General features: G+C 45.9%; 4 protein-coding genes across 5 annotated transcripts; 2 read left to right on the top strand and 2 right to left on the bottom strand.

Annotated features, from left to right (window-relative positions):
* The first annotated feature begins 21,008 nt into the window (after positions 1-21,008).
* Positions 21,009-38,477, top strand: LOC135385606 (uncharacterized). 2 transcript variants are annotated; one of them, XM_064615031.1, is made up of 6 exons: positions 21,009-21,267; positions 22,091-22,400; positions 29,416-29,640; positions 35,654-35,779; positions 36,812-36,988; positions 37,884-38,477. In XM_064615031.1, exons 1-5 carry the CDS (start codon positions 21,023-21,025, stop codon positions 36,956-36,958), a joined length of 1,053 nt encoding a protein of 350 aa, XP_064471101.1. In that variant the 5' UTR covers positions 21,009-21,022; the 3' UTR covers positions 36,959-36,988; positions 37,884-38,477. The 2 variants fall into 2 exon arrangements, with proteins under 2 accessions (XP_064471101.1, XP_064471102.1); XM_064615032.1 differs by lacking the exon at positions 35,654-35,779.
* LOC135385607 (thymidylate kinase-like) lies at positions 37,544-39,632 on the bottom strand. Its single transcript, XM_064615033.1, has 2 exons — positions 39,534-39,632; positions 37,544-38,491 (listed from the first exon to the last, which is right to left on the bottom strand). The coding sequence occupies exon 2, from the start codon at positions 38,481-38,483 to the stop codon at positions 37,836-37,838; it is 648 nt and encodes a 215-aa protein (XP_064471103.1). The 5' UTR covers positions 38,484-38,491; positions 39,534-39,632; the 3' UTR covers positions 37,544-37,835.
* A 3,667-nt stretch (positions 39,633-43,299) lies between these two features.
* On the bottom strand, positions 43,300-54,008 carry LOC135385604 (N-chimaerin-like). The gene is made up of 13 exons (XM_064615029.1): positions 53,694-54,008; positions 53,179-53,238; positions 53,049-53,104; positions 52,930-52,961; positions 52,396-52,509; positions 49,947-50,265; positions 49,718-49,795; positions 49,555-49,639; positions 48,749-48,922; positions 48,039-48,116; positions 47,834-47,971; positions 46,637-46,742; positions 43,300-46,201 (listed from the first exon to the last, which is right to left on the bottom strand). The coding sequence occupies exons 1-13, from the start codon at positions 53,707-53,709 to the stop codon at positions 46,018-46,020; spliced, it is 1,440 nt and encodes a 479-aa protein (XP_064471099.1). The 5' UTR covers positions 53,710-54,008; the 3' UTR covers positions 43,300-46,017.
* On the top strand, positions 54,009-62,093 carry LOC135385605 (myosin light chain 1-like). The gene is made up of 6 exons (XM_064615030.1): positions 54,009-54,088; positions 54,172-54,199; positions 56,852-56,992; positions 57,077-57,244; positions 60,677-60,763; positions 61,683-62,093. Exons 1-6 carry the CDS (start codon positions 54,086-54,088, stop codon positions 61,736-61,738), a joined length of 483 nt encoding a protein of 160 aa, XP_064471100.1. The 5' UTR covers positions 54,009-54,085; the 3' UTR covers positions 61,739-62,093.
* The last annotated feature ends 56,767 nt before the right edge of the window (positions 62,094-118,860 follow it).

Here is a 118,860-nt window from a genome sequence, read left to right as displayed (position 1 = left end):
CCAGCGTCTACTTTGAGCCTCCGGGGGACAAGTGGGGAATTTGCGCCCCCCCCCCCCTTAACATTCTTGCTCCCCGAAAGGTGGTTTGAGGTTTTCACCAAAATCACACATGCAGCAAGAACTTTGGCGCACATGGAAAATACTACGCCTGTTGAAAGATTCGTACGGTTCAAGCCTGAGGACATGCCTCGACGCACAGCATAACAGGACTGTCGCGGACAGCCTTACTGAAATGCCGCGTCCATGACTAGAATAAAGTACAAAGGTCTTCATGCACTGGTACGCCAGAAACGTGCTCTCGCCACGTGGGTTCCGTGTTCAGCGCAACCTCTGAATCAGGGTGGCAAAACCAGGTACCCAGTGCTGCCCCGCTGCTGTTGCCTGTTTCAATTTCCTCGAGTAGGTGTGCAAGCAGTGGCGTAGCCACGGGGGGCTGGGGGGGGGGGGGGGGGGGGGGGGGGCTCGAGCTTTCCCCTATTTGCCACTGACCGACCCACGCAAATCGTGCAAATGCGACAAGCAAATAATATATGGGGGGGGGGGACCAGTGTGACGATCGCGAAAGTTCTTGCAGTTCATGGCGCATGTATCTAAGCAACACTCTTGAATTGTTTTCAAAGTGTGAGCGTTTCAAACTACTTCTAATCTTGTGTCACCGCCTCATTGGTCATGACAGCCTACATGTAATCGTATTCTGAATGTCCGAAGAATATTTATTTTTTGTTTCATCCGCATTTTGCGCTGTGCACAAGTATGTGTGTGTTGTACACGTCGCACCCAGGATCAGCGGGGGGGTAATAGGGGGAGTTTCCGTATCTAGCCCCCCCCCCCCCTTCTTACCTTGGGAGTCTGGCTAAGCCACTGTGTGCAAGTTCTTTACAGCATCCACTCACAGACACTAAGGTACTGAACGACCTCACCACAACGGTATCCGACGACTGCGCAGAAAAGGAGCCCGTTCCAGTACCGAAAAGAGTCACCGGTACGCGATGGTCCTGCACTCCTGCTGCTGAGAGGCTGCTGTGGGATGCTTAGTTAGGGGCTACCCTTTTCTCTCTCATTATTTTTATTTTTATTTTTTCGGAAAAGCTCTGAAAGTCATTGCTAACAATCGAGATGACATGACTGAAGTGCGCTTCAAAGTCGGTTGTCGCATTGACACAATGTCTAGACTTCAAACGGGAATTTAGACCGCGTTTTGGGACCATGTTCGACAGTGTAGACAAGACCAACAGAACGTTACGAATTTCAAAGACAGACCTAAACAGCGCATTGTCCTTTGCGATCGCTCAATGGCCGCAAAGCGCGAAGCATTCCATCACTACCACATGGATGGGGAAGACGTACCTGGAACGAGGGAATTTACTGCAATAAGAAAGCGCAATCGACGATCCAGTGTGCGACTGGCGCTGCTGCTAGGCTACGGAACTGCCCCGTTAGCACGGTTTGGTTGCCCTCCAGATGAGTTCCGCGTGAATAACTTTCCCTCGACAGTAGATTAAATTCCAGCTTCTCTTGATTAACAGTTGGCCGCGTATATGAAGAACTGTCGTCCAGGTTTTGTCTATTCGGAGAATAGACCAAATTAGAATAGTCGCCATCGTTGGCACCGAAGACGTCAGGAAGAAGGAAAGACGCCTGGCAGAAGTTTACAAAGAAGATTTCGATGAACGTTTTCGTGATGTAGTACAGGCCCGGCTGATTACTTTGAACCGAAATCAAGGGTTGGTAAAACTTGAAGCTATCACTCAATTATTTTTTACAAACGTTAGTTGGTGACTTGAAGAATGTGTCAGTGACAATAACTCCCTTTAGTGAAGCAGAGTTAAGCGTTAAATTCAAGTTAAGGAACCGTTGATCTAGGTTCAAATAATAATCGGCGTTGGTGCAACCGGGCCTAAGTCACTTTGCCAAGGCATTTTTGCAAGAGAAGTTGGCAGACGAGAACAGTTCATCTACACGCACAGAGAAGGCAGTGAAGGAAGCTTCCTAAATGTATTGCTCTAGATCAGTGATGGGCAGTACTTGAAGTACCAAGTACTCAAGTAGTACTTTAACATTTCTGTGTACTTGTACTTTACTTTAAGTACATTTTAAATCGTGTACTTTGTACTGTACGTAAAGTACTTTTTTCCTGTACTTTCCCATCAAGTACTCAAGTACCCAAACTTGAACTCCAGACAAAAAAATCACAAAAGAGTATCAAAAATGCACCGTACTAAAAGTGCTAAAATAACAGCAAGAAAACGAAAACACACAGATAGCGCTATCTGTGTGTTTTCGTCTTCTTGTCGTCATTTTAGCGCTTTTCGTGGGATGCAGTACCAAGAGTCCCAGTCTGACATTTTACCAAAAAGGATTTTTGTGCTGTTAAAGAGCATAATTGTTGAAGCTAATGTATTGTCGAGAGGCTTGAAATGTTGAAAAAGTGTCAACGCTTCTATGATCATGTAAAACGAATGGAATGCAAAGACACGCACACATTATGACACTGCAAACGGCAGCACAATGACTTGGTCAGTTGTCATTCCAGTTCTCCCAATGCAGAGTTCTATGCTTTTTTGATATTGTTTCCTTCATTGGCAATTAATAATCATTTGATATCACAATGTGTAATTGCATTACATGATGAACACTCTGAAAGACACACATGCTTCCATTTTTACATTTTACGTTTTTTTTTTTAATTTGTCACGTGGATTACATTGCTGCAGATCACAGTCGTATAAAAATGATGGCTTACATTGTGCTGCATCCTCTTTTACTTTCTTCATATTCTTTTTTTAAACATGTTGTATTTCAAAAAGCAACATGGAATGCCCAGAAATATATAATCTCCGTTGACTTGTACTTTTTTCCCTCGAAATTTCCTAGCCTGTTATAGCAGAAGATTAGTACCGGAATACCACACCAGGTGGGTGATCTTGGATCAGTCAGGTTACAATACATAATCACAGCACAGCTGACGGATTACCTCTCTACATGTAACTGCAAATTATGTCATCTGATGAAGTTCATATTCACGGGTTAGCAGGACTTTATGGCTTTAGAGGATTTGTCAAGAATGCTCGCTAAAGTTTTGTCAAAAAAGCAAGACACAGATAGTTAACAGTGAAATGCAAAGTGATACAAATTAAATTCGCAATGTACTTGATGAATACTTGAAGTACTTTGCCTTGTACTTTGTACTTTACTTGAAGTACATTTGGAATTGGGTACTTTGTGCTGTACTTGGTACTTTACTTTAAGTATAATCTTGAGGTACTTTGCCCATCACTGCTCTAGATATAGCTCTGCTCTGGTATATATCTCACTATACGATGGTTAGCAACGGTTCCTGTGAGCAGGGTGTCGAACCGCAAACAATACGGGTTCGGTTCGGGTACGGGTTCGTGTTGCTTTGATTTCGTTCCGGTTCAGTTCCGGTTCGGCCATGCCAAAAATCGAACCGGTTCGCAAACCGGTTCGCAAACTCGAACCGGTTCACGAACCGGTTCAACGCTTCTATTTTATATGTTCCATAAAACTGCTTTTATCAGGAAATGCGTGGCTAATAGCGTACCGCTGTTGTCTGCATTGACGTTTTTAGCGGTCAGGTACTCCCTTTAGCGAGAGAAAGGAGAAATGGATGAAGCGACGTAGACCTGCTACTTTCTGTTCCTAAAATCTCTTTTTTCACACGCACGGTGCCAGCAAGATACACTTAAAGGAAGCCTAATAAGATGGACAGCGTTACATAGACGACGGTACTTGCCGGCAGACTGCATTCGCAGCGTGAATCGATCTGAAACCGTACAGAAGCATGTCGAAAAGCCTGCCAGCCTTACTCTGTCCGAGCTCACAGCAGTGTACTAGTTAATCCACAACACAAAGGCAACAGGCGACACGACTGCACTACCAATAAGCAGAACTGCATTTACTTTTCAAACCACGACCAATCAAACAGGCACTGTTCTGCGTACGCTGCTTCTCCACTTCTCATGTTTCTAACTTGTGTAATTTTTACTGCTCACGTGTAAAGGGAAATGTTGGGAGCTTACTTAATCACATATTCGTCCTATAGAGCTACATAACTGGCCCACTCCATTCCTGTTTCATTCGTCCGCTTGGCGCCTCGTCTCTGAAGAGTAGACGCCGCAGCGCGTGCGTGGGGCGCTAGACACGGCGCTCACAAGGACAACTGAGCTTCAGCGTGTTAAAAAGACGCTGAGAGTATACTTACTATATGTTCTCGTTTGTCTGCTAGGTGATAATTTCCGAAATTCATGATGTGGACGTGTGATGATGATACCAATGTGTCTTCGTTCTGGGATTGAGAGGAACTCTTATGCTGACTTCTTTAATGTCCGAACCGTTTTGTTGCGAACCGGTTACTGCTATTATTTTTTACGGTTCTGCTCCGGTTCGGGTTCAACAGTGTCATGAAAATTTCGGTTCGGGTTCGGGTACGGTTCCGGCAAAATTAACGGTTCGGGTACGGTTTTCGGTTCGGGTTCGGGTTCGGTTCGACACCCTGCCTGTGAGCGCTCATTTTCGAAACTGATGCTCATAAAGAACAGTCGTCGGGTAACCATGACGCACGGCAGACAAAACACCTTGTCACTCTTACGCAAAGGGACATTCTTAAACAGCTTGCCTTTACAGAGCTTATTAGTGATTTTTCAGTAAGGAAGTCACGGAAGTTTCCAATTTACGCTAGTGGAGTAATGCAGTCTTGAATAGCTTGCAAGATAGTTGATGCAAATACTAGAAGATGTATATCGAAGGATAGGTACTCTTTTTGGAAACTCGGTGGTAACCAATTACTGTACACTGAACCAACCAACACTTATATACGTATATATTCCGCAGATTAGTCGCACCGAGGTTAGCATGTCTATGGACTTGGTCATAATTTATCCTTATGAAGCACCGTGAAAAGTACTGACGAAGCAGAAGTAGGCTGCCCCGGGCCCCCACTGTAAATCTGGCACTGCACTTCACTACATACACTATTATTCGAATAATGGAAGGTCACTCTTTGAGGAACGACAGAGAGCATCATAGCTTCATCGCCTCATGCCAGGGTCTCACTGATATTGTGCCTGTGACCCAAGCCCTGTGCCTGTGATCCAGAGCCTCCAGGGAAGGGTAACGGACGTATTCACTATTTTCGTTACTGCTAACAACAACAACAACTTTATTTCAGGATAATGGGTGGAGAGTTTCATCGCCGGGGGCGATACTCTAGCCCATAGCTGGAGGTGAAGCAGGGAATGAAGGAATGGGTCCCGTTACAATGAGGATCGAAGCCCTGTGGCGTCCAAAAAGGCGAAGAGAGCCTTGAGGAAAGAGCGTTGGTGAGCTGGGTGCGGCCAGGGGCCAAGCAATTTGGTGAGGGAGAGGGGACGGGAGTCGAGCTCATTGAGATAGGCGGAGAGTACAGAGCGGGAAGGGTGGTAGTGTGGGCCATGGAGAAGAATGTGCTCGAGATCTTCAACAGCACCGCAGTGACTGCAGTGGGGAGAGTTAACTTGTCGCAAGCGGTAGCGCCATTGTGCTGTGAAGGCCACGTCGAGACGCATTCGATGAACTAATGCGGCGTCTTGACGAGAGATATGTGCTGGCATGCGGAAAACGAGCGCTGGGTCAACTCCGCTCAGCATGGCGGGGGGTAGTATGTCGGCGGTCCGTTGGCGGGTAGCCAGAGGAGTCACAAGGCTTCGAAATATGGACCGCCGATCGCCTCTCAGCAGATACGCGTCCATGTCCGAGACAAGAGAGCTGCTTCGGCGGCGCTGTCCGCCAGTTCATTGCCTTCGACACCGCAATGGGCGGGGACCCATTGGAGAGCGTGGCTATGTCCTGCTCCGTAAACAAGTTTGTAAGCGGTTAACACATCCATAACCAACGGGCGGAGGAGCCTCGGATGCCAGAATTTTCAAGTGCTTGCAGCGCAGATGTCGAGTCAGTAAAGACCACCCAATTCCGGGGTGGGAATGGAACGTTGTGCTGCAAAAATAAAAGTATGGCGTAGAGTTCCGCAGCTGTGGATGATGTAAAATGCCAAAGGCGACGTCCTTGAACTACGCCTTCGTCGGGGATGACAAATGCTGACGCGGACTTGCCATTTCGAGATGCGCCATCGGTGTAAGCGGCGGTATAGAGGTGGAAAACTTCGCGTCGACGAGAGCATAAAAATGGGCTCGAAGGACTTGAGGGGGAACCTGAGCTCTGCGGACCTGGAGGCCAGGAAGACGTGGGAAGGTGGGTGGCACAGGCAGAGACCAGGTGGCGTTCGGCGGTGTGAGAGCCCTAGGTGTGAAGCCGGTGAGCGCGTGGCGTATCCTCTGCGCCACGCGATGGAAATCACTTTCAGGACGGTATCGAATTTTCCTGAGGAGTGGGTGACGGGGTACGTTAGCACGCAAACGTAGGAAGTGTCGAGCCGTTTTCCGCTCACGGAGGACCTCCACCGGGAGTTCTCCAGCTTCAGCTAGGACTTGCCGTGTTTCAGCCATTCTCGGAACGCCAAGGCAGCGACGAAGGCTTCGGGCGAACAGGGACCGAAGGGTATTGAACGATGTTGTAGAAACCCTATGCAAGACTGGAAGGCTGTAAAGCACAGTCGCCCTCACCAAAGCCGCGTGAACGGCTAAGAGGGAGCGTTGATCACAGCCCCAGCCGAAGCCAGAAAGATGTTGAATGGCAGGAAGCCATCGCTGCACTTTGGTTTCAAGGTGCTTAATGTGGCGAGCCCAGCGCAGGTGGGAACAGGGCTCGGAACCGTTATTTTTTGGGGTTCGGTTCAAGTTCCGGTTCAAGGTTATCGGTTCGGTTCGGGTTTAGCGCAACTAAAATAACGGTTTGAACCGATGTTAATCGGTTTGAACCGGTTTACGTGTACTGTGCTAATCAGGTTCCGGCGATGGCTTGCTCCTCCTTCCTTCCTCTTGCACCCTCGCCGCTACACTTTTTAGGTACAAAGAACCATGCAGTTCACAGCAGATTATCCTTTACTGCACCGAAAAGTGCTGGGAAATGGCGTAGAGCAGAGCTTCCTCCATGCTCTAGACCACACGCCAACCTCCTTCCCGTGGTTGTTAGTTGTCCGTGTTGCTTGTAGAGGTGCTGTTCACACTGCGACGAATGAAAGAAAGCAGCCGAGGCAGCAATGCAAAGTGTAGCTGTCGTGTAGCACCATGTTTTATATATATATATACCTCGTGCCACAAAAATGTACAGGTATGTAGTTAACCTCTTGGAGGTGACGCTGTAGGAGATGAATGAACTCACCACTCCTTGGTTTATCGATTTGTTATGTCCGCTCTATGAATTCGGCAAGATTCCGAGCGATGCAGGGAGCTGGTGCGCGGCAGTTGCGTGCCGTTTTTACCGTCTGGCGAACCGGTTACATCATCATATTTTTTCGGTTCAGTTCCGGTTCGTTCAAGGGGAGAGAAAAATATTTACGGTTCGGTTCGGGTTCGGTTCGGTAAAAAATAACGTTTTTTTGCGGTTTTCGGTTCCGGTTTCGACCCCTGGGTGGGAGTCTAGGACCACACCGAGGAAGCTATGGGAACGCAGAGGCTCGAGCTTCCGTGCACTAACCCAAAGAGGGAAATTACTCATAGCCTCGTGGGTGAAAGGGAGCTCGACGCACTTTTCGGGCGAAAGGTCCATTCCAAGTCGCGTAAGGTACGGATGAACGTTGTTTAAGGCTTGTTGTAAACGGCGCTGAATTGCTGGTCGTGACTTGCCTACTGTCCAAAGGGCAACGTCATCGGCATACACGAAGAATGCGACCTTGCATGGAACTATCGATTTTAGTCCTGCCATGACCACATTAAAAAGTGTAGGACTCCGTAGGAATGCTTCCGTGGGGTACGCCTTGATGAACAGGGTGCTTGAGGCTTTGGCCGGGGGATGTGCGGACAGCGACAATTCGGTCCGTCAGGAAATCGTGAAGCCAGCTGAAAAGTCGACCAGATACTCCAAAAGACCGTAGCCCGTGGAGGACACAGATGTGTGAGACGGTATCATAGGCGCGCTTAATGTCCAGGAAGAGCGATACAACGATCCGCCGATGAGCACGAGCATGTTGGACGGTATAGAGACCAGATCGAGAACTGGATCCATAGAGCTTCGGTGGCGGCGAAATCCAGCCATTTCCTGAGGGAACGCACCTTGTGTTTCGAGCCAGTCGAGGCGATGCAAAACCATTCTCTCCATCAGTTTATACAGCTTGTCAGGCTCACGGAGCGAAAGGATGATGCGTTACTGCTACATTTTCGTTTCCGTTACTATTTCCGGTAATGGAACGACTGTTACAGAGCTGCGGGAGGACAGCCAGTTCGGCTCTGTCAGCACCCTGTTTTGCCCAAGTGCTGCTTCGGTGTCACGCGTACACACTACACAAGTAATTTTACGTCGTTGGGATGCGCACGTCTTGCAAGATAAATATATATATAAATAAATAAATATATATATATATATATATATATATATATATATATATATATATATATAATGCAGGAAAAAAAAGCCATTAAATAAACAAGTAGATGCTACTAGTATCATCTAGTATCATCTACTTGTTTATTTAATGGCTCTTTTTTCCTGCATTATAATTCACTGGCTCGCACTGTGGCACTGAGGAGTGCTGAGTCACCCTCCCAGGTGTAGATTGCTCGCTGAGTGACCCCTGGTTTGCCAATTCCGAACGATGCGCAGCTACCCAGAGCTGACGAGCCGCAAACACGGCGAAACACGTGTCCTCTGGTGCTGTCGCATCGTTCCATGAGGATCTATATATATATATATATATATATATAAATTACAGAAGATGAAAAATCAAACAGCCGCGACGTGGAATATGAGCGAGAGGGAAGGGGACACAGCGACGGATTTGAGGTGTTAATAGAATATAAAGAAAGGTTTATTTTACATAATTAAAACATTATTTAGGAAATGGGGAAGAGTCAACGTTTCGGAGGGAAGCTCCTCCTTCTTCGGGACAGAAGAGGCAACCGGAGGAGGAGCTTCGGGCGAAGTCTTCTGTCTTCAGTCACTCTGAGTCCAGCAACCCAAGATGCGCGTAACCTTCATCCAATGTCGCATTCATAGGTGGACGCTTTCAGTATAGTAAACAATACTTCCATAGTCACGGTGAAATAAAAAAAAAGTAAAGAAGAATAAATAAAAAATCATAGGCTGTCATCCTCGTGCTATTGTGGAGTACACTCTTTGACTCCTTTTTGAGGGTAATTGTATTTTTCAAAAGGGAGTTGTATATGTGGCAAGAAAAAGGAGTTAAAGTACACCCTTTTTTTTAAGACTGTAGAGTGCGTGGAGTCTATGTTGTGTAAGTCTCATGTGTTGATGTCATGGATTTATAAGGACTGGGGCGAGTATCTACTCGCCCCAGCGAGGGATGCACCCTCGGGATCCAATATTGCACTTTGTATCCATGCTCTCGTGTAGTATTTAGAGAATTACAGGGAATGGAATCATCAAAATACTAAAACAAAATGAAGTCGCTCAAATGTCATTGCACAACAGGAATAGCCGTTACCCCGAATTCAATACCGGACGATGATTTTCATTTCTGTTTCCGGTAATGGAGGACCGTGGTATGCGTTTCCGTTATCGTTACCATCTCCAATTGCCCCAGATCAGAGCAGAGGGCGTTGTGGGGGAGAGGGGAGATTCAATGTTTCCTCTACTGCATCGGAGAGGGGGGGGGGGGCGATCGCTCAGCTGCCCCCCCCCCCCCGGATCAGCCACTGGTTTCATCCCTGGCACATTGTTACATTTGCTATATGTTTCTCTGCACAGTACCTATAACCTATAATGCTTGATACCTTTCATTCATTTCTATCCTATTGAGAGATGCACTTGTAAAGCAGGAATCTACGAGAGTTAGCTGGGATGACGCCAAGGAATTCGTGCTCCAGAGGTTGACGGCTGCCCATCGTACGATGCCATGCCGGTAACTGAACAATAAGTGCTATTTTTTGCCAGGAGAACGATGACAAACGAGGATATCCTATCTTGTGTGATAACTGAAAGCTTCCCGCCAGGAAAGATTGCAACGCATCCGAAAAGGAAGCCGCATGCTTAGTCTGTGTGCATAGGCAAACCACACTCGGTTGTGCCGTCAGAGGGTTTTGGTCGTTGCCAAAAGCCATGACGTCGATGGTGATGTCTGGTGATGACTCGACGGTGCCGTATGCGCACGCATAACATGGAGGAGCTCTTCGGGAAAACCGTGCTTCACACTTTGCGTTCGCTCTTGGACCGAAAGCCCGCTGCGCCCCCCCCCCCCTCCGGCAAAATGAAAATTTAGCGCCTATGCATGCTTCCGAAAACTAGACATTAGTTTTAGGATACTCTAGTGCCACGTAGGGAGATAATATTTTTGCAGACTACAGTGTGAAGCACGAAGTTGCAAAGACAGAAAATTCGATAGCATTCTCAAGACACGAGATCTATAGTCAGTACAAGCTGAACTCATTTCCAGATGTCGATCTTATGTCAAGTCCCAAGAAGAATCAATTCCTCTCTTTGGAGTATCCAAAGGGAGAGAAGAAGAGAGGGAGGGAGCCATGGTGGCAGTGTGTGTAAGACTGTGAGTACAGTTCTGAATGCATCTAGTATTGATTCAGCATTGCTGTCGTTGCCTCTGTTATTCAGAAAGGATTTCCGGCAACGCGCTACAAGAAAACTACTCTATGGATGGTTAGGGAGCGACTTGTTCGGGTTAGATGCCTTTCTCAGATTCGGGGGGGGGGGGGGAATCGGGCGCTATTTTTAAATATGTACTTCGGGGAGAAATCGGGCGATAATAGACCTCTCCCTGTTTGTAAACAAATGGCGTCATAGAGTTCGACAGCGCCACCAGTTTGGTAGAGTTGAACTATGCCCGAAGCTAGGGGCGAACAGGGTAGCGCCCGAAAGCCACGGTCTTGAGCGGGTCACGATGGTCTCTGAAAGGGACGCGACCTTCGGTCCTACTTTACTTTCAATAGGAGCGTGGAACCCAGCCCTTCCCTTCCGATTTGTTTCGATTTGAGTCTGTCCACCAATGTCATGATGACGTTTCTCGGGTAGAAGGGGTGTTTTTGTTTCTCCTCTTGTCTGGTATTAAGTCCTTTCCTAACTCTCTCTCTCTCTATCTTTCCTTTTCTTTGTCCTACCAGCACTAATCATCGAAGGAGGTCTAGGACATCTCGGTCTAAGACATTTCGGTGCAGGACATCTTGGTGTAAGACATTTTGGTGTACGGACATTTCGGTGCACAGTCACATTACGCAACACGAACTTCTTGGTGCGCTAGCGTATTGATATATGTTTTCTATGCATACGGGCATGTGTTGACACCGGGTTGACAAATTGTTCCCTTGTTGTGCGGGCGAAAGAAAAAATGATCCCGCAGGCTTTTGCACGCCCAAAAATACAAGCGCATGGTTGCGCACGGCTCATACAACACATCACAACCGACTGAGTGGTGTTATCATTCGCTCTCCCGATGTGAAATTGAGAGACACAGTTTTTTAATGAGTTAATGTCGAAAAGTCGAACACCGAATTATAGAACTGCCGAAAAGTAAGGAGTTCCAAGAGGATGTCGGCGAAATAAGTATTTCAAAAATAAAACGTTGAAAATGAATTCACGTAGAAATTCACTTTTCAAAGTAACTTTTCGAAAATAAGCTCTTTCTGTATCCACAGCTGTAAAATCGACCACAGTACACAGAGGGATTGTACCAAAAAAGCGCACATTGATAAGGGCATAAAACGTTAATTTGAAGGCATCAAAGGCATTTAGGACATTAATTCCCAATACTTATCCTGAGCTCAACACTGTGGAACTACCTTATGTATATAGCTGTAACTTTTCCATTGTACTTTTCATTTCTTGGTGGCTTCTGCCTTTCGATAGCTCAGTCTTCTGAGTTTTCGGCCTTTTTGGTTTTCAGCCTACAGAGTGAGGTATGTAGCTTCACACATAAACATGTCGTTTGATTAATGTCTTAGATCAATATCTCATAAGTGCTCGTAAGTCACAGCACCGAAAAATGTCGCAAATGTCCGTGCGCCGCTACGTATGTGCACCGAAATGCCCGTGCGCCGAGATGTCCCTCCTACACCACCAGCTCCGGTGGCGCAGCGGTAACGCGTGCGCTTGGAGTCTGGGAGGTCCGCGGTTCGAATCCGCGGGCCGGCTGTGCCGTCTGGGGTTTTTCCTGGGTTTCCCTCAGATGTGTAATAGGCGTATGCCGGCACAGTTCCCCTGAAGTCGGCCCATGGACGCAGCTATCCTCCCCCCGAGCGGATTCCGCTCGGTCTTCCACTTCACCCTTTCCTCTCCTCCTCTCCACCACCTTTCCCTTCCCGAGAAACATGCCGCCTAATCAGGCAGGCAGACCTCTCGGGTTCCTCCCAACGACACTCCTCCTCCCCCCCCCCTCCTACACCGGAATGTCCGTCGCCGACCCGAAGGCATAGACAAGCGCTGACACACGTGGGTGTATTTCTGGGAATGCAAGCGGCTTTGTTCGTCTTCAGTGGAAACGCCACTTGAGGATTTCATAGTGACTGGAATTCGGGGAGAAATCGGGTTTAACCCGAATTTGTCCGAGGTCAGTTCGGGGGGAATAACCTGAAGAAGTCACTCGCTATACATAGTGCACCACAGGCCTCGGGCGCTTGTTTGGCGGCGCCACTATCGGGCTTGCGTCAAGGCCCAGGAGCTTATATTTTGCACATCTCAGAAATCAGAAAGAGGAACAATATATGTTCTTGTACGCCACCGTGTGTTGAATGCTACTATGAATAAAAAGAACACGTACTTTGAGATGATGCATGGAATGGAATTGATAGTATCGAAGACTTTTAGGCGTTGTATGACTCTCTCGACGTGAATCCTCGATGATCAAACCCAAATGTTAAAACTAATGATGAAACGGGTAACGGTAAAATATATCTCTGTTGCTGTGTAGGAAGCACACGACAAAAACGCCGACAAGAAACGACCTGAAAGTGTTGTCTCTCGTGCCTCTCTGCGACGCATGTTACACGTCAGGGAATATCGTTGGGTTGTAGTTGGGGCTATCAGTTTCGTCAGAGTGTTTTTTTTTTTTGACGATGAAGTGCTTACTGCATGTCATGGAATCGACAGAATTTCCGTAGCTGCTGTTGCATTTCACGATGCAACAATTTACTTTACTTCATTTAACGGACGTCATCCCGCATGCCGAGCGCATTATCCGTGTGAACGCGGAAGCTGCGGCGCGTGGCCACACAAGGGACGACGTCACCGCCAACAGGGCTGCGCTGGTGCCTACGAGTCGAAAGATTGCAGCTCTCTCTCCCCTTTTTATTGTTTATTCCCCGTTTCTTTAACACACTCTCTCTCTCTCTCTCTCTTTCTTTTTTTTTAAAGGATGGTCCTTTGTTCTTGCCCAGGGTGTTGAGGAGGATCCCCCCTTCAATAACAGCGCTTATCGGAACAACGGGGAGTAGGATCCTCGACCCCACCAAAACACAAACTCTCCCTACCCTCTCTTCTCTCCCTTTCTCTTTCCCTCCCCCTTTCCCAGCGGGTGAAACTTGCCGTCGGTGTTGACAGGCAGACCTCCCCGTCTTCCTCTACGCCACTCCACTCCACATTTTCCTCGAGTTTGGCAGGAGCAGGAAGGAACGCAGAACGACAGAAAGTTGCATCTTTGATATGCCTTCTTTCAAACCAAGGAAAATGTTTCTTGCAAGTCAGTTACACCAGCCAATACTCGCATTACGATGGTTTACGATGGAGTGAGGTAGACACTCGCAAATAATGAAATCAGCAAAAGCAGGGCCCGCGAATGTCAAGGGCGAGCTGTCATCTGGCTGTCGAGCTGGCGCCGGTTATGTTTGACAGTGATGGCCAGTAGTTAACTACATGTTAAACTACTCAATCGCAAAGTAGTTAGTAGTTCTAGTTAAACTACTGTAGAAGTAGTTAGTGGCCATCACTGATGTTTGGTTTATCCTGCATCCGTTTTCCGTGCTTCTCATTTTAGTTTTTCACGCCTCACTGAGGCGAAGGAAAACAGTGCTCGTATGATGTCACATTCATACATCATCATAGCCACATCAATATGAATGTGACATCATACAAGCGCTGTTTTCCTTCGCAAGTACCGGCGATGTTATGTACTCGTCGCGTAGCAAAGGGGAAGGAGTTTGTAGTCCTGATTAGCGTCCGGTAGTGGTATTCGTTTGGAGTGCGGTTACTGCATGCGAAGACGATGATGATGATGGTAGGATAAAAAAAAATGGAGATGTGAGTGCGCTCACCGCGGGGCAAGCTACTCCAGATCTAGTAGAGAAAAAAAAGAGATAAAGAGAAAAAAAAAGATCTAATAAGACGAGAGCTCAGCTAGGCTGTTAACGAAGGTGATGAGTGAGCGCTGTGCACCCTGACAACGAACCGCAGGCCATTCGCCCAGCACTTTCACGACGTCAAAGGGTCGGCTGTCAAGACGGTCCAGGAACATCTCAAGTTGCAAACGGGCAGTGCGAAACCACGCACATTCGAGAAGAATATGCCCGGAATCTTCACGCACACCACATGATGAACACAACGACGAAGGTTGAGCGTCTTGAACAGAAATGACGCAAAGTTTCGAGCGGCCGGGACATCCGCGGAGGGATTCGGTAAGTTCGGGTCAAGTTCGTCCTGCGCAGCAGCGACGTCGGGGGGGGGGGGGGGGGGGGGGGGTCGACGATGTTTGCATGCTGACAGTACGTTCAAGCGCGTAATCGCTAATCGCTAATCAATCGTTAAGCGTAATCGCTTCATGGTGCGGTCACTCATGACGACGAGGAAATTGTGCCCTGTGACAAGATGGGGAAATGATTGCTTTGAGAAATGATGAAAAATCATTGCTTTCTGGTAGTTCGTATACAGGATGTCCCAGAAAACGTGTCATTGAATTATAATAAAAAAACTACACCACCTAGGGTCATGCGGTCAACGGCATTTGTTCTTACTCGGTTTTTGCCACCTCCTGATGTGAATGTCGTGTAACGTAAGTTTAATTATGTAAATTTTTACGAGCTTAAGTAGGAAATTTGCCAAGTAAAGGTAACTTTTTTTACCCCACCACTGTGAAGAGCGTGTCTAATTTACTCAAAATAACGATAATTGACAGGGATATTCAGGAGCTATCCCATCGGCAAAATAGCCGAACATCATGCTCTACGGAGCTCCCACAGGATAGCGCACGATGAATTTTTCAGGGCAATCTTTGTCAATCCGACGAAATGAGGTTGGAAACCCATCGCACCCCGGCATCGCAGAAAGAGATAACACAGGCATGGCTTATCGCGTCCGACTTTCGCTGGGATAATGCTTTCCCTCTCCCAATTTTAGGAACTGTTACTTTTTCTACTGTCATTCTGTGGGCTGGCTTTGGAACCTCCTTTCGTCGGACCGTCGGACTGAGAGTGATTGCGCTCAAAAGGTCATCGTGCGTTATGGTCCGGTGCTCCGAAAAGCATGATGTTCGGCTATTTTTTCCGATGGGATAGCTCGTGAATATCACTGTCAATTATAATAAATTTGAGTGAATTCGGCACGCTCTTCATATTGGTGGGGTAAAAAAGTGACCTTTACTTGGCAAATTTCCGAGTTCAGTTCGCAAATATTTACATAGTTAAACTTACGATACATGACATTCACATCAGGAGGTGGCAAATACCTAATAAGAACAAATGCCGTTGACTGCATGATTCTAGGTGGCGTAGTTTTTTATTATAATTCAATGACACGTTTTCGGGGCACCCTGTAGATTGCGGTGATGTGTGTAAATGGTTTCGGTAACTGAATTTTTCATTATAGGCGAATTTGTTACAGTATCCCACGTATATAGATTATCTTTTCCTTTTCGAAAGCTGACATTTCGATTGTTTTGTTCTTCTTTCATACCCGATGGTTATGCGGCAAAGAAAAAAAAATGGTATGTGAGTTACGACGAAGTCGAAATGGCTGCCCCAATATACGCTGTAGGTTTCTAGGTCCTCTCACAGATGTAGAAATAGGAAAATTTTTTCGGGGTTACGCGATTCGATCTCGGCAGGTTATGATGGCATTTAATTAAGCTCAGTCCGGTAATGTTCGCGATCGTGTCCCGATTGAGAGTACTGTCATGGCGCGTATCTGTAACCTAGTTCCTTGCACTGGACTTTTCCCGGTAAACCTAAAGATTTCAAGGGTGGTTGCCATGAGCAAGGGTTCCGATGCAGGCAACGTTTCGAACTATACATGCCAGTACCAATGTTTCCGCTGTTTTCAATGGTCATAGAAACGGTGATAAATGTTCGGCTACATAATTTTATTGCTTAGACGCGGTGCTACCTTTTTTTCACAGTACGGTTTCCGCAAAAGTGAAATAAACTGAGTTCGCACTGCGTTGCGTTAAAGAAGATACTCTGTTCACAGCCAATCATAATCTCGAATGATAGCATTATCTGCCCTGATTTGTTGAAAACGGGAGGCGTACGCCTTTTTGTGCAATAATGAACAGCATAAGTGTCACAAAAAAGGCTTACGCCTCCCGTCTTCAACAAATCAAGGTAGATAACAATATCATTTAAGATTATGGTTGGGTAGGAGCGTGCTATGCGGTGAAGTTCACTTTTCCATCTCCCTCGCTCCATCTCGGGCACGCTAGCGGACATCCTCTACCCCGGTGGTTCTTCTGCCGAACGTTCCGCCAAAGCAATAAACCTCATTCTCTTTCTGCAGAAGGCAGGCCTTGCTCAACGACCCATCTAATACTTTGCTCTCCCCGACGAACTCGTGCACCCTCACCACATCCCCATCCTTCATCTTCCTCTATCCTCCATCCGTCCGTTTTTTCTTTGTGTTTTGTGTTCTTTTTCTTTCCTTTTTTTTGCTATAGTCGTGACGACGCCTACTTCTGTTTGGCCAACAACGACGAGCCTATCCTGCCGTTACACCCCCCCCCCCCCTCACTTTTAAGAGTGTGAATCATGAGGTCTGTTCGATTAGACTTGCACTAGGGCTACACTTGGCGTGCACTCGTTTGAAACGAACGAGACGGTGCAGGGGGCGCTCGGGGGCTGCACTATAGCGAAACGAACGGGCGAGTGCAACACCACCGGAACTGGTTCTAGCAGTGCAGGCCTAATCGAACGTACGTATGTATGTTCTAACGTGATGAATGTTGTTTCTGGTGTACGGGTTTCGAGTGTGAATTATGAGGTCTGTTCGATTAGACTTGCACTCCCTGAACCAGTTCTGGGCGGTGCAGGGTCAGTGTACCACAGGGGTCTAATTCTAGGGCCCACATTGTCCCTTCTTTTTATAAATAACATCGCGAGTATTTCAAAGGTCACAAATTTTGTATTGTATGCTGATGATACCAATATATTTGACTCAAGCTCAGCTTTACAAAAACGGGAAAGTGAACGAGTGTGCTAACAACTGCTCTCGGTATGTGGCGAGAGGCGAACCATTTGCGGTTGAATGTAAATAAAAACTAAATATGTTTTGTTTAGAGCCCGCAACAAACAAGTGTTCAGTGAGCCTCTGATTACTTATAATGGCACTCGAGTTGAACGAGCTTCATCGGTGAGGTTTTTGGGAGTTGTGATGAACATCTTAGCTGGAGTGAGCACGTACGTTTGGTCAGAACCGGAAGGTGCTAGTATTTTATGCAGGGTTAGGAGTTTGTTCACTATACCAAAGCGAAGTTTATGTTGTATTATACGTTCCGATGTACTTATTCGAAACTATATTACTGCCTGCTGATATGGGGTACAATGGCACTCATTTGCCAAGCTTGTTGACTATTCAAAAAAAAAAAAAAGGGGGGGGGGGGGGGAAGGGGCTATACGCGCGATTGGGAATGTTCAGGGTGTCGAACCGAAACGTTTTTCGTTCCGGTTCTATCATAAACGATCCGGTACCGGTTCTGCTCCGGAGCAAAAAAATAACGGTTCATACCGGTTTTAACCGGTTCCGCTTCTGGTGGGCATATTCATTCCCAGAAAAAAAATCAATGTTGTAAAATGTAAACCCGTTTATTCCGCATACATGGTATTTAATATGAATAGGCAGCTGTGAAATTGGCTCCTGGTTCCTGAAGGTGACTATCTGTTCAAACAGGCTTTCTCCTTTCTTGAAGCCCATAATACAGACGGACTTGTTTGTCGTGATGTCATACGTAAAGTACATTTCTTGCTGGATTGGTGCAATCGCGTCCCACCCGAATGTATGTTGCTGCTTCCTAGCCAGCAAGCACCACCGCACGAGTACGACGCAAATCGAGGAACACCTTCACTCACAAACGCGCTCGACGGCTCCGTTTTCTTTTCTTCGTGTCCTGTCCACGAAAGAGGCGCCACTTCGCACGCGCTTGCCCTCGCGGATACGCAAATGTGTTCAACTTCGCTGCTCTCAAACAAGGGACGTGTTGCGCGACATTACCGATATAGAAGCCGTAATGCAGCACCCTTGGGTCGCTGTTTAGTTGAGGAGAGTTTGGGCGGATGAAATTAGAACGAACACTACGGCACATTGGTAGAGAGTCACAACCGGTCACATGCACCTCTAAGTCTATGTGCGCGAACGATAAAACGTTACAAAGGGAGCCTCAGGGTCATAGCATACGAACACACATTCCACCGTAACCTAACCCTCGTAAAGTATCCACGACATGATTTCAGAACACACGACGTGTGTCATTCATTCGCCTATTCGTTGTCCAAACCGGCGAAGTTTTTTCTTGGACCGAAAACCGTTAAATATTTTTTTCGGTTTTCGTTCTGAGCCGAAAAAACGTATACGGTTTCGATTTCGTTCCGGTTCGCACCAAAATAGCAGTTTTTTTCGGTTTTCGGTTCTTGTTTCCGGTTCGCTCCGACACCCTGGAAATGTTTCTACAGCGCCACCAACACCACCATTGCTTTTGAAGTATACGAAACACTCAGGGTGACATACATTTTCTAGTGTAAACTGTTGACAATGACACTCAGGGGCCTTATAGAGGTGATCGCGAGTCATTTTCCCGTTCTTATGGTTTATCTGTTGAGTGGTGCCTTATTCTCTTCGCTATGTACCTGAATTATGTGATCTGAGAGGGCGTATAAACTATATCGAACAGAGTATGACATACCTGGTAACAAAATACTACAACCAGTATAATAGAGAAATCGCTGCAGCTCACTCTCTTCGTGACTTTAAGAAAAGCGTTAAGACTTTGTTGCGAACTTCGGACTAGCGCTTTTTGTTGGCACCGCGTTGTACTGACACACGCATGGTGACAGCGGAAGCGAAAGAGATTACGATTAAGATCCTGTGTCAGGGAGAAAAACTCTCCGGCATCACGTGCGCTTGTTGGCCCACCATCACCATCGTCCTCTGCTCAGAAAGATCGATTAGTAAAGAAACAGAAAAGTCCGCACCCGTGTCCGCGAAGCGTGTCGACACCTCCTTCGTTTCACAGTGCAGCATGTAGTTTCTTCCTTACCCCCGTGGACGCTCCCAGCACCGGCAGTTTCGACCTCTGTCCCCAGGATCAAGAAAAAAAAAAGGAACTCCCTTCTGTTTTGAGGCAAGAGACACTAGAAATGATGGACGCGGTATACACAATTCACACTGCTGTCTTCACCGATGGCGATGAGTCCGCGATCCACTCAAGAAGGTTCATCCTCCGCTAGTGTCGTACCTGAGGAGTCCCTGTCATGCGGGTATAGGCTTTCGCACCGCACGTCATCCACCTGTGCGGAGCTCTACGCTATACTCTCATTCCCACTGCCTCTCATTACTGTCATTCTCAACCCCGCTCCTGGTGATCTATACTGATTCTAAAGCAGCCCTACAGTGTATTGCAAGCAGGGGCATTCGAGGCTCTTTTGCACCAATCGCTACTGACATACTGCAACTTTACAAGCAACTATACGAACAGGGACACCGACTGGCTTTACAGTGGATCCCCTGGCCACATAGGTATACGTGGTAAAGAAGGCGCAGACTTAATAGCTGCAGAAGCCCAACGCCGTCGCCATACGATCTCCATCCCAAAAGGGGATAGACGGTCGCTCGTACCAGCAAAGGTATCACGTTAGGACTCCCTCCCTCCCTCAGTGGATCCCTCACTGTCCTTCATAATGCCGTATACCCTTCGTCGGAGCCTTACGTCTATCGTTCGTGCACTTCGATTAAACGCCGCATTCACCCCATACTTCCTCCACAAGCTGGGTTACAGTGACACAATCGTATGCCCTTGCTGTAATACTCCAAGTACTGTACAGCACATTCTCATCAACTGTCAGCAGTATTCCACTGAGCGACGCGTCCTCCAGCGCCAACTTGAAGCCACTGGGACACCCTCACTTGCCCTTCCTCAACAGCTTGGGCCTCCGGCCAACCCAGAGCATGTGCTACGAGCTCTTCAAGCCCTCATTACCTTTTTAGCATTAACGGGGCTCCTGCGTGAACTCTGAACATTCATCATCATTCACCATCTTCTCCCCCTCACCTAGAGCGATGAGATAAGGTGCCTCCGCAGCGGCGGAAAACCCGCTACATCATCATCACATATTTATTGTTGGTGGTGATGTTGAGAGGTACATATGTATGCCTTTTCTCCTTCTCACTCAATGTATAGTGTTGGTTTGGTCGTATCTTGCCACACATATATATTTTTTTCTAAAGTTTTCACGTTTTCTCTTCATGTTCTGTGACTTGGTGTCCCCTTCGGTGCGGAGATTAACTTTCTCTATATTGGAGCGCCATAACAAATCTGATTGTCTCGTTTTGCGATTTGTCACTCCCAACTCTTTTTCCTACCCATCAGTCAACCAGTTTCTTCAAGGTCCTCCCGGATTGTTTCGCGGCTCGAAAAATGCTACTCGACACAGGCAATTCCCTCACGAAGGAGAAAAGCCTCACGGAAACGATAAATACGAGTGCACGTAAACACTCTCTTTCACAATTCCGAAGGAAGAGTGGGTCAAGCGTCGAAGGCATGCACAGGATGTTTCTCCGCCACCTGAAACGGGCGGCGTCCTGCGCGAAGAAAGATTGGCGATTGTTTGCTACGGTTTCACCCTTTGATAGTTCCGATTGGCATGACGCCTGTTCAGAGGTAGGACATCTAATTGAGGAAAGCCTCGCAATGGTTCCAGGACTGAAGAGCGAAGATACATTGACAGCCGTCCGTCAACTGTTTGATAGAAAAGACTTGCCCCACGCAGCTGTTGGCACGCTGAGGTGAGAATATATTCTTTAAAGCTTATATACGAATGCTTTGCCTAGCAGTGTCCCGTAAGACTGTATACGAAAGGGATACACCCGTGTCAACGCGTCGATGTAGAACAGAGCTCTCAAAATTAGTCTGTGGCTCCAGGCCTAAACTGCCTCCATGAACTTAAAAAAATGATATTTATTTTATTGTTTATCAACATCGCTCGAGGACCACCCGCAGATCCTCATAGTTTCGGATTCTCCAAGAGTTAGAAGTGACATCACTACGAGCTGTGCACTCTTAAAAATGAACTTCACCACATAGCACGCTCCTAGCCAACCATCATCTCGAATGATATCTTTATCTGCCCCGATTTGTTGAAAACGGGAGGCGTACGCCTTTTTTGTGACACTTATACTGCTCATAATTGTCACAGAAAAGGCGTACGCCTCCCGTTTTCAACAAATCAGAGCAGATAACGATATCATTCAAGATGATGGTTGGCTAGGAGCGTGCTATGCGGTGAAGTTCATTTTTAAGAGGGTGGTGCCTGCCCATAGCAACAGCTCCGGGCGCCTTCTCGCGGTCCCGGCTGTCTTCCCCACATTGGGAGATTGCTGCCAGCAGCTTGAAGCAGCAATGAATGAGATTTTTAGTTTATTGATTCACATGTTGGTTGCATTGGCAATCTGTGGAAGTCACACCATCTGGACGTACTACGTGACAAATGCCTTTTGTATAGACGGGTGGTGACAGATTTTTAGTTTCCCACAGACGAGGATGAGGAGCATTAGAATGAAATGAAGCAAAGTTTGACAATAACGTATCTACTTCTCACCATCTGTGTAGCAACATGGTCTCAACTGTCCGTGGAAACAGAAGCCACGGAAGCCTCATGTCCATGTTCTTCGATATAACGCCACCTTGCACAGGGAATTCTGCAGACGAACTGAAGGCAACTAAAAGGCACATGGTGGCGGCTACGCGAATGTGTCACGCATTTCAGATGTGCCACGATGCCGTTGTGACGACAGGTGCCATGAAACACGAAGAAACTGAGAACGAACAATTAATCACTCTCAACAAGTTAATGACTTTGGTAGGAGATTTCTTCATCGTCAACGCCGCCAAATTGATCACCGACTTTCGAGACAATGAGGTAAGTCATAAATGGCACCACACCACCAACTTCCATTTTTGAAAGGGTTGTGACCAGGGAAGGGTAACGGACGTATTTTCGTTACCGTTTCCATTTTCGTTTCCTTTATCCGTTTCTGATACCAGCTTTTCATTTCGTTTCCGTTACGTTTCCGTTACTGTTTCCGGCAATGGAAAGGCTGTTACAGAGCTGCGGGAGGACAGCACCCTGTTTTGCCCAAGTGCTGCTCTGGTGCACATATTTGGTCCACATCGTCCACATATGCTGTATGATGTGCTTTGGCGCGCATCTTGCAAGATTTTTTTTTTTTTTAATATAGGAACATGTCTTCAGTCACTCGGAGTCCAGCAACTCAAGATGGGCGTAACCTTCATCCAATGTCCCATTCATAGGCGGACGCTCTCAGTAGTAAAATAATACTGCCATAGGCACGGTGAAATGAAAAAAAAAAAAGCTAAAATAAATAACTAAATAGGCTGTCATCCTCATGCTATGGTGGAGTATGGGTTATGGTGGTGAGGTGGCGTAGTTGATGTCATGGAGTTATGAGGACTGGGACGAGGTAAGCGAGGGATGCACCCTCGAGATCAAATATTGCCCTTTGCTTTCATGCTCACGTGTGAGTATTTTGAGCATTACAGGGAATGGAGACATCAAAATACAAAAATAAAATGAAACGTCACTCAAATGTCATCGCACAACACTAATAGCCATTACCTGAATTCAATACCGGACGATAATTTTCGTTTCCGTTTCCGGTAATAGAGAACCGTATATAGTATGCGCTTCCGTTATCGTTACCATATTCGATTTCGGTAACTTCGGAAACGGTAATATACCGTTTCTGTTTCCGTTACCATTACCGTTACCCTTCCCTTGTTGTGACACTTTGATATTTATGATTGATTGATTATATGATGTACTGATGGCACTGCACGCTACAGTACTGAGGAAAAGCAAATGACTTTCCTACCAGACGTCGTTGGCGAGACACAAACTCTGGAACCCACTTCCGCGTTGAGCTTTGACGTCGACCGAGCCGAAAATGCCTACTGGTTCTCATAAGCACGTGACCCCTCCAGCGGCCGTTCACTGACGGAGCTACTCGCCTTGATGACACCGTCGGACGAGTTTCAGTGTTCACGGTGCCGATTTTCTGCGTGTCTATTGCCCCATTTGCTGTAAAACTTGGAATGAAAGGTTCATGTCGACGCGAATCACCATATTTTACGTTAGTCCGGCATATATAGTTCATAAATCGGTTATTAATTCGTTGCTGATTCGGCGATTAATCGAATATAAATCAATGTTTTTCGTGCCTGTCGCCTGATATAGCGCTGATTCTTCGAAATCTTACCCCGGAGAAGAGAGGAAGTTTCACATCAGAAACCACTGACGAAGAGTCGGTTGAGTGACGAAGAAGAACAGTTCCGTCACGGAAGACGATACAGATTTTGTCATCATCCGGCAAATTTTAGAAATTTTCGTAAAAGCGATAACAAAATATTCACCGAAAAGTTACCTGGTGATTCACGTACCTTGTAGAGAGAAAAATTGTGGCATAATTTTTCGTGGGAGTTATTTTTTTGGGAGTAAGTTGAGAGTTGAAATGTCGAGCGATGTTAAATTGGTTGGATTTTCTATTCCTTATAGATTTTTTATTTTAAAAACTATGAGAGGTGCAAAATACCGTTTTTTGCAGATAGGTTATGCGGATATGGCGACATTTCTCTTGAATAGAGTACGTAAGTTTTTTTTTTTAAATTCCGTGCTAGCTCCGCGAAGCAACTAGTACGTAAGTACTGCATTAGTAATTGCTCAAAATTCATAACTCTTTAACTAGGGGCTTTCATGCAAAAGTGACATAGCAGAATTGGAGACAATCCTCGAAGAAAGCATTTCTATGTAAAAAAGAAAAAAGAAAATCTCATAACGAGCACGTACGTTGAAATACCGATCGCCCAATATAGCTATGCAAATCAGCCGAAACTGAGACCGCGCGTATCAGAAGCGCGGGGAGGACTGCGCTCGTTCCACATCATAGGGCCACGTGGTTTGGAGCGAGGTGATTGGAGTGTAGGTGCTAATCTGGCAAACTCAACCGCTTTGCGGTCCAGGTAGGCCGCCGCCGACGAAAGTCTTGCGCTCCTGAGGCGCGTGGTCTTGGTTTCAGCTCACTTGCATAGCAATATTTGGCGAGGTATATTTGAGCGGGCGAGCTCGTCTCAGGATTTTTATCAAGTAGAAGAGCTTCCACGAGCATTGTCTCTAATTCTGCTACCACACTTTTGCGTGAAAGCCCCTAGTCAAAGTGTGATGGATGAATTTTAGGTAATTAGTCGTCTGGTTGTTGCATACTCTCTTTGGGAGGGTGTCCGCCTAGCCGTATTGCTCAGCTGCAAAAACGGCCTCTATGCTGCTCTTATAGATTTTTTCTCTTATATATATGGAAACACCCTGTATAACGCGAACAAACGTACACCAATAGACCTCTACCCGGGAAACGTCATCACGACGTCGGTAGACAGACTGAAACCGAAACTAACCGGAAGGGGAGGGCTGGGTTCCACGAATGGGCACTTGTCCGCTGCCTCCTATTGAAAGAAAAGTAGGACCGAAGGTCGCATCCCTTTCAGGGGCCATCGCAAGAGGTCTATTCACGAAGTGAATTGGCGTACGGGTTCTTCGGCTATCCGACGGATTCTTCGAGGAGAATGGTACTTGGATATTCAATTTGAATTTATATTCGAGTTTCGAAGTGAAGAGAAGTCACTTCCAAATTGTTCTATATATAGCTGCACTCTTAATCCTAAAACCTCGGGAGAGAGGGTGCAAAACAAAGTGAGCGCTACCTAGTGCGAAGATCCGAATGCGCATATCACGCACATGTGCTGTGCAGGTATTTGGTTCGGTCTGTTCGCTTCGGTTTTAAAATTACTATTCGCAGTGGCCATTTATCATTTACCTTCAACTTTAGCATATGCTTCCCACCAAATTAGAAGTATTTTAGGGCGGACCCAAGAAACATTATTCTACACAGGTCTCGTTTTTTTTTTAACCCCTTTCTCTTAAAAGCGCCAGTCGTGATCACGCCACAGGGAACACCACACGATAAATCTCACTCTTCCAAAAATCCATAACCCACGTTTTCCTTTGCTGCAGCGCGCACGCAAAAGCAGTCGCAGACTACAATCTGCGGCGGGGAAATTGGTTGCCGTAGATAATTTGTTTACGGGTTAGACATCTGGGTCGCCTCGCGAAAGCAGGACAACTATCTGGGCGAGAACTGCGTGGCTCCACGATAGGCGTAATTCGTCCATGCATCTACCGATCAATACTTCGAGTCGGCCACGCCGTGATGCGAGCACCGATTTCGAAAAGGAGGGCTGTTACGTCACAGAAGACCTACACATTTTTCGGGATATGTAAATAAGGTTGGGGGACTATTATTATCGTGTGTTTTGCACGGGAACGTTCGGAAGTTTTCTGCGGTTATTTTGAGAAAACTGTGTTTTGGACATGACGGACCAAGGTAGACTCCATCAATTTCCGATTTCCAAGGCCGATTCGATCCAACTGCAGCTTAGTCGTGCTTACATATCCCAATCGGTCTTCGTTCATTATGATGGGTAGTTATGCCGCGGACGGACACACACTACGACTTTTCATTGACTGCGTGTCAGCATTAAAGGGGGAACGTATGTATGAGACCGATACGGTACCTTCCGTCACCGCTTCACAGTCAACTTGGCCAAGTTTCCCTACCGAAAACAGCTTATATATATTAAACAAACGAGTTTCAAAGATTCGAACTCCATCTGCAGCTAACGCCATGATGACGTAAGCAGGGCACACAAATGGGAGCGCAGCGGAGGCGATTGCCATCGAGGCAGTGTTGTACCCATTACCGAAATATGGTATCGCGATACCGATACTCGTTACTTGAGTAAAAAGTATCGAAATACCGATTTCGATATACTTCGTTTTCAAAGTAACGGAGTACCGCTACCGTTACTAAAAAAAAAGTAACCCGACATTTTGCCCGATACTTTTGTTGGAAATACGAAGTCGATGCAACATAGAAATCTCGCTTGCGTGAACACCCCATTTGTATAATAGCAAATTGGGAGAAGACAGTTTTGCAGTAACAAGACAGCATATTTATATTATGTAGCTCGTACACTTTGCTTAGCTTTTATCAATAGCTGGTTCTCAAGGTCTTCTTCTGCCATCTTAGCTAGCAGGCCGTGGTTTCTCCGGCAGCTGACAGAGGCCAATATGACAATTACGTTAGTGTGAGGCCCACATACCGTGGAGTCACAATATCACAGTATATGTGAGCGTGACTGAGTGCGACACGGCAGCTTACAGTAGAATCCACACTTTTAGAAATGAACTTCACCACAAAGCACGCTCCAGCCAACCATCATCCCGAATGACAACGTTCTCGCCCCTGATTTGTTGAAAACGGGAGGCGGAGCGTATTCTGTGCCGTGCATAATAGCCACAAAATACGCTCCGCCTCCCGTTTTCAACAAATCTATAGGGCGAGAACGTTGTCATTCGGGATGATGGTTGGCTATAGGAGCATGCTATGTGGTGAAGTTCATTTTTAAGAGTGCAGAGCGCACTGTCAAGAACTTGACGTCTGTTGTTTACCTCAACTCATTTGTTGAGCGCAGCGTGGTTATTTCCTCCAGGTTCGAAGAAAAAAAGTAAACATGTGTTTGGCATAATTCCCGTTACGGAGCACGTTAGCGTGTCCACAGGCTTCTTGTCGAGCGTTGCACTCTTAAAAATGAACTTCACCGCATAACACGCTCCAAGCCAACAATCATCTCGAAGATATCGTTATCAGCCCTGATTTGTTGCAAATGGGAGGCGTACGCCTTTTTTGTGACGCTTATGCTTTTCATAATTGGCACAAAAAAGGCGTACGGCTCCCGTTTTCAACAAATCAGGGCAGATAACGATATCATTCGATATGATGGTTGGCTAGGAGCGTCCTACGCGGTGAAGTTCATTTCTAAGAGTGTAGGAGGGCTAGTGACAATGAATAAGAGTAAGAATAATGGTCGGCGAAGGAGCGGTGGGGCACTAAAAAAGTATCCGTATCGATAACGATACGGAGATCGCGTCACCGCAAATTTTAACGGAAATACTTTTCCGATACAGATTTTAAAAAGTATCCCGATCCGCACTCCGATACCGGAAAAAGTGTCGATTTCTGTAACGGCGTTACGTACAACACTGCTCCGAGGTCGTCTGCACTCTTAAAAACGAACTTCACCACATAGCACGCTCCTAGCCAACCATCACCCCGAATGACAACGTTCTCGCCCTAGATTTGTTGAAAACAGGAGGAGGAGCCTATTTTGTGCCGTGCATAATGACACGAAATAGGCTCCTCCTCTCGTTTTCAACAAATCAGGGGCGAGAACGTTGTCATTCGGGATGATGGTCGGCTAGGAGCGTGCTATGTGGCGAAGTTCATTTCTAAGAGTGTGCTTTGCGTTCGCATCGTAATATACTAAGGGAAGAGTCATCGGTAAATTCGAGGACTTTCGCTTACCAGTGTCAGTTCTGACGTGACAAATGTTACGTGGAACACAGTGTCACCTGGCTGTATGAGCACGTCCGACACTAACCAGAAACAACATTCCGCGTTCGCCCGCCCGCCTGTCCGTCGGTCGCGAAGGCTACCAATGTCCCTCCAGCCGCTCCCTGATTGGTCTCGTCCGCGACAAAGGGCGCTCACTGGTTGGCCTTGTCCGGGTGACGTTTCCAAAGAGGGAATCCCAGAATCTCAATATGAATCATCTGCTATCCATGAGCTACGTCAAACTGCACCAACGCCACCAATTCCCATCGAATTTTCGTCATCAGTGACGAACGCGAAGTAACACGGCACTATAGTTTTTCGGCACTTAATTTTTTGTCGCGTGTTGTGAACATACTACCTTCAGGAACTGTCTGGCAAAACATTTCCTTTGTGAAGCGCGCGTTTTCTGAGAAAATTTGATTCCAAAAGTGCGCGCCGCGGCGGCTCGCTCTCACAGCTCTTTCTGACGTGATGTGACGTCAGCTCGTCCGAGCACTTTTATTGACTGGCGAGAATCGGTTGCTACGGCGCAAGAGCAAGGTGACCGGCAGGGGCGATGGGGTGCGGTTTCATTATCGGAGCGCGTGGTGGGGGAGGGGACAGAGGGAATATATACAGTATAGAGAGAGGGAGTATAACCTGACGTTTTGGAGGAGGACGATCCCCCCCCCCCCCCCGGATCCGCCCCTGGTGACCGGTCGACTGACCTGGTCACACTGTAGATGGCAGGCGACAAATTCAGCCGAAAAGAAAAAAGAAGGCGCGCGCCTCACTATCGAGCGCCTGACATGACATGCAGATGGCAACTGATAGAGAAGGAACTTTTCTGACATGCGAGATTGATTGAGTGGCTTTCCGCTGACCGCCCTCAAGTGGAAGTGTAGTTTCCACTGGGCAGACGATGAGTATTTACGAACGTCTTCACGACAAGTTGCTGGGTGTGTATAGGATACTATTAGAACGGATACTGCTGCTGGAGAATGCGATTCGATGTCGTTAACAGAATGTCACTGTTTTCCGACAAATTAGCATAGGAAGTCTGTTGCTCTTAAAGAGGGGGGAGTGATGTTTGGGGAAAGTGCAGTGCAGGCTCTTTGCAACAAGGAAAGGAGGAAAGGCAGGAGTGAAAGAGCGAGGGGAAAGATAATGGTGATACACGAGAAGCAGGCGTGTGCAGTCTATCGTACTTTGGGATTCGGTTTGTCCCGCAGAACTGCCCACCGCCGAACACATACGAGCACCCCCTCAGTAGCCTTCATTGGGAAGCTACTGTACCACGGTGACCGCAGGGATTTGCGAAGTTACTCAATGTCGGCACCTCGCTCTTACGGCCGGCCGGAGCAGAGTTTCCTTTTAACATGGGGTCAGAAACACCCTGCACTAACTTCCTCTTGTGCATATTTTCCTGCGCAGATACTTTACACGTTTGCGAAAGGCTTGGAGTTCTGCTCGTCCTGTGACTTCAACGAACCACCTGGAGATGGAGTATCAGTATTATGGTGGGAGGAGCATAACACAGAAAAACATTTTCTGTTCATCAGCATGCTGGAGATAGCGCTCTTGCTCAAAGGAACCCGTTGTGAAGAAGCGCGCCGAATGACTCGTCTATTCGGAAGGAACCTTGTGCTTGCTCTTCAGGTGGGTTACCTAGTATAACAACAACTTTATCTTGACTTTAGAGAGTGGGGAGGTTCATCGCCAGAGGCGATACTCTACCCCATTGCTGGTGGGGATGTGGGGAATAAAATAACAAGCCCCTTCACAATAACGAACGACGTCCGATGGTGTCCAGAAATGTCAAAAGAGCTTTGAGCGCAGATCGTTGCTGGGCTGGATTGGGCCAGGGATCAAGCAATTTCGATTGGGAGAAGGGGCGAGAGTCCAGCTGACGAAGAGACTCGGAGAGTGCGGTTCGGGAAGGTTGGTAGTGGGGGCAATGAAGAAGAATGTGCTCCAGATCCTCAAGAGCATCACAGTGGCAGCAGGTGGGAGAGTCAACTTGTCTCAAGCGGTAACGCCACTGAGCTGTAAAGGCCACATCGAGGCGCATTCGGTGGATTAACGCAGCATCTTGACGAGAGGTGTTTCGTGCCATGCGAAAAGCGAGCGTTGGATCAACTCTGCTCAACATAGATGGGGGGAGAATGTCGGTTGTCCATTGGCGGGAAGCGAGGGGTGTCACGAGGCGTCGCAGAATGGAACGGCGGTTTCCTCTCAGGAGAACAATAGTGGTCCGTTTCCGATACGAGAGTGCTGCTTCTGCGGCGCTGTCTGCCTGCTCGTTCCCCACGACACCACAATGGGCTGGAACCCACTGGAGAACGAGCCTGTGGCCTGCTGCGTAGACAGTGTGGTAAACCATTAACACATCTGTGACTAAGGGTGCGGATGGGCCTCGTATGCCGGAATTTTCAATAGCTTGAAATGCAGATTTGGAGTCTGTGAAGACTACCCATTCCCGCGGTGTAAAATCAGCGATGTGTTGTAGAAAGAAAAGGATGATAGAGTTCCGTAGCTGTGGAGGAGGTTGAATGTGAAAGGCGTCGTCCGTGCACTACGCCTTCGGATGGTATGACGAATGCTGAGGCGGACTTGTTGTTTCGGGATGCGCCATCAGTATATGCTGCCGTAAACGTAGAAAACTTCACGTCTACCAGAGCATGAAAATGGGCTCGAAGGACTTGAGGGAGGACCTGATCTCTTCTTTCCAGAAAGTTTGGAAGGCTTACAAAAGTCGGCGGTACCGGCAGAGACCGGGGGCTTCCGGCAGTATAATGTCCTTAGCTATGAAGCCACTGAGAGTCTGGCGTGTCCTCTGCGCTACTCGATAGAAGTCGCTTTCAGGGCGGTATCGAATTTTCCTGAGGAGCGGGTGACGGGGAATGTGAGCACGCAAACGTAGGAAGTGCCGAACCGTTTCACGTTCACGTTGAACCTCAATCGGCAGTTCACCAGCTTCAGCCAGTACTTGCCGTGTTTCGGCCATTCTTGGAACTCCGAGGCAGCGACGAAGGCTTGGAGCAAACAGGGACCGAAGGGTATTTAATGATGTTGTTGATATCCTGTGCAGAATAGGAAGACTGTAAAGCACAGTCGCCCTCACCAACGCCGCATGAACTGCGAGCAGGGAACGCTGATCACAGCCCCATCCTGAGCCAGGAAGATGTTGAATTGCGGGGAGCCATCGCTGCACTTTAGTTTCAAGGTGTTTAATGTGGCGAGCCCAGCGCAAGTCCGAGCTGATTACCACGCCAAGGAAGCGGTGGAAGCGTACCGGCTCAAGCTTCTTTGCACCAACCCAAAGAGGGAAATTGGCCATAGCTTTGCGCGTGAAAGGGAGCTCACACACTTTTCGGATGAAAGGTCCATCCCAACGTGCGTGAGGTACGTATGGACATTATTTAAAGCGAGCTGCAGGCGGCGCTGTATGGCTGGGCGTGATTTTCCTACTGTCCAAAGGACTACGTCATCTGCATACACGGAAAACGACACTTTGCGAGGAGTTACTTATTGTAGTCGGCCATCACCACATTAAAGAGTGTCGGACTGAGAATACTTCCTTGGAGGACTCCTTGAGGAACAGGATGCTGAGGGCTTTGGCCTTGGGACGTACGGACAGCGACAGTTCGGTCCGTAAGGAAGACTTGGAGCCATATCTAGTATACAGGTCCGCGCAGACCTCTCTTTTGGGATACGGTTAATAAGACAGTACCATGGACCTGACAGCGTAAGATAACTTAGTACAGGATGCTCATTGTGATGTTTGAGAAAAATGGGTAAATCGAACAAGTCCCATTTTTACCGCAGAACTGCATCAAGAGGAGTTAGTTCCAATACAAAACACATAAATGTCCGTACCTGCGTCGTGTAAATGCGCGTATCAAATGCTGCCACTTCAAGTGATTAAATATTATTTAGTAGTGATGAGTATATTATTTTTATTATATATATATATATATATATATATATATATACATGCGGCCTCCAGAGGTGTTGCTAACACCCTGGAACATTGATGTCTTGCAGAGACACAGTGTTTGTGCCGAACCAAGAGCGTGTCACTACCCTACGCTGTGCCGATGAGAGCCAAGAAGCTCGAAACGGCCGTCCACAGCTGGGATTGTGGCACGCTCGATCTGTAAACATATGCCTCACGTGCAGCCAAGGAGCATTTGCTCATTTTTATATTTGTATATATATATATATATATATATATTATTTCGCATAATAAATTAACCTCGTTCAATGACTCAGTACGCAAATGCTGTCAGTGCTGCCACTTTCCGAAACATATCTCGCATTGTATTCTCTCAATGAACATTGTTTTTCTATGTGACGCAAAAGCCTCATGAAATTAATTTATAGAAAGTAACATTTTCCTTGAGCTTGAGGACATTTTCCTTGAGGAACGACGAAGACAACAGCAACAAGACAGGGCGAGGCTTTGACCAGCAATAACAAGTTTAATTATCCAAAAACTAAGCAGGAAGAAGTAGGTCACAAAGTGAAGGGGACAAAATCACAGAAGGCTGACTAATCTTAATGAAAAAATGGCTAGGAAGCAAGCGAGCTGGTGAAGATGATGCATATTTCTCTCATATGTCTCGAGGTTTTTACATTATGACTAATCTTGTCTCCTTTTGGAAGCTTCTACTATCGCCCACATTTCCCGTTGTATTAGTCAGCCTTCTGTGACTTTGGCCCCTTCGCTTTGCGACCTACTTCTTCCCGCCTAGTTCTTGGATCATTAAAATTGTTATTGCTGGTCTGAGCCTCGTCCTGTCTTGTTGCTGTTGTCTTCGTCCTTCCTCAAGCTCAAAAAAAATGTTACCTTCTACATCTGCACACCAGCTCGCTTGCCTCCTTCTGTTATGTTCAACATTAATTTATAGTTTTGAGAAGTACGACGTCATGCGGTGCCGAACCTACCCAGGCGTCCTGCAACATTGCTTATCGATGATCGATTTCCGTCTTCTCGCCTCCTCATCCACCACAACTGCTGAAGGCAGTCTTCCAACGTGGTGCAGGAAGCAGAGATCGGGAAGGTGGGCGCGCCGTTGCTACGCGACAGCCATCCGAGCTCTCAATGACGTCATGTACTCTTGGAAAATCCGAAAATGACCTTTTGTGGGTTCTTTGGAGAATTCGTGGTAGGGTATAATATTCACAGACGGCGTTTATATTTTAAGTACCGAGTCTCTGAGCCATCTGTTTTTACCCTGTAATGAGACTTTAATGGATTAAAGAGACGGTCCCATCCGGAAACCCATCTATGAAACCGGAGGAGGGGGGAGGAGGAGGAGGTGGCGTAGAGAGAAAACGGGGAGGTCTGCCTGTCCAAACCGACGGCAAGTTTCACCCGCTGGGAAAGGGGAGGGGTGAGGGGGAAGTCAAAGAGAAAGGGAGAGAGAGGTGGAGATGGTGGGAAGAGGCCAGGATGGAAGCGAGGGCTTAGTGGCGGCGGTTGGCGGCGAAGTGGGCTTGGAGCTGCAGGCAGGCCTTTTGCAGTTGGACCTGGAGGCTGGACAGGTCGATGGGGGCTTGAGTTTCATTGGCAGGGGCCTCGATGCGGCGCCGGGCGGCCGCGATGAGGCGCTGGCTGCGCTGCACATGGGCTGGCGCTGGCTGGGCGGGCAGTGATGGCGCCGGGGCTTTGTTGGGCACCTCCGGGGCTGGGTTGGAACGGGTAATCGCACTGGCTTGGGGCCTGGCTTGCGTGGGGTCTGGGCGTACGGGGTGCGGTCGGGTGATGGCTGCTGGCCGCGATCCGGTTAGTGGCCTTGGTGAAGGCAGCCTTCCGCGTTGGGCACCCGCCGTAGGTCGCGGCGTGGGGCCCTTCGCAGTTAGCGCACTTGCGTTGCTGCTGGTTCGGACACCCCTTGTGTCCATGGTTGTTGGCGCAGATCTTGCAACGTCTTGCGTTGCGGCAGTTCCTGGCGAGGTGCCCAAAACGCTGGCAGTTGTAGCACTGCGTCGGGCACGAGAATGGAGTCACTTTAAAGGAGTCAAAACCAAGTTTGAGCTCCTTTGGCATGGGCTTGTCAGGGCGCAGAGTCAATATGGTGTTCCCGGTCCTGATGGTCGTTCTGGCTCCGTCTCTTCCTTGCCGGTTGCGGAGTTCGCGGCGGACATCTACGACGCCTTCCGGGCGTAGAAAGTCCAACAGCTGGGCGTCGGTGTATGGGGCTTTCAGGCCGCAGATTCTGCCGACGTGTTGGCTGGAAGAGACGGGCATGGAGGTGTGCACCGGAATGCCAGCGATCCTGGTCATGGCCAAGATGGCCGTGGCTGCTTCCGGCGTGGCGACGGTGACGGTCAGGCTGCCGTCGTCCCGGAGGATGTGGCGCTTGACGGTTTCATGGATGGCCGCGTGCACGTCGGCCGCGATGCGGTTCGGGTGCACTCGGAGAAGCGAATCCGACGCGTTCACGGCGCGGATGGTGAGCGGGAAACCCGGCTTACGTTTGTGCTTGCGTGTGACGGTGGTGAAGCCGTCGTTGTCAGTGACGTTGTTGGTGCCGTCGTCCTGGGCGTCCGCGGAGGGGCAGGCGTGCTGCGGCTCGACAGGAACGTTTTCCAGGCCAACGATCCTTGGGGTGGGAGAAACGGACTCCATGACGGTGTCCGTATCCTGGGTGGAGCTCTGAGAAGAGCTGTTGAGCCATGGTGTGCAGCGTGCAGCACCGATTCGGTCGTCCACGGAGGGGCAGGCGGGCTGCTGCTCGATGCGGACGTGAGGCCTCGGAGCGGCGGTCTTGCTGCTGACGTCGGCGGAGCTCTGAAAAGAGCTGTTTGGGCTGGGTGGTGATGGCTTGCCACGGCAGGACTTGCCTTTGCGAGCCATGGTTAGGCACGTGTGCTCGCTTCGGCTGCGAGAGGCGAACTGATCTATGAAACCAATTCCACTATGTTGGGCATCGGCCAACAATCAAGGTCGGCTTCCGCAGCTACAGAGGCCCCGACGGCGTGACGTCACTCCCTAAGCGGACTAGTGAGAGGGCACCGCTCAGAGGAGAAAGGCGCCGTCCCGTCCAGCCACCCCGTAAAAGTTGAATCGCATGGCGCGAAGAACTAGCCGAATTCTGCCCGAACCGAAATCGAGACCGAACATTTTTCGGTGCATCCTCGCATGCTACCAAACTGGAAGCGAAGTTCGGCCCAAGACTTCTGACCTTGGAGCACATCCCCTTCCAGCCCGGTTTTCGGCTCAACCGCGGCATTCCTTTTCTCAAGGTCTCGTTTTTCCAGAGAGGGAATTCCGGCATACTCTCAACATCCGGCATCTGCTCCTGTCATGCATTCCATCTAATAACAGTCAAACTGCGCTGCTCTTTCGCGTGGGATTTTCAACACCGTGGTCAGTGGTCCGCGAGGAACAGAATGACACTATACTTTCGAAATCGACTGGAACGGGTGCGACCGTCCCTTTAAGCAGGGTTTTGTGCAATCTTAAATGACCCGACACCTCGTAACCCGACAGGTAAATTTCAATAACATGTTTGCTACTTTATATCACTTGGAACATTGCTGTACACACCAAATGCATTTGAAGGTTCATTCCGAAACCTCTGAACTGCAAAGGAAGCCTCTCTGAACTCGACATATTAGCTCTGGCCATATCTAGCACTGTTCGAAATCCTTGTGTACGCAGGCGAGCCAGGACACTGAATACTTCATGGACCATTCAAATGACTTGTCGTATGTAAATGTAACATGCCTGCCCATGATACTGATGAGCGATCAGAGATGTGCCGACTGCGAAGGGATAACCACTAGGGTAAGTGGAACACCGAATTGTGTGTTGTGTCTTTCTTCCCTGTCTCGGGTTTCGTCCTCTTCGCACTTATGCACCAGCAAGTCAGCACACTTCAACTCCTGTCAACCGAATGTGCTCTGTGTTATACATAGGGCTCGAAGTTCTCCTATTTTACCCTATGATCAGGCCCTGTTTGTACCCCCGAACAGACTATAAACTTCAGTGCTCTCCAGGTCTTTAATACAAGTCTCCCCCACTCATGCTGTCAGTCGTGCATCTGGCATCCCACGCATCAAAAGATCTGCACGTACGTTGCTGCAATGTTGTTGCAGTATTGTACATGTTGAAATAAATGTTGTAAATAAAGTTGATGTTGTGGACATCAGCGACGTTTAGGCAACGTCGCAGGATGACGTTCATGAAGCATTGCTATGACATTTGGTGCTACCTGTAACACTTTACAGTGTTGTGGAAACGTTACACAATTGTTGCCTAAATGTTACATTGTGTTAAAGAAATATGGCTATAATGCTGTTACCATATGTTGCACAAACATTATGCAACTATTACAATAATATCGTAGTTGCGTTGAAGGAATATGGCTGCAATGCTGTCATAATGTAGCAAAAACATTTCCCAAATGTGTCCTCAATATTGCATTTGAGTTTAAGAAACGTCGCTGTAACGGTGTCACAATATTGTGCAAATATGACAGAAATGTTGCCTCAACATTGTGTTTGTGTTGGAGAAACATGGCTCTAGCGCTGTCGAAATGTTGCAGAGACATTTTTTAGCAACTCTGCTGCAACAAATTTTCAAGAGGACATTAGCCACATTTTTGCAATGTTTGAATAAAACATTACCACAACGTTCTTGCAACAAATTGTGCTGCTAGGGTTGCTAAGCGTCTGATACATGACCCAAGATTTCACCTATTTGCGGCTGTGGAATAGATCCACCCCACTGTATTTGTTTCTCAAATTGTTCATTTTTATTTTAAACTGTTCTAAAAACTGCGATTTGTAATACAAAACAAGTATTTTCTACTCGCAGGACTCACCAAAAAGCCTAGACTGTACAGTCGTGAGGTCCCGGAGTGTGCAACAAAAATATGTGTCGTTTCTTTTGGAATACTTGGAGAACTGTGAAGCATCACAAGAGAAAGTTTCAATGATTAAAGTTGTGCAATCACTATCGTGACATACAGGGTACGAAGGAAGTAAAGTGCAAGTAAGTCCATTAAACGTATACTAAATGCAACTACAAAATGGGCATTGCAAAAATGCTCCCAACATAATGTAAATTGTAATGTAATGTAATAAAGATGCATTCAAATTTACCGAACACTATTCCTACACACAATATCGACCATTTGAAACGCTCATGTTAAAAAAAGAATAGTGGAAAACTATCAACGTTGCAGTGAAGAGGAAAAAGCTTCATTTTGTGCACAAAATGCAGGAATGATGTCCACAAGAACTCCTTCAACAAATTCAGGAAGAAAGATGCCAGGGTACAAACATAGACCCCTGTGAATGGGGGTAAAAGTGTGCTTAGAATAACCATGGTGCTGGGTATAACACAAGGCCAAGACTATGCTAATCTTTCATGGTTTGTGCTCATATTATGGAAAACAGAAGTGAAGTGCCACAGACTAAATATTGCCATCAGGTAACTGCATATGTTCCTAAACGGGCCTACTTTTAGTCTGTGTGGTGGAAGTTTCTTATAGGAAAGTGGTTGACAGATGCGAGCTAACTGGTAGCATCATAGTGAAACACGGCATGGACAGCTAACAAAACAAATGAAAGAAGCATATGGGCTGTTCGTTTTGTTGTATGGCCAGGCCATGGTTCAAAATGATCACCAATACGATCGCACAGCAGTAGCATCCTACATACAACAGTCTGGTAATGCCATTGTGAAGAAAATATGTACAAGTTTCTAAAAACTCACAAATTACGTGGGTCTGAAACTTCAGGTGTAACGATGCCTAACGAAACCAGAAAACATGTCTTGTTCCGCACGTACCCTGTCATTGCGTCAATCACTAATATATCAGAAAGAAATAATGACTTCACTCTACCCACAGCTTCCCAACATTTTGACTTCTTTCTTTTGCTAGGGCAGTGAAGACTGAACCAAGGATATCATTGTGAACTTCGGACTCCGATTTATTGGCGTCAATTTCAACCCATCTACCTCGCTCCTTCTCTAACTGTGCAAAAACTTCATAGTTCCTCAGGACATTCTCCTGGAATTCTGATCGCTCGTATCGCTCGCTGCCAAATTTACCCCTGCGAGCCACAACGTCAGCAGATGCTGAAAGGTACAGCAAGAGGTCTGGTTCGGGCAGCCCAACGTCGCATTGCTGACACCACTTGAAGTCCAGTGACTTAGAGGCTGAAAATGCGACACCAGAGTATGCGTAACGATCCGCAATAATCGTTGTGCCTTTTCCGAGCTCTGACAGTATTCTGGGTGCAGCCTCCCATCGATTTGCAGAAAATAGGAGGTGCACAGCATGATCTTCTAGAGCAGTTTTGCTTTTTAGATACTGGTCCAGGAGATGTCCCGTCTCTGTTTCACGGTTAGGAAAAGCAATGTTCTCCACTGTGTGCCCTGCTTTTCTGAGTGCTTCTGAGAGGAGCCTTGCCTGTGTTGATTTACCAGTGTGATCGCAGCCTTCAAACACAATAAAGAGTCCACGTTGTATTGACTTCATGGTTGATTCTGCAACACCATAAAACAGAATTATATACAAGAATCTCTGTGCAATTTAAACGAGGTCTGAAGTATGAACTATGTGCTGCATCTGTCCTTTTCGGGTTAAATGCCTTTCTGGGATTCGAGGTGGAGGGTGGGGCAGTCAAGTGTTACTGACAGATTTGGGTGTTTCTCATTCTGTCCTGCAAACAGGCCATAGCCATATTGGCCAAACATGCATTCCTCACGAGTTAGTCACAAGTACCACATGTTGAAACATGAAACGTGCTTTGCACAGGTTATTGTTACACTCAAACCATATTTCCATCAGTTGTTCCTGAATAGTGCACGCGATTGGACCCCGTGTTTAACCCCAACGGGTCCTAAACCGACTCGGGGTGTGAGCGGTGGATAATCGGTGGGAGGATTTAACCCGGGAAAGTCAGACCTAAGTATATACAATTTGTGGCTTTGTCATAAGAGCTGTGATCACGAGCAACGCCAGTGGTTGGTGTGTGATTAACCTATGAAAACACCTGAGGATGATGCGAGGATGATCTGATAGGATGGCGATGCATACCAAAGGGAGGCTGAACCAAACAGCAATGGTAAGGAGTGAAACGCTCGTACAAATATACGTATCTGGTTTTTGTGAAGTGACAAGGTGCTCTGGGAGTATATGGATTAAATAAATGTCTTATTTATGCTGCGTGGTGTTCCTTCAGCCTGTTCAAATGTCGTGTAAGTTTAACAGCACTGCGTTACTGTCCACTCCACATCATGAGACTACCCTCTCCGCGGCTGATCCAACTTCAACGCGCAAAACATCAAGACCAAAAACACAGCGAGAAGAAACAGAAAACTAGCGCGAACATCTACCGCACTTGTTCCTTTCCGCGTTAAATGTTTTAACAAAGAACCCTTGCAGAAAAACACATTGCACTGACCAGCGTTGGCACCGATAGGGAGGTCTGTTGCTTCAAAATTCTTAATTTGGAGCGTTTTACCGGAACCACATCTTTTCATACCATCCATTCTTTCCTGTATAAAAGTCATTTCGGATACTAACCTCCAGCAGATATCAGAATTTCAACAATGAGCCTTCGTCAGAGCATTTAGCGCCAAAACAGTTGTAACATGTGTTTTGGATGATTTTGGATACATGAGTGGATAGCATTGGATATGAAACTGGATTGGATACCGAAATGGATACTGAAAACTAAGCTTGGATTTGATGATGAAAAAATCACGTGGAAAAAATGGCTAGGAAGCAAGCGAGCTTTTCAAGATTATGCATAATGTAAAACCCCGAGACTATGGAACACGAAAGGATAGACACAACACGAAGTCTCGAGACTTCGTGTTATGTTTGTCCTTTCATGTTCCCTAGTTTTAGTTAGGGGTTTTACATTATGCATTGGATTTGATAGCTTCTTTTATCGTATCGTTTTAAAATTCGCGGTTAATATTCAACTCGCGTGACCCGCGCAGCTAGCCTGCGTTTCCGTTATTTTTGTTAGAATTTATCTTCGTGCGCGTGTTAAAAAATGACTGTCAGGATCCAGGATCGCAAACACACTTCCACCTTTCTTCGTTAATTTCTTAGGCAACTTGAGGCCTTGTATGTGATTGTCCCTTCTATATTGTTCCAGTCTCAGAACATCAGTTCACTCTTGTTCCACCTTTCACTGAGGGGTGTTGCAAAAAAAGTGTGTAAGGTGGCGGGGGGACCACGGGGTGGGGACATTATAAAAAAAAGATGTTGTAACAACTTTATTATGCAGAGACTAAAATGGCACTGCACCCCCAACAAGGGGCCACAGGGAAAAAATTTGTCGCCAAACATTGGAGAGGTAGGAACGTATGAGGAGGGACTGGGTGGATATAACTGCGGACCGTGGTGTAATGTATATTCTTTGGTATTTCATATCAGTCGTGGCACGGAAGCTGCCCAGGCTTAATGACACGAGGTTAATTTTCACGTGTTTATTCACGTTTCATTTGCTTCGCTATTTTGTGTTATTTCCAGTAAACATCAAACACCTTTTTTTTTTCTTTTTTCGTGTCCCTTGTCTCGGGGGGGGTTCTTCAGTATAAATCTGGATCACCAGCTCGCTTGCTTCGTAACTATTCTATCGATAAAAACATGCTTTTAAATTTACTTTTCTTTGTTGAAAAAAGCCACAAGCCTGTCTTTAGAACAACCCCCAATGCCGCAATGATGTATGATGCCTGAATACCTGGCATCATCCATGACTCACTTTGGCAACTTTGTAAGGTGACATCTACCTCAACACCTCGAGACGTGCTCCACACGTAGTAGTGCCTCCTATGTACTGCATATTATACAGTAATAACCATTGGAGGGATGCCTTTAACGAGGGATGAACTAGGCGGGACAATTTATTACATTAAGTGCAGGAGTCAATGTTTCAATGACGAGACCTCTTCAACGGGCCTAAGTTGTATAGAGGCTATGGTTATAGCACAGGGCAGTGGTTTATAAGCAGGGCATACCTCGGCAAAAGTCACTCATGAGCATGCTCATTCATCCTCACTCGTGCTCAATGTGCCGAATAAGTTGAGCATGAGTGAGCAAACGGACAGCTGTAGTGTGTGGTAACGAAAGTCTACGGAGTAGAGCCGATGCTATGTAGATCAGCTAGACCACTACCACTAAGTAAGTCCCTCCCCTCTATCATCCTAATCCATCATGATAGCCCATTAAGTTGTTCTTGATATTCTGAACAGCTACAATGGCAGAAGAACAACATGGATGAAGGCCACTCTCATGGTGAAAGCGCCTGCAGCTGCTACACGCCAGAACGTCGCGTATGTGACAGAATTCACACTCGTGAGCATGCTAACTCATGCTCACTCACACTCAATGTCACGAATGAGTTGAGCATGAGTGAGCAAATGGAGAGCTAAGCGGGGAGTGAGTGAGCAAACAAGGAGCTGAGCGGAAGACGAGTGAGCAGGAGTCACAAGTGCCGACCTCTGAAGCAGAGAGGAGGAATACAGGAGAGGCACAAGGCAGGCAGTCATCTTGATAGCACTTCAGGAATTTCATCTTTGGTCATCCAGGGCCCTCTAGGGGTAGATACCCCCATGATGGGTATCTGTTTTTCATTCATTCATGATGGGTATTTATTTCGTAACTGTAGTCCATCCTTCTGGCTTTGGTCGTTCCCTCATTACTTATTCTACACACCTGAGTGTGGCCATCTGCATGTGACTGTGTGGTCACTGAACATGTAGTATACTACATATCGAATAGGCATTCGTAGCACTAAAGAGCTGTCCAACTCAAGTCATTAAAGCCAGTGATAGTTTCATACCAGCAGCTAGTCATGCGATACATGCGCTATACTTAGTAAACAGTAAAAAGAAATGCTTGCTTGTCCCATAATTATAAGAGCTGTGACCTGAAGCAATAAACAACAGCAACACTACAAACTGCAGCAGTGACACCAGGGTTATACAAGCCTGCATTGTATTCTCTTTTCTTCTTTGAAGTGAGATGTCAGGAGGTGAGTGGTGGTAAGGCACATCTGACACGGCAGCAGCATTAGTTATGGTGCACTGATGAGATTTCCTGCATGTAGCGGCCTGATGTAAATGTAAACAAAATGTTACTGACTTCTACATCTGTTCTGCATATCTCTGTGTGAACTCCTACAACCAGTTTAAATCCAACAACAGCAGATAACAAGCAAGCATGGAAACATCAAAAGGCAAAGAGTATTCTTGTATTTCATATTCTGTTTCATGTCTTTTACAGAACACTGCTTATTCACAACACACGTGACTGAAGACCTTGTCTACAATATTCCTGACCAACAAAATAGATGTCACAATGCAATATTTATATGGTGGCTGTGTATACATTTTGCATATGACCATAAATATAAATATTGTAACAACACTGACTATATAAACGTCAAAATCAAAACTTGATTGTAATACCTAGAATTAGGAGAACATTGCCTGTAAAAAACAACAAAAGAAAAAAAACAAAGATAAAAGAAGTATAACATTCCATCGGCAGATGTTGCAGGCCAACCAAACCCGCTCTGCAGGTTTTTACAAAAATACCATAATACTGATATACAGGGTGTTTTTTTTTAAATTTGCTAGAGAATTTTTATTAAAAAACAAGCAGAGCAAAATAGAACCCGTCTTAGCAGGTGGGTTATACGCCCAGGCGAACATCCTGTGGGACAGCGTGTGCAACTACAGCACAACTACTTACCTAAAACTCATTAATTACCTTATTAATTGATGTTTTCTGGGAAATACTGGATAGCAGAATTGGAGCCAGTCATTATTCAAATCCGTCGTGCTCATTAAACACCCTGAGAAGCGAATGTACTTCGAGATGTAGATTGCCACATTTAGCTACGCAAATTAGCCGAAACCAGAACCACGCACCTCTCGAGTTCAGAGAGAGCAACAGGCAATCCATGTGAGATGGACACGTGCTGGAAGTAATTGGAGTAGGCTCTAACCTGTCGGCTAGATAGACCACCATCCGACTCCAATAAGGCGCCGGTCGCGTTGTGTCTGCGCCCGAAAAGCGTTCAGTTCTGGTTTCGGCTCATTTGCATAGCGAAATTTGACAATTTATATCTCAAAGTATGTTCGCTTCACAGGGCGTTTAATAAGGGCCGTGGATTTGAACAATGACTGGCTCCAATTATGCTATCTCGCATTTCCCAGAAAGCATCTAATTTATAAGTTAATTAATGTATTTTAGCTAAGTAGTCATCCAGTAGTTGCGTGCGTTGTCCTACAGGATGTTCGCCTGGCAGTATAACCCACCTGCTAAAACGGCATCTATTTTGTTCTACTGTGTTTTTTTAAATAAAAATTCTAACAAATTAAAAAAAAAACACCTATGCTATGAAACACTGTGAAGAGTGCGCGACAAACATATTGCTGGAACAGAATTGCCTTAATAAACCTCGTCTCTCTCTCACTTAAGCAGACGCAGCAAATGGTAGCATGTAATGTGAAGCTGCATATTTTTCAACTTTGATTGAAATGGTTAAAACAGGGCCACAAGGAAGTTGTACACCCTTGAAAATAGGAACATTAAAGTTTGAAGGCCAGACATATAGCCTTTCTATACTCAGGTTTACTTGCAGTGAATACCTTTCTGTGAATAAATATTGGTTGATACCACAATAAGATGATTCCTAATAATTATCCAATAACTCATTTATAATACAACACAGTCAAAATCACTGCAAACAGTTTGTGTACTCCTCCACATACAATTGCCTGCAGTTATAAATAGTGTTTTTTTTCCCTGGGAAATGGAAGAATCTCCATTCAATGCATACTGCAGTTATCAGCTCTCTTGAGTAAGCTATGTGATTTATGTGTTTAACAAAATAGAAAAACAGGATCACATATTAACTTTACACTAAATTCACTAGTAAGCTTATCAAAAAAGTCCCAGCTGTGACGGGCAACAGCTAGCCTGATGCCTAGTGCATACAAAACACAGACCAACAAAAGTAAACCTTGCTTGTAACCATACACACAGTATTACACGGAATGTTCAACCATAATTTTGCAACAATAGTTGCAGTTCAGTGCTATTATTGTAGTTGGAATATACGGATCACTTGCACGTGTTTATGCAGCTACATGCAGAAAAGAAACTTAAATTTAATTACAATGTTTGCATGAAAGTTGTGAGGTTCCAGGCATTTTTTGCACAATTTTTACAATTACAGTATGGGACATGATGTAATATGCAACATTCAACCCTGTATGTCTCTTTAGAGCCTCACAAATTGCTTTGCCATGCCAGCCTTCCATAACAAAATTGATTTTGATTTTCCATAGCAATGTGCATAACTGAATCTACAGCCTATTTTATCCCCTGGTGCATATTTGGAATATTTTATACAATTTTTATAGCACAGTAGAATGCTGAGGGACAAGGCTGTCCCTCAGTCTTTCATACGCTTTCTTGAGAAACACACAGTAACTTTTCAATTTTGATGTTTGGGGTGTGAACATGTTAGTCATGATGGAACTGAAACCATCTAGATAACAAGGTAGGGATGAGAAAACAGATTTCTCTTATGTGAGAGAAGAGGAACAGAGCAGAGGTGAAGTTGTTGACTTCTCCAAATTGTTTTAAGTTCTCAAGTTGCTGAGGAAGAAAAATATGGTATAATTGAAGACTTAATGCAACAGCTGTATGCAGTTACTTCCAACTGTGCCCCCAGTGCATGGTGCTTTTGTGCTTGAATACAAGAGAATGCATGCCCCACAACACACTTCGACCAGTTTCAGCGTATGCAGTCAACCCTCAATTTATGAACCTTCGATTTATAAATTCCCTCATTTTATGAACAGGAGCACGAGGAACCAAACTTTATACATGCATTTTTCCCTCGTTTTATGAACCTCGATATCCGAATAATGAATGGAATTTCTGGGAACCAACTAGGAGTTGCCCAGCGTTTTTGCCCTCAATTTATGAACAGATCGTTCTGAGGTCAACAGAAATCTTCAAAGGTATTATTCCATGATCTTATGAATGATGCCGGAATGGACAAACCTTTTTCCAGATATTGCACCCTTGGTTTTTATCCCCTCGAAATCCGAACAACAAACTGCTTTTCCGGGGACGCATTAGGGTCTACCAAGTGTACAGCAGAAGGCACGGTCGAAAGCAAAATTACACAATATATTGTATTATAAACACAATCCCAACTCGCAAGTACTGTTTCGTCAGCTCGATAGTACTGACTTAACGGAATTTTCGATTTATGAACAATTTTTCCGGGAACCGAGGGTGTTCATAAATCGAGGGTTGACTGTAAATGCACACAAACATTTTCTGTCAGCTTTCAGCGCACAAGTCCCGTGCCCTATCGACATGTGCAAAACTAAAAAGCAAAACAAGAAGTAATACAGTGATAGACAAAAGACTACGGAGCATGTGCACCTGTTCACAGTGGTGGACCAGTTAACGTCCCTGGACACTTTAAAGGAACATAGAAGGGATTGTGAGAAATATCTTAGATCTAGAAATTAGGCTTACAAGCCCGGAGACACATCTTTGCTTAAAAAGCCTCTCTGTATATTTATGATTTCATGTTAATTTTTTGTTGTTTACTTGCCCCAAGTTGCATCACTGCCTCATTCCCTCTTCTTCCAGTTAACTTTTTATTTTTACAGTGCACACAAACAACGAGAATTTATAACAAACATAATAGTATTATACAAACAGACTAAGAAAGAAAGGAAGAAGGGATGGTAGCTGCAAGCGATTACGATAACATTTTCTGGACCACATCATACGAGCTAGTTTCTTCACTCAGTGAAAATATGCAGGCTATGTAACTACGACACTTCTACACGCATCTTAAAAAGCCAGAATATTTGACTGTAGCAATGCTTGTATTTCTACATTTCGGAGAATAGCTCTGATATACCACACCCTGTACAATAAAAAGCAAGCACAGATAAAACTATGAAAAATGACTCTTTGGTGAAGGTGAAAACATTGAATCTTACATGTCAGATCACTGAACAAACACCGTTCTGTTATAATTGATAAGGAGTTCCACCACTGCACTCTCCGTGTGCCATGCACTCATCTGGTCGAGCCCCATCCCCATAATGTCAGGAGTTCTCATCACAGTTGGGCTGAACACGGTGCTTAAGTTCTTTGGGGACATGAGGTTCTTTTTTTGATGTTCTGATACTCTGGAAGACAAACATCTTATTCAAAACTAAATGCACGAATAATGTTAAAACACTATGAAGAGAGCCTGAAGTTTTCGAGAAATTTTTTTTCTTCTAAATTCAGGGGGTAAAAATCAGGTAAATAAACACGTGCACTAAATTCATGTGAATTCGGGTGAAAAAAACTTCCAGTATGCTAAATTCGGGGAGAAATCGGGGTCAGTTACTCAAACTAACTGTAGTCGTTTGGTACAAACGGCGATGTAACTGCGTTTGCTGCCAAACAAGTAAGTTAGTGCATTCCTACAGACATCCCAGTGAGGGCAATTTCCTGGGTAAAAATCGGGTTTCACCCTAAAAAGGCAACCTTCAATTCAGGGTGCAAATTCGGGGAAGAATCAGGTAAAACCCTAAAACTTCAGGCTCTAACTATGAGTGCTAACATATGAGACGTACCTCTGCAGGTGACCCATGAGATACTTCAACGACTGATAGTGTGCAGGTGGCAGTGATTTTACAGCTTCTTTCATGGCTTCCAGTTTTTCTTCAACCTTGTTGCTCTCTGTAAAGGTGCTTTATTTAGAGACTGCCGTACACTACTTCTTGTATGCGGGTTTTGTTTTCACAACCATGCAGAACACTGATAGAATGATGCTACTCTCCTGTCATATTAGTTTATGTGAATATTCATTGTTAATAACATGTCACAAAAGTTTGTCATGTGGATGCATGTGGCAGGAATGTGCATGTGAATAACTCCATCCTGACAGCACACCCATTTTTCATACACAACACCAATTGTTCTCCAAACACTTTGGTCATAAGAATGGTAACAGATGAATAATAAGCTCTCATGAGCAGGAATATTCGATTCTCAGGAATGTAGGATGAGCCTGGTCTCTGTCATTTGCTAAGTGAATGAACATGGTAACATTTGAAACAGAAATATGAATCCTCGGAATACAACAGAGACCTCAAAATCGTAGAGACCCTTTTGGTTAGGGAATGTCATAGCGTTCACTTGTGAAGTGGAATGAGAGAAATGCATTATTTCCAAGGCTAGGGGATCAAAGTCTCTAGCTTGATTTCAAGGCACAAACAATTTATGTATCACAATCAATTAGGAACAGCTTTCCTATAAGTAGTAGACATAACGATCAGCAAGTTGAGGGATCAGAGCTCAGAGCAGACTGGACACTGCTTGTTACAAAAGGCTTAGAGACCCAGAACAACACTGTATTACTTTTGGAGCCTAGTGTTTTACAGCAAAACCTGGTAAAGCTGTGAGGATGATCACAGATCGCAATCGTCCCCATCGCGTGAGACCGCGCCCAATCCATTCTGGTCTCGGCCTCCATCCTTTCCGGCTGCTATTAAAAACCCTACCTCCATTGGCTACACTTGTCTCGGTTTTCTGCCTAACAATACCAATTTTTTGTTTTCCACCTGAAAGCCTGCTTTTCCTCCCTGGTATCACATGATTTACCCTAGTTTACAGCTGCTGGAATAAAACAAATTATTTACTCCCGATATTTAAAAAGACATAAAAACCCCAAAACACTATATTGTTTGCTAACTATATATGCTATATCTAGCAATATTGTGTGTTGTGAATTAGTGTGTATACACCGCTTGGAATATAAGACTACTTACTGACTGCATCAAAGAACTTTGCATAGCTGTCAAATGTAATAAGCGGGATGGGTAGGAGCCTCAGAAACAGCTTGAGTACGCCAGTAATAACATGAATGTCCTCCCAATGCGAAGCATTCAAGGGTGCAGCTTCTCCATCTAGAAAGCACAAGTGAAATGCATATTGAATGCCATCAAAATCAAGAATCTCTACAAATTCACTTACCCTTCTCAAATGACATTCTCAATGCCTCTACCTCATCACTGAATCCTGATACCCGATATATACCCTCAACATCCAAACCTAGATAATAGAAGAAAAACAGATGGACTAGGTGGACACAATGAACTCAGAGGAGTTAGCTAGCAATCTAAATTCCTAAATAAGTTTCACTTCAGAGTACTGTCACTCAGACAAAAAGGAAGGCGTTTGGTACCGTTTCATTGTCAGCGCTTAAATGGTATGGAAATAAAATTCTGTGAATTGCTTCTATGCATACTTATGTGACAATACTGTGCACTGAAACTTCTCCAACCTTATGATTAGAGCCTGAAGTTTTAGGGTTTAACCCGATTCTTCCCTGAATTTGTACCCCGAATTGAAGGTTGCCTCTTCAGGTTTGAAACCTGATTTTACCTGGCAAATTGCCCTCACTGACACGTCTGTAGGAATGTACACGAACTTGTTTGGCAGCAAATGCAGTTACATCACCGTTTGTACCAAACGAGTACAGTTAGTTTGAATAGCCGAGCTCCATTTCTCCCCAAATTTAGGACACTAAGTTTTTCCACTCGAATTTGTATGAATTTAGAGCACATGTTTATTTACCCAATTTTTACCCCCTCCCCCCCAATTTAGAAACAAATATTTCTCGAAAACTTCAGGCTCTACCTATGACTAACCCTAACCACAACGATGAAAGATAAGCTACATACCCCTGAGCTCGATTTCTTTTATGCATGCATCTAGCACAAATGGCCTTGGTGTATTGTGAGCTTTAACCAATGTGGTGAGATCCACGCCGAACACTCTCTTTACATATTTTGTATCTGGAAGGCAGTCATTTGGCACCTTCTCTGAACATCGATTATGTGCACTAAACCCACAGTCTGAAAAACAAAAGAATAAAGCATTATCAACCGCAAAGTCAGATAACTTTGATCTGCAATGAAAAGAAGAAAGAATAGGCAATAAAAGCTGTCGTATGTGGCCCATACTTGACGAAGCTTTGAAATAATTTACCTGTCACTTATTTGGAAGTCACCTTTTTATGTCACTTTGCTATGCAACTGAATTATGTAGAGATCGAGCAGTGGTAGTAAAAGCAAATTGCAATAATAAGCAATATTACAGTGCAAGCACCTCCAGTGATTCGAGCAGAGTTCTTGAAAACCGAGTCACTGAAGGAGTAACTTTGGCTTGTACCACACCTTAGACAGTGCCATTTTCACAGTACGAGTGTGAGAATATGATATACACTGAAAGTTCACCTAAAATATAAATGATTTCCAGTTTCTACATTCTGCCACCAGAGGCATTAAGTTCTGAGTCATATGCGTTTTAGGTCTGCAAGCAATGGATACACATAAAATACATAATTTATGGTGCAAGAAAACCATGGACACGTAAAAGACAAACACCCTCAAGCTCAAGGTTTTCTTGCACTATGAATCTTCTCCAGCTAGCTGTCATCCTCTCAGTTATTTCAACATAATTTATGTATAAAAAGGTGCATACCTACCTTCACACCTTACACCTTGAGCAATAAGACCCCACATAAAGTTTCCACAGAAATCACACCACGGAAGACCTTTAAAATTGTTGACCTGTTCACGATACAAATAAAAGCGTTGTTTGTCTTTCTTGGCCACAGATCCAGAGTAAAGGACGAAACAAATATTTACCTTGAAAGCGTGAGGTTTCTCGAAGTCTTGCACGTTAATGTCTTCTGGGATGCCATCTAACAATGGGCAATCCAGTTCCTGGAACAATCATGCCAAATAGAGTGAAAAGTCAGAAAGAGAAAAGATGAGGGCATCATGCCCACATGTGTACTATGTGAAAATTAACAAACTTGAGACAAGGTAAAAAGCAAAACCACTTATACTGCACTGCTACAAAGTAGGCACCCACTTCGTCCGGCTTGTCGTACTCGTGGGCCTCCTCTTCATGATGTGTGACCTGCAGAGCTTGTTGGTGTTTCTGTTTTGCACGCAAAGATTGCTGTTGGAGTTTGCGAATCTGCCGCTGGTAGGAGTTCAGAGTCATGTACGGACTGTCCTCATACTTTGACTCAGAAACCATGGAATTAATGTATTCTCCTGCATGGACCTCCAAGTACATGGTGATGAGTCCATCTGCTACCAGGTCTTGCAATGTGGCAAATCTTTTTTCTCCAACGTAGTGCAAGCCATCGTAATACAGACGGAAATTTTTCATGCTGCTGCCGAACCTGCGTCCCGAAGGAAAATCTGCCTTGTGCGGTAAACCTTTGTGCAAGCACGTACTTCATCGAGGTGCAAATATTAGGTGGGTGGAAAAACCTAAGTATCAAACCCAGTTTCTCAATTTATCTTTCTCTTCTAGCACCCAACCCAACCTTCGAACTCATATGAAGGTACATTGCTTTGAATGTGCCAGAACCCAGGATTTTTTTCACAGGTTGTTAAACGTTGAGTGGTGTCTATGACTGGTTCAATTTACTGGTTCATGAGCTCTGTCATGTGAACAAAAGTTGCTGCAATTCTTTTAAGTAGAAATCAGGTATATTCTTGTATCCCAACAGTAGTCATAGCTATTACCAGGGTGTCAAACCACAAAAAATACGGGTTCGGTTCGGGTTCGGGTTCGCGTTGTTTTGATTTCATTCTGGTTCAGTTCCGGTTCGGCCACGCCAAGAATCGAACCCGTTCGCAAACCGGTTCAATGCTTCCGTTTTATATGTTCCATAAAGCTGCTTTTATCAGGAAATGCGTGGCTAATAGCTTGCTGCTGTTGTCTGCATTGACGTCTCCAACGGTGAGGTAGCCCTTTAGCGAGAGAAATGAGAAATCGATGAACACTTATTGCAAATAGAGTCCACGCTGTTGAAGCGGTATAGTCCTACTACTTTCTGTTCCCAAAATCTCTTTTTTCACACGCACAGTGACAGCAAGATACACTTAAAGAAAGCCTAATAAGATGGACAACGTAACATAGACGACAGTACTTGCCGGCACACTGCCTTCGCAGCGTGAATCGATCTGAAACCGTACTGAAGCATGTCGAAAATAAGCCTGCCAGCCTTACTCTGTCCGAGCTCACAGCAGTGTACTAGTTAATCCACAACACAAAGTCAATGTGTCACGACACAACTGCACTACGAATAAGCAGAACCACATTTACTTTTCAAACCACGACCAATCAAACAGGCACCGTTCTGCGTACGCTCCTTCTCCAGTTCTCATGTTTCTGACGTGTTTAATTTGTACTGCTCACGTGTAAACGAAAATCTTGGGCGCCTATTTGATCACATATTCGTCCTGTAGAGCTACATAACTGGCCTACTCCATTCCTGTTTCATTCGTCCGCGTGGCACCTCGTCTCCGCACCGCGTGCGTCGGGTGCTAGCCGTGGCGCTCACAAGGACAATTGCGCTTCAACATGTTAAAAAGACGCTGAAAGTATACTTACTATACGTCGTCGTCTCACTGCTAGGTGAAAATTTCTGAAATCCATGATATAGGCGTGTGATCATGATACCAATGTGTCTTCATTCGGGGATAGAGAGGAACTCTTATGCTGACTTCTTTTATGTCCGAACCGTTTGGTTGCAAACCGGTTACCGCTATTATTTTTTACGGTTCTGCTCCGGTTCGGGTTCAACAGTGTCATGAAAATTGCGGTTCGGGTTCGGTTCCGGCAAAAATAACGGTTCGGGTACGGTTTTCGGTTCGGGTTCGGTTCGACACCCTGGCTATAACCCAACTCAAGTTTTTGTACCCTCGTAGCTATTCCTTGTTTTGATACAAACTTTCAAGATGCAACCATTATGTGGGAAAATATATTGAGAAATATCTCCACCTGCATAACCATACAACCTATTCCAGTTAAAATTTGCCATGTTGTGTATGGGTCAACTTCGCATTACCTTCAATTAAGACAGGTGGTGCAGTGTACTGCAGGCACCAGACGATATCCAGCAAGCATACTATTCTGTATCAACATGAGCTAGATTCCTGGTTTCATTATTTCATGGTGTGGTGAAACATGGACCTACCAACTACAGTAGTTAGATGGCATCAGTAGTTTCCATTAGGGGTGTTTGTGTTGTGCGACTGGACACAGATGGAGCTAGCTCTTGACGGTAGTAACCCCCCAAAAATGCATGGGACAAAATATTCGTAATGACTGCATGTGGCCATGGTGTAACGAATCTGGTGCAGTGAAACCCTATCGATATTTCTACTGCATTGCAAAATTTGAAGTGAGTTAGAAGTGGTTTAATGTTTCACCAGTACAATTAGAATGTAATATCATTTCACTATGCACCCTAAATGCACAGCTATAAATCTCTCATTAAGATTTTAATGGAAAGACTCACCTTAAACTAAGGGTATACTGCCCTGGGGCTCTCTGACTTTCTCTCACTAGGTAACACCCATCCCCATCTTGCAGGAGACGTTCCGATTCCTCACGGGAGATTGTGCCATGAAACCTGCAATTCAATTGCATATTCGTGGATTTATGTCATGAGACAACTGTACATAACTGTACAACTGTACGTGGATTTATGTCATGAGACAACAAAGGCATTATGCAAAATGGACACATCATTATGCAAGCAAGTCACTAGATGTTTACCCCATGTTTTTCATTTATTCTATGCAGATACTACAAAGTATAGGACGTTACGCATTCTCTTTCTGGTGCTTCAACTGTCTCTATAGGGTGTGAATTCACTGTAATTGTCATACTTTTATCCTAAGACGACATTGTCATAAATGAGTCACTCCATAATCTTTTAATAATTGGTGGTCTCAGTACTAGTTTCCAACTCTTCATCAAAACATAATTTCATACATATGCATGAATGAAGGAAGTGTGATAATGAAACACAAATTCATATATTACTTACTCTCTGCCATAATGTGCTGGCCTATGAACCACCTGGAATTTTTTGACACATTTAACATTGCAGGTACTGTATAACAACAGGAATGCACAGTGCATATTGTGAGCGATATACAAGGGTACCTCTTTATTGCAGACTATTCTCTTTGGTGTTGGAGCTTTCTGTTGTAACTGGTAGACTGAAATGATAGTTGAATAACTTCTAGAGTTTTCCTGGAGTTGATTCGAGATGCGAGAGTATAATCTGACTTACGGTACGACTTCCACACTTGAGGAATGTCATTCATTTGATGACGCTTCTTCATTTCTTCAGCTGGCAGCCGAAATGAAGGTCACAACATGAGTGATACAAAGCAATACATTTTGAACGATCACATATTATACGAGCTCCGTGCGATAATAATCCCAGTGAAGCTATATTTGTTACGGATGAGTATATCGTGCAGAAACAAATATCGCCGGAAAGAAACGTGACGATCCTTTGAGAGCTATATTTGTCATTGGCAGGCGCCCAAGCGCGTCCAGCCTTTACGTAGACAAGGGCTTCACATTTCCAGGCCACAAGTGAACTAAAGAATGCTGGCTAGCGCGCAAGATTGCCGAACTTAGGATACCTAGTACGGAATGTAAATTTGCACCACACTTACTGCATAACTGATTCTGCATGAGTCACACTGTAGCACGTCACTACATCCGTAACATCTCGCGTTACAATTAAAATCTGAGATCCACTAGAAATGCAAAAAATATGTAGTCGACTGCCCTTACCAAACTGACGAGCCATTGCATGTAAGGGGTGTAGCAGCCAACACACAGGAAACAACAATTCCGAGTTCAGACCATCACACACCCACTACACACACAAAAAAAACAGACCACATATTGCTGTTCACGCATGCATATCTAATATGTAGCCGCACAAAACACATCGGGTCATGTCACTCAACACCCGTGCACGATAAATGGGCACAGCACATTATAAAAGGCTGAAAACAACAATTCTCTATTTGTGGTTAGGGCTAGCCGATACACCGCGAGAAGACGGCAAAAAATAGCGCCGCTCGCTGCGCCGCCTCGCAGCGAAGCTTACAAGCATCCCAAAAGTTTGCTCTTCCTCATCACTTCGCGATCCGGACCAGGACGAGGAGCACCCTTCAGAAATGGTGCGTTCCTACATTCTGGATACATTGGAATACAACTTAGCAACCTTCGGCATTCCTAAATCTCTGGTTTCTATGTCTTTCAGGCCGACCTCAAGTCCTTCGAAGTGGAAAGTAAGTTTTACTTTGTTTCGTTCCGAATATCATAGTTGCTCGCAGTTGTGTTAGGACAGGATGGACCTGTTCCTAATAAGGAGATGGCTCCAACTGGGCTTTTTAATGTTGTATGATTCAGAAAAATGTATTTGACGCCGACAACCATATTTGTTTGCATAAAACTCTCGTTTAATGTTGCGCGGCGGTTCACAGTCCAACTACCGACAACCACATATTACCCACACGAAAATTTCAACAGCACCGTTTCATTGAGCACGTGGTTAATTATTCTTTTTGGCATTTTTTTTGTGTGCTCCGCTTATATATAATTTGTGATATTAGGGATAGAATTAGTGATCAGGCGGCAATGATTATGGGTCCATATTTAGCTCCCATGTGCCACTTGATATGGGGGTCAACATCGTGTCTTCTGGGAGGGTCACAGCGCTTCATTGACCAGTGAACTGTAGCGCGAAACACGATTGAAACAAAAAAGAAATCTTTTTGGAAGTCGCATAAGTTGGAAGCAAGTCCAAATGAGTAATTTAGCATAATCACCTCGAGGGCAAGTAAACGATTTCGAATACGATGCCACAGACAAAGACAAGTGATATACTACTGTTCTAGTTACCCAATTCGCACAGTAAAATTGCAAGGTTCGCTTTCACAACAGAATAGCAGATCCTTTATGAAGGTCACTGTTCTCACTTTGTGAAGAGCTCCAGGTGGGTGCAGTAGTGTCCTCTTGTTATTACTTGTAACGCGAAGAGAACTAAGCTAAGCACTAAAAGGACAAATTGTACCATGCTTGAAAAGTACCGTTTGCATTTTTGCATAGCCGTCCCGCGATGTGTCCACAACGTCCATTGTAGGCGTTGCACCAACGTAAGAAAAAGAAATGAAACACCAAAACCGTATTTCACTACACTGCTCAAAGTAGAAGTTACGACGCGACGCTCATTCGAAAATACACTTACAGAAGTGAAATCATTCACAGGGAAAAGTTTATTCCGACGTGATCCAGATTTCAACTGTTTTTTCTTTTTTTTTTCTTTTCGAGTGTTACACTACAATCTACTTCAAGGAGACACTATCTGGTATGAGTAAGAAACCCAAGGTATGCACTGATAATGCCGGTTTTTCGCCCTCTACTCCGTGTGCAAAGCGGAGCTTGCCCCAAAAATGGCGTTCGGGAGAGTCGCCACGTTTTCTCCTCTCCTATCTAAATATGGAGCCCCGACTGGCCCTATTTCAAGACTGAGCACCTTTGACGCTATGGGGCGCCACCCTTTTATGGCAAGTAAGACCGAAACATGGCCATTTGTGTGGATTACAAGTAGGGCTGTGCGAACCGCAATTTTAAAACCAAAGCGAATGGTTATAGGACCGAACCGCTTCAGTATTCGAAAAGTCAGAATGTTCGCACAACCATATTTATCAGTTCATTTTTCTTTCATTTCCACCAGTGAAACTGCACGATGACGTACCGATTATTAAAGGTTTCTTTTACTATATCTGAACACAAATAAATAATCTTCTATGGTGTGCAAGAACTTGAGCTCGCTGTGGTTAGGGTGAAATCGGATACCCGATGAGCAACACGTTCGGAATGACAGTGCACGCCGTACGATTGTGATTGTGACTTATTAACACGATAGGCCACACCATAAAGATAATTTATCTGACTTCTTTATCAGCCCAGTATCTACGTACATGTGGCTGTTAGCGGGAGCCAGTCGTTTTTTTTACCGGACTTCCACTTTGATGTCAATACACACACCTAGCTGTCTCACTTATCTCTTGCCATATCACGCGAGATGACGATAGCCTGTGCAAACTGCCCCCTCCTAGCACCCTACGTATTTCTGCATTCCGTCGGGATCAATTCAAATTGTATTATTATTTTGTCTAGGTTGTTTCACAAGTGGCAAAGACTCGATTATAAGATTCGAGATCTTAGCTGTGAGGAATTTGCTCTCAGTGTGTGCGCAGTTTCATGCCATTTCGGGACGTGTGAACTTGAGATATTACACATTTAAAGTTAACAATTGTATGCGCACAGATTGCAGCATCTTTAGACGTGCGTGTTGTCAGGAAAGTCGCACAGTCCACAATAGGTCGTGCAGCTGGGTGCCCTGTAAAGCGTGCTCTACCGCATGCAGCCAGTGCTCCAGGAGAAGCCACTTTTACGCGTGAGTTCCAACGACAGCCATCGAGATAGCGGATTCTGACGAACAGCAATGCGTAGAATTTCGTGAACAGCCTCAAGACTCAAGACAACCTTTAAAATGTCCTCTCGTTTAGCACACTTACTACGCCAGACGAACGACGAAGTACACAAAAAATTGTTTTGCTAACATAATAAAATTGCTGTACTGCTTTGTGAAGTGCCAACGCTGTAACGCTATATACTACTACTTACTGAAGTGTCAACGCTATATAAAACTATTGGTGAAAATGCGTTTGGCAGGCGACTTTTGATGTTGTGCAGTGGGTCAAGTTCATCTTTTGTACGTATACGAGTTATGCAGTTACATGAGTTATATGAGGTAATGCACTAATGTAGTGCACGGGTGTACTTGAATTATCTGCTTGGTAGTCTATATAATTTTCAGTTGAGCGCTCAGCACTGACACTGACGTGTTGTGCAACTGTGCCCTTTTATTTCAGCTGCCACAGAGCATTTCGAAATCTACGACATGCTGGGCGAAGGCAAGATCGACTGCGTCGACCTGGGTGCTCTCCTCCGATCTCTCGACCTGCGCCCTACCAACGCCATCGTCGAGAAGAATGGCGGAACCGCCAAGAGGGGTAAGGTCCGGCTTCCTGCTGCACTAATCTCTGTAGTTGAGAGCGTCTATAACCTTCGTCGCTCATGATGAACGTTTGTCACAGGCGAAAAGAAGATGACACTCGAGGAGTTCCTTCCAATCTACAGCCAAGTGAAGAAGGACAAGGACGTCGGAACCTACGCTGACTTCATGGAGGGTCTTAAAGTTTACGATAAGGCTGAGAACGGACAGATGATGGCTGCTGAGCTTTCACACGTGCTTCTTTCATTGGGTTAGTAGACATTATGTGAAGCTTTCGCACGCACGCTGAGTCTGCTGATGAGATAGTGTTAGCAAATGAAACGTATACAATGGGCATACGTGTGTCGACAGCTCACAAGTGTGCGGCACACTTGTCTGCAACCTCCAGCTCGTGGCACGATTATAGCACCACGATCCCTGTCGGCTCGGGGGTGTGTCACGCGCGAAGGAGCTCTACGAATTTTTTTCCGAGGCCCGTGTAAAGTGACTAGTAGTCACGGAGAAAGTACGGCAATTATTTGCGCTGCCGCGCCCGTGGACCAAATATGGCGGCCGCAGCATGGGTCTGTTTGCGTGCGTTCGGCGATTGACGGTACTTTCCAATATCCCCATACTCGAAACTCGCTGACCTAGGCTCTCTGGAACTCGGAAATTACTGCCATCGCCAGACGCACGAAAAGCAAACTCATGCTGCAGTAGCCACGTTTTGTCCACTGGGTCGGCGGGAAAGAGAAAACGATTGCTGTACTTACCCCCTTCCACCCAGACAGAACGCTATCTCCTGCGGACGTTCGAAATAGATCCCAACGTCCATGTCCTGAAATGGATATCAAATGGACATCTCTGGGAGCTACATGAATGGACGTCCCTAATTGTACATCCGCGGGATGTACCGTAACGGGCGTTCGAAGAATTGTCCGAATAGGGTCCCCGATGGGATCATTATCAGAGGAGAGAGAGAAACATGGCAAGGTGTGTCGCGTCGTGAGTTCGACTTTCTCTGAACCAGCTAAATGCCTCAAATCAAAAGCAGTAAGAAACACAGACGTTATCGTTGGAGTGAGTTAATACGCCAAGCAGTTCTTCAGTCCAGTGTTATCGGTATACGCAATCGCATTAAAATTAAACACCTCACCCTTTAGTTTGATCCGCAGGCAAACGGGACTCTAGAATTGGGGGAAGCCCGCGAGACAAGCAATATATAGTATCTGTTTTCGCTTTGGAAAGTATGCCACTGCCTTTCTAAGTTCATGGTTCCAAGACCTTTTTTTGCTTCTTAAAACTTCACGCTCAATGTCCGTAACAGAAATACTGGATAGAAACAAAGAGGACCAACTGAGAAAGAAAGATGCAGTGGCCGAAGCTGAAACAAAATGGCACAAAAAAACGCCTAGTAGGAGTCTGTCCACTTACACAGCAGCTCAATAAATAGTATCAATAATAATGAGAAAATACCGGGCCCTGAGCACGTACGCAAGTAAGTCCGTGCAACGTCACGGCATCTCCGTGTAACTTCCTGTGAGGACAAAGACGGATATTTCTCGGAAGTCCAAACCATGTCCAGTCAGAGATATGCGGGACATCTGTCGGAAAAATGTCTGTCTCCCAGGGAGATCCGAGTTGCCGGGAAAGAATATCCCCAGGAGCACCACGGTAAGTTTTGTTCCGTTTGGGCAGTGACTTTGGTACCGTACGCCAGAATCGTGAGAGATATTTTGATTTTGTTTGCCTGCAATGCAAAGAATGCCTCTATAACGTGAGTGCCTCTATAACTCGGACACCGCAGACAGGGGATTGTTCTGCTACGAAATGGGGATCAAGGACTAGTGTCTCGCAAGCAGTACCTGAAGGAACTATTGGCACTGAGGTAATAAGTTTTAAAGGCGTGTGCACATTTAAATTCAATGCAAATTCACAGAAGAAAGCAAGTTTCGAACGTTGCCACGCGGCATCGGCTTAATAGGGATTTTTAGTGCATCGTACGTTACCGCCTATGCGTATGTAAGGGATAGCGTTGCTGATCCTGCGCACGCGTAAAACACAGAGAGCCTCGCGCAGTGCGCAGACCCATCACGCTATCCCTTACGTACGCAAAGGCAATAGTGTACGATCCACTAAAATTCACTCATAACATTGTACCGTTAAAGTGCTACTGGGCGACCCTGCCTCTTTCGCCTGCGTAATCATAACTAATCTCTGTCATTGCATTCACCCTATCTCATGCGCAATCCGCGCGATCTGACGTGCTCAATAGCCTCCAATAGCGCAATAGACGTGCGCACTCTGCCTCCTGTCTAGCAATACTGCTCCGGGAAGGTCGGGAACTGGAATTTGGGAAGGTGGTTGCACCATTGCTAGGAGACGAACTCTCGTGCGCATGGTGACGTCACCTACTGTTGGAGAAACCCTCGACGATTTGATGACTTTTTTTTTCTTTCTAAAAACATGGTGGGAATACGCAATGTGCACTGTCAGCATCCATATTTTGCGTGATATATCTTTGAGCATGGCTGATATACAGTTTTTTTTATAGATTTTTAAATAAAAAAGCTATGAGGGTAGCATAGATGCCAGTGTTGCAGTTGAGTTATGCGGCTAGGCGGACATCATCTTGAGGAGAGTATGTCACTACAAGAAGAATAATTACCTAAAATTCATCAATTAACTCATTATTTACGGAATTTCGTGCAAAAACGAAATAGCCGAATGGGAGATGATCGTCGTTGAACACTGTTAAAACAGAGGGGGCTGGGGGGGGGGGGTAATGGCAGGATCGGCTCGCTGTTGTTAGCCACACACAAGTAGGCGTCGTCACGACTATAGCAAAAGAAAGAAGAAAAGATAAGAATGAAAGGAAGACGGATGGAGGATAGAGGGTGAAGGGTGGGGATGCGTAGAGGGTGCATGAGTTCGTCGGGGAGAGCAAAGTGCTCTGAGCTCTGTCAAAACAGCGCTTCACCACATAGCACGCTCCTAGCCAACCACCATTCCGATTGATATCACGGAATCGGAATGGTGGTTGGCTAGGATCGTGCTATGTGGTGAAGTTCTGTTTTAACAGCGTATCTTTTAAAAATCCTTAAACGAGTGCCTGCTGTGAAATATTCATAGCCGAATTTCGCTCTGCAAATGAGCTGAAACGAAAACTACACGGCTCGAGAGCGCAGAGTATAACCTTCACCGACGAAGGCTTACTGGGTATCTGGGCCGCAAGGCGGTTGATCTGGCCAGCGGATCGCCACCTATAGACAACTTTTGCCCGTAAGTCATTTATAAATAAACAAATAAATACAATTCTTTTTAGCCCAGAGTGGCACTTTGCGGAACTCTGTACTAAAAGGCCAGCATGCAAATAAAATGTGTCGAATAGCCCTCATCACCACCACCACCACCAACAACAGCAACAACAGATAAGTTAATGATGATGAACTGGGAAGAGATCATGCACCCTCAGGGTGGGATTTTAAGGCGTCTACACTCCTTTGGTCTCGTTATATCTTTGCACTGTAAATCGGGCATCTTTCTGCATTTCGTGCAATTCATCACTTTAGATAATTTTCTGCTGGATTCATTGCTGGGTAGGGTCAAAAGTATACATTGTTACATGAAGCAACCAGTTCTTTTTCTGGACCAGCGTTTTAATAAAGAACTATGCGCTGACGTTGCTTGTGTTGCGTTACAGGTGAGAGGCTGACCAACGACGAGGCTGATGAGATCTTGAAGGCCTGCGCGGGCCAGGAGGACGATGATGGCTTCATTAAGTACGAACGTAAGTATAGCTTCTTACATGACCTTATGTTATCGGCCAACAGTAGCAGCGGGCTCGTTTAAGATTAGTAGATAAGAATGCTCAGAATACATCAAGGGATTGCGACGCTTCGCCCGAAGTTATACCGAATAAATGTAGGCCATTTGCATCGATGTGAACCTGCATGCAACTTTTACAGCGCAGCAGAGGTAACGGATGTGTAAAAAATCAACATCGTCAGTACGTCTGATTTCACGGAGGGCATCTTTGTCAGTGAGGCGACCGCGGGAAAGGTGACGTGCTCACGAGAACCAATAAGAATGGCCAAAGCTAAGGATCCTCTGACGTTAGCGCTTGATGCCAAAGGTGTCTGGGATACCGTAGCATTAGGCAAATTTTTACAAGATTGTCACGTTCATTCGCATGAAGCATGCGATTTTCCGGGTATCCTTCGTAGCGTTCATCTTGAGTGTCAGCTGGGTAGACATCTAGGAGGGGGCGTGCCCCCCCCCCCCTCCCTGAGAAAGCCCACATGCAGTCGGCGTCTATGGAGTGGGAGGTGGTCGGTCGAGTCCAACCACCGGCTGTGCTGTCTGATGCTTCCCCTGGGTTTTCAGACACATTTTCCACACGGACGTCGCCACAGATCCCCGTGGAGTTAGCCCAGGGTGCATACTAACCTCCTGTCTCCCACTCTTTTTCCCCACTGCTGTCTTTCCTCCACCTGTCCATGTCTGTACTACGCCGTTCATAGCCACAGTTGCTTCGCGGCGCTAGCACGAAAAAATCGATACAAATGCGTGTAGTACAATGCGTACATGATGTATGTAACCAACAAAAATATCGAGACTACTCTGCGCACGTATGACATGTTGTAGTTAGCACCACAGCACGTGAGCTGGCTTATGATGCCACATCTCATGCCTCTTTTTTCACGCAGACTTCGTCAAGACCCTTCTTGCCGGACCATTCCCCGAGGAACAGAAGGACAAGTAAACGTCATCTCCGACTCTTCGTCTCCGTCCCGTCCATGTCGTGACTTCCGTACTACTCCACATTTCGCCTCCAGTACGCCATCATTCTCCTCGGATTGGTCGGATTCGCGTCGTCATCCCCCCTCGTGACGCAGCATTCGCCAAAATCACGCACGTGATCACATCCATGGTTGCCAAGGCGGCCGATGGACGTCGTTGTATCTGACAATACACTGGAAGATAAAAATTGTACACATTGCGCACTTGCACTCACGTTCTGGAGTAAAATATTAGTTTCTCTTTATTTCTGTTTACGAAGTGACGCGAAACGATGTCAACAACAGCAATACAAGTTAATAAACTTACACCTTCTTGTACGAAGAAGTTTCTCTCCACAGAATCTCAACTGCGGTTGGCAAAATTCAAATTAGAACTGACCAATTAGTCACAATCAATTCTGGTTGTTTGTTCTCCACATTTCGTGAATACGAGAATTGATCAAAAAGCGTCCAGAATGGATTTGTACTTAAAAAAGTAAAACGAAGTACTAGTGACGAATTTGAAACTTAGACACCCCCCTAACGCTGTTTCCACTATTCAAAACATGTTTGTAAGTCTTCTTGGGAAACGGCAAGGCCTCGTCACATTCGTTTGAACCTCCCGAAAGTCCTGACATAATTTTCATTTCAACTGCACTTCTTATCTTTCTATTTCTATCATTTTTTTTTCGAAAAAGGAAAACAAAGAAAAGTGTCAGGGGGATTCAGAAGAATGCGTGATGAGACAGCTGCTTGCTGTTTCGAAGGAATGCTTCCGAACATATTTCGGACAGTGGAAACAGCGCAGGGGTGGGGTGGGAGGAGGGATTTATTGGCACAAAAAAGAAAAAAATAAATAAATAAATGAAGAAAAAGAAAAGGAAAGGTAAAAGGGGGCCGGGGGATAAGCGCTTGGTGTCCGGGTAGATAAGTTTGAAATCTGTAAGTATTTTACTTTTCTCAGCGTGCACTGGTATATGTGGCTGTCGCTTTTCACGTAATACGTAACATTTAAGCGTTACAGTTTGGTATGTCGCTAAATTAGTGCAACGAATTTTTTTTAAAAATAAGTTAAGAAAATAAGCAAATGAAAAGGAAATTAGAAGCCACCAAAATAAATTCTACGTCCAGAAATCGCGGTTTTCTCCAGCGGAGAGTGTCCCTGCTAACTTTCCAATATAAATACACCGTGAATATTTTTGTTTGCACGCAGGAAAATAATGTTACACCACCACTACCACAATAACACATGAACGTTAAGAACCTATCGTGAAGAAGAACATATCGCTCCCTTCAGCGACGAACAGACTTCTGCCATCGGCGAGCGAAGTCATGCAGCGGAGAGCGGCAGGTGCTGCTGCTGAGAGACGTGACTGCGCCTGGCCCGCTATACCTCTTGGGTCACGACGGGTCACGGCGCTCAACATTAATCATTCGTTTAGAATTAGATCGGACCGTTTCCCATTGAGACCCACGCATCCCGTGCATGGTCATCACGCCGCTACGATCATCGTTACACGGAGAAGACGCCGCTCTCGAGGGCCCCGAGCACATTGAGTAGAAGTTGGTCTCCTGTAGGGAAGGCTGTGTTCAATCGTTATACGTACAATGACTGCAGCCTGTACTTTTTCCGGTCGTAACAAAGGCTGGTTGGACTGCACAAGTGAATGAGAGTACACTCTTAAAAATGAACTTCACCACATAGCAAGCTCCTGTCCAACCATCATCCCCAGTGACCTCGTTCTCTCCCCTGATTTGTTGAAAACGGGAGGCGTATACGCGTTTTTGTAACACTTATGCATAAATGTTTATTGTCACAAAAAGGCGTACACTCTTAAAAATGAACTTCACCACATAGCACGCTCCTAGCCAACCATCACCACGAATGATATCGTTATCTGCCCTGATTTGTTGAAAACGAGAGGCGTACGCCTTTTTTGTGACACTTATGCTGTTCATAATTGTCACAAAAAAGGTGTACCCTGCCGTTTACATGATATCAATGATAACGATGTCATTCGAGATGACGCACTCTAAAAACAGAGCTTCACCGCACAGCACGCTGTGCGCCAACCATTGCCACGAATGATAGGGTTATCACTTCTGATTCGAGGAGAGAGAGGGGCGTACGCCTTTTTGTTACAATTTGACTATATGGTAATTGCCACAAAAAGGCGCACGCCTCGCTATGCGGTGAGGTTCTGTGTGGTTGGCTAGGAGCGTGCTCTGCGGCGAAGTTCATTTCTAAGAGTGTACGCCCCGTGCTTTTCACAAGAGTGCACCCTTAAAAATGAACTTCATCGCATAGCACGCTCCTAGCCAACCATCACCTCGAATGATATCGCTATCTGCCCTGATTTGTTGAAAACGAGAGGCGTACGCCTTTTCTGTGACATTATGAACAGCATAAGTGTCACAAAAAAGGCGTACGCCTCCCGTTTTCAACAAATCGGGGCAGATAACGATATCATTCGAGGTGATGGTTGGCTAGTTGCGTGCTACGGGGTGAAGTTCATTTTTAAGAGTGTGATAGATGTATCACTCTGTACATTGGTTGGCCTTCAGCGTGCTATGTGGTGAAGCTTTGTTTTAAGAGTGTATAGGTGAAAAATCGAGCAGGAGGACTACTTTTCTTCAGTTCTGCGTAAAAGGGTAGAATATATGGATGCTTTCCACCGCGAATGTGGTATTCAAAATATCGATATAGCATATCGAAAAATGGAAACGATGACGTATATTTTCATCTGGCAACAAGATGTAGAAAATTCTGATCAAATGTATCAGGTTTTGAATTTATTCTTTGAAATTGGTATAATATTTCTTGACATTTGCCAGGAAGCAAGGAAGAAAGCAGAATATGGCATTGTAGAAATTACGTAAAATTCAATAAATCGTGTATCGGGCGCTTTTAATGATCAGCATGATAGGTTTAGCCTCCTCGGGTGACGCAGCTGTGCAGCACGGGCGTGGATTGTTCTGCTCTTCGTTAGCCCTAAGGTAACCTAGCTATCTGAAACCCCAAATAACCCCTCACCTTCAGGCCGATGGCCAAGAACGGTGATGGTGGCCTCGGTCGTCGTTCCTGTCTCCCCGGAACGCACGACGCGGTTCCCCGAGGCCGTAGTCGCTCCCCGGCACGGAGAAACCGGTCGAACTCTGCCCCTTGCGAACGGACACTCCTGTCGCTTCAACAGCCTTCTCTGGCAGAGGACCGAACATCAGACACAGAAGTGTATGACGTAAGTCAGACCAGTGACCCAATGAATGGCGATGAATCGCTGGACCACGATATGGGGGACCCTTTCACTCTGGTGACGTACACGAAGAATAGGCTTCAAGACATCCCTGTATTGTTTAAACCAGTTGATTCTGGAAAGTCGTTTTGGAAGGTCAATCCCAACGTGGTAGCGAAGACTATTCGCTCTGCGGCTCAGGAATCGTCATCGTGTCAACGCTGATGGGCCTATGTGGATCTTCGTCCAGACAGAAGGGGCAGTGTCTAATCTCATGACCCTTTGTGATGTGGCTGGGGTGGCAGTTACTGTTACCATCCCCTCCTCATACGTTAATAACATGGGGAAAATATATGACGTCCCACTGGAGTATACCGACGAGGAACTTGCTTCGTATGTGGGAGAGGATGGCGTCATAGCCGCTCGGCGTCAAGTGCGGCATACCTTTCATGAAGATGGGTCGGATCAGTACATCCCCTTCGAAATGTCATATTGACCTTCAAGTCCAACAGAAGGATACCTGAGGACGTTAAGTTTGGTTTTTCAACGCATAAGGTGCCTGAGTATGTGGAAGGTCCAGTGCAGTGCTATCGCTGCCAGAGGTTCGGTCATCTTGCTCGAAGCTGTCGATGGCCCCTATACGGTGCAAGTTTTGCTCTCAGCATCACACACTTAAGGAATGTACAGCGCGGCGCCAACCGAAATGTGCAAACTGCGAGGGACCGCATGCTGCTTCGCATTCTTTATGTACCCGGAAGAGGACAGCTACAAGGCGCTTTCAGGCTCGTGTTTTGACTAACACCCCTTCCCCTGGCATCAGGAAGGCACGACGCAGTGCACAAACGGACGGAGGTTCAACTTCAGGTCTCCAGGCGGCCAAGAGTGATGGTCGACCACAAACTACTGCGAGATCCCAACGGGCACCTCCGCAGGTCTGAAACCACCAGTCAAAAGCCCCAAACCACAAGCATTTAAGCCTCAACCCAGTAGACATGTGCGGCAGCTAGATAGTCGGCATGACATCCCTAATGCTACCACTCCTCTCCGTGCAACTTTCGCGGCCACAGTGCGAGGTCCATGGAAGACCGACGAGTCCCTGCCAGCCACGCCTCGACGGCTGAAATGGCAATCCCCCCAGTCTTCGAAGGACTTCTGTGTCATCATCCCCTTAGTTCTTGCTGCTATGAAGGCCATTGCTGTTTGTTGTCCTGAGGCTGCGCGATTGCCCGAAGTCAAGGCTCTTCTAGAGATTGACAGCCTTTTCCTCGGTCATGGAGCAAATCTGCAATGCTGTCTTGATGCAGTGGAACGCGCAACAAACTGCCAGATCTTAAATAATTTCTACTTCGGCATCGAAATCCCATGTTGGCTATTAGTGAAGCTTATGTTAAGAAGGACTTCAGACTCAGCGGTTATAGTTTGGTCACGCAAGAAGATATCGATATCTCAAAGACGGTCCTGCTTGTTCGACGTGATTTCAATGCAGCCGCCCTTCCAACGCCGAAAGTGGCTTGTTTAGACTGTATCCCGTGTAAAATCCGCTTGGGTAAAACTGTCGTCACTGTGGTGAACTTATACGTGCCGCCGTCAGCTAAGGTGTCCAAGACCGATCTGAAGGCTGTGTTGGACAATTTAGAGTCTCCTTATCTAGTGGTCAGTGATATTAACGCTCACCACCGCGCATGGGGGAGCACTAAAACTGATCGCCGAGGGAAAATATGGATGAAGCTGATCGAGAGCCTGGATCTCTGCATCATGAATGACGGATCACACACGTTTTTTGCGGAGGTCTTTCCATACGGACTTTCTAGATGTCTTTTTCTGCTCAAGAGATATTTATCGGAAGCTACATTGGTACACGGACCTTGAAGGCAGGTGAAGCGACCACGTGCCTATATACATCACGTATGATGGATATTCAACGAGAGCGGGACGTAGAACGGCGAAATTAACAGACTGGCGTTCGTTTCGTACAGCATGTGGAGACAGAGCCCACCCTTTGCTTTCTGTGGATCAGCTAGAAAATGCCATTGCCGATGTCCTTGCCTCGTCCTCTAAAACAGTCAATGTGTGTTCTGGTAACTTAGGGTCTAACCCTCGTGTGGAGCAACTGTGCGCTGTCCGAAGACGCGCTGAGCGTAAAGCTCGACGGACAGGAAATCTTTCTGATAAACAGGAAGCAAGATGCGCGAGTAGGCTTGTACAGAAAGCACTCCGAGACCTTGACCGTCAACGGTGGCGGCACTTCCGTTGCTCCTTATCACCTTTTGAGAGCCCTGCTCGGATATGGAGAGTCGCAAGAAGCTTAAAGGAGAACCCTCCAGTTAGGAACCCACTTGGAACTCTTGCGCTCTTAACATCTACGTCTGAGAAAGACGTGGCCAGGGAATTCTGCCGTGTCATTCCGAAGGGAGCCAATGTGACCTGCACCGAGGAGTACCTGACCCATACAGCCCATGTGACATCTATTCTCGAGCATGCTAACCCATCAGCTGTCCCTGCCTTGGATATGAACTTCTCCGTGGCAGAACTTTCGTCAGCCGTTTCAGCTCCATGCAAGAAGTCGTCTCCAGGCCCGGCCGCCATTACATACACGGCGATTCGAAACCTTGACCATACTTCCCTTCAGGCCCTGCTGAACATCTGCAATCACTCGTGCAGGCATGGACAGGTTCCAAGGCAGTGGAAAGTCGGCCAAGTGGTACCGTTGCTAAAACCAGGAAAACACCCATCCCAATTGGCATCATTTCGCCCGGTAAATCTGACCAGCTGCTTGGGGAAAGTTATGGTAAGAATGGTCTTGCGTAGAATGTAGTGGTGGCTCGAAAGCCGTGCCTTCTTCCCTCAAGAGCAAGCTGGGTTTCGATGGCACCGCAGTTCGATAGACTCTGTCCTCGACTTGGTCACGTCGGTGGAAGAGGCACGACGAGGCAGGAAGATCTCGGCGGCGGTATTTCTTGATGTTAAGAGAGCATACGACACCGTCAGTGATCCATCAATCTTACATGCTTTATACAGCGCTGCGCTCTCACGTATAGCATTGCTTTGGATAGCTGATTTCCTCAGTCAACGAGGTATTTTCGTCCGGACAAGACAAGACGATACAGAGCAATTCCCCATCTCTCAGGGGGTACCACAAGGAAGCGTCCTAAGTCCGGTCCTCATTAATGCCGTTATGGCGGGCATTGGAACCTGCATTCAGCGGAGAGTCAAATTGTCAATGTATGCCGATGACATCTGTATTTGGACTACAGGCACTTCCCGTCCAGCACTCCGTCAGCGTCTTCAGCGCACGTTAGATGCCATTCGTCTCTATTTACTCCAGGCAGGAATGGAGATATCCGTAGAGAAAAGCGCAGTTCTAGCCTTCACGCGCAAAGACATGCATAGATGTCGCCTGTATATTGGTGGAAGCCCACTGGAGCATGTGACACATCACAAGTTTCTCGGCGTAACTCTATCATGGAATTTGTCGAGGAAGCGCCACATAGACGTTCTTGAAAAGAAAGTCCAACGCTGGGTCAACGTCATTCGTCACTTCGCGGGTATGAGATGGGGGCGAGACGAGAAGGATTCCTCATGCTGCACAATGCCCGCGGTTCAATGATGTACAGTCTTCCCGTCCTGCACGGACTTCCTCAGACATTGATCCAAAGGATTCGAGCCCTGCTCGCGCGAAGCCTTTGGGTATGTCTACGGGTCCCGCGAGGCGCTGAAACCCGTCTAGTAGTGGCTGAGGCTAGGGACATCCCCATTGAGGTTCTCCGTACTCGGGAAACTGCACGCCACTATCTGCGTCTACGTGCCCATCATAACCGTCACTCTCTGATTCGCAAGCTTCACGCTAGACGGAACGCAACGGTTCATGCTGTTGTGACATCATTCAGACCTCATATCTCTAAATTCATAGTCGACCCGACGGCACCCAAAGTGCCTCCGTGGACGTTGCCATCGCCGCCTGTCACTGTCTCCATACCCGACCTCAAGAACAACAAAAAGAGCTATCCTGATGTTATCCTTAGGCAACTTACCCTTGACTTCATCGAGGCTCAATACCGCAACAGTACCGCTGTATACACGGGTGGATTGTCGACCAGGGACACTTCATCTTCAGCCTTCCCCATTCCATCTGAGTCCGTTACACGTGGGTGTCGTCTGCCTCACCGTACCTCATCGACATCCGCTGAACTTTATGCTATCTTGTTGTTCTTGACATATGCGGAAGACTGTGTTTCGCGGCACTGGGTAATTTACACCGACTCCAAAGCAGCTCTCCTGTGCACTAAAAAAAAAAAAAACATGGGCATCCGCGGTTCCCCTTCCTCTGTGGTGATAGATATCCTGTGCGCCCTGAAGTCCCTACAAGATCGCTCCCACACTCCGTTGCCTTTAAGTGGGTTCCAGGGCATTGCGGAATAACTGGCCACGAGGCCAACGCTGGCGCTGCCGCTGCAGATTAACGACGGCCTACTATGCCCATTATACTCCCGAGAGGAGACAGAAGATCCCTCCTCAGGCATTTGTCCGATTCCTGGTCTACCCTACAGGGGCAAAACGACATTCCCACTAGGTCCTCTTTGGGAAGTGTAGACCCAACGCTGTCATTCCGACTGCCTGCAAAGCTTCCTCGTCCTCTGAAGTCGCTCATCCACAGGCTACGTCTGAATGTGGCCTTCACTCCGTTCTATCGCTACCAGCTAGGCTGTGAGTCTAGCCCTATGTGCAACGAGTGTGGTGTACTTGCCAACGAAGAACACATACTCCTCCGCTGCCGGACCTATATCAACGAGAGGCGAACACTGCAGTCACAGCTTGCCACACTTGGCTGCCGCCCCTTCAACTTGTCGACCATCCTCGGCCCTTGGGACACCGTGGCCCACTCCAGGGCGGACTTACGTCATGTGGTTGGCTTTTTTGAGGCGACAGGCCTAAAAGACTCATTATGACCCCAGTGGCGCTTTCGGACATTCCCACCATCACGATCACGTTCAGCATCGCCATCGCCGCTCCGATCATTCCCGTCAGATCTCACCGTCATCAATCATCATTGTCACCACTTATATTAGACCCGCTAGCTATGGGGTAGCGTTCCACTCCTAGAGTGGAAAACCTCCCCACTTCATCATCAGAATATATATGTTGTTGTTGTTGTTGTTAGCCTCCTCGGTTAAGGTGACCACAGGACTGAGCAACATGCGGTGAGAAAATCACACGCATGTGTGACACATCGCTCACGTGGCACTGTGGTGTCTGTAACTGCTGGTATATACACGTGGGAACCGTGCAGGCTAACGAAGTACAAGTAACCAAAGGAGACATAGTTCTGCCAATAAATGTCTGTCTTCCTCCAAGGGTCACATTCGAGCACATCAGAAACGAAAAAGAAAAATTGATAAAAATACAGCTAAAATAATTTGAAATAATTAGTTCAGAGTTTAATCGTTTTAAAAAGCTTTGCAACCCCAAATTTCTCAAAAATAAAAAATGCGTATACGGCTAAAATGGTAATGATGACCTGATTGAGAAATACAGGAAAGACACGCTGTTTCACTTTTATTTCGTCGATGTCTCCGTAATCATCGAAGGACCACTTGCACACGGCAAGTAAATACTTATTCGAAGGTCGTGACAGCAATTCACAGAGCAGTTGGATACGGATGTAGTTTATTTGATGTAGTTTATATTAAAATGTCGGGACATTGGTGACTATAATAATAATCTTGATCATTCAAAGTTCAAAATCATGACTGCACACCTTGTAAGTTCGCAGTTCCATTACCTATACTTCCGACAGAAGCTTGTCGTCCACTGCCACTTGTTGTGCTCCCATGTGTAATGTGATCAGAGCACATGAACGTTCACCAACGGCGCTAGAACTCAATGGGATAATTCCAGGAAGGCAAAGAAAAGGGTTGAGCAGCAGCACAAGAAAGCAGTCCTTACGTCGTCAGGTTGTGTCAGAGCCGTGGATTGTGTGATACGAGAGCGCCATCTGCAGCAACAGCGGAACACACCAGGATCAGAGCACTGACCCTTATCGTACGCCCAACGTGCACTCCGCTCAAAAGCGGATCCCGCGTTTTTCCTCCTGCAAGTTCTCAATCTGCCGTATTAAAATATACTGACGTCCCTCCGAACGATTCGTCAAAGAACGTTCTCATCAAATTTGTAATAATGAACAGAATCGTTTGATGAGGCTACGCGGGATACAGCGTCAGGAAACGCAGCATTCCCGCTGACGATCGATTCCGGAGCAATGAGGGGCTCCGCATGGGATACAGGGAACTGGGGATTGGCGCTCGGAAGAGTGCGCAGGACAGGAACGCGAGTCTGTGATTAGGAAGTGGCATTGAGCGGATGCTCAGAAGAAAAGCGCTCAATAGGAAGTGACCAGGAGTGATTCCTGCCGGTCTTGTCGATATTCATCGAACTATGGGGCACTGAAATACGCATATCGATTGTCAGCAGAAAACGTTTTCACTGCTCGTGTCTTTGGGCCGTTGCCTTGGGCCTTCAGGCTATTTGTGTCGCTTCTCGTTCACGCTTATATTATTGTGTTTCGTCGCCAAATGGAGTATACTGCAGCGCCGTGGCAGTGTTGAATTCCTGTGACGAACGTGGCCTTGTCGTGCAGGACGTGGCGGCGTGGCTTTGTCTGTGCAGGTTTCCGAAGCAGGTTCCAAAACTAGATGCTCCTGACCGTTTGAACTGTACCCTGATTACCTCCTTCGTGGACTTGACGACGTTTTTTTCGCTTTAACTGTTTAAGCAGCCCCTAACAGAACGAAATCGAGGGAGGGAAAAGGAAAAAAATTGGAAAAGGAAGCTGCTTTAAGATAATAATTCGGGACTTTACGTCGCGCGACAACTGTGATCGTGAGCGATGCCACAGTCAGGGCCGGCGATAGGGGGGGGGGGGGGGGGGGCGAGTAAGGCGACCGCCTTAGGCCCCGCGAACGAAGCCCTCATCCAGGGATTACTTTTTTTAAATATCAAGTAGGCACTTAATCGCACGCGCGATCTTCGACTAAAACATAAATGAGAGAAGAGTGTGTTATGTACCATTTCGTCATGTGATGGGAAAATGTCCCACTTTTAAAAAAACTCCGCCAACCCTGCAAGCTATACAGAGGATTTCGCACCCTTCTCTCCTGCTGACAGTAAAGGTGGTTCTTTCCTTCTCTCTTTTGATCCCTGTGGCTGGCCAGTTGTCGTTGATGATGACGGTTGAGTTGCAGGTACTCGACAGCAGACAATCTTCAATGCTTGGTAACAGGTTTATTTACAGCAATGGATTTTAAGCGGACAAGATTTACATCATATGGCAAAGTCACTCCGAGCCTCCGAGCAGGTCCGTTTGCTACGGAGTCCCCGTAGGCCAAGTCCCTCTAATCTCCCAAACACTCCCACTATCTCGGTTGTTTTTCGTCCCCCAGATGTCCTCCTTTCGCGCTATCCAAACGAACACTCAGCAAAAATATAACAAAACAACACCCCTCGCACAACCGTTAGCTCGACTGACCCAACATCTTCGAACTCAAAATTTATTTACCTCCTGTCGTCGGCTACGGACATGTGCGAGGCGCAGCCCACAGAAACCAGATCCTGCGTGTCTTGGAGTCAGAACCTGATGACTGCTTCCAGACCACGTGTGTGGGAGGAACGACGGCAAAACCTCACAGTGGCCAGTCGTTTTCCGCGAAAGGCGGGGCGAAGTAAAAACAAAAATAATGAGCCCTTCTGTCGCACAGCAAGTTTCCACTTTACACTGACATTTCCCGTACTGCTAAAATCTCCCACTGCGAAAATATTATCATTCCTTATCTTTTCGTCACTGCTGGTGTGAAACAGGCCCGCCGATGTGCCTCTGCCTCAGGCCCCGCGCGCCCCAAGCACCGGCCCTGTCCACAGTGGTCGGGTCGGCACACCACATTTAAGCAACTTTAACCCCGTAACTTTATTAGTGTCGAATCGAACTGATTGTTTGTAGCGGATAAAATAGCCAAGAGAATAGCGAGATACAGAACAGTTACACGGGCAGTCTTCAGTGACAATCGAAACCAATGGCATTGGATCCAATACTCTTTGAGAAGTTGATACGCAACACGCATGATGACGTTACGTGGATGTTCAGCACAGGCCCGTGTATTAAAAGGGGTCTGGCCATTAGGAGGAGCCTAAAAAAGAGGCTCGACCTCTCAATCAAACTTGAGCGTTTTTCATTGGCTGCTGTTTTCTGTGAGACCATGACACCAAAATCTTCGCGAAAATGGCGGCGTACACTCTTAGAAATGAACTTCACCACATAGCACGCTCCTAGCCAACCATCATCTCGAATGATATCGTTATCTGCTCTGATTTGTTGAAAACGGGAGGCGTACGCCTTTTTTGTGACAATTATGAACAGCATAATTGTCACAAAAAAGGCGTACGCCTCCTGTTTTCAACAAATCAGGTCAGATAACGATATCATTCGAGATGATGGTCGGTTAAAAGCGTGCTATGTGGTGAAGTTCGTTTTTAAGAGTGTAGCTTCGAACCTTGGAAATGTGAAGTGAGAATTTCATAAATTATCTTCATTTTATTTTATAAGTATGCATATTCTCTCATAGTAATTTTGAAAATCACATCTAAATTACACTCCAGTATCGACATTCACGTGAAAAGAACATGTTTCCCCGTCCTTGTTAGACCTAGTAAAGAGGAATCGCAAGAAAAACGCTACGGATGCCTAAAATTTGCTTTGTATGACAGACGTTTATTCATACACCCACCTTTGTCCGTTCTTGATTCCATGTTGTTGTGTTTCATAAAAAAAAGGTACAATGATGGCAGTCTGTTCCAGCAATTAGTTCTGGCGGCTAATCAGTTCTGCTGGCAAGTGAGTCTGCTGTTCTGTGTCTCCCCTGCATGCCCCTCTCCATCCAGATCGCGCCGATAAAACTTGGCCACAAAAGCCATTACATTGGTAAATCGGTAGGGAATATCCTATTCAATCCAATCCAGCTTCGCCAAAAATGGCGGTACTGCAGTGAATACAGGTGAAATATAACTTGATAGCCTGGGATTACTAACGAACTGCTTTTTCGCTTGTGATTGGCCAGAGAGCTCAAAAAGTGGGAGGAGCTCAAGGTATAGGCAGGTCTCAGACTCCCCTTTTTTATACACGACCATGGTTCAGTGGCCATTGGGTTGAATGGTCCAGAAGTACACTCTTAAAAATGAACTTCACCGCATAGCTCACTCCTAGCCAACCATCATCTCGAATGATATCGTTATCTGCCCTGATTCGTTGAAAACGGGGGCGTACGCCTTTTTTGTGACACTTATGCTGTTCATAATTGTCACAAAAAAGGCGTACGCCTTCCGTTTTCAACAAATTAGGGCAGAAAACGATATCATTCGAGATAATTGTTGGCTAGGAGCGAGCTATGCGGTGAAGTTCATTTTTAAGAGTGTACAGCGCGTTCGGCAGGTTGGTTATGCTTTAATGATACCATGGGTGGAACTAATTCAAGGACAATTAAGAGCCTCTCTCGTGTGGACTCCAGAGCCTTCGACATCGCGAAACTGTTAGGTCCTCCGTCGTCCGACAAGGCGCTAAGGGCATTTGAAGACTTTCTGCTACGACCAGGCTTATGGACATTCTATGACACGCTGAATGTGTGATGTGTCCTGTGTGAGCACCCAGCGATTCCGATATTTTACTCTCACTTGGTCGAAACTTTTGAACTATATGTTGAACTCCATTATCATATCTGTTCTTCTCTGGGCATCATCTCTTTGTTTTTTCATCATCTCATCATCTGTTTGTACTTTCTGTGTGTAAGTGTACTGGAGTAACCAGTTCGACTTCGTCGAAACTCACATCACCATTTTTTCTTTATCATATCACATCACATCACATCACGAGACACACACAAGAACCGTCTCTAACAACACGCTTTATTCGACACACACACACTAAAGCCACCTTCCGTCTCCTGTCCAACAAACTATCAAAACACAATCGACAATATCTAAACAATTCATATCACCCATTGAAAACAACACCTAATGACCATTGAAGACTGTCCGTATATGGCAGGGGTATTACTGAAAGGTGCTATGCTGGGCACTGAAGCGGGAATGTGGTTCGTTCAACAAAAACAAGTTTACTTAAGAGGTTCGTTTAAGAGGTTTAAGTTCGTTTAACAACTTCATTTATTTTAGAATGAGAATGAAAGCGCTAGAAAAGTATCTGGCAAACATATATTAGTTTAGTTCAATTCAACATGTCAATGAAACGTTCTATAAAAATGCAACAGAAAGAGAAGGAGAGATAAATAATTTTTTTCCGAAAATGAAAAAGAACGGAATGGAATGGTCCCTGCTGGTTCCTCGTACTGAATATCTTGCCGCAAGAGTAGATGGGTAGAAATCCAGCGAACCGGTAGAATGTAGGAAGGGAGTTGCCTCAGGACAGAAGCCGCCGATATTTCGAACAGAGACTGTTCTTCTTCTGGGCACCGTCCTCATCATTGGCATGGTATTTAAAGGGTTAGGTGTGACGTGTTTAAAGGTTCATGCGAATTGTGGGTCAACAGCCCGGAGGGAAGAAAGGTTCCGTACGGGTTTTTACGGCCGGAGTGAATGGCTGCTTTGTTAGAGTGTGGAGGGGATTATGTGAACGTAGTGATCTAGGCTACAGACCGGTTACAGAAAAATGGAAGGTTCACAGTGTTCGTGAACCTTCCATTTTTCTGTAACCGGTCTGTAGCCTAGATCACTACGTTCACATAATCCCCTCCACACTCTAACAAAGCAGCCATTCACTCCGGCCGTAAAAACCCGTACGGAACCTTTCTTCCCTCCGGGCTGTTGACCCACAATTCGCATGAACCTTTAAACACGTCACACCTAACCCTTTAAATACCATGCCAATGATGAGGACGGTGCCCAGAAGAAGAACAGTCTCTGTTCGAAATATCGGCGGCTTCTGTCCTGAGGCAACTCCCTTCCTTGCCGCAAGAGTGTATTCCTTGGGTATTGCGTTCGTACTATAAGTGGACCATGCAAGTTTTCTAGAAATCCTACTTTTCCAACGATTGTCCTTTGGCTTGCCGATGCGGTGTATGCACTTCAGCAGAGCAGGAGACAGGCGGGAGTACGACGACATTTAAGATGTGCAACTTGATGAGGTCAGATGAAGCTCGACCCAGCCCTTAACTCTTCGATGTCAGTGGGTAACCCCTTATTTAATCCCTTATTTAACCTCATGGATGATGGGGAAATGCAGACGATTGCGTAGATGCAAGTGAGGATGGTTGACGAGGTATCTGCACTTTTAAAAATGAACTTCACCGCATAGCACGCTCCTAGCCAACCATCACCTCGAATGATATCGTTATCTGCCCTGCTTTGTTGAAAACGGGAGGCGTACGCCTTTTCTGTGACACTTATGCTGTTCATAATTGTCACAAAAAGGCTTACGCCTCCCGTTTTCACAAATCGGGGCAGATAACGATATCATTCGAGATGATGGTTGGATAAGAGCGTGCCATGCGGTGAAGTTCATTTCTAAGAGTGTATAGCCCAGGTCCAGATGAATTAATGAAGAAGAAAACGAAACAGTGATGTTACATTGGTCATATAAAAAGCCATCGGCATACTCACAACATAAAATTGATTTCGATCGACGTGCATCAATCAAGCAAGCGATAACTATAGGTGCACAGGGGAAGTGGCATGTAGCGGCCCTGCCCTGAAGGTCGCTCGCTCTACACTCTTAAAAATGAACTTCACCACATAGCACGCTCCTTGCCAACCATCATCTTGAATGATATCGTTATCTGCCCTGATTTGTTGAGAACGGGAGGCGTACGCCTTTTTTGTGACACTTATGCTGTTCATAATTGTCACAGAAAAGGCGTACGCCTCCCGATTTCAACAGATCAGGGCAGACAACGATATCATTCGAGATTATGGTTGGCTATAGCGTGCTATGCGGTGAAGTTCATTTCTAAGAGTGTAGTTTTACGCCGGGGACCAGTGCGCCCTGATGATGATGGGGAAGTACACTCTTAAAAATGAACTTCACCTCATAGCACGCTCCTAGCCAACCATTATCTCGAATGATATCGTTATCTACCCTGATTTGTTGAAAACACGGGGCGTACGCCTTTTCTGTGACAATTATGAACAGCATAAGTGTCACAGAAATGGCGTACGCCCCCCGTTTTCAACAAATTAGGGCAGATAACGATATCATTCGAGATAATGGTTGGCTAGGAGCGTGCTATGAGGTGAAGTTCATTTTTAAGAGTGTAGGCAGATATGAAGTGGGGACGGATGCATGGTGGGGGACTGGACTGATCAGTAAGCAGGTACTCAATATTTTTGTTCTGTGGGTATGACTCCGAGTCGTTGCGGAGATAGGCGATGCTTGAGGATAGCGCGCTCCATATAGTCACAGAATGTCGCAGGTCGGCATCATTTTAATACGTTTTTACAATGGACTGACTTGACTGAACCTACACTCTTAGAAATGAACTTCACCACATAGCACTCTCCTAGCCAACCATCATCCCGAATGACAACGTTATCGCCCCTGATTTGTTGAAAACGGGAGGAGGAGCCTATTTTGTGCCATTATGCACGGCACAAAATAGGCTCCTCCTGCCGTTTTCAACAAATCAGGGACGAGAACGTTGTCATTCGGGATGATGGTTGGCTAGGAGAGTGCTATGTGGTGAAGTTCATTTTTAAGAGTGTACTCTATGTGTAACCATTACAAGATGCCAAACGTAATGGTTCTTGTCCACCGCTCTAAAATAAACTGCTGAAAATCAACAGTCGCAAAATCATTGCATTCTAATTGGACGTCATTCAGCGTGACGTCATGGCGGGGTTATTCTGCGGTGGGGATGTTGGGACGGTTCATATCTGCCGTAAAATGCAGTCCCCGTGTTGGTTAGCTCCTGACATCATACGACAACTGTAGAACATTTGAACTTGAATGTCGTTCACACGCGAAGCGAAGGAACAGTCCGTCTAAAAATAAAACAGAAAAGAGCAGCATAAGGGCATCGAATAAAGACTTACCGGCAATAATGGTACAAGTTATATTGGGATTGTATTGCACTTATACCAGTATTGCCTGTAAGTCTTCAATTGGTCGTCAGCGCTCACTCTGTAACCATTTTCGAATCGTTGAAGGAAAAAGCCGTTGAAGATAGGGATCTGGCGATAGGGATGGCGAATCTGACGGCATCCCTATCGCCAGATCCCAATCTTCAACGGCTTTTTCCTTCAATCTGACGGCGAATCTGACGGCATATTTTTGATGTTTTAAACTGTAATACATGCTTTTATATTTCAGCTGTCTCCTTTACGTGACAACAACAACTACATGAATGACGATGGAGAGATGTGACTCACCGCTATGCGTGCTATCACCTTTCCTGCGTTACCTTTCCTAGTAATATAAGAAGGAAACGAACATGTAGACGTTGTATGAGCAAACGTGACAATCGATCGTATTACCTGCGTGAAGGTGTTTGGACTTAATATTATAGAGTGTGCCGCACGTAACAGCCATTGTTTTCCGTCATCGGTAGAAGTTCAGAAACTTATCATGCGACCGAGAGTTTTATTTATTTTCAGACCAGGGATTCCCTGCCTCCCCAATGAAGAATGGCGGATAGTGATTGGATTAAGGACCTCTTTAAACATGCACATAATGTAATGGACACACAAAACCTGACTAGTGAAAAAATGGCTCGGGGTTTTTTACATTATACCTGACTAGTGTTGACTTATTTTGTAAAAGAGAAATTACATCGTGCTCCATCATGAAGGCGACAGCAGAGACATGGGATAATACGGGAATACACGGGAGAATGCACTGAACTAGTCGGCTTCCATTACTGAAACCCTGAGATTGGGGTAGAACACAGACACGAACAAACACTGTGTATCTTCGTGCCCGTGTTCTTCCCTAATCTCAAGGTACCAGCAACGGATAATCCCAACTACCAGCTCCCCTCTTGGTTTTATCTATGGTCGACTTCCTTTGTGTGTGCATTGTTGCGACTAATGATTTGATTTGATTTTAAGAAAAAAATAAAATGGAGATTTTGCGGCTGTCTCTTGTACAGTAAATAACTAAAAGTTGCGACTAGTCCTGCGTTTTCTCATAATCCCGCGTTTCTGCTATCACCTTCTCAAAGGAGCTGTACCAACGAACCCATCTGTTGCTTCATGTATATCGTGTTGGTATAAGGTACTTAAAATGATCCTCGACAAAGCCGTTATGAGGTGAAGCCGCTCGAACGTAACGCTTGAAGTAGCATTCAAAAGCTGCAGCTTATTGAAAGAACACGGCAAAGTGTGCGTTCTTGAATTACCTGCAATTCAGTTTGTCAACAAGACATAGCCCCGCACGTTATTCTGCGCTTTCTGATTGGAGTAGATTTACACGTTTAGGTATGTCAGTCTATTTGCGTGGCGACATGCTGCGGGCAAGACTGTGGATAATTTCGACCATCTTCTTTTGATGTGCACAGCAAATCTCCGACACACGGTGCTGGAAGAATGTTTACCTCCACCACATTATTATGAACGTTCGTATTGCATCTGCCGGCGTTTCGTTGTCAGAGAGCCCGTCCCTGAAAGGTGTGAGAATCGTGTGAATGTGTGTCGTCATCAATTATAAAAAAGATCGAAGCAATCCAGCCGAAGAAGAAAGAAAGAGACGAGTGTTTACACGAAACGTGCAGAAATGAAAGCGATGCCTTCTTCGCGGTATTTACGTGGGATCATTCAACAACAGCCAAGAACAAGAAACCTGTTTCAGACAGCGCAATAAAATCAGAACGCGTAGGACGCAATCTTCCGCATTTCACCCTCTTAGCCCTCTGGACAGCGCGAGGTACCATTGCTCACCGGTTATCACAGCGTAACAACACAGGAGTATAACCTTTTGACTCCATGCGTGCTTGAGAGACGTGTCGCCCACCATTCCAAAACAGAACGACCGAATTACGAAATCCCACTTCTCCTGTCGGCGCTCCCAGCGTGCGCGTCACGTGGTATCTTCTTTCCTTTCACGCTCGTTCGCTCCCTGAACTGAAGAGAACGAGCGGACGAGTGCGGTTCATACGCGAGCGAGGCAAGGAAAACAACGGGGTGGAAACGTCGTTCCCACGTGTGTTTGCTTCTGCTCACTGCGTTTACCTGTTGCGAAAAACTGGAACCTTTGGAGGCCTTCTGTGCAGTGCTTCTAGTGATCTTTATTACCACCTGTGAGTGAGTGTGTGTGTGCGTGCGTGCAAGTATTCGAGCTGCGGTCCGCGTGGGAGGAGAGCTGTGTTCCGTCCTTCGAAATAGACGCTGTTGGAATAAATTGTCTTTTCGTCGAATATGACGGATATCGGAGGAGGCGAGCCAACGGCACTCGGTAAGGAGCTTATCAGACGAGGTTCTGTTGCGAGAAGAAATACAGTGCTGCCGGTTTATTTTGGCGCTGGGGTGCTGAGCGTGGCGAGCGCGCGTTCTCACTGTGGAGGACGTGGTTGTTGCTATTCCGAGAGCGAGGCTTCCCCGTCGATGCCTGACTCATCGCTTTCGGTGGAGATAGTGGTCGGGATTGAGGTGCTGATAGGATGCACTCCGTTAAGCAACAAATGGTGCGTGCTTGTAGGACAAGCACACGTGTGCCGATTAGACTGTGCATGAAAGTCACAGTCAATGGGGTTCTCACGTGTGTATTAGGAGATTAAGTGGTTGATCTTGCTGCGATTGTACTGGACGTCAAAAAGAACAAAAAATGTACAGCTTGCGAGATTTCCTTTCCATTGTATCTCACTATATTGAAGCTCATTTCGTTGTTTATAGGCTTCTTAACGTGTCGACGTAAAATTTTCGCGCGATTATGTCGTCAGAGTAAATTGAATTATCGTATAGAGTAAACTCAATTACACGAACAACTTGCGAGGAGCGTGACGTTTTGCTTAATTATGCTTCGAAATCGACCGGTGTTTGTGTCAATGTTTTCGAATCATTGCACTGTTGGCTAGGTGACCACAGCGAGAGGAACTATGTCTCTCTCTTTCTTTTTTGCACTTCGTGCGCACTTTGAAACGACACAAGCAGGTCGAAAACTTACGTTACTTTATTTACTTTGTGTGTCCGCACTTGGGCAGAGATGATATTTGAGGTAGCTCAACGAATAGCTGAACGCTATACGCCCGGATACGTGTTGTACATTCTGCTCAAATACGAACTGCAACGACGACATCGACTCCACCTAGTGACAAATTGATGGCAGACGACTGAACAACTTGTAATCCCAAAACATCCACACTGGAAAAACCTCCCCCTGAGGCTACTAAAAACAAAAAAACAAAAACAAGACACACGAATACTGGGAGATTTGGAGAATTCCGGTAGGCAGATTTACCAAACGCGATGAGTAAACTGGCAAATGCAATCAACCACAGCGGAAAAGGGGGGGGGGGACCGAACTTCCAATGAGGGAGAGAGGGGTATATATTTTTCGGTACCTGTTTAACGGTGTATATGGAGTGGTATCCGAGCTGTAACAAACAAGAGGAGGATCTAGGAAACACCTGCGGCACATGGTCCACAAATATTAGGACAACGAAAGTATCGAGACAGCGGGCTAAGGTGGTCTTCTGACCTGCACATTTAAGGCTGTGAGCGGACAAGTGCAAAATATGTATGCATATACATATGCAAATGCACATACGTGTTTCGTATTTACCTTTCACTATTCACTGCTGTTGTTTACATGCATTAAATCGCGTCATCAGTTTCGTTTATGCATTGGGACTTCAGTTATCCCAAGCCAAAGAGACTCATCTTTGTCTCAGCACACTTTCCTGTCACATGCACAAAATGCATCCGACTCCATTACTAAATGGTCTGCCACCGCTGTGGCGTTCGTCAGACGACACGGTACATAACGTATAATTTTTTTCGTGCATACAGAGTGACAGTTGCTGCGTGATACGCGACACCACATACGCAGAACATCCTACGAGGAACTTTTTCCTTTAGGTCCATAATCAACCCGCATATGCGAATGCACGTCGCGGGCGTTTTATGCTTCGCGGCGCTGACACACCCACATGCAACTTTCTCCTGGGTACTCGTTCTTACATTCAGAAAACAAGATTGACGGACAATGCAATTTCCTGAATTAATAGTAACACCACTTACTGGACTGTGAGTGTTGCGTACAAAACTTGTGTGTACGGACGCAGCGGCGCGATGTGTGTAAGCCGTCTCAATGACGCATGTAATCTACGGCTGTACGTCCTTGGACGTTGATGTAGGTCGTAGCCGTTTTTAGTATTGCGGAGGCTCTTTAGTCAGACGCATTGTACTTCCTGAATCGACCCGTTGCTGCACTCTATGCACGGAGCCACCTGCCGATTGTTAAACGTTCATTCGATGTCACGTTGCTTGTGCAACATATGATGACCCATAACGGTGAGCGCGCAAACACGTTTATCGACTCGCACTCATCGGTGGTTGCCAATTGTCCCACGAACTGTTTGTCGGCGTTAACTTCTTCCGGTGCTGGAAACTTTATGAAGAATCAAACGCGTGCTGATGGCAATTAGTGGAAACAGGGCTGTTTGCAAGAAATTCTTTATTGGTGAGTTAAAATAAACTTAGTGAGTACAAGTTTGAGTAAAAGTTTTTGTACGACAGATGTGTGTATTACTGAGAGCGGGTGCACCATATGTGCTCTGTGCAATATTCGCACAACCGTGAACCATCAGGGACTACAAAATGATCAGCCTGACAACGACAGTGCTGTCGGTGAACAATTTTTACAAATAGAACTGCGTTCGTTTTCTCGCCTTTTACGCATGGACGTTGTCACGCGCACATACATATGTTGCCAATACAACAACAAATAGATGCAGTGACGATGAGCGAGGAAACTTGGCGCTTACTTGTGGCGCACTAGCCCCAAGGCGCTTACCGGAAAAAAGAAAAGAAAAAGAAAAGAAGAACAAAGAAGTACAGGAAAACAAAAAATAAAAACCAAACAACAAAAAACAAAATTATAAGAAACAACAACAAAACATGATGATGAAACATTTGAATGATGATGAGTGGGGAGTTTCATCGGCAGGGGTCTCTACCCCATTGCTGGTGGCAATGTGGAATAATGAGTGGCCTCACAGTACGTACCAAAGTCCAAAAACTTTAGAAGTGCTTTCAAGACAGACCGTTGGTGGGCTCGATTTGGCCATGGACCAGGCAATTCTGACATAGTGAGACACATATAGGTAAGAAACATGTGTGAATCAATCAATCAATCAATCAACAACAATAAATGTAGAAGAAGCGATGATGACATGAGATGTTTCCCCGTGGTAGCTACAGGACCCTACCCCACTTCACAGCGGTCGATATGAGAGGATGAATTATGGTGAACGCGAAGCGACGACAGGTCGGAGTTCTGTTTAGAGTTCTTGGAGAAGTCCAGTGGCTTGCATGAAAGCAAAAAGGGAGCGAAGAGCTCGGTACTGACGCGCAGGGGAGCTCCATGGGCCAAGTACTTTGGACAAGCTGAATGGTCTATGGACTATGGTCAAGGAGCTCAATGTGCATCTATCTATGGTGAACATGTTTTTGAAGCAAAATTTACGTCTTTACGGTCATTTATGTATTTAAAACTTCAGAAAAAATATGTAACGCCATTCTTGCGTTATGGTATGACGTAGAGTTAAATTAGGTAAATTAAAATAATTTTGCTAAATCTTAATTTTAACTTAATTATTAATATAAATTCTATTAAACATCACCAAAGTTGATTCTACGCCCAAAACCTCGCGGACCTCCTCCAAAGAGGGAGCCCCCCAAATTTTTTCAATTGAATTTTATTTTCACAAGAGCATAAGTATGAGCAGGTACATAAAATACAGAGGACCCAATGGAAAATAATTCTTCTAAACTTAAAACTTACTTTTAAAGTTACATTTTTTTTGCACACATACTTTCCGCCGTTTGCTTCCGTTTCTTGATATCGTTATCTATAGGCTGTTCGTGTGTTTGCGTGCCGACTAGTCGTCATTGCGAAATACTTTCTGACAAACTGAGGAGAAGATCGTGGGTCCGCTTTCATTCAGGGACGGTAAAAATTTGCGGCAGATGAACAGCGCTTCCAGTCCTATAGGGTTTGTTCGCATAACGCCACTCGCAGGGGAGCGCCACAGTCATTGGCGGATTGGCCGCCATGACGTAGGTCCAACGGTTCTAGCCGGCCGGACTTTCGTCAGCATCGCATTCGCCGTTGATATGCTGTTTCTAAGTTCCTGCACTGTGCGAACATTATTTGTACAATATCCCTGCAATTTTCATATTTTCAACGTTAATAACCTGCTAAATAGCACATTGTAGCGAACGAAAACCAGAACCAACTTCGCCGAAACTTCGCCGGGACCACATTATGGCGACGATTATGCCTTTTCGAAGCTAGTGCACTGTAGGGGGGACGTCAATTAATAAACTCTATACCGACCCACGTGCAGCATGTCACCACAGATAGATAGGGTGGATTACCTTAGGTCTGCAGCTACTCCATTGTCATTGCTAATTTGCTTGTTGTGGCACCGGAGATATTTTCCAACTTGAAAGCACATTTGTCGTGACGATGGAGATTCATAAATAAAATTTGGCTGCGCACATTCTGAGAAGAAGGCCGTACGAATCTATAGACATATCCGTATCATATGCACACAGCAACCATTCGCAGCTCCGTGCTTAAAGGAGCACTAAAATGCAAAAACAACTTGCTCGCAAATGAAAGCTCGTGTTTCAATTGGCACAATTCAAACACCACTACCGTTTAGAATAAAAACGCAATGAAAACAGAGCCGTCTTTTGCGGCAACGAATGGGATCCCCAGGAGGCAAAGATTGGCTGCATCCAATGAGACTGCAGGAGAAGCGCGAGCATATACCTATCGTAGACGGTATATGCGTAGGCGTGTGAATTTGGAACGGATGCGATCGTAGTGTTCCGTATATGTGCGACATGATGCGCACTGCTGAATTTTTCAATACCGATTCCCTGAATAGACTTCTACCCGTGAAACGTCATCATGACGTAGACAGACTGAAACCGAAACAAATCGGCAGGTAGTATGACAAAACAATGACGTTGATAGACAGACTGAAACGGAAACAAATCGGCAGTGGAGGGCTGGGGTCCAGGAATGGACACTCGTTCGATGCCTCCTACTGAAAGAAAAGTAGGAACGATGGTCGCCCATCGTAATCCCTCAATACCGTGGCTTTCGGGCGCGACCTTGTTCGCCCCTATCGCTTCCAGCGTAGTTCAACTCCACCAAATTGGTGGCGCTGTTCAACACTATGACGTCATTTGTTTACAAACGGAGGTCTATTGCAGTCCACAACAGTTCTCGCGAACACATTTATCTTCATGTCCTCCGGACAGTGACGCCAGTCACCTTCGCAACGCGCACTATATTTTTCATCGGGACTGCTCCATGGCGTGGCACGCGCAGCATTTACTAAAAACACCGATGCAAGAGCTGAAGCGACGTTCACTGCATAGCGCCGAAGCAAGAAAGAGTCCGGTATAATTTTGATTGTAGCTTCGCAACGGAACCAAAGGTTTAAATTATGATAACAAGTACGAAATTAACATAGCTTGTAACGTAATTTGAAGTAAAGTTGTTTTTGCATTTTAGTGCCCCTTTAAGACATTTGACTTTGAAACTGAAAGAATCTCGTTTCTGTCTACAGCGGACTCTCATTTTTCACGAGGACGAAGCGAGCTCACGAATTGGTTTAAAGGGACTGCCGCATCCATCCCGCTCGATTCCGAAACTATAGCGTCCTTTTACTCCTCGTTCATCACCGACAATACCGCTGAAAATCCGTTGCGAATTGGTGGAGTAGTTTCTGTGCAATCTCATACAATGCATGGCAAGAGCATTCGCCGGATGTTGAGAGTATGCCGAGTTTCCCTTTCTTGAAATAGGAGAGAACGTCGCAGAGACAAGTCCAATCAGGGAACACCCTTTAGCGGCCGGCGGTCGGGTGAGTGAGCCGCCTAGTGAGTCTGTGATGTCATGGGCATCTCACGCCATGTTACGTGCAGAGGCAGTACGAATCTTTAAAACTCGTTTATTTATTATGTAAGCTGCTTTCAAAGAGAAATTTGGCCAGGTAGATTGAAGCGGTGACAAGCGCACCGTATCGGTCTCATACATATGTTTCCGGACGCGATAGTCCCTTTAAGTGGACCAAGTCAGCGCCCTTCAAGTCTCACTGCGGACTGCACATACATAGTTAGAACGCATTGTACGTTGAAGGCAGTCACTCGAAGATGCCAGTGCCCTTCTCTACGTTTGATGCCGTTAAAGCTGGCAACACGAGAACATGCACACGGTGGAATAAAATAACACGTGTACGACTAGTATTATTATGCGGTTAGGGGATCAACTTCATAGGGAGCCAAGACGACATCAAGCTGCGGGACCCTCAGGGAACACTCAGCACGAACCGGACAAACTTTTGTAAAGCGGAAATGAGTTACATCAGCAATAAAAATCGAAAAATGCAAAGAAAGAACAAAGATGAAGTAGACGAAAGCGCACATTATGGTTAAAATGATAATAAAATAAATTTAAAATAATAATGAAAAGTTAAAAGTTTTAAAAAGTTAGAAATAATGAAATACGTGGGTTAACATCAAAGACGTCACGGTTTGTCGATCCGTTGATACTTTTGCCTACCCGAAGGATTCTTCGCTCAAGTCTCAGCACGTGGCACGTCGTATTTAACGTCCCTCGCGGATCAGGACTTGTCTATGCAACTTACACCATACCAGCAAGTTGCTGGATCCCTCGGCCGGGTTTGAACCGGCGGTACCATGGGATCAGTATAGGCACAGCCCGGCCCAGCGGTCCCGAAGTCTTCAATAGAAGAACTGGAAAAGAAAACAGTCCAAAATGAAAACGAAACGGTGTTAACTATACGCATGTGAGAACATTCGAATTGTTCGAATACGGAAGCGAATAATTCTGTATTCTACTCCATTTCCGATTCTAATACGAAATTCTATATTCGAATTTTGAGTCGAATCGACGTTTCCTCCAAACGGAATATATTCGAATAGTTCGGAAGATGCACACGTAATCCCGAAAACGGCACAGGAGAGGGCATAAAACAAAGTGAGCACTACTTCATATTCTGATCTGTATGAATGTATCGCGTATAAGTTCTGTACAAATGTTTATATCCGTACAAGTACTGCATGTGTATCCCGCCCGCTTCGTATTCAATAGACGACTTCAGAAAATCCGAGAGAGCTTAGCTCCGCTTTGAACTACGGGAATTTGCATATCAGAAAGGAGGAGGTCTCCAAACTGTTTCGGTTCCTCCTCTCTCAGCCGATTGTCCATGAGTTGTCCAAGTCAGCGAAAACGAAACGTGAAGAATATAAAGAGCGGCAGGAACCTGATTGGTTGAAGAACATGACAAGATTGAGACTCGTGTATGTGTGTTATTTCCCCTGTCTCTGGGTTCGTCATGAAGGTGAAGAACAGTTCTCCCTTCCTCATTCCAGTCATCTCCCAGGGTGCAATGCATGCGTGGGATTTCCTGAATTCATGTATTCGGTTTATAACTATTTATAACTATTCGCTTCGTATTCGGTTGTGGTTTAAAATAATCATTCGCATGTGTCTAGTACAAAGTAACCATATCTGTGAAGTTAGTACCGAATTAGCTACATGCTCATTGTGAAGAGTCGGGCAAGTTGGTCGGAGGGCATAATCACAGGGAGCACACACACACAAAAAAGCGGAGACAAATATACACAAGCTCAAACTAACAACTGAGGTTTATTGAACGAGCGTGAGACGAAAGCACGACAGGGAGAAGAAAACTGCACTAAATGTGCCAAGGGCTATGCCGGGTTTTCGAGGTTGTAGGTCGTTAGGAGCATCGCAACACGAGCGAAAGCTGCTAAATACAAGCATCACGGATTCTGAATGCAAAATATTAACTCCCGCGTAAAATGCATATTCACATAGGTGCTGAAAACCATACTCGTCGGAACCAGATCGCGTTGCTTCGTGAATACGTTAGAAGGCTGGGCATGAATTCGTGCGGCACCTTCAAGTGTATCGGGCATCATCAGAATGATCACAACAGAGTACGAGAGTTGATGCAAGTGTGGTTGCAGTCCTCACTTAGTGACTGTTAACCAGAAGTGAATCATTGCGACTTGATCTGGAAACCCCAAGTTGGTCCTCGAAAATACTTGTTGAGACTCATGCAAAGGATGCAAGCAAGGTGATAGGAAACACTCCCAGGCCACGAATGCAACGTGACGGTCTGCTCGTTTGGTCGTTCTACTGTTTACGTCTTTTCCATCGATTACTCTCTTAGCACCAGCCACAAAACAAAAATGACAAAGAGCGAGATTGTGCGTGACACGACAGTATAGTACAGCTCTCTCTCAAGAGCGAGCAGCCAATACAGCCACGAAGCTGAAGCACTAACTTACACGCCATGGAAGTAATGGAAAAATCTATGGACATGCAATTGAATTTATTTCTATAGCAAAACGTCCAACAGGCAATAGACTTTATTTGTATAGAGGTTTTTCTTTCCTTTTCCCTCCGTTTAGCTATTTGGTGCAGACAGTCTGTAGATTTTTTTTCTGTTGACCGGCTATAGACACGTTGCCATTTGACCCTATGCGATTAATTTTTGTTTCAAGTCATCTGTCACTTATAGTTTGGCTACTATTCTATATCACATACTCGTTATGGTGGGCTATCGGGAAGCGTTGTTTCACACAGACACATAGTGCCTTTTGAACATCAATTGACAGTCATTGGCTTTTCTTTTGATTTCTCCCCCTGCACCCGCTTTCCGTAGACATCTGTTTAAAAGAAAATCAATCGAATATTGGTCTTTTCTCTCCTCATAGGAATGTCTTAATATAGGGTACACATTTTCTATTGCCGGAGCTTTGGCAAATTATTGACAGATGCTGAAAAGTGGCCACCGCATACCTCTTCGAATTCTGTTGAATTCCTGTTGTGTGAAACTGTATTAATGTTTTGCTTTACCCGTGCTGAGAAGCAATACATAGCCGTCACTGGCACACGTACCACGAGAAAACAGATACTTCTCTTGCGAGCTTCCGCAAACTCGAGTGTCCTGCTTGCCTCTGAGTCAGAATGCAGGGTGAGGTGCCTCAGCATAATTCGATTACACACACGTGTTTTGTGTTTGTAACTGCTCTCTGTTTGAGACATTGAGTAGGTCCATTGAAAGTCAAATTTGTGCAGTGCGTAATTTGCCATGCAGGTTCACATTGATGCAAATAGCCATCTCAATGCACAGGTTTGCCTTTCGGTGGACGTACTGGATGTCTCAAACCGAAAGCAGTTACAAACACAGGTGCTATCTTTGTCGTGAGTTAATGATCAAAGCAATTCCTCACTTCAGTGTTGGATGTGTGTGTAATCGAATTCTGGGGTACCTCACTCTTCATTCTGACTCAGAGGCAAGCAGGACACTCGAATTTGCGAAAGCCCGCAAGACAAGTAATATATGGTATCTGTTTTCTCGAAGGAAACTCCAGGAAGGAAAAACGAAGGAAGGAAACTCCAGTTCATGCTGCGTGTTCAGATGTGGATGTCCTGAAAGCGATGGTAAATTAAGGTATAGACCCACTTCACTGCGTGACGTCATAGGGATGCGTTGACGCTGCTGTCCTGTTTGATTGCCAAAAATCGCGCGATCATCGAGTGAGTAGGTGTTTTGCCGCAAAGTGGTGCAGCTATTGAATATGCCACGCTGTACAGAAAGACCAAATACGCCATTGACACCCTGCGGCTAGACTTCGACCTTCCATATTAGACGAGTTTTCTTATTCTTTCTTCCGTTTAAACACTTTTTTTTGTCATTCTTTGGACCACCTATAGACTGTTTTCTTTTCAAAATAAAGGGAAGAGAAGTCCAAAGGCAGTCAATAGATTTCCTTTGATATAACCTCTATAGACATTCAGGAAAAAGAAACGCCAACTTCCGTCTGCAGCCAGTGTTTAGGCAATTGGTGCAGTTGTCTATAGGAAATCAAAGTCAAACGAAAAGCCAAAGAATGCCCAAAAGATGTCAATTATAGACAGGCAAATTTCATTTTCATAAGGGACACGACACCGTGATAACGCACGATCGCACCATAAATGGCTTGACAGACGACGGTGACATTCGTCACAGCGCTCACTTTATGGGTACATTCCCGAAGTTGCGGAAAACAACTGCCACGAGTGACATCGCGAACAATTAGCGCCAAAGTGACAACGGCCTCCACGCGACCCCCACGAGTCGGGAAGCGTTGCACGACGACATGGTTGGTAACTCCGAAGCAACAAACGGGTCATGGCGCGAATGCTCGACGGCTCCGCCATTTACGACGAGCGGCACCCGTGTTACGGCCCGTTAAGGTTCATTATCACTACGACCTTTGATAGAGTAGCTATCTTCGTCTTGCTGGTATTAACGAGGACGATGACATCCTTGGCCGCGTTTGCTTGAATGCTGTCTCCTCTTCTCGCTTCTCCGCGCGTGCACAAATCCTCTTACGCGTATTGGTTGATAGGAGAGGACTCTGCGCGATAACTGGGTGCACTTGTGTCGCCATTCATGTAACTGCGGCACTCGAAGGTTTACGAAGACGCGTATTTTAGGCCCGACGCAGGGAGGAGTATACGAAAGGTGTCTTTCGTTGCAGCTCTTATCAATGGAGAGGGAAACCCCGATTGTGCACTGTTGGCGTTGTGATTGAAAAAATACGGCTCGCGTCAAAGTTAACTTCAACAGCGCTCCAGCCTGCATGCTTGCTTATTATGGGGTAAGAATGGTCAGCCAGAGCATGAGAACCAGCCTGGCAGCACCTAGCTGATAACAACGCCTTCGTAACGAGGGTCGCACCCTCTGACTGTAAATATGGATGATCAAAACACCATCCGCCGTTATTTCTACTAAGCACCGCCAGGGTCCACAGGCAGGAATAGCGTTAAAGTTAATGATGATGCGAGCTGTGCAGTGCGGATATGGGATGGCTACAAATCAGAATTTCAGGTTTCGTCTTTCTCGGTTGCTTTGGCTTTAGAGGGTCTGGAGAGGGCAAAATAATGCAGGCAAGCTGGTCAGTGGTGTATCCAGAATCCCAAGCACGGATGGGTGTTGGAAAAATTTTGGGGGAGGTCATTATTATAGTTACGTCATTACAGCTTAACATATCATTATCGACATATGTCTAAAGCTGAAATTGCAAGGGCACCCTCTGTAAGGGGTATACACAGGTGAAAAAGTTAGGGGGGTGTCACTGAACATTTGGGGGGATGTAAGGGGGTGTAGGGGGTCAGGATAAATCACTGAAGCTTGCGGACCATATCCAACAACAACAACAACTTTATTTTCGACCTTGGAGAGTGGGGAGTTTCATCGCCACAGGCGATACTCTACCCCATTGCTGGATGGAATGGGGGGAATAAAATAACGAGCCCCTTCACAATAACGATCCATGCCGCGAAGCCAAATTGGGGAAGCCTGAGCAATGGGCCTGAAGAAGGTTCATATGGCTTTGAACCGTAGTGTTTTCTACAACATTGTCATGTTTCCGTTGAAGCTCACCGTCCAAATGTCGCAGCTACATGTCTCAGTCATAATGTGTGAAAGCGTTTCTGTGAAAAGCTGAAAACGTGTTTGCAATTACGGAAACGCCATAGTCATCAATTTATCTGTTGTTGTTGTTCTACGCAAGCTGCTTTTTTGTTTCAAGTACATTCAGTCCAGGGGAGCGAAATTAGGGGGCAAGTGCAGAAAGTTAATAAGAGCAAATAATGCATTTAAAACGACACATAAGGAATCCTGGCGAAAGAAGCTGGCTGGAGCATTTTGTGCACGTGAAGAGACGTGAAAATCTTGCACGCGTTCGTGCACTGTGTCGGTTTACGCGCTTACAGGGGATGCACTGATGAGTCATACGTTATCAACAAACTGCGTAACATAGTCTAAATGAGCGGGACAGTGAGCACTTCGAACTATCAACAGAATAATTACTACAGCGGTGCTTGAACTCGATGCAATGGGGTGCCGCCTGCTGCTGCTCTCGGAGAACCGCGCGCGCGAGTTTCTTCAATTGCCCACAGATGTCGCCACCACCAAGGAATCATTCAGGATTGTATTTCGCAGTGAAAAGGTAGCTATAAGGGGGGGGGGGGGGGGTGCAGTATCCCGTACGAGATAACTGTATGTAAACTACTTACTTGTTGAGTGGCGCAATTAAATACGACGAAAACATGCACCGATTTAATTCGGTAGATGGGCCAAACAACTGCGCGGTGGACATTCTTTATTCAGAAGGAAAGAGGCACGCGGTAACACAATAATTCGACTCACGGAATTTTTTAATTGTTTCCGTTTTTATCGGTCCTGACTTGTTGGGCTGCCAGCATGTATCTTCTCTTCGAAATAAAGATTTAATTCTGGATCAAATCCTGCGCCGGCATGAAAGTGCTGACACCAAGCTCAACAGGGGTGTGCAATCAGAAAACAAAACAAGAGAAAGGAAATAGAGCAATTATAAATTACGTACACAACATATATTAAAACAGCATGACTGAGTCAACACATTCAATATAACTGCGAGTCATGCCATAAAAGAGCGAAGAACACATAATGAGCATGTGCGTCGTATGATATTTCTATTATATCTATCTATTTGTAATGATAGGTAGCCTCAGAAAATTATTACGTTCCAAATGCAGCGTACTGTTAAAAGAATACATTAGTGAGTGTTAGTATACCGGAAGAATTCTACAAAAACGATACGATAAAAGAAGTGATCAAATCCAAGCTGAGCAATGTGATGTCAGTCGCTCCAAAGAAAGAGGGCAATTGGCTTATCATGTTTTGGAAACTGTTATCGTGAACACCTTCGGCTGTACTAAAACTCCCATTGACGCCATCTCCGTACGATAACTCTCCTTTTCGTATGCGTCTTTGGAGGATGCAATACGCGCATCACTACTTATGATAACGTGATACGCCATGTGGGTTCATACTGTCAGGTACGAAACAGGTCCCTGTCAATGACTGACATAACGGGACACAAGTTCTGAACACTGGGAAAGCGCAAAAATATTCATCAATAGCATCGGTAAATTACAGACGGTGAAACACGAGGAAAGGGAACATGACATGATGCACCAATAACGTGAATGGCTAAATAATACAACATTCACACACGTAAAGAATGATTTTCTGCGGAATAGATTTACCATTGAAGTCTCTGGACGACACTGGAGCCACAGATGCGAGGAAACCACACGCAGCTTTACAGCGCCCATGGGATTTTAGCAGGTGGCTCTGTGCTGCCATCTCTGGAGAGGATGCGCATGCGTTTGGCGATGCAGTGGTGACGTCATAGCAAAGACAGGAGCGCAAGCGCATTGTACTCGGCAGCGTGTGATTTATTTGGGAGCAGCGCGGCGCGTTGCTTTTTTGTTTTTGTTTGCTTTTTTGCCGACCAGCCTTTTTGCTGTGGGCAGAGCGTTTATTATGGGATGGCGTGACATAAATTGCTCAGACTGAGCTACAACGAGAAAAATAACGGAAAGATGATGTAGAGGTGGCAGGAAGGCATTTTGTTACCGTGGTGGAGTTGTTTGTACAGGGCGTCTTTATTTGGAGCATGATTCCACAAGAAAGACGACTGAAAAAAAAAAAAGAGTTCGTAGGGGAGCAATCTCTGGTTGTTGAAAAATGAGAGAGAAGCAACGCAGTACAGTCGGCGAGGCGCAAGAAATCTCGCGTGGTTTCCGGTGTGCGGGCTTTTCCAAATATTACGTTGCTTTTGCATACCATATCCTGAAACATGTCTGAGTCACGGTTCAGGGGTATTAACACACGCAAGACAATGCGCAAGAATAAGACCCATGACTGACGACTACCGTCCCCCGTGTGATAGGCTTCTCTACGCATACGTGGTGCGTGAGGGAAAGCACGCTTTACAAAACAGTTTGCAGGTGACTTTTGAACATCCCAATCAAATGACGCAGAATACATTTTACGGTACTGTTCACACGATTCGGTCGTGCAGAATAAAGCCAATGTAGATGAAAGTAAACTGTTTTATTTTCAAGACGCTCGTGGCAATTTTTGCACTGCGCCATTCGGAGGGCGAAGTACTCTGACGTTTGGTAGTATAGTTACCGCCGTTGGAACGTCTTGACATTCCCTGGATGTTGTGTTAGGCTGTGGGAACATTCGTATTTTTCGAATATCGAAGCGAATAAATGCATATTCGATTTGAATTCAAAGACGAATATGGAATCGATATCCGAATTTCGAATCGAAGCGATGTTGTTTCTAAATCCCATCTCATCATCATCCAATTTATGTGTGTGTGTCCAAACACATTATAATAGAATAGCTCCACTTGTAAGCCCAAAAACGGCAGAAGAGTGGGTATAAACCAAAGTGGGCGCTGCGTCATGCAGAGATTCGTATGCACACATCACGTGTACATGCTATTACCCGTAATATGCATTATGTGTTTTCGCTTCGGATGTACGACTATTCGCTTCGTATTCGTTTCGGGTACCTAAATATTCGCATCAATTTTAAAATTAGTATTCGAGTGTTCGCACAGCCCTAGTACCGTGTTCGAACTGGTGATGCAGAGAATTATCTTGTAATGGATGACAATAGCTCGGCTGCTTCTCCTGCGTACACTTTGTCAGTGCAGTGCAAGCACGCTTCACAGGCGACCGTCACGAACGGACACCCAGGCTCTGTCTATCTTGAGTCTCTATGGGAAAAGGCGTAAAAACAATGTCATGTTGCCGACAAACTCAAACTCAGAGTAATTGAAAACAAAAAAAAAAATACAACAACAAGAACAAAACAAGAAACATACGGTTAGGGGCAGAAATGAAACTGCACTTCTTCAGGGTAGACAGCTGTAGCCTGAAGAAGTGCAGTTTCACGCACGAAAGTCACGCAATCAAGAAATAGATAGATGTACCTCACCATCGTTTTTTTCTCAGTTTGAATCTTTATTCGTAGAATTAATTAAATTAAACGAAAAGGTGAAGTTCGGAATTCTTCTGGGTCCGCGCGTCAGGAATCGCAGGATTCCTGCGTGATTCCTGCGTGATACGCGTGATGGCTCTATCAGGTTCCATTTTTTTACGTATAATTTACGTACTTCCCTTCGAGTACGTGGCTGACACGTAAGATATACCATGTAACGTTTGGCGTTAGCGTGTCATAGAGCCAGAAAATCTGCAGGGCATTCTCCGATGTCTAAGGCTCCTTCATCAATTTCGTCTCAACGCTCTCAAACATGCTCGATCAATTACCAAGCAACCACCATCAACGTCGTCTGCGAGAGGTTCTTCAGCTGTTTCAGATCCATCAATTAGTGCTGCAACTTACCCGTCATTAACACATTTGAACGAAAGATTACCAATTGTAAGCTTCAAAGATAACAACAACTCATTCAACAGCAAGTCACTCTTGTAAACAACAAACAACGTTGGGCTAGTTGGTAAGGATACAGCATGGTGGAAAAGCGCACAGAAGACACGGACAAAAAGGGAGACGACACCACTTGCGCACCAAGCGCAAGTGGTGTCGTCTCCCTTTTTGTCCGTGTCTTCTGTGCGCTTTTCCACCATGCTGTACTCTTGTAAACGCTACGCCTAAAACCTCGCGTACCTCCCCAACGGAGAGAGCACCTGTTATATATATATATATATATATATATATATATATATATACTGGAAGAAAGGGGTTCGGGCGACCGCGAAATTAAATAGGTACTAACAAAATATGAGGCAGACAACGAAGATGTAGGAAGTAGAAAAAGGGGGAGTTATTTATTTACTAGTGGAAAGTTACGGGGGAAGTCAACGTTGCGGCGGAAGCTCCGCCTTCGTCTGACGAAGGCGGAGCTTCCGCCGCAATGTTGACTTCCCCCTTAACTTTCCACTAGTAAATAAATAACTCCCCCTTTTTCTACTTCCTACATCTTCGTTGTGTGCCTCATATTTTGTTAGTACCTATATATATATATATATACATAACACCAGTTGTTCGCATCGCGTTACGGCTGCGGAATGGGTGTCGATGTATTTTACTTGTATAAGGTTTGGTAGAAAAAGTTACATTGATGTATCAATGATGGTCGGCTTTGTTAGTAAGTCATTAGCGAATCGCGACATTATGGGGTTAATAAAACGAAATACGTCACGCACACACATTCCTTGTTGCGCGTGATCCGCTGTGTAGCACTGTGTAGTACCTCAGCCGTGACATTGTAACGGTCGATCTCCTTTTGTCGAAAATCAGCCGCACGCTATGCCTTTATCGACTACAGCACGACGATTCCAGGTGCCACTGAGCCAGCGTTCAACGCAATATATTTTTATTTCTCGATATATTTTTTCCCCTTTCGAATAATGGAGACGAGGCACCCCAGTTAATAAACGCAACCTATACCTCTTTCATCAACGTCGTTGTCAATAACGCTACACCGCTATCCTACGTTCCTCGTAATACAACCATGGAGAGGCCGAACTGTCTATACCACACGGCGCCCGTTAACAGTATAATCGATACTGTCATCCGGTAGGAAGCCAGGATAAAACGAGGGAGCGCTCCAGCGAAGCAGCGTCAAGAGCTCAGACATCTGTCGACGTTGAAATGTCAAAAGCAGATTGTGAGAGGACATCATTCCACTTAGTATGCATGAGGGTCATACTTGCAGGCAGCGGTTACACGAAAACGTGGTTTCTGGGTATACCATGTGTGTCAAAGCTAAGAGAAAAAAAACTATCCTTAATTATGAAACAGCACGATGAAAAGTGCTGTGACTCTCACGTCGGGATTCATTTAATCAATCAATGGGCTACAGTCATCATGTTATGTGGCTGGCACTTGAGAAATTTCATGCAACGTTCTGGCGTTATGGTTTGGTGTATAAGGCCAAGTTACTTAAATTAATACTGGGGAAGGTACTGGGAAGCTGGACAAGGCAGCATAGCAACCTGCGCTGTGTGCACTGGCGAACTACCTCAAGGACATACGTGCTGATATAATCTTTTAATTAATTCAGTGCTTCCACACGTCAAGCGTTCTGGAACAGCTGGTCGCACCAGTGCGACCTACGTTTCCAGTTTTTTTTCTTTCTAATTCTATTCTAATGTAATCAATCTAATTTAACTGAGTAATTATTAGTTAGCTAACGAAATAACGGGGGGGGGGGCGTACGCCTTTTTGTGTCAATTTGGATACATGTTAATTGACACAAAAACGCCTACCCTCTCTATCATTCGTTTCAATGGTTGGCGCAGAGCGTGCTATGCGGTGAAGTTCAGCTTTTAGAGTGCAGAAAGGGGGTGGGGGTATATATTTATTGGAAGAGAAAAGAAAAGGAAAAAAAAAGGAAAGCAAACGGCGTGTCGGCTTGCTATTCCGCAAGTAAATGATTAGAAAATAAAAGAAGAAGAAAGGAAAAAGAAGGATAAACGAGAGACAAAAAAAAAAAAAAGAAGAAAAAGAAACAGAGGAGAGTAATGTGCATGAGGGTGAGACGTGAGTGTGGGGGGCACTGGCAAAGGAGATGATGCAGGTCTTGAGGTCACAAGTTGTGCATGCGTGACTGTGGCTCTTGTGTGCGTTTATTCCTAGAGGTCACGCGTGTACCCTCCAGGAACAAACGTCATATCAGTTTCGACACCTCAAAAGACGTCGTCATTAAAGTCGTAACCCGTTATAAAAGGCGACAAATTGCGATATGCATTCGCTTCCACATAATCTGGTGCCGTCAAACAAACCGTTTCTTATTTGTAAGATCCATCCGGCGGGCAATCATATGTTCGTTGTCTTAAATTTCAGCTGCAAAGTACAGAGAGCGAACGACCTGTTCACGTGGAGTCACGCTACCGAGTTGACTAGTATGTCACAAATTGACGTGAACAAACAGCCGTGCGTATCTTGAGAATTTCTTCGTAATGTTTCCAACACGAGAGCCTTTACTGTCACAAAGTGTCTCATCGAAAGGACGTCCCGTCACATACGTAGCAAAGTCATGAATGGTGGGGTCATACCATACGGTTTCTACTACCAGCCGGTTTCCGTAGAGAAGCCGGCTAAATCTGTTCTACATTAAGCTGCGGTAGACTACGGGACCACAGGATACGATACAGTCTCCCGTAGGAAAACTCGCGTATCTTGTCGCTCCTGCGTACATTTTTCGTTGTAAATGGAACTCACAACCGACGCGAGCAAGCTATGCTTGTTATTAACGGCACAAACGAGGTATCCACCATAAAACCTACGTAATCCCCTCCCTCCCACTAACTTCGCATACCAAGTACAATCTTCTTTGGAATCTGAAAAGGTTTGTAGTGGAAGCTTCCTATGAGAGGTGGCGCTAGCGCATCACCGTGTGGAGATGCAATAGCTGAATTCTGAGCCTCAAACGGTAGCGCCTGTCGCGACGAAGCACCCCCAATGATGATCATCAAAATCAAGTCGTTGTTTGTCGTCTCCGGCTACTTGGTGATGGTGATTTGATAAAGAAAAAAATGGGGATGTGAGTTACGACGAAGTCAAACAGGCTAACCCGGTACGCTTACACACAGAGTGTACAAACAGATGAGACAGTTAAAACGATGGAGTTCAACATGTAGCTGAAAAGTTTCGACCAAGTGAGCGTAAAATGTCGGAATCGCTGGGGGCACGAACAGCACACATTCAGCGAATCATAGGATGTCCATAAGACTGGTTGTATGTAGAAAATCTTCAAGAGCCCTCAGCGCCTTGTCGGACCACGGAAGACCTAACAGTTTCACAATGTCGAGCCCCCGGATACCTGTGCGGTGTGAAGTGAACTATTTGGTTTCCTTAAAAAAAGAAGAAAAAAAAAGAAAAACATGGAGGAATAGATCCGCCCAACGCTACGTTGGACCTGGTTATACTCCAGCACGCTTATGGTGCCTTGTTTCGCTGACAGATTTCCGCAAGGAACCTGTGTTCTACGAGAGTGTTCAGAGGATGGAAATCAAGGACTGTCATGAAATCCTCATATCTTGCATTACGCCGGCCTCTTCACATTTTGATGTTCTACGGTTACTGGAAGGTGGAAACACTAAACAAATCCTGTGAAGCTTTATCTCCAGCTCGTTCCACCCACGTTGTACATGCTAGTCCTATTCCCCCTAAATACAGGGTGTTTCACCTAAGGTGATAAAAAATTCTAGCTGGCGATGTACTTGCCGGAGGATTGTGGGACTTTCGGCAATTACCTTCAGAAAACGTTTGCCACCATTGAGGAAGGCTTTGGACAATTTTAAATTGCGGGAAATTTATTTTTTCAATTGAACTTTGAAAATTGCCAAGCGAACCTCACTTTTTTTAAACAGAAACATGAAGTCCTCCACGGATAACCACAGACTCAACAAAAACCATGCACAGTATCGCAACAAAAATAGTCGAAAAAAATTAGTGAAAATTACGCTCTAAACCCGCCCGCTTGATTTTCGCCGTCTAGAGGAGGAAGTGTCCCCGCCTTCATTTCTTTTTCCTTCCTCGTCATAAGACGGTTATTTTGTTTTCTTTGTGATAAGTCGGTAGTCACCAGCATTATGGTCAAAGCGGGGGAACGAAAGTTAAAACAAGAGGCGGGGACACTTCCTCCTCTCCACGCACCTACCACGCTCTTCTTTGCGAAAATCAAGCAGGCGGGGCGAAAGCGTAATTTTCACAGATTTTTTCCGACTATTTCTGTTGTGATACTGTGCGTAGTTATTATTGGGTCTGTGGTTATCCGTGGAGGACTTCATATTTCTGTAAAAAGAAGTGAGGTTCGCTTGGCACTTTTCAAAGTTCAATTGAAGAAAATAAATTTCCCTCAATTAAAAATTGTCCAAAGTCTTCCTAAATTGTGGCAAAAGCTTCTAGAAGGTAATTGCCGAAAGTCCCATAATCCTCCGCCGAGTACGTCGCCAGTTACAACTTTTTATCACCTTATAGGTGAAACACCCTGTATATCGCTTCGAGCCCTTACTATCTACAGGGCAAGGCGATGCTATAAAGCGGTTCACATTCACACATGTGCGTTTATACAATGGGGGTGCTAACATTATCGCCGTCTTTGATGAGAACGTCTACCCAGTTAAAAAAGACAGATTGTCGAAACGTGGAAAATCCAGCGGTGCGGTCAGAGGTTAGATTGAAACCGCACACGTAGAGGACCAGCTACTCAAGTTCGATCAGAAGTGAAATAAAGCGAGTAAACTGATCATTAATGAATACAGTAACGAAAAGGTAAACGGCAGACACTGTCACGTGTCAGATTCGTCGCGTGGTTATAGTCACCGTTAGGGTTGTCACTGTCGGTTGAAAGACAATTTTGCCGTTATTTCATCACATATGGTATTTCATGGAGGGAATTCGATCCCTGCGTCCCCCGGCGGAGTTTGGAACGTGTCCAACTCCGCAGAAGTAGTTTTACAGTACTGTGTGCATCCTCACAGTCCAAATGGAACAAACATGCGTTTTTGTTGTACCCTGCCGAATGAGCGCTTTGTCTTCTGTAGCGGCTGTCCTTCACACTCTCCTATTTCTCTCTCTCTCTCTCTCTATTTTCCTCGTCCAATTATAGTTCAATCACCTGGTCCTCCTCCTCTTCATTTTTGCTTTGCTCAGCCGGTGTTTCGTCATGGCGAAAGGTGGCAGCCCTACACTCTTACAAATGAACTTCACCACATAGCACGCTCCTAGCCAGCCATCATCCCGAATGACAACGTTCTCGCCCCTGATTTGTTGAAAACGGGAGGAGGAGCCTATTTTGTGGCCATTATGCACGGCACAAAATAGGCTCCTCCTCCCGTCTTCAACAAATCAGGGGCGAGAACGTTGTCATTCGGGATGATGGTTGGCTAGGAGCGTGCTATGTGGCGAAGATCATTTTTACGAGTGTAGACTCTTAAAAATGAACTTCACCGCGTAGCGCGCTCCTAGCCAACCGTCATCGCGAATGATACCGTTTGCTGCCCTGATTTGTGAGAAAACGGGATGCTTACGCCTGTGGGGCCTGTGGGGACACGAGAATAGAGTGTTTTAGTATATCGTACGCTATCGCCTTTGCGTACGTAAGGGATAGCGTTGGTGGTTCTGCGCACGCCCATAACAGAAAGAGAGCTTCGCGCAGTGCGCAGAACCGTCAACACCAGTAAGTTTTAGTGCGTCGTACGCTATCACCTTTGTGTACGTAAGGCATAGCGTGGTACTTCTGCGCAGTGCTTCACACGCGCAAAACATACAGAGAGCTTCGCGCAGTGCGCAGAACCACCACGCTATCCCTTACGTACGCAAAGGCGATAGCGTACGATATACTAAAACTCTCTAGGTAGGTAGATAGCTAAAAAAAGGAAAAAGAAGCCCCCCCCCCCCCCCAAAGTTACCATGCTTTATAAAAACTGCCCAATAAAGTAACGTTGCTGGACGTCATGAAAATGAACTGACAGGCCTGCATCGAAATACTTCACATTACCAATCGGACACAAAAGAAAGGCTCGGTTTTCTCCATTCTCGCATTCGAGCTTTTAATCTCTCGAATGCGAATGTCAGGAACCTGCGATACGCGGCAGTATACCCGCAGACCACCAGGAAAATGACTTTCGAAACGACTTCTGCAACCGTTCGTGCGTTATTCCCAAATAGCGGCTTTCGTTTGTATTTCCTGCAACGCAGTCATCGAACTCGCTAGAGCTGCCCGATCTGCATAATCCTCGGGGGCATTCGCACAGAAGGTTAGAGCGTACGTATACGCGAAAGTTCAAACGGACGCAGCGACGCACGAAGAAGAAGAAGAGGAAGAAGAAGAAGAAAAAACAGTGACTTTACATGTCAGCTTTATTCGCACCCTGGCTCTAGGAGCAGCTGCATCACGCAAACATTCAATTACGGCAGCGACCGAGGAATGTAGGACAGAAAAAAGAAGAGAAAAAGAAAAAAGAAACGTGTTCGGAAATGCTCGCTTCACTGCTACATGTGTACACAAAACGATGTTACCGGGACCGAGAGCTGAAAACGGGCGCCCACTTTGAGCGAATTTACGGACGTGGCTTTCGCTGCTTGAAAAGAAGGGAAAATGTTCGTTATAAACGGCACACTTTCACGATGCATGTGCTCCGTTAAAGCAAAATGGCCATGGTGACGCTACATAAATTAGGGCGGATAGAGCGGAATGTTCGCGCATGATTCTGCACAAATGCCAGAGCGGATGAGAATGTATGGGCGCTTCACAGGCTAACTGTGCCATGGAGGGCACAGAGCCCGCACTGAGATGTGTGATAACCGTGGTTTCACGTTCTCTCTTCTTCTTCTTCTTTTTTTTTTTTGAGGAACGTTGTCGTACACATTGTTGAGCGAGTCGTTGTTTGTCCCGAAACTTGATGACAAAATAAATTGAGGAACATAGGTTTCTTGCTTCTTTCGTTCTTCTTTTCATTTTTTCTTCTTAAATTGGGGTAGACGCTGGGAAGGATGGCAGTTCATACACTGACCTGCGCGATCTACAATGCAGTGGGCACGTGCTGCATGCGACATATGGGGACATGTGGAAATGATAGGAGTCTTGAAGTTGACGTACGGGAAGAGGGAAAATCGCATAACATCAGGGGCGTTCATAAAGTTCGTATTATCGATTACAAGAAGAAAAAAAAAAAATCAAGGCAGTGGCGTCGTCGAGGAGGGTGATGCACAGTGTTGATGCTGATGTTGGCGCGAAAAAAAAAAAAGAAAGAAAATACGGAGAGGTTGAATTCGTCACACCACAAATTCGATTTCTCCCATAAACATCCCGCCCCCAATCAAAGGGAGAAAAAAACAGAAAAGAAAACGACGCCGCTTTCGCGATAACTATCGACCAAAGGCCAAATCACCGGTTAACGCAGTGCAGAATGAATCACACGGTCCTAATAGACTGACTCCAACGCACAGCTCTGAATAAATGTCACAAGCGCTGACAAGGCAGCATCCCTCCTGTCCCTTGGCCAGGGACCCAGCACTTCTACGAGGTCACGGTCTCAAAGTTTGCGAGGTCCTGTCGGTCGAGAGCAGATTCAGCAGCCCTTTGAGGTGTGTATCTAGAACAGTGTATGAGAACGTGCTCAGTGTCCTCCACGGCTGCACAAAGTATGCAGCCTACGGGACATTATTGCGATAATGTCCGTACGGGACATTCAGACGGAACCTGTACAAGAGCGTCTGGATGCACAGCGTGTTTTGGGACTGCTGTGGTGTGCTCCTGACAGAATATCCCCGTAAGGGCCAAGCTCTTTCAGGAAAATATTATGGTGAGCTGCTGACGAAGTTACGAGAAGCCATCAAGGCAAAGCGCGCAGGAAGCTCACAAAGCGTCTGTCCCACGGCAATGCGCCGGCTCATTCTGCACACGAAGCGGTGATACGTAGCGACCTCCTTGAGTACAAAAGTAGTGGTGGTGAGGGTGAAAGGGCTCGCAGTTGTCTGTCTCACATAGGTGTGCAAGCAACATAGTCTGAATACATTATCCCCGCTGTGGTGGTGGTGGTGATGATGAAAGGGTTCGCCGTTGTCGGCCTCAGAGATGTTGGCAACGTCACAACTGACATTTGACTGACATTCATTTGACTGACGCCCTGGGGAATGATTATCCCGCATTCTTCCGGCCTTGCACTAGCCTACCATACTTGCACCTAGTGACTTCTTCCTCTTTACACGTATGAAGGGTCCACTAGCCCGCCATAGGTCCACTGCGTAGAGAGAGTTTCCAGGACGACGACGATGTGATTGTGGAGGTGGACCTGAACACGTAGAACGAGCAGTTCTACAACAATGGCATCCGCCAGCTCATTCATCTGTGGCAGATGTGCGTGGCGTTGGGTGGAGAATATGTAGAGAACAACACCAACTTCATGGTGAGATGATGAATGGGGAGTTTCACCGAGAAAGAGTAAACCCCCTCAGATTCTCATTGCTGAATCTCTGTTCCTTCATGGCAGTAATAAGAACTTTATAAACGCCCCCGCCTACAGACCTAATAGTGAAGGAAAGTTTTACTGAATCCACGCACTTTGTTTGTGGAAAATGAAACACCGAACTATTGCGTTTCAAGATCCCCATATTTGTTTTGACTAGGATTTTAAAAAATTTCTCGCTTCGCCATTTTTCTGCTACTAAGTGACGTCCTTCCTCGAGTAAATCCGCTTATATACCACGGTTGGCCGCGTTCTTTGGCCGTTCATTCAGTCGAGCCACAGGGCTTGCTTCGAGTCGACACGTAATCTATCGAATGACACTCTGGAATGTTTCGGTATATACGCTGGGTGACAGCTGCCACTGCTTGGATCGAAGAGAGCGCTACTGTTGGAAAAACTATAGTTACAGATGGCTTTTTTGGGAACGTCGCCGGGATATTTACTTTGAAGATACGCCGTTTATAAATTGTTCTCTTCCGTCCGGCCACTTACTGTTCCTCTGCGACAACACTGAAGTTATGTCACGCAGTGGTGTCTGAAAGTCATAATTTGACGCGAATGTTAAATTGGGGGGATATGAAGATTTCTTAAAGAAAAAAGAGGAAAGGTCAGCCAGATAGAGGTCGGCTTGCTATTCAAAAAACGAAAACAAAAAGAAGAAGAGAAAGAAGGAAAGAAAAAGGAAAAACTGAAAAATCACACACACACAGTCACGCAATCACAAGGCGTTGACAAGGTTCGAAGCGTGGAGAAAGCGGACGAGCACAGTGGTGACTGCCCATTGGGTCAACTGGTGCTGGTGGTGGTGGTGACGAAAACCGGCTTGCCGTTGTTGGCCTCACGAATGTGGGCTGCGTCACGACTATAGCCAGGATCAGATGAGATGATGTGATAACAGATGAAGGAATGATGACGGCCGAAAGTTACGATACAGGGCAGTCACTGCCAGAGTTGATGAGAAGTCCGAGCAATACTCATAGCCTTTGAGCGAGGCCAGATTCCTGGAGAAAGCAGACAAGGCTGCGAATTTTGGAGTGTCTTTCCGTGAAAGAACCTCTGGGATGTGGAACACCACCGTACAATTCCTGCAATGGCCAAGGTATTTCTCCCGCTCCGCAGCATATGCACAACAATGCAGTAGGATGTGTTCGATAGTTTCAATTTGCTGACAATGTATGCAGTTTGCGTTGTCTAGAGAGCCAATCTTGAATAATTACGGTTTGGTGAAAGCGCTTCTTGTTCGCAACCTGAAGAGCAGAGTTCGTGCACTGCGGGAAAGTCCTTTCAGCGGGAGATCAAGTCGATGATTTTCCAGGATGTCTCGGATCCCAAGGTGCTGCATAAGAACTATCTCATTGATGACCAATTTTCTGTCGCTGTCACACGGAGTTGGCAAACTAGGGCTAGTGCTGTGGTGTGCAGCAGATGCTAGTTGGTCCGCTTTTTCGTTGCCACTGATGCCGACTTGGGAGGGATCCATTGCAGGGAGATGTCCCCACCGATTGTCTTGTGTTGGGCACATGACGTTCTGACACACCGGGCTAGAATGCTATTGCACGTGGGGTTCATCACCATTTGGAGAGCGCTACGCGAGTCCGTGAGGATGACAGCCTTGGTGATTCCCTTGACCTGCACCGCAGCTGCTGCATGTAATATTGCCAGAAGCTCAGCTGTCGTAGAGCATATAGGGTATCGAACTGATTTTCCTTGCCATACTACATTTAATGATGGTATATAAAAGGAGGAAGTAGCGCTCCTATACTCAGCGTCAACGGAGCCGTCTGTGAACACCAGAGTGTGAGCGTGAAAAGTGTCACTGATTAGGACCTCAGCAGCTACCTTGGCTTCCAGTGAGCTGGATTCGCCCTTCTTTCTTAGTCCTGGAATGTACAATGAGATATTGGGATTTCTTCACGCCATGGAGTAGCAGGTCGTGGTACGATAGGGGGCAATAGGCGTGCGACCTAGCCAGGCGGCCTAGGGACGTGGTGAGGTTGCCTTGAAGACTGGTGAGCAGTTGTTTCTTGCCCAGAAGTGTTGCGTTGTAAACGAACTAGAGCACTCTGAGTTTTGAATGAATGCTGACGGACTTTTCTTTTGACTCCAGATAGGTATGTATAGGTAATGCTGGAGAAGCTGGGTAGACCAAGCGCTGTTCGCATACCGGCCCGATGGAGACGGTCGAGGTTCAGCCATTGTGTTGGCGACAGGTCAACGTACGGCGTCACATACAGAATCCGAGATAGAATAAGAGCTCTGAGCATGGATCGTGCACTACAGCCCCATGCTTTGCCACTGATTCGTCTGAGCAAATTTAGCGATTTCTTCCTCTTAAGCAATGGTTTCGTTCACAAAAGTACCGCAAGTTCACCGCAAGGCGCTGTCGATAGTGACCCCAAGGTATTTGCATGCTTTACATCTGGGAACAGCGACGTTATTGATGCTTAGACGTGGGAAGTCTCTACCAACGTGTTTCCTTGGGTGATGTAGACAAGACATTGTGACTTCTCTGGTGATATCTCCAGCCCTCTCTCCAATAAGGCTTCGTTGATGGTGTTTAGTGCTACGTCGGCCGAGTCGCGAATCTTCTCCTTGTTCGTTCCTGCTATGCGGAGACAGATATCATCGGCGTATATGGTCAGTTGTGGCGCATAGGGTGTAGGATGCATTCGTTTGTGGATCCATGATTAAGTTGAATAGCGTGGGGGATAGTACACTGCCCTGCGGGACCTCTCGCTGAAAAGACACGCTAACAGACACGTCGAACTTTCAGTCTAACAAAAAGTCTACAATGAATCTCAAGAGACGCCCAGTGATCCTGGCTTCAGTTAGCGCCAATAAACAGGCTGAGTGCTTTACGGAATCATACGCATTCTTCACATCTAAGAACAGGGCAAGGGCGAACGCATTGGACTCATGACGAAAACCCGAGACTGGGAAAAAGACGAAAAACAGACGACACAACCAGCCACCAGCTCGCTTGCTTTTTAACCATTTTATCTGTAGCATTGGACTCTCTCGCCTGCCTTAGTCCTGTGGCCACTTCAGCAATTGCGTCCGATCTACCACTGCCTTTCCTGAAGGCTGCAATAGGTTCAGGGAAATGGTGACCTTGCTCTGAAGCCCATGACAGCCTCTTCTGAACAATTCTTTCTAGTAACTTGCCAACACACGAAGTGAGGGCGATGGGACAATACGATGACAATTGATTAGGCGGTCTGCCTTTCTGGCGGACTGGGTCGACTGAGGAACGAGAATCCAGTAAGGTAGCCAATTGTAGAGTGCTGTGGCCAAGCTGGGATGCACGACGACAGAGGGCGTCATGGTGCAGAAGGTGTTGCCGGCAGTGTAGGATGCAGTAGGGAATATTAGCCACCACGCCACAGCTAGTGCAGAGGGGAGTGCTGCATTGGATTGCTGGATTGGATTGGCTTTACGTCACGTTTTCAAGGAACAAACATATGAATCTGCTTCTAGGGTCTCCTGCCGCACGAGTGCTGCTGTACTTCTTGTTCACAGTGGACTTGTAGGCGTGACAACGCTCTTTTCTCCCTCTACCTTTCTTGTTCATGGACCACAGCACCTGGACTTGAATACGTACCCGAAAGGCATAGACAGTGGAAAGTACCCATATTCGCTCGAAATTCGTTGTCACGCTAAACTTTCGGTCATATAGACACTGCCACAATGGAGAGCTTTAGTACTGCGAACGTAATCGATTTGCATACGTAAGGCAATAGTGGGTGCACACTCCGCATGCGTAAAATGTGACTTTACGTATAGTGTGAGCACCAGTTCCTCGCTTACATATGACGATTGCGTACGTTACAACTAAAACTCTCAAATGGTGAACACCTTTCTTGCTGACTGATAAGCTACACATGTTCCTCAGCATAGCGAAAGGGCGAAGGTTTAGTTATATAAAACAACTATGAATATTCGACGCACAACCAGTATTACAGATTCCTTTAGCATAGGAGATTACGTTATGAGCTTATGATCCACTGGCTTCACACTCTTAGAAAAAAGGGTGGAGCAGTTACACTTTTTAGGAGGTAATAGTTGTCGCATGTGTTGTGCCTAAAGGACAACCTCCAGGGAGCGAATGTACAGCCAAAAAGCTGCGAACTTCGCTCAGCGTCAGACGCCCTGGGCGACGCGTCAAAAATGTGAGCGTCCGCCGCCGATCTGCCCATGCCAGATATTTTCGCCCAGCGTCCGCGATTCCGGCAGCGTCAACTGCAGATGAACCAATCAAAGTGCTCTTCCGCTACGAATCTACGCCAGGTCGTCTGCACGTGGTCGTCTGCTCTCGTGAATCATCGTCATCGTCCTCTTGTTGCAACTGGATGCTGTCGTCTGCTCGCTGTTTCGCCAACTGCATCGTTAGAACGTGAGGCACTCTCTGCCCAGAAACATGTTTTCCTTTCGCAGTAGTGAATATGCCTTTCGGTACGTTACTGGGGGCATCTTTTCAGACAGTTGTTGGATTTAGTTGCAAAATTTGTGACAATAAATGCACTTTTTCGAGCAACTGATTTCACTAACCTTTGACCTTGTACCCTGGCAACAGTGACATCACAGCATGACTTCCCGACGCCGTCCGCTGGTTTTTCGCTCCATGGAGCTGGTGCCGGCGAACAACTGGCGGCGGAACGAGCGTGGCAGTCTGCCGCGCGAACTTCGTTGCAAAAATTCGCTCCATGGAGGTTGCCCTTAAAAAGGTTGCAAAGTTCCTGCTACCTCATTCTCAAAACAGAACTTAACAACATAGCACGTTGTCCGCCAACCTGCTATGCCACGAATGATGGGGTTATCGCTTCTGATTCGGTGAGCGTGGGGAGCGTACGCCTTTTTATAGCAATTTGGATATATGATAATTAGTTTTACCACCCTTGTACACCCTTTATCAGACGCTATGTTGAACTAGGTGGTAACTATTGAAGTTACCACCTTGTCACACCCTTTTTTCTTAGAGTGCACGGAGGACAGAGAGGTTAAAAGAGGCGCATTTCAGCTTGTTTACGTCGTTTAAAATAGGGCAGACTGGGTAAAAAACAATCTGAGGTAGAGGTACTGCGCGAGTGCATAGAGCTATATATAAGCTATATATACTGAACTTCATGTTCAGACGTCATTTCAAATATCATGCGGCAACGACTACCGTACCGTTCGTCCCTCGAAAATAAAATGAAAATACTCGCCATGTCTGCTCTGCGCCACCCGTACGCCATCTGTCTTGCCTGTCCTATATGACAGCCGGCCATTTTACTCGGGTCATTGAATACGCGATAAGCGAAGACGAGAAAGGAAAGACCGTCTCGCGGTTCGCACGCATAATGTGCTCTCAGGAACGAGAGCGACAAAGTACCGGAGCCCTCCGAGAGTCAGCCGTACAGGGTTACTACAAAAGAAATAGATACTCCCGACGTTAAGTACAACCAACACAGTCAATCAGGTAGACACGCCATATGCATAGCATAGAGTTGAGATGAAAGTTTTTGCGACTGCAGCATCACAAAGGTGTGCGAGTTTCTTATTTTGACGTAGAATTTACGTTTTCCAATCGTTTATGTGGCTGATACTTACACTTCAGTTATTACTTAAATAGGTAATTACTGTAATTTATAAAATAAAATAACATAATTGGGTTATATTGAAGGTCACAACAGTAAATTCAACGCCGAAAACCTCGTGGACTTGTGCTGAGGCAGTTAACTTAACTAAAAGAAAACGATTGGAGGCATTTGCTTCGACGTGTTTAGTCAGTGGCTGCTTTCCCATCTACAGAACAGCAATGTAAACTTCATTTTCACCCAATATGTAGCTCCGCCTTACTGACACATGGAGGTTCCATGCACATTAACTGGATCAACGTCTGCCTCGACGTAGGACTGCGCCGCTCAACGGAGCAGAACGTGGGACCGGTGTGTTTGGAACGAACTGGATTGCAGTCTGGATATCTGTCGTGAGACAAATCGCTCACACGTCGGACGCTTGTAATTTAGTCGTACAAACTTAAAGACATACGAAAAAATGCCTGGTAAGTATTTTGGCTATGTGAATCGTACTCCGGTTTCTACAGAACGTTGAAAGTGTAACCCAAATGCTCGAAGCTTCCAAATTGCGGCAACTGAGATTCGCGGTTTTAGTAGAGATATTATGACAGGCTGTTTGGGTGTGGCATCGTTTTTACTGACCTCTTCCATCCACAGTGCTCTTCGATCTCATCGGTTTCATTCGTCCTGTACATACTAATATGTTCTACAACTGCTGAACTTCCGGCAATGCTACATGCAGCAGCTACGGTGCAGGTCAAGAGAATCACCAGGGCTGTCATTCTCATGGACTCTTGTAGCGCACTCCAAATGGTGATGAATCCCACGTGCAATAATAGCGTTCTAGCGCGCTGTATCAGAACACCATGTGGCCAACACAAGTCAATCGGGGGACACATCTCCCTGCAATGGATTCCTTTCCACGTCGGCATCAGCGGCAACGAAAACGCCGGCCAACTAGCATCTGATGCGCACCCCAGCAGAGGCCCCAGTTTGCCAACGCCGGGAGAGAGCGACAGAAAATTTGTTGAGATTGTACTTACACAGCACTCTGGGATCAGGGAAATTCTGCAAAACCATCGACTAGATCTGCCGTTAAAAAGACTTTCCCGTAACACACGAACTCTGTTCTTCAGGTTGTGAACAGGAAGCACTTTCACAAAGATTCGCTCTCTGAATAACGCAAATTGCAGGCATTGTCAGCAAACCGAAACTATCGGACACGTCCTGCTTCATTGCAGTGCATATGCTGTGGTGCGGGAAAAATACCTCGGACACTGCAGGAATTGTACACGCTGGATGATGTCCTACATCCCAGTGACCCTTTCACGGAAAGAGACTCGACAGTCGCAGCCCATAGTCTGCTTTCTCCAGGAGTCTCAGGATGGTGGTAGTGGTGCTTCTGCTCGCCGTTTTCTGCCTCACAGAGGTGGGCAACGTCACGACTATCGCTCTGGGGCATGTGCGTCCTGGGCCGACTTCTAAGAGAACTGTGCCAACATATGTCTGACAGCGTCTGAAGAAAACCCAGGAAAACCCCCAGACAGCACAGCGGGCATTTAGATTCGAACCCGGATACCTCCCAGTCTCGACATGACATGGACAGCACGTTAACCACTTAGACACGCTAGCTGGTAGGAACCTCATAATTTGCCCAAAGGCTATGAGACTTCTTTGCTCGCATTTCTCACCAATCGTGGACCGGCCTACATCTTAACTTTCGGCCGTCATCATTCCAACGTCTGTTATCATATCATCTCATCCTGGCTACAGTCGTGACGCTGCACACATGTGTCAGGCCAACAAAGGCAAGCCGGTCTCGCCACCACCCACTGACCTCTTTTTTGTCAAGTTCCAATTTATTAAACGTTGTGTCACACATTTGTTACAAATGAATAAAAGTTTACTGAATGAGGTCCCACAGCAAACTTTCAGGGGGACCTCCTGTTATAAAGTGCGTAAACAACAACAATAGGGGACGATGAGATGGGGTGTTTCACCGCGGCGATGCGGTACCCTACCCCATTGCACGTGGAACATTATATGAAGATGATGAAGGATGGATGAAAATACGAGAAAGAACTAAAGCGTCTGGAGCAATTCAGTGGACGACAGGAAGTCCATGAACAGGTGAAGAACCCGACGATAGGTGCATAAGAGTATATTGGCGAGTAATGCATCAAAGTAAATAAAAACTACAAGTATCTGGAGCCACAAAAAATACGCATGTATTGAGTATTACGTACAGAGCAGACGTTGGAAATCTAAAAAAAATCAGCACAAATAATTTGAGAGCACAAAGATAATATATTCCTTCCGAAGGTTATGAAAAACGCGTGCGCATTTGCATGAACAACAGCAACCTTATTTTTAAGATGATGCAGTGGCATGATTTACTGGTGGCGGGTAACGAACTCCATACCTCAATGGCTGAAAGAGTAAGTCGTCTGTTAATTATTCGTAATTAGTATTAACACTTGGTAAGAGTAGTATATATGTATATATTATTTTGTCCCGGAAATCTGGTAGTATTTCTGTTAAAAAGGGAAGAAAACACTTTATGTGAGCAGCATTTGCATTTGAGCCTGTGCCTGTCTGATGTGGCGTCACGTTACTCGGAGATGGTACCTTAGGTCTAGACCAACCTCATAGCTGACTGCACGGACGTTAGTCTTGTAGTGTCCGAGGAATACACAGAAAACACAGAGAAAACGCCCAGAAGGCACAGCCGGTGTCGAGTTTCGAACGAGGGTCACTTCGCTGGCTCGTCGTGCCAGACGAATACCCCTACCCTTTTTATTTGCTCGATGAACCTTCAGTTCCTACACAGTCAGGCGAGCTCGTATGAAAACGACGTCCTTGGCAAGCAGTGAATTTTCGCCTCTGTAGAAGCATTTGACTGTAACATAACAGTTACCATACTGGCAAATAAACAATACGAGTTGAAGATTGTTAATCTTTAAATTAACGATCCCAATGAAATGAAACGTAGCTCTAAAACATAATCAAACGTAGACAATGGCACTGCAAGAAAACCACACCGTCAAAGCGGTTCAGGAGACTGACTGAGACCACATGCGAAAGCAAAACGAGCGGATGTACACTTCGGCAGACATTCAAAGTGGGCGAGCATAATTAACCATTCTGTGGCACAAAAAGGAAACGGTTGCATCGAAAAGCGGTTCCTTCCCATCCACGGAACCTCCTGCAATGACAGAGGCAGCTAACGAGAAGAGAAGCTTTAAAACGTCGATCGATCACTTACCCTCCCATATGAGGCTTCTCTGCCTCGCATGAGCAGATTTCTCATTATGTTCCTCGCTCATGATAATGCATTGCGAAGGAAATGAAAGCAGGCTTCTTTTTGTCGTCGACGTGCCCGCTACGGCGGAGCACAAGGTTATCGCGGGAGGAATTCGGCAAAAAGAATGCGGTGACACGTACTTATACGCAGAAGCAGTTCACTTTCGAAAACGTCGTATTCTAGGTGCACCGACAATCTTGTCATAATGGGGTGCTGTTTCAGAGTCGTCCGTTCGCCGGCATATACCTCATCGCATTCTTAAAGATAGGCAACCTGCGGTAGCGCTTGGAATGCCGTGAAGTTTTGTTTCCCGGCAAATGTTTCTCAAAGGAATTTGTGAATTGCACTCTCTGGCTCTCCGATTACATAACATACCGTGTATTCACACGAGCGACATTCCCCGCAGAAGCGGAAGACGCGAAAAACGTCATAGCTTTCCGAGCGCGAGCGCTCAACGTCCAGCGTTCACGTACACTGCGAACCGTGGGGAATATCGAGCAACGCGGTCACAAGATATCCTGTAGCAGACGACAAGAAAGACGCTGACGGTGTCGTCTGCTAAGTGCGCAGTACGCCACTCCCGCCGATATTCCGCACCGTGAGGATGCTCAACATAACACGGGAGGGAACTTCGTCTCTGTAAGCAGTGTTTTTGCTTTTTCTCCCACTAGAATCTTCCGTGAGGATGTCGCTGGTGTGAATACACAGATACGCGTACTCTTTTGTTTTTCCCATCTCCCATTGCCGTGTGCATGCCGAGAAGCTTGAAAAGCATTCCTATATAGTAACCCCGTTTTCTCTTCTGCGGGAGACCGCGAGAGTGTTTTGGGCAACCATGCCCTCCCCTCTTTCCTTTATATGAGCTTGTTGTTGCTGTTACGAAAAGTGACCCATGTCTGACTGCAACCGACACCGACAGATTCGGACCCAGGATCGCAGCAGCGTACACGCAGCACCGAGTACACTTATTGATATGGACGGCAGTTCATCGATTCCTTCCCCGACTATTGTGCGTGGAATCTTTGTTGCGCACGAGGAGAAGCGATAATGATAATTCGTGGCCGTGCGACGCGAGACGACTATGATTGAGTAAAGACCAGGAGTACACATGAGTACATTAAACCTTATTACACTGTGCATTTGACACAGCGTTGGAAGTATTTCATACGTTCCTGTGACATTTCTTCCACGGCGACATCTGTAGCAGTTGCTTGGATGACCGTTTCGCATGCACTGCACGACAAACGTTGGTACTATATGGGCATGCAATCGTATTCGAGCGCACGTCACCTGCTCTAAGTTTCCCACTGGTGTCAAACAGATGGACTGGTCACAAACCAGGGCAGGGTCTCATGGATTTCTCCAGAAGACAGAAGCCTACGTAAATAACCTTTTGGTGCTGTCGCGGGTTCGGGATATTTCCACGGTGTACTGTAGAGATACCCTTGACGGGGACCCTTGAGCCAACAGTGGAGGCAGTGTACCATGAGAAATTACGTGGGGGTCAGTAATTTAGAAAGCTCACAAAATTAGAATGAAAATATGTGTACTCCGGAAATCTCGTTCTTCAATTACCTAAATCCAAATCATAGAGACGGTAATGACGCTATGTGGTGATTGCGCTATGCTGTCAGCTCACGACAAATTACAAAATGCAAGGTGTGCTGTGCTGGTTGTGCCTGTCCCTGTCAGCTGATTGATGCCGGGTCGTAAGGAACATAGTACATTATGGGTTCCAGTAGTCTATTGTACAACTGGAAGTCACGTGACAGGCCAGCATCTATGAAACGAAACTGAAAGTTTAGCGTCAAGAAAGACGAACTGCGTGTGCTCGTGCGTCAATTATTCGTCCACACTCAACTTCGCCACATACACTGCCTCCCTCCAGTTTTTAACCAATCAGGGGGCAGAACGATGTCATTCGGGACGGTGGTTGGATAAGAGCGTGCTATGCGTGGTGAAGTTCTCTTTATAGAGTCCTCTGTACAACGCAAGTTGCAGACGGTGTCAGCAAACAGAACCCATCGAGCACATCCTGCCTCATTGCAGTGTATATGCTGTGGGGCGGGATAAATACTTTGGGCATTGCAAGAATTGCACGCTGGATGATGTCCTTCATCCCACACTCTAGAAACAGAGGGGGGATGAGAAAAAAAGAAAAGAAAAAAGGCCAAAAAGGACAAAGCCCTAACAACAGACCGCATAGCACGCTCCTAGTCAACCATCATCCCTTGTGACATTGTTCTTCCCCCTGATTTGCTAAAACGGGGAGGCGTACGCCATTTTTGTGGCCTTCACCTTTCTGGACACCACAGGACTTGGATCCTTATTGTGAAGGGGTTCATTATTTCATTCCCCGCATCACCACCAGCAATGGGGTAGAGTATCGCCCACGGCGATGAAACTCCCCATCCATCATCCCGTAATAAAGTTATTGTCGTTTTGTGGCCGTTCATAATTGCCATACAAATGGTGCACGCCTCCCGTTTTCATCAAATCAAGGAAGAGAACGTTGCCATTCGGGATGATGATTGACTATAGGACGGTGCTATGCGGTGAAGCTCTGTTTTTAGAGTGCAGAGGCTCTTTCACGGAAAGACACTCCAAAACTGGCAGCCTAGTCTGCTTCATCCAGCTTGTCCGCACAGTGTCTCTACTCTCACTTCCTCCAGGAATCTGGACTCGCCCATAGACTATTGCTGACGGGACTTCTGACCAGTCCTGCCAGTGACCGGCCTACATCTTAACTTTCGACCGTCATCACCTCAACATCTCATCTCATATTATATTTCGTCTCATCTCATCTCATCTCGGCTACGGTCGTGACGTTGCCCACATGAGCGGCCAATAACGGCAAGCCGATCTCGTCACCACCACCACCACCATCTGGTTTTAGAGTGTAGCACTCTGAAGGTCAGCAATTGTACAGAATGATCACTCTTGATTTGCTGAAAGCGCTGGGCGTACGTGTTCTTGTGACAATTAACATAACCGTATAAGTGTCACCAAAAGGCGTACACCTCCCATTCGCAACAAGTCAGTGGAGAAAAGGATGTCGTTCGGGGGGGGGGGGGATATATTTATTAGACCAAAAGGAAAAAAAAAACCGGAGAAAACGGAGGAAAGGTCAGCGAAACGGGACGTCGGCTTGCTATTCCGGAAGTAAATAAATAAATAAATAAAATTAAGAAATAAATAAAAACAAACGAATTAAAGAAAGAGAGAAAGAAAGAAATAAGAAGGGAATAAGAAATAAATAAAAAGAAAAACGGAATTAGGAAATAAAGGGTAAACTAACAGGATGAAAGAAGGATGAGGTAGATCAAAGACAAAGATGACAAAAAAAAGATGACTAACAAACGGTGAAAGAATGATGAGATGGATCACAGAGGATGACTTTAAAAGGAAAGCATGAGGTTAATGCGTTGAGGGTGAGAGTGGGGCACAGAAGAATGAGATTGCACGACTGAGTTCACAGGCTGTTCATACGTAAGACCTGAATCGCTCGAGAAAGTCAGAACTGCTTTGGTCACAGACCGCTATGTGTGATGTCGTACTGGGCCGAGCAGAGTGGCCAGAGAAAAGTCCGTGCACCGCAGCTCGAGTAGGCGTCGTCTCAGCGTGGCTCGAGGGGTGTCGAATCTGTGACAGTCGAGGAGAACGTGTGGAATATCAGCTTCAACAGCGCAAGTGGGGCATGTGGGCGACTGGAGAAGACCCATTTTACAGAGAAGTAGAGGTGTCCTGGCGGCATTAAGGCGTTGTCGGTGTAGAATGGACGCTTCTTGACGCGAGCAGTGGTGTGTGGCAACGAAATCCATCTACGAGTCGATAGACCGGAGATGGTTGTTCAGTCGGACAGCGTCCTCTTGAAACTGCCGAGTGCCGTTATGACGGAGTCGCTGTGTCTGTAACCGACACGATGAGGCTGAAAGTGGTAGGAGTGGTAGTGGTAGTCGTTCGGGATTATGGTTGGATTATAGTTCTGCTTACGGTTTACGTCACCATCACCTGTTTTAAGAGTGTCCATTGCAAATTCGAATGACTTTGGATAACGACCATGCAAGCGTCAGACGCAACTCGATTCAAACTATACATAATAGCCGCGAGCAAGTAGACAAGATAACAACTTTCTTTGACAGTAGGAATGTAGAAACTTTGTCAACTGCGGTCAGCACAAGTGATAAAAAGATAAAAACACTAAAACTATACTGTTTATTAACGTGCAAGCTTTCTTGCAACAGTCTACAATTGACGAAATGGAGACTACAGCAAGAAAGATTGTACGTTAATAAACAGTAGTTTCAGTGCTTTTATCTTTTTATCACTTCTTTGATGGTGCAAGACGCGCTCACCTGGTGCACATATGACTCCATCCACTCGACGATCAGGCCAATCATCAAGACCAGTACCGAACTCTCATCACGTAAAAACCAGTCAGCACTTTCCCAAAGGAGAATGATTCACAGCTCACAGTGGAACGTCTATTTGAAAGCGTGCGAAGGCGCTCAGACATTACCACGCTCTTCGCAGCTGCTTTCTCCGGCCAATTAAGGGCGTGAAACTTTGTAGCTTTACGTCCTCACTAATATATGAAAATGCTAAATAACTTACAGGAACTTAGCATAACTCACGCGGCTGCGCATGCGAACGGTGGAGCGCTCATACGCAGCGCGAACAGAGGCACGTACTGTATACTTAACAGCATTGTCCTTAACACATAACGTTAACTTGTATAAATAAAGCGGCTCTAACTGTCTGAGCCTTAATGGGCTCAGGTGCGTTTATCAAACGTGTGCGCACTAAGAGGTACGCAGACACTGTGGAGAGAGCCGGATAGTTTGATGGCGTGGTGTCATTAGTGGGTGGGAGCTTCCGGCGATTCCTCATTTGTCATTTCGCAATCAAGTTATGTCCTGCTCTAAGCATGCACCAGTGAAGTGGCCTGCATAACAGGCTTTTCTAAATGGATTCGATATGGGCTGTTGGCGTGATACATAATTATAATAATAAATTATATTTGGGTGATGTGGTGATTCCCCGCCATTAAACGCAGGTGGTTCGTATAACTCCGTACTCGTCGTGTACGTTGTCGTGCTCGTATGTTTTCTATCAGTCATGTTTGCGATATTGCGATGTTGTATATGTATTGCGTAATCCTTGATTGTCGCGAATACGGGTCACATAGTAGTCTGCTCTCATCAGAGAGTTCTGAGAGAGAGTCTATAGGTGAACAGGGATGAAACATAAATTTACCGCTGGAACATTAGTGAGTTTTAGTGCATCGTACGCTATCGCCCTTGCGTACGTAAGGGACGCAAAGCGCACTGCGCGACCTGTATTTGACCTATATTCTTCTGGGTTGTGCGTGCGCAGAACCACTAACGCTATCCCTTGCGATAGGCGATAGCGTACGGTACGCTAAAACTCTCTATTGAGAGAAAACACGACACATCATGCTTTTTTATTCCGTGTTAGCGCAGCGAAGCAACTGTTGTTGTGAGCGGCGTACAGATGTGGACAGACGGAGAGAGGACAGCATCAAGGAATGGGAGACAGGGGGGTTCGTATGCATCCTGGGCCGACTTCACGGGGGAACTGTCCCGACATTCGTCTGGAAAGTCTGCCGAAAAACACAGGCAAAAACCCCAGACAGCACAATCGTTGAAATGATTCGAACCCACCACCTCCCAGTCTTCGTCTCGGCCCTGGCTACCACCAACGAGATGACGCTTTTAGCTGATTCGCTCTTCTCCGTCACGTGAAAGCGCGGAGCTCGTCAGTTGGAGCCGTCGTCAGTTGCACCTCGTCTCTTCAGTCAAATTGGGCGGAAAAACTCTACCTCTCCCTATCGAGGTCTCAGCACACACATCCCATTTTGCACGGGAGAGTATGA

Source organism: Ornithodoros turicata, chromosome 2 (genome assembly GCF_037126465.1).
Source record: "Ornithodoros turicata isolate Travis chromosome 2, ASM3712646v1, whole genome shotgun sequence".
Lineage (NCBI taxonomy): Eukaryota > Metazoa > Arthropoda > Arachnida > Ixodida > Argasidae > Ornithodoros > Ornithodoros turicata.
Note: the sequence above shows the minus strand (reverse complement) of the source record. Positions and strands in the feature narration are given on the sequence as shown.

Bases quoted from the DNA above. Each gene is read 5' to 3' on its own strand.
- LOC135385606 (XM_064615031.1), top strand. From the start codon at position 21,023: ATGCACAGGATGTTTCTCCGCCACCTGAAACGGGCGGCGTCCTGCGCG. The intron at 22,401-29,415 runs GTAAGTCATAAA...TTTCCTGCGCAG, and splicing joins CCGACTTTCGAGACAATGAG to ATACTTTACACGTTTGCGAA. The intron at 35,780-36,811 runs GTAAGTGGAACA...TTCTACTCGCAG, and splicing joins GCGAAGGGATAACCACTAGG to GACTCACCAAAAAGCCTAGA.
- LOC135385607 (XM_064615033.1), bottom strand. From the start codon at position 38,483: ATGAAGTCAATACAACGTGGACTCTTTATTGTGTTTGAAGGCTGCGAT.
- LOC135385604 (XM_064615029.1), bottom strand. The intron at 48,923-49,554 runs GTAGGTATGCAC...TTTGTTTTTCAG, and splicing joins TCAAGGTGTAAGGTGTGAAG to ACTGTGGGTTTAGTGCACAT. The intron at 46,202-46,636 runs GTACGTCTCATA...TTTGTCTTCCAG, and splicing joins CTCATGGGTCACCTGCAGAG to AGTATCAGAACATCAAAAAA.
- LOC135385605 (XM_064615030.1), top strand. The intron at 54,200-56,851 runs GTAAGTTTTACT...CTTTTATTTCAG, and splicing joins CAAGTCCTTCGAAGTGGAAA to CTGCCACAGAGCATTTCGAA. The intron at 60,764-61,682 runs GTAAGTATAGCT...TTTTTCACGCAG, and splicing joins TGGCTTCATTAAGTACGAAC to ACTTCGTCAAGACCCTTCTT.